The sequence below is a fragment of the Strongylocentrotus purpuratus genome, unplaced genomic scaffold, assembly GCF_000002235.5.
Source record: "Strongylocentrotus purpuratus isolate Spur 01 unplaced genomic scaffold, Spur_5.0 spur5_scaffold_8, whole genome shotgun sequence".
NCBI classification, from domain to species: Eukaryota; Metazoa; Echinodermata; class Echinoidea; order Camarodonta; family Strongylocentrotidae; genus Strongylocentrotus; species Strongylocentrotus purpuratus.
In genome coordinates, this window is record NW_022145614.1 from 15,293,639 (window position 1) to 15,437,817 (window position 144,179).

The following is a 144,179-nucleotide window of genomic DNA, read 5'->3' on the forward strand; positions in this document are numbered from 1 at the left end:
TGTTCCAATTGTACCCTGCGAGATGGAGAGAGGAGAGAGAGAGAGAGAGAGAGAGAGAGAGAGAGAGAGAGTGGAGAAAGAGAGACAGATGGGGAGAGAGAGACAGAGAGGGAGAAAGAGAGAGAGATAGAGAGGAGAGAGAGAGAGAGAGAGAGAGAGAGAGAGAGAAAGAGAGAAAGAGATTTAAAAAAGGAAATCCTGTAAAAGTCATGGTACAAGTTTAACAAAAAATGATTTAATTTCAAAATGTTTATCTTGTATATCAAGAGTGGAGATGAGGATACTTTCAGAAATATACAACTGTCATGAATCTTAGCCACTCAAAGAAAATATAAAGTGCACAAAATTTGTCTAGTTTTGAAGTTCCTCCCGGGTTTAAGGTCGATTTTATTGTTCACGAGCCAATATTACGGTAATAATAATAATATTGGGTTCTCATATAGCGATCATGTCTGTTACACTTGTCACCTCAAAATTCTTACACTTGCTTTAGCATAGCTGCCATTATGGCATTCTAGCATTTCAAGGAATTAATTCCTGCCAGGTACCCCATTTACCTTGCCTGGGTCGAGTGTGGCAATTGTATACGGCTGGACTCAAAACTGCGAACCATGTGATCCACAGTCAAGAGACTCGTCCCCTACTAGATCACAACACCCCAATGAACAAATTAGGCATTTTATCTCTAATTTAATACATGGTCCTTTGGATAGGAATGGAAGTGGTGTAGTTCCTGTAGAATTTTCAAGCATTAATAATTTAATATATACAATTGAACCTGTCGCAACACCCATCTCTCTACCAGGGACGCCAATTAGAATTGATCAGAGGGCCTGAAAATTGCCTAGAATGAGCCATTTTGTACACAAAAAACCTAAACTATATGGCCTGAATTCAGACTTTTGCCTGAAAACTGGCATCCCTGCTCTACAAACACCAACAATAAAATGTTTATGTTTCCTTTGGATGGCTTTTATTGACAAATTAGATCTTGATCATCTTGTATATGCTTTCTTTGTTATAGCACTCTAAGAAAGAATAAGCATTACAATACAATCAATGATAGATACAACGGTTTTCCAAAGATATGGAGATAACCCAACCAAAGATGACAGAAGACATGTGGGACTGCAAATATTGATTTCATATAAGAATTTATTCTGTGGTAAGGAATTAAAGATACAAATATGTATAGAGCTATACATGCACGTTGGGACGGAAGGTCGTGAAAGACAGAAATAACATCAGAGTTGTACATATCATAATCATTTTTAAAATCACATTCATATTGTACAGGATTATATAATATCATGCACTGCAAAAGAACAATCAAATGTACATTCATCTTATATAAAAGCAAATATCTGCTAAATTACATAAAAATACAATAATTGTAATCCAAGAAATAAAATGAAATAAAAATATATATCTTTAAATGAATAAAAAATAGAAATAAAAAACATTGGCTCCAATTTTCCTGAATTGTCCTTTTCATTAATTCACGTACGGTATATAAGATGAGAAAAAATAGCCCTCGTAATAAAAATATTGTTCAGTTGCTTTACATAGTTCATGAATGTAACATCCACCCAGACTATTCAGATTGTCAGTCATTCAGTGATACTAATTTAGGGCCAAACTAATAAATTGTAAAGAATGTATTCTCTCTGAAATCAGCTCCTATCATACATATTATATACTTAATATGTCAACCTGTTCAACTTTGTTCCAATTCACAAGTTGATTCACATGCATATTAAAAATTGAAGATATCATGTGTTATCATTTCTCAATCATACAAAGTGAAAATACATGGGAGGGGAGATGACCAGTTCCATACAGCCCCAAAATATTATAATAATGGATCCCAAATTCCAAAAATTGCAATTTTCATTGATTGGACACTTTCCATGAGACATAGTTTGTGATTCTCAACACTATATTACGATTTGTTTATAAATACCTCCTCCTTAGACATGCGTAACAAGAAATAATTCTTCATTAAATTTTCTCTCACTTGTCAAGTTATGAAGTATAAGAACTGTAGAATACAAGCAGAATACATGCAATAAATATTTTTCAGGAATCAAATTGTTCTAATAAAGATGTACAATGCAAGATGTATAAAACATATAGCAGCATTTTGGAAAACATGTATATTAAAAAGATCATGCTAAGTGAGAGTCACTTCCAATTCTGTTATTTTAATCGAATCAGTTTTTGATACATCACAAGATTTGACTGGTTGGGGCTATTCGGGCTAACTTCCAAAACTTAGTCCAAAGAGCTCTTTGGGGTTCTTGCATGTTTGCTACCCTCTACAGTTAAAGCCTATAAGCACTAGTTTGGCCAGGAGGGATTATACCTCCTGCATGGTCACTGACAGGTGGTTATCTCATCAAATTAGCGCTCAATTAATATAAGAAAAAGTGGACCATGGGGGACCAACGGTCACCACTTAGGCATTGTTTGCAATATAGAGGGCGCAAATAGCTATTAAATGCAGTGGGCCGGCTTTAAAATTTATCAAATTTTTTAGTGGAAATGTGCACAACTGCTGATCCTCCTTGTGCTTGTACAAATGTACATGACAACATATCTAGACCAGTTTTGGAAACTAGTACACTGGCTACAAATATTTTCAGCCAAGAGCCCTGCATAACATGAGCACAAGCGTTATATACAAAGAACTCTTCTCATACATAAAATAGTCCTGGGCCGAGAGATACACTGTCCACATTTTTGCCGCATTCATTGAAATCAAAAACGATTTAGAATTTGCAATGTAACAATCATACTGATTGAAAAGAAGAATCAGGGGATCATTGCATAAAACTGTCATAAGTGCAAGTTGGCTGACATCCCATTAAAATTAGGCCTGTTAAGTTTAACGGGTTGTTGACAAACTAGTAGAGATACACGTATGAGGCCTTTGCAAAACACTGCACAGATCTCCACTTATATGAAGAAAAAAAGAAATATATGCCAAAGTATTTCAGATTACCATAATAATATATCTATAAACATATTTGTGCCAGAATTTGGTATCTCTATGAAAATCTAATATCTCTATCAAATACAAAAAAGCCAAGGCAAGACAAAGCTTGGAATAACCTGTATCTAAAAATGTTGCTACATAATGAAAACACTACGCAGTAGGTCTATAAACGATCATAGTGATTTAAAAATACCAACATGATTAAAAAGAGCACTGAAAAGGAATCAAGGTGGGTTGAAATCAAATTGGTGGAATATACATAAATTTGCAATACACACATCACAATAAAATGTACAATTTCAATATGTAATTCACATAATTATACGCATACATTTACATTTATTTACATGAATTGTATTGCAGTAAAATTGATTGACAATCAAGGTGTTGGTACTAGAAATATAATGCTTCAATAACTGATTTTTAATAAACCAGAAGATGAACAAAACGGAAAAGAAATAGCAAAACACATGCATTTAGTGTTGAAATTTCAATGTCTTTGCCATCATAATGACTGATATTTGACTATTATTGTGACCAAAAGTTGCAGCGTTGGTCAGGAATTTGAATTTTGACCCTTTGTTTTGGATAAAATCAGGGATGCCAACCTTTCAGAGCACAAATCCGTAATCATAAGGCTAAAAATCCGTAATTTGGAGACAAAATCCGTAATTTTCTGCGCGACGCAAATTTTTCTGCACGCTGGCAAGCGCAGCTCCCGCAGGCAAGCGCGATAGCACAACAAGTTAAATAAAAGTAACATAGTCTACCTGTTCATTAGTTGGTGTTACACGATGCATTTCCATTTCTTACTGTATTCTTCTTTAAAAGTCTGTAACTTCTTGCCACGCTTCTTAGTTGTGGAAGACATGATGATTGATATCTAAATCCAACCAACATGAGTTCAGATTGTCGACGAAAATCGACGAACGCTGTGACAGCCTGTGAGAAATCCGACAGTGTACACGGCGCTAGCGTAGCGAGGCCTGGCGCTGGGCTTTGGCGGGCGGTAGCGGCGCGGCCAAGAGAGGTATTTCACCCGGCCCCCGCTCGCGAAGCACATGTTGTATGCACATGTATGCACTGAAAGGGGTGTGCTAGATAACAAATTGTCCAATCGGAAGCCCTGTGGGATTTCTATGCATGGATTCAAGGATGGCTGCGCTGCAATAGTCAAAAGTACGTGCTAAACCTTAAACGTGCTAAACCTTAAAGTGCTAATTTTGAAAATCGGCAAAATTGGCAAAATCCGGAATTTATGGTATGAAAATCGTACCGCCCGTAATCGGCCGATTTCCCGTAGAAATTACGGGAAATCCGTACTAGTTGGCATCTCTGTAAAATGCGTCCATAACCTTGACTATCACCATGGTTTAACTTTAAAAAGAATCTTTCTACAGTGACCTCGTGTAAAGAAATACCACTTGTCTACAAGGACCACATCCTTTGTCTCCCTTGTAAAGAGTTTCTCAATGAAACATGGATCACATATACATAAATATAACTTCCCTATAAAGACCACTTTTCTTGTCCCTCCTCAGAGAGATTTTTATATATACCGGTATACAGGTTTCACTGTACTACTCAAGGTGGTAAAATGCTGGCATCCCAGGGTCTGCCTTTAAAGCTGCGATTGATATTCACCTAAATACATTGACCCGTATCCTAAATTTTACACTAAGCTAGTGTCCAAATCAGGGCACCATCTTACAAAGAGATGCGATTAATCCAAATCAATCGCAAGTTTGCAATCTTCTATCTCTTATCTACAGTACATATGCGATTGATATCAAGCGCAAATAAGTTGCGATTACTATCAACTCTTTGTAAGACAGGGCATAGATATAACAAAGGAAGTTAGTTAGAGATCTTTTCTTTTGTTAAAAGTGATCCTAGACCTTTGTTTTAACTTAATCAGTAGAATAAGGACTGTTGTGTCCGATTTGGATCAATTGCAACACTTCATGAGACAGGAACCTGAAATCTATGTTCATTGAGTGCCTATTATTTCTCCTACAATATTTGATATGTTATTACTGGTAATTGATACATGTGAACATGTAGTACGTACAAGTAAATGATTACAATGATCATTCCCATACATCGTAATTTGGTCAATTCATCACAAGATATTTGGGCAAGACCAAGGTATGGCCCATATGTCACCAATGATTACTGACTTATATTACTTGCATTATAAAAATATAATTTACTCAACATTTTGTTTCTTTCAAGCTCTAGAATTAGGGCTATCCGCTTGATACAGTATCTTGGACTTGCCATAGATACAATCTGCGCATGGGTAGCTGTAGGTCATTGTAAATTGTAAACCCGTCAAGCCGCATACTGGAGTCATGCTCATGAAAGTTATATAATCATTATTCATTCATTCACCAAGGACCACTTCTGATACACATTTGAAAGTATTCTTCTCAAGAGGGCAAATAAAAGGTTTTCATGAAGCATTTCCATTACTCCGGCAGTAATTATTCTAAAATGCACAAAGTGGAACGTCTCCATGTGCAAAAGTCTTGTGGATATTTGGGGGTCATTTTGACCAAAGCTGGTCTATTGCATGCTTTGTATTCATGCAGTTCTCTCCCCTTGACTTATCCATTCATTATTTCAAACCTTTCTCCCTTCTTCCTAGGATGGTCAGTGTTGGACATCGATGGGGTTGAAAATGTTCATCTCCTTTCTCAGCTTCATCATATCAAAGGAGCCGTCGTCGGGCGTCGCCCTTTCCGGTGATTTAGGATTCAGGCCATAGCTTCGCTTTGTCGGTTCTTTCCCTGCCTTACTTCTCTTCTTGTCCTCCTGCAACAGCTTTGAACGGGCGTCGGCTTTCTTCTTGCCCTTCGTCTGATCTCGTTCATTGTTCTGTTTCCTTGACAACCAATCGTCGAAGGTCGAGTTGCGATCTTTCACTCCACCTTTTCCTTTATCCGCCTTTGAACCCCTGTAAAGGTAGAAATAAAGCCATCATATATGAGATGAGTGTCTTATGTTTTGGAAGAAATATTGATTGTTCTAGTGTAATTGAAAGCAGAGCTGTGGTTAGCACTGGTACGAAGAGTACACCATTCTTTAGGTTACTTAACGATTGCGCCATTCCAAGATTGCCATCGGTCATTTGTTAAATTGTCTATGAACAAATCATGTAGAAATATCCATAATTTGCTGCATATAATACTTTCCAACTGGTTTATAATAAGAAGTAGGGACACTTCTGGACAAGCAGTACTCTCAATTGACTTGTAGTCACAAGGTTGAGAGTTTGAGTCCTGGCTCAGTGGAAGAACTTTCACGATTGAAAGTCGATTTAATGAAACACTGAGTAAACCCAGACAATGTAAAGACTATTCTTGAAAGATGGTGCTAATTATTAATGCATCATATGTTTCATCTACTCTAAAAGGGAATTTTTCATTCCATCTTTCAATATCAAAGGGCAAACTCAAACTTGGGAAGATCTACTTCTGCACCTTGCACAAATGCACTTCTCAACACAAAATATTTCACTAGATTTGTTTTGTTATTTTCACTCAAAATTAATTCAGCCATGCTCACTTTTAATCACTTCACTTATATCTTATTTAACATTGAATACAATGCAGTTGCATGGGTTATTCTTTTATTGTGTTAACTCGGCAGAGGCCACGGTCATGTTCAAGCATTTACGCTTACGACATGTGGTCTCCTGCTTTTTCCTTTTGTAACAAAATGAAACTTTTATTTTAACTAGAAACAAACTTTGTCAAACATACATGTTATTCATTATATTTATTTGTATGTTTCTTTGTACATGTATTGATATGAAAAAGTGGAAATAAAACAAACAAACAAACAAACAAACAAACATGTTACTACACTGAAAGAAATGACAGCATGCTTACTTCTTTCCACCTGCCCTTGCTTCTGCTTCTTGCACATTCTTCAACGTTTCCATCCCAAGTCGCACCTGAGTCCCTACCTCCTCCTGATCAACCAGCCAATCATCATCGACCTCCCCGTCGCTCGACCACCCACTCGAAGCAGACTCTGGTCGATGCTTCCTTCTCGGTGCACTGAGCCTCGTCCCTGAGAATTCTCCAGGTGGCAGTATCTGTGTGGTGTACATCTGTGCGTAGGCGCCGTTGAACCACGTCTTCAGCTTTGAGTCGTACATCTGGTGAGCCATGCGTCCGCTTGAGCGCGCGATCGGCTTTTGCTTTGCTGCCCTCTGTTGCCATTGGAAGAGGAAGATCTGCCTCTCGCAGGATTTGTGGCCCCACAATCCAGCAAGGACCAATGGCGACTTGTTCTCTGTGTCTGGATCATCAATTGTGGCACCGTTGTGCAGCAGGACCTCAACAGCACTGTTCATACCTTGGGCTGCTGCTATGTGCAAAGCAGTGCGGCCATTGGCAGTCTTTGCATGTACATCAGCACCTATATGGGACATTGACATTTTGAAGGAACATTTTACTTAATGGCCAATTATACATTTCTATTTTTCACATACATCAAGTTTCAAAAACTTGCACAAAACTGATATGCTTCTACAATGTAGTTCACTTAAAGGCACACTGCCATACTTGTAGCTACCTGCTCCCTCTATATAGAAAACTTCCCCAATCGGTGCCTGTTGGTCCCCCATGATCCTCTTTTTCCTATGTTAAATGAGAGCTGAGTTAATGACATAGCCACCTGTCACAGTGACCTCGATGGCTCGCTGTGTGGTCTAATCCCTTCTTGCCCAGTAGTGGTGACGGTCTTTAAAAATAGATCAACAAAATGAAGTACATGTATATGCTTCCAGTGCATTCCTACCCTGTATAAATCTACCAAAACTAATTTTATTTTACTATAGTCCAATTTTATTTTACTATAGACAGCTAACAGACCACACTATGCTTGGTAAATCAAGCAATTCTTTGATTGTAATAGTGAATTGGCACATTGAAAAGTTCACATATAGTTGTCTGACACCTACCGGTACATGTAATACAATTATTACACTTTGGTTTTTCAAGACACTTCTAGAAAAAGGTCATTATATCATAATCTGCAAAGAATTAAAAGGCAAGGATAAACACATTAGTTTTCTGCACAGCAGATAAATGGAATGGGGGCATCCACAGATTTATGTACCGAAGGGCCACATTATTACATACATCTACATATGATTCCTGAATTTGGACCTGTCACATCATTACTGGTACAAAATTCCAACATCTCTGGGAAAATTATATAAATGCGTCCTGGATAAACCTACCTCCCTCGATGAGTTTCTGTACCATGTTGACATGACCTCTGTGAGCAGCTATACAGAGAGCAACAAAAGCTCTGTCTGCTATCCATGCCTGCCTCGACTTCTCTCTCATTGTCTTCGAAGATGGAGTCTCGTATGTTGTGTCCTTCGTAACTCCCAGCTTCATCACCTGATCGTCAGATAGATAAGAGAAAGTGTTCTCATTAAACAGCTGATTACTGAATTCTCTCATTACCATCTAGGATTAATAAAAGGGTCATCTGGGGAGTGTTTCACAAAGACTAAGATCGACTTTAAGTTGGACTTAACTATAGCAGGCCATTCATGCCACTGGTTGCTCTCACCATTTGTCTCTCAATTATAATCTTTAGATAATATTTTTTCCTGCAATTTTGAACTATCAAAAAATGTAAATTCTGTAGATTAGTGACCATGATTTGTACGTCCTTTGAGAGACCACTGCCAGTAAATGGTGATAGCAAACAGTGGCATGAATGGCCTGCCATACTTAAGTTAAACTTAAAGTTGATCTTAGTCTTAATTGTGAAACACCCCCCCCCCCCCCCCCTGGTCCCAGTAGACAATGAGTCAACAAGGCATGGTTTATTTGAATTCTTACAAACACCAATGGTGATATGTTTCGGTGTTGTTTTTAATCAGGATCAGTAAATTAGAATCTGAATTTTCAGCTACTGACTCATAAACGACAGCCCCAAAATCATCTTCTAATACTCTAAACTTTACAAAAACTGATGAGCTATTCAGAGTAAGGCTGTGCACAACAGTGTAATGAGGTACCCGAGTACACTCCCAGGCTTACAAGCGAATACTCAAATATTCGGACGCCATAATTTTTTTGATTTTTAAAAAAAAAAATTGATTTTTTTAAAAAATTTTGATTTTTTTTATTTATTTTTTTTTTTTTGCCACTATCATACCACTCGGCAGTTTCCCAGGTCCCTCGCCGAAAACGAATGCAATTTTACTTTGAGTTGCAGTTGAAGGCGCTGATTTAATAAGAATAATAACAGTAAACAATGCTGTTTTAAAAACCAAAGATGGCAGAATAATCCATTTTCCTCCAAGTCCAAACAGAAATCTGGACATTTGGTCCCAGTTTCTGAAAGGTGAGTTTGACAGTGCTTGAGTTCGGAAACATTTTTACCGACGGTACCATGCCAGCGGACGCCGCTCTCCCTGGCACGGGTAAGCGTGGGCCTGGATATTTTTTTTTTGCGGCCGAATATTCGGGTACGAGAAATCGTACCCGAGTAGTTGTCAACCGTGCGGGTACTCGAGCATTCGACTACCCGTCGCAGCCTTAATTCAGAGTATTTAAAAGCCATGCGTTTGTGATCAATATGCTACAGCGATGTGAAGATGTTACTGCATAAAAGAGCTAGAGTAAGTGAAACAATTTAACTTCCTTACATACAAGATATAAAGAGTGCTGGAAACATTAGCGTTATTGAAATCAGATTGTTTTTTTTCATAACCTATGTCTCGATCTACTTGTTCAAAATTTGATATGTGATTATTTTGCAAGCGAGTATTCGTTTGTGCCACGTCTATTATTGCTGTGTTATATCTTTCTAAATGTACTATGGAATCTTATTTTAACAGTTCTGTATAAATGTTATGCTTTTTGATGTAACTTTGTTCATGTATAGGGCCCCATGGAAGACCACTACTTATTGTGAATAGGCTACCCTGACAAAAGATTAGAAATAAATAAAGAAAAAAATAAAGAAATAAATTATACCTGATTCACGTCTCCTTTTGCTGCTGCTGAGATGAGAGTTTTCCATGTATTCCAGACATCTAGATTAATGATTGCACCTGGTACTATATCATGGTGTTTGACATCACTATCATCCATCATGTCGGCTGAAGAATGGAACACAAGACAAGAGTTTTAATTCATATGGTTCATAATTTTTAATTTACCAAATTTTGACTGATGGCAGCTACATGTATATTTTCAATATCTTTTATACATAAAAAGGGATGAATTGATTTTCTCACAAATGAATTATCCTATACATGGATGTCAAATTTAGATATTACTTAAGGAGGGGGGGGGGGGAATAGGGGAGGTTGCAAAGTGATCATGCTGATTACCATTTGCAAAGCCCTTAATGATAATAACTTCTTAGTAGTTAATGAGCTATTATATGTTTTGTTCTATTGAATACTTGTTTTAAAGACCGTCAATACTACTGGGCCAGAAGGGATTAGACCACACAGTGAGGTCAGCTCTCAACTAACATAAGAAAAAGAGGATCATGGGGGACCAACAGGCACCGATTGGGGAAGTTTGTCTATATAGAGGGAGCAAGTAGCTACAAGTAGGACAGTGGGACTCTAACAAGGTGAAATAAATAAACATTTATAGGTTGAAGCGACGTTAATGTACACAGAATGTTAATACAGGGGGAGGGGGGGGGGGGGTCAATGGATGCCATTAGTTTCCAGTAAAACTGAAACAATCGGATCAAAACCTCACCTTCATCAAGGTAAGTTAATCTTTGCAGATGGCTGGGTATCCCGGTAACAAACTCCATCCTGGATTTCAAAGCTCTTATCTTCATCTCCTGGTACACCTCCTTCATGACAAAGATTTCATCAGTGAAGAGCTTCACCCGTAGCTCAAAGAACCGGCCCTTGGCCTTGGCACTCCCAGGTTTGTCCCCCATGATCGGGGCTTGCCTCTACTCTCTTTGCAATGTTCCCGCAATGTTCCAGTAATCGGTTGCACTCTGCTAAACTCCAACGTCTTCCAGATTTGTAGGCAGGTCTGCTGTGTACCTATTGATAGTACTTGTAAGTCAGTCACTTCTATATATCAAGCTGCATTTGTAACATCTTTGGCATTGAGGTGATAGGTCTAAAAACGTGGAGAAAAAAAAAATCATATGTATAAATAAGAGTTGAAAGTGAACTCAGAAACATTGTTGAAGGTTAATGAAAAACTGCGTAATTTTTGAATGAAATGTTACTTATTATATTCCTTCTACTGTACTAACCCTCTAACATGCAAAAAATCCTGAACAAATTCTCAAACCACAAAGATTATGAAAGATTTTTATGGTTTTCTTTGAAGGCATCACTGTGCAACACCCTCTAACTGTAAATTCTTCCATCCATTTTTGAATTTTTCCAAACGTTTTTTCCATGAAAATAAGACATAGGTCTAGTCTAAGACTAGACCGAAAGCTTCAGTCTCTATACCGTCGGTTGTTCCACTGAGACTACGTCTGGCTCCACTAGACCTACGGTTATAGAGACAGAATGATCGCCTATGCCAGCCTATGTTGAAGATATCACGGCTAGATTTTAGCCGTTAGGCCCCTCCCACAAACATGAACAAACTTGCCACGGCCGTATTGTTATGCCCCCAAAATCCCCCAAAATGTCATTTTACCTCGTGCATATACAATTTTACATTAGGCCTAGGCTATAATACATCGGTTCCACTTACTAACTTGATTGAAATAATCCGTTTAATGGTCCCTTTTAAGGAAATTATGGGTCAAAATCGACATCCATGTTGAAAATCTTGCAAGCCGTGTTAAACTCTCGCTGCCGTCAATCTCATCCCTTCTAGTCTACGCCGAAGGCAAAATGATTATGAAGGAAAAACTGTGCGCCATCTACACGTTCGTAATGGCGTTATCACAGTTTTTCCTTCATAATCATTTTTGCCTTCGGCGTAGACTAGAAGGGATGAGATTGACGGCAGCGAGAGTTTAACACGGCTTGCAAGATTTTCAACATGGATGTCGATTTTGACCCATAATTTCCTTAAAAGGGACCATTAAACGGATTATTTCAATCAAGTTAGTAAGTGGAACCGATGTATTATAGCCTAGGCCTAATGTAAAATTGGATATGCACGAGGTAAAATGACATTTTGGGGGATTTTGGGGGCATAACAATATGGCCGTGGCAAGTTTGTTCATGTTTGTGGGAGGGGCCTAACGGCTAAAATCTAGCCGTGATATCTTCAACATAGGCTGGCATAGGCGATCGTTCAGTCTCTATAACCGGAGGTCTAGTGGAGCCAGACGTAGTCTCAGTGGAACAACCGACGGTATAGAGACTGAAGCTTTCGGTCTAGTCTAAGACAGACTTTTAAATTTGTTAACACTTAAATGTTTGGAATGGTATATAGACTAGAGCCAATTCATTGCTTTCACCAAAAATGTAATTAAATTGTAATAATATAGTTGGGAGAATTAAGGACTCGATCAGTTAATTTTTCCCAATTTTTATCATCAATGATGGTCTTTTTCACTCAAACTTTCAGATTATCTTTAATTGTAGATCTAGCATTGAAGTCGCTACCTTAACACTTTTTTCTTTTATCTGAACAATGATACCAAGGCCCTTTAATACTTGGACTTTATTTCCAAGACACTCAGCTCAACTAGAAGTAGACCTAGGATGAATACACCAAATGAATGATGATACATGCAAAACAACAGCAACAACATCTAATTTCTTTTAGAATGTTTGTGTCTCTTTTTTTTCTCAGGAAAATGCTCATAAAAATTTCCTCTCATAATTCTTTATTCAAAGACAAATTCTTGGTATTTGATGACACTCACACTGGCAGACACTTAACTTTTAAGTTTTAAAAGCCATCTACGTACTTAGATCTACCTACCAACAGTGACCAACTACCAATTGAATTACCAATCACTCCCTGACGCCCGCGCCCGACTACTCCCGATGCCGTGGGCCGTGTGAATTTGTGATCAGACAATTGATCAATTTTCCTAGATCTTAAGACTTAGGTCTTAGTTAGAATGGTAATCAGACTCGACTCGCCTTTCTTCTCTAACAAGGAACATGCTGAGTAACCAAACACTGGTGAATGCTTTATCAGTTAAGGCCTAGGGGTTTGGTTCGGCAGGTACACATTTTACAGCAGCAGGAGCTCGACTTATGTACGGTACGAGAGAGAGCGTCTCTGGCAACACAACAACTCCATTATATAATTAATTTACGCATGCGTAGTTATCATCCTGCACTGCATTGCCGTCTTAAAAATATTATGATTAATTGACCTTTTTTTATCCATTTTTATGAAAAATTGCAATTAAAAAAACGTTTTGATTAAAACAACTTAATATAATTTTTTTAATAAATTCAATCAAAATTTTATTTTTAAGAACAAATTATAAGAAATGTGACTAAAAGTAAAGTGAGAACGAGGACATGTGAATATTCGGCCGCTAGCAGTGACTAACGCCGTATTTAGTTTAAAATCCTTCTTTTGAGCTATTTGTCACTCTCTGCAATCAAGTAACCATCTCTCAAGATGATGAGATTACCCTTTCAAATGTTGGTTCGGTCAACGGTTAGTATAAGTTCATACAATACCTGTGATTTTTAAGGAAATGTGTGCAATTATATAATTTATTACAACAGTCCCACATGTTCGAATTTGTGAATTGTTTATATTTCAGGGTCTGAGTTTGACTGTGGAATGTGAGTGACAGCGACCTTTTACTGCCTTATCTACCAAATTATTTGATACACCTATACACTGTGCAAACACAACAGAATCCACTTTATTTTTTTAGTGTAGAATCTTGCATGAGTTGAATTTTAATGTTAAATCTGAAAGTTTCAGTGCCTAAAAGAAAGTGAGATGTGTGAATTGCGATTGGCATCATCAGATCAATGCTCGTGAATGATTGTGATTTAGATCTATTACTTGTAAGTGAAATGCGGCATAAAGTAACCTTAAGGGCTAGGCCTTCATTGTCACCTATATCCCTGTGTGAAGAGGTAGGTAAACGGTCCGAAATAAGGATCGTCTGCATAAAACACGGACAGACGCGTCCTGAAAAATAGGGATCTTCCGCATTTTCGGGAAAATCCTTATTTCCGATCCGCCATTGGCGATGCAAAAAACAGATTCTGCGAACGATAAATGCTTGGGAAGATGAACAACCCATGAAAGTAGACGGTGAATGGGGCGTATTTTATCATGCGGTATCCATTTTTTGCATTGCCAGCACACGGATTGGGCACCCTATTTTTTAGGACGCGATTTGTCCGCTCTTACGAGGAATTCCTGCCTCCAGGTTTATGCGGACGATTCCTCATTCTCTGACCAGCGCCCCTAATGTGTTCGTAATCACCCGTTCCTGGAAGTTCCATCACCTGAAAAACTTTTGCACACTGGCTACTTGGCTAGTGGACTCTTCTTTCTTCTCATAAATAGGACTTTGACGTCGGTCAAGCAGTTTAAAAAAAAAAAAAAAAGGTCATACCGAAGTGAAGGCAAGCTGCTCATCTTTCACATGTTCCTGATAGTAAGAAGTTAAGGTGCGCTTTAAATTACATAAATGCTGACCTCTTACAAAATTTTCAACAGTTTGCGATGTTGGTTCCGGCTGAAATGCAAAGACGCGCAGCGTACAAAAAAATAAAAAATTTGCACTGCCAACTTACATTGGCAATTTTGATAAAAGTGATTAGTTTAGTATACGAAGGCAAACGAACAGGGTTTGCTGAATATAGTGAACTTGATCTCATTTACTTGCATGCTGTACATGCAAATCTTTTACCAGAATAAATGGTACTATGATGATTATGCTCTCTCTTATCACTTTAGGCCCAGCAGCTGAGGACCTTACACACCAGTAGAGCTGCTGCATCAGGACAACTATTTGTGGTATGTTACAATACATTTAACAACTAAATTATACATACCCCCTTTAAATTTAATGTGCTTTGTGTTTTTCATAACTCAAGAATGAAAGATGGACCAGTTGAATTAGGGCCTTTGTTGGAAACTTTTAGATATTAGCTTTGATATGTCATATTTTCAAGAAAAATGAATTGAAAAAAAAAAAAAAAAGCTTTTCACATTCTTAAAAAATTTCAAAACTTGTTTAGGGTATGAATAACTTAGTTGTTAACTGTAGCTAACTTCAAATAAGTTAGTAGGGCTAAATGAAGATGTAAAACCAATGAATTATTACCGGTACATGATGAGTCTTTACTATTAAAACCAGTGAACTCTCATTTTAGATATCTTGGATTGTATGATAAGAAATAGCTTTCCCCAAATATTTGGTAACCAAGGGAGTATTGTGATTTTCAGTGACCCTCTTTCTTTAATTTTCAAAGATTTCACATTGCTCTTTATGTTTGGTCCTTTGTTACTGAACTGCTGTTATTTTCCTCTTTTTCTTACAGCACAGAGATTCGGATGCTAACAACCCAAATACTCCGTTTGAATTCACAGAAGAGAATATGAAGGTAAGTCACTGATGTCGGTGACACAGAGGAAAATTCACTTTACTGTAGACATACTTGCTGCCTGTAAAACTAGAAACTTTCATGAATGTGCCAAGTGGATGATACTTTGGGCAGTTAGATGCTCTGACAAATCAAGATTAGATTGAATCAAGGAGTATGAAGAAAGGCAATAATGACATGAAGTAGAGCACAGGGAACGAAACAGGTGCATCAAGTAGTCAACTTTAGAGTCACTTGTATGTTGATTTTGAGTGTATATAAACTATTTTTAAAATCTTGTTATAGAAGTAATGTTTGAATTTCATATTTTTAATATACAGTCAAACCTGTCTACAGCGACCATCCAAGGGGAACAAAAAAAAAGTGGTCTTTGCAGATAGGTTCCTTTAGTACATGTTTCAATGAGAAACCATTTTCAAGGGAAACAAAAAATTTGGTCTTTGTAGACAGGTGGTCACCAAAGCAAATTCAACTGTAGTATGATGGCTTGGAACTCCACTCTAGTACTGTGAATGCTGTTATTTTTGCGTGATTTATTTTTTGTGCTGAGCGACCCCAAAACATATTTGCTGGTTCTTAAATTCGCGGCCTGCTGATCTAAGCGCGAAATCCGCAAACATTAATGTACCGCAAATATTTCTATTTTTACAGTAATACACTGTATACAGATTACAGAATAAGATATTTTTTGTTAATCAGTACACCGATACACTTTAATAATACTAGCTTTTATCTTTGGTTTTACATGAACTCATCTTGATCTTCCCAGAGAGTAAATGACATCATAGCCAACTACCCTGAGGGTCACCAAGCAGCAGCATGCCTGCCAATCCTTGACCTCGCCCAGAGGCAGCATGGATGGACACCCATCTCAGCCATGAACAAGGTAGCAGATATCCTCAAGATGCCCAAGATGAGAGTCTACGAGGTCGCCACCTTCTACACCATGTTTAACAGGTAATTGAAAAGGTCTACTAACAAAATCATGTAATTTTGATACTAAGATATAGTGCACTTACACATTTAAAACGGTTGCACAGCGCTTCAGAGTTCAAACAAAATAACATACAAGAAAGTTAACGGTAATCAATGAATTGGAGAGTTTTGAGAGCCTTAGTTTTTAATTCTTAGTTTTAATTCTGGAAATCGAAAAAGAGATCAATCATCACACTTCTTTTTTGTGGTCAGACATCCGCATTATTTATGTTCTTATTTCAAATGCTGATAGAAATGTGAAACATTGTTAGGTGATCAGACATTAATAACTGATCAACAGAAAGATTGATTAAGCAGTTTGATACTGCATTGTATTAACTTGAATCAATGAACTATGATTTTTTTTCTTCTTTTCTCCAGGAATCCAGTGGGCAAATACCACATTCAAATCTGCACAACAACACCATGTATGCTGAGAGATTCAGACTCTATTCTTGAAGTCCTCACAAGGAAATTAGGTGGGTAGAGCAAATGTACAGCTACATATCAGTGAGCAGTTACCAGCAGATTTGTTTGTTCGAGTGTTCAAACAATAGATCCAGTGACAATTTTTGCAGACTTTATTTCATCAAAAGTATAGGTTTAGGGTTGCAATTGTCTCATAGGTTAAAATTAGGGTTAGGTAAAGTATTTGGACCAGGGTTAAATTTAGGAATTACCGGTATGAATATAATTTGAAATTACCATGAAGAAATTACCCCAGGAGCATATCATACACTTAAAACCGTTTGTTTAAAAAAGAATGCATCTATATTTTTATGCCTCCGCCACCGAAGGTGGTGCCGGAGGCATCATGTTTTCGGGTTGTCCGTCCGTACGTCCGTACGTCCGTCCCGTTTGACCGTTATCACAATATCTCAAGAACCATTTAAGATTTAAACTTAAGACTCGGGAATAGTATTTATCACCATAGGAAGATGATCTGATTAGATTTTGGAGTACGTAGGTCAAAGGTCACAGGTCACAGAGGTCAACTTATGAAATTCCTTGTATTGAGTTTGTTAGCGCGATATCTCAAGAACCATTTGAGATTTAAACTTCAAACTTAAGGATAGTATGTATCACCATAGGAAGACGACCTGATTAGATTTTGGAGCACGTATGTCAAAGGTCAAGGGTCACAGAGGTCAACTTATGAAATTCCATACATTGAGATTGTTATCATGATATCTCAAGAACCACTGGAGATTTAAACTTCAAACTTAGTGATAGTGTGTATCACTATAGGAAAACAATCTGATTACATTTTGGAGCACGTAGGTCAAAGGTCAAGGGTCATAGAGGTCAACTTATGAAATTCCATACATTGAGATTGTTATCATGATATCTCAAGAACCACTGGAGATGTAAAAACTTCAAACTTAAGGATAGTATGTATCACCATAGGAAGACGATCTGATTAGATTTTGGAGCACGTAGGTCAAAGGTCAAGGGTCACAGAGGTCAACTTATGAAATTCCATACATTGAGATTGTTATCATAATATCTCAAGAACCACTGGAGATTTAAACTTCAAACTTAATGATAGTGTGTATCACCATAGGAAGACAATCTGATTAGATTTTGGAGCACGTAGGTCAAAGGTCAAGGGTCACAGAGGTCAACTTATGAAATTCCATACATTGAGATCGTTATCGCGATATCTCAAGAACCACTGGAGAATTTTCACTTCAAACTTAATGATAGTATGTATCACCATATAATATCTCAAGAACCACTGGAGATTTAAACTTCAAACTTAATGATAGTGTGTATCACCATAGGAAGACAATCTGATTAGATTTTGGAGCACGTAGGTCAAAGGTCAAGGGTCACAGAGGTCAACTTATGAAATTCCATACATTGAGATTGTTATCATGATATCTCAAGAACCACTGGAGATTTAAACTCCAAACTTGTTTAAATTGCTCTATGGCGGAGGCATCATTTTAGACTGCGCGCAGTCAAAATTCCATCTAGTTTATTTCCTACCATGTGAACTTTGTTTTTATCTGGTGAGGCAAATATTAAAACTGATGATCTAGATTGTAACTTCCTTTGACTTTCTTTACTTTTAAACATATAAGTCCCAGCAGGTTTTATTGTAAACAAAACAAAATGTCATAGTGTTTACTTGTAATGAAGTGGTTAGATGCCATGTGAATTTATCAATGGGTAGTTAAAGAAAGTAAGCATTCAATATTTAGTTTGAAGCTCATGTTTGCTAGCTGCAAGTTTTGTTTCCTTTTTAAAGGCCCACTGTACTACTTGTAGCTACTTGCTCCCTCTAAATAGAAAACAATGCCATTGGTCCCCCATGATCCTCTTTTTCTTATGTTAATTGAGAGCTGAGTTGATGAGATAGCCACCTGTCAGTGACCTTCCTGGGTGGTTTATTCCCTCCTAGCCAAACTAGTACAGACGGCCTTTGAAAGATCATTACCTCATTGTGAGAGGACTTTCCATACAACAGAACCACATGAGTGTCTGTGATTGTTTAGTAAAAGTCAATAGGTACCGTGAGGTAATATTTCATCTTTTCTTCATAGGCATCAAAGTTGGAGAGACAACCAAGGACAACATGTTCACACTGGCTGAGGTGGAATGCCTAGGAGCTTGTGTGAACGCACCCATGGTGCAGATCAACGACAACTACTATGAAGACCTGGCGGTCAAGGACATGGAGGAGATCATCGATGACCTGAAGGCCGGCAGGACTCCCAAGCCTGGACCAAGGTAAGCGTGATCAGGACGAGTGTAGTGATCTGGGCCCCGTCTTACAAAGAGTTGATATCAATCGCAACTATGTACATAAGAGATAGGAGACTGCAAACTTGCGATTGATTGGAGGACTTGCGATTGATTTGGATCAATCGTAACTCTTTGTAAGACTGGGCTCTGTTCTCACTTTCCCCTCGCCATGAGCACGTGAGTCATGTGGAGTTGGCACATTTTAAATACTTTTAAACACAACATGACAAAATCAAAGACTATATAACAATAATAGAATGATAAAACGGTTGGATAGTCCATTATCATACCGGTAATGGCTCTGTTCTTCCATGGAGTCCAATATATAAATAATGATAATATAATAAGTAATGATATAACAAAATAGTAAGGCTTAATTAAAATACATTGTACTTGTACTAAACTAAACTAAATTAAATTAAACAAAAAACAAAAATCATTAAAGTTGGAGGGACATGTTATAGTAGAGAGTAGTAAGTAAGGATACTCAATGGATAACCATCCCTGGACTACAGCCTACATGGGAAAAATACCTTTTGGACAAATACCATTCAAACATTACATGGAAACAAGTCTGAATTGTGCATCTACAATGAAAACAAGAATTATTTAGATATACAGTGGAAATTAGTTATTCGGAAGAGATGGGGTAGGGAAGTTGGCAGAAGGTGTGGGGGGGGGGGGGGGGGGGTAAGATTGAAATTTAATTGGAGGAACTAAGCCTCACAAATATGCGTCATTTATTAATTATGATTGTGAATAATTTATGATAAAACATCAATAATTTGGGGTTTCGTTTTTTTCTGGGACGCACTGTACCGGGGTGATCAGTCAGTTGCTCCGATACAGATCATCAGTAATTTAAGGTTTTGTCTTTGAGAGTGATCCCTGAGAGTGATCCCTGAGAGATGCTTTTACTTTATTATAAACCAACTCTCATGAGGTCAGAAGGGTTTGTAACCAGATAATAAGATAATCCCTTTTTCATCCATGCTTATTTCTTACAGGAATGCAAGGTTTGCATCAGAACCAGAGGGCGGTCTAACTAGTCTCATTGACCCACCCACAGGGCCTGGATTCGGTGTACGGGACGACTTGTGAAAAGAACTACTGCTTACTAGAAATAAATAGATTTTTATCAAATGGTTTTGTCATTTTGCTTATGAATGTGTATCAGTATTCCTCTTGGAGTGTGGCATGTAGGTAACACCACTGAAAAACAGGAAATTTTGTTTTGTTGTCGATGTTCGTCACAAGAACCCTCTGGAAGCCTGTAGGGTAATGTCCTGGAATGGCTTATACAGGATGAAAGATCTTGTGAGTTTCACTTGATGGGTTGTAAATAGATATCTTCAGATTTGTCTTGAGACAGAGCCAACATTTTGTATGGAGTGACTGTAGAAAATGTGGCATAAAAGATGCAATATTTTTTGTCTTGAACTCTGGAAAGGCAGTTGTAACCTCCATACGCTCATTTATAGGCACCGGTTTTTGTGTTGGACTTCAAAAAGTGTGATCTCCACTCCATAAAGAGCATGAAAAGCCACATCAAAGTAAAACAAAGGAATGTTTTCTGTGTCCAAACATTTCTAAAAATACTTCAAAAATTAAAAGATTTGAAAAAACAGGAGGGACTACTTTGTGGATACATGTAATAGATTTTTCTGTTTGTTGACAACACTGGCAGAATCATCAGTTTTTTAAAGTTTAAACAAAAACAACTACTCTGAATATATGTGTGACAAATATGTTGGTGTATGAATGATATAATAAATATGAAGTTCTTCAAATCATACAGTGTACTCAATATTATTATTTTCTGTTTAGTGACTTAAAGTATTTGACCTCTTTTCCGATTTTCTTTGTCTGTAGTTAAATACATGTTTATATAATGGGGATTATGCCATCACTTTTTGTTTCTTAATAATCATACCCTGAATGAGATCAGTTTAGTAGGCATCATTGGTCAAAACTGTTGGAAGGAATCGGCCTAGATTTATATGTACATGAACCAGCATGAATGGTCATAGGGAGATGAGCTGTTCACATAAGAGGAAGGGGGTTATTTGTTTCGAGAGTCACACAGGGAATCAACACACACATCAGGGCCCTGCTGCATCAAACTCAACATTGATGGTAACTTCCATGGAAACCTTGATTTGATTGGCTATCGAGTGATGTTGCCATGGTAGTTAATAATGATGGCAAAGTTACCAACAGTGTAATGTTTCATGAAACAGGGCCCATGCTGGTCATTTTTATGATGATATTAACTGCAGAGAGAATAGTGAGGAGATCCCATCAGATAACATTAATTTTGTGTAGATTTAACTGTGCTATTCTCTCTCTTCCCCACCCCCTCTCTCTTTCTCTCCCTCTCTTTTCTCCTCTCTTGTGTAATTCATGTTTACAGTCGTGCTATCATTCTGCCATTGTTCTCCCTCTGTCCTGCAAGATCACACACTTAATAAGGAAACTCGATTCTGTTTTATTACATGATTCTCACATTTTATTTCACAACGGTGTGCATCATTTCAAAATTAGAGAAACTCCACAACAATAATAATTCATTAGAATATTGAGCATATTGATAATTCATGGAAGATCAGTTACCTTATTCATGAAAACATTGATTAACAATAGCAGGAATCTGATTTGCTATATTTAAATATATTATACTGAATTAAGGCTTAAAATGAACCTCTTCCACTTCCTCCTTCACCCTCTCTCAATTTTCTTGTATTTATCCGTATTTATCCTATTCAACACAGGATAAAAGGATAGTCAAATTATAGCAATTAAAGTATGAATAGCGAACTTGAAAAAAAGTGTTGCAGATTTATGCCACCAAGCCTGCATCATCGCTTTTCTTCTTGTATACCTTCTATAACTGATTTCAAATGATGATACATCACTAGCCCTTGAAGCTCTATTACTACATAATTTTATAGTTATGTCAAATTTCGGCCTGTTCAACAGTATCAATACATGTATGAAGAATGAGCACTAAAAGCTCTCGTCTTTTATTGCAACAAGTCCAAAATATAAATATGCGTTCGATGGGACACAATCATTCGTTCGAATACAGCACTAACCAAGAATATTTTAAAGACATTAAAGATAAACTTTAGTACTGGTAATGCGATTGCATTGTGAAAGAAAAGGTGTGGAAAGGATCAGAAACAGTTGATCATGTAGCATGTAAGTATTGGTGTGCACTGCAAGGTTCTGGAGTCATCAAAATCATAATAAATTTGACCGAGTCTTGGTAAAGTAACAAGCACTCACATAGAAAGCTATATATGGGACAACACACATGGTGTCGGGGCTAGTACTACCTTGATTTCCTTGTCTTTCTATGCTCATTACTCAGCCAGTATACATTTTCTTCCAAAATTGTTTGGCACAAGTCATTTATTTGTAATCTTGAACATTCAGTGTAAGTTTCGTTTGATTCTGTGAGAATTAATTTTTATTTTTTTACCAGTACTGGAGTTTATCTTTAAACACTGCCAGAGTGTATTTAATTTCTACACCCCTCACACACAGATGAAATATGCATATAAATACATTTTCTACAATATGTGTTCGATGAGACACAATCATTTGTTTAAATACAGCACTAACCGAGAATATTTTAAGACATTAAATAATGCCAGGGTGTATTCACTTTCTACACCCCTCACACACACATGACATATGCATATAAATACATTTTCTACAATTTTTTCAGTACCTTGCCCCCCCCCCTCCTCTATCCCCAGGTTATTTAGCTCAAATCAGAATAAGATGCTTTGTTTCTAATCCATATATATTCTATATTTTTAGTAAAAGCCGTTTCTCTTAAAGGTATTACAAAGTTTTGGTATGGGGTCATGAATTCGGTTCAAATGAACATATTGGAAACATATGGGGTCCTACAAAATATTCAGTGATCGTTGTCGCAGTTGAAATCGAGTCTAAAGTGATGACATCGTAAATAATAAACTCTTTTCGTTGTATAGCTCCCTCTCAAGGTCAAGATATCAATTTAGCTATAAAACAATGTTTCTTGACTAAAATCGACCGATTGGCTATTCCCGTTTGGAAATTATATATCACAATTACATATTCAATTTTTCACGAAAGCAGAAGTGTTTTAGGGGCTAAATTTTCTAGTGCTTACAATTCATCCACAGGGGCATCCAAATATTTCAAAATTGTAAAGAATCACTATCGAGCCAATTTTCAAAATTTCCTAAAACTTTGTAATACCTTTAAGTAATAATAGCATTCCGTTCTGGTAGGCATATCACATTGTAATATAGCGCCCCTATGCACTTCAAAAGAGCTATGGAAATGATTACCCTGGCTATAGCTCCAGCAGCCGTTATCAGCGCACAGTGCATTTCAAAGTATAATCTTGATGACATAAACTAAACCCTTACGTTAATTTTCACAAGGTGACAATAAATTCTGGTATTCTACTAGGATGAAAAATAATACTGGAAAAAAAATGAACTTAAAATACTGTATGCTTTTTTAAAACAAAATCCAACACAAGGTGATACAAGAAAGATATGAAAGGATAACTATCATACAATGGTTCAAGGTATACTATTTGGAATACTGACCAAAACTCAATTGTGAATACAATACAGCCAAGTTAGAATAATGTACATGTAATGCTTAGGTGACACCAATGCTGCTCCATTTTGATGTGATAACTGGAGAAATGAGCCGACCTCGATCTGGGAATGCATGATTTGATTGGATCCGAAGTGACATTTATATAGCTACGCCATTTTCCATGCATTTTACGGGAAACAGATCGTCAATGCAAAGGCCAGAGAAAATTTTGGACGTGTTCAAACTTCCCACTGCATATCCACTTTGTTTCTCCACATCGAACCGGCATAGAGATGGTACCTAAGTGACGTTGAAATTAAAACGCATACTTTGAACTGAGAATGCATATTAGGGTTGAAACGCATGAGATACACATGCATTTCAAGAAATGAACCGACATCGAAATGAAAAAGTCTTGGTGTGACCTAGTCATAAGCTTTAATAGAGCCAGAAGGGTGATAGCTCTTTGTAACAGAATAGGAGTTAATGCCTTTCTGACTCTCAACAAATGACAGTAATCTGAGACAGTACCAGCTCAAAAATTTGAGAAGATTTTGATTATTTTCGTTTCACACTGTGGATTCTTTTGAGTTTCCAAACATACATATCCATATGCTATGGGATTATTAAAAGCAAAAAACATACTAAAGAGTTAATAGAAGAAGTTGGAAAGTCCAGCATCCTGGCATTTCTTTTATATTAAGCCCTACACCAGTCCAGCAACTCCTACATGACCAACAAAATCTGGGTGATTCAGGATAATCTAATTTGGGCTACTCTATGAAGTACTGTGCAATTACAATTTCGAGCTAGGAGGTGTTTGATGGAAAGTAACACCAGTATTGTACATATTGTGTAATTAAGTACTTAACCATGCGAAGTTTACATAAATCAAAACCCATTTAAAGTGGACCACTGTTTGCCATTAAAATGATTAACAGATATTTGCCAGGTGGTTTTAAACACAAGTAGATAAGCCACTGCTGAGAGCTAGACTGAAGGGTGTTTTTAAAGCCCCACTGTACTACTTGTACATTGTAGCTACTTGCTCCCTCTATTATAGAAAACTTCCCCAATCGGTGTCTGTTGGTCCCCCATGATCCTCTTTTTCTTATGTTAGTTGAGAGCTGAGTTAATGCGATAGCCACCTGTCAGTGACCACGCTGTGTGGTCTAATCCCTTCTGGCCCAGTAGTATTGACGGTCTTTAAAGCACCTGGCTGCAGGTTTATTATTTGAAGTGGTGACTATCCAATCAGCCGACAAGCATGACAGCCCAAATTATATGAACCATAACAACCATTTAAACCAAACAAATTTGAAGGCAAAGTTATCTCAAAGTCAATGACTAACTTTCCAACATCATAAATATACTGTTTTGCTCTTGAAATTGTCATTTTCTTTCTTATTTGTAGAATACTATGACTTTCAAGGAAATGTATGTAAATGTTGTACCCTGTGAAATTACCCAGGATATCCATCAGTGTATATGTACACGTACATATACATGTACATGTAGATACATGCACATCGTGATTTGTTTTTAAAACCCTGTTGCATAATCTTCCTTATGTCCTTTGGGATTCTAACCAAGTGCAAGCTGCTACATACAGTGTACATTGATGTGACATTACAAAGTCATTAAGTACAGTAGAACCTCGTTATAGCAAATTACATTGTTTGTCAGGGTTAAAAAAAAAACACAATAGAAAATAAAGAAATGCAAAATTACCTCTCTAATAATTTAGTATTCCATATGACAAGGTTCCATTGTACTGCACCTTTCGCTTTACCCTAGCCTAAAGAAATTATGACAAATGCCTAGAAACAAATGATTAATACCTAGAAGGCAAACCATAATGTAACAATTTATGTAATCTTTTAACATCCTATGGACATGAATGTATTAAAGCTACATACCAAAGGCAGAAATGAAAGTCTATTATTCAAAATATGAAGACAGGATTTGCAGTAAAACTGCATTTCATTTCAAAGTAGTGTGGAATGATCATTACTTGCTGTAGTTTTCATTGATCAAGGCAATATTATCATGATCCTTTTTAGTAGCCATTGCATCAGGCCTCTACTCAACTAGTTATTGGTATTCACCACTAAAATATTAAGTGTTTTTCATCAAGCACTCTTGAAAGCATCATTATATGAAATATAAAATTGAAAGCAGTCCATTCTCTTCTACATGAACTACTGGTCCTGTCGAATGACCCACCTACTGCTGGGTGTATACAGTGTACCTGACCGGTATACACATTTATTGCACTTTTATGAACCTTTAAGAAAGAAAACAAAGCAGAATGCACATGCATACATGTTCATATTCTCATTCGTTAGGGAACATATATAAGTACATGTATAGAGAGTAACATTCTCCTCTGTAACACATGCACACAAAAAAGGGCTTAGACTACTGCTGCAACAGAGTCCTAAAACTCTAGTCTAAAGAATTCCTTTCCAATATTTACTGTGAAACAAGACACTTTAGCAACATGAAACTTGCGTGAATTGTCAAAAATTGCCATTTTTATAGCACTAAATTCTCTCAAATTACAAAATTTTAATGTAGGTGATTAACTGCATGAGACTTTTCTGACTTTGAGCCACTCGAAAACATTTCATGAACGCTTTTAAGATCCTGGTTTTATGGTACCTATGATGATGAACAATTGAAAATTATGAGTCATCACCATCAAATGGTGGACCTAAGTACAGCTTGCAGACCACTCCGCAGTTATGTGCTCTGAGTGCCTTTGGCATGGGTGCTCCCAATTTCCACTCATTGCTATCGGGGTTGTAGACTTCAGTGGATGAAAGAGACTGGTAGTTGTCCATCCCCCCTGTGACAACGATCTTTCCTTGGACGGACGACGCAGCGAATAAGTGTCTCTCTGAGTTGCACATTGGGACAGGGGGAAGCATGGTGTTGTGTTCCACATCATATACCTTAATACCCTGCTTTCCAAAGCCACTCATCAGATAGATCTTGTTCCCATTAGCAACTGCTGGAAAATGGCAACTGGGGATAGAGATGTGCTTGATGATGTGCCAATTGTTGCCAGCGGTGTTGAAGCACTGTATGTGCTCGTAAGCCATGTGCATCTCCGTGCTACCACCGACCACATAGATCTTTTCCTTGATAGAAACAACAGCAGGGTCGACCACTGCCTGCTGGAGCGATGTAATCACTGTCCACTTCTTCTGCAACTTGGTGTATTCCTCAACAGTCCAGTCCATGCCACTTTCATTCTCCCCCCCAACCACAAACATCTTTCCAGACACTGTTGCAGTTGAACCATGCTGCTGCCGGGCTCCGTTCAATTCCGAGCCCTTTGACCACGCATTTTTGGCCGGGTCTAGCACCCATGTTGAGCTGGTTATTGTTCGACTGACCTTGCCTCCTGTGACATAGATTTGACCTTGCAGCACTGCTACAGCAAAATTGCTGGTGCTGTGAGGCAGCTGGGCTAGAGTAGCCCATTTGTCATTGCCTGGATCGTAGTATACCACATCTCTAACGCTTGAATAGTTCTTACCATATCCACTGACCACTGCCATCACCTCAGCATATGTGGAAGGACGGGGTATGGGACTACAACTCTCAAGGTGGGTTTTGTTTTGGAGCTGCTGCTGCATAGATATAGCTGCAAGGATCTGCTTGCCATTCTGGCTGTGATCCTTGATGATGGGATCGGACAAGTATCCTAGAAGAACGGACGGCTTGATGTACACTAGGCGTACCTTCTCCAGCACCTCATGGAATGCTTTGGCCCTGTCATGACTGAACTCGCACCACTTCATGCAAACCTTGAGAATAATCTCTTCCTTCTCCACCTTCAATTCATTCGAGGATATATAATCTGCAAGCTCCTTAGCGGAGAGCTTCAGGAAATCCTCCTGCCGACTTACTACGATGAAGTTCTCTCTGCAGTACTTTGAAGCAGCTGCTAGTAAATCGGTGCAAGAGTAGGTCTCTGCAAGGTGCTTGATTCCCAGACATGTGGATGGATTCAGATGCTTCTTCAGGAAGAGACAACAGGCTTTGACGATGCTTTGGTATTGCAAGTGACTGGCTGCTTCAAGCAGCTCCTGCGCGTTGGATGTATTGATTGTCAGTTGCGAGGTGTAGGAAAACTCGATGATTTGGGCAACTATGACCGGATTCATCCCTTCGAGGGTCACGATGCCTTTGACCTTCTCCAGGAAGTCGTTGGTGAACATGGCCTGAAAGTAGGGACTGTTGCAAGCCAGGATGGCACGGTGGCACTGGAAGTGACTCTTCTTGACATGTATGGTGGTGTCCGTGAGAGAGCCGCTTTCTCTCATTTGGTTGAGCCCACAGAGGACATGGGCAGGATGGTGGGGCTCTCGAAACACATACTCTTGCTGCACTCCAGCATGATGATGCGAGGTGGAGGCCATGTCTGGGGGCCTTTTAGAAGAGCGTTTGAAGTTATGTCTCACCCATTGGGTTAAGGATGAATTTCAGGTTTCAAGCCGATTCATCAGTATATAGATCTAGAAAAGACAAAAAACAGAATGATGATGACTACATGTATTGTTTATAATTATACTAAGGGCAGTAATTGTGTTTCGAAGTTTGTAAGCTCAAGAAGCTACAGAGTATATATTTTTCCTCCCAAGGGTTGGATTATATAGGATTCAATTAAAAAAAAAAAACTTTACTGAATATTGCAAGGTCATCTGCAAGACGACTATAGCCCAAATACCTTTACTGGGATTTCATTATCTTGCATGGTAATTTACACCCGATATGAGGATTGCTTCTATTGCTTTTATCATGTATTTACACAAGATTTTAAAATCGTATTGGACCTTCTGCTCCCGAAGATCCTACACTTTCAGCGTATCTTCTTATAAATTGTCGTACGATGAATTTGATACCCGTTCTTGATATCCTTAACTGGATACACCCCTTAGTAGGTCCTTAGTGATAAAAAACACCCCTTTTATGTGTTTTCGTGTACGCAGATGATGATGTACGGGGCAGCATTTTATGAGACCGTCATAAATACAACTATACAAGGTCAAGTTCACTGACATCCGATTGAAATGTGTGTTAAACTGAATACACGCATTTCAATGAGATGTCGGTGAACTTGTACTTACGACGGTTTCGTGGGACGCTGCCCATGCAGACCTCACCCCAGCCCCACCCCCCCCCCCCCTCCGTAGTCTCATTGCTTGTCTTGACTTGTGTGAGTGAAACAAACACAATGACAAAACAGTAACACTAACAAAACATTGTTTTAAGTAACTCATAATGCTTATTGTTCCTCAATATCTCATAAGATCTCATCTACCACCATCTCACATTCGAACAATTAACCAACCAGTCTATACTCTGAAGTCTGAGGCCACTATATGTGCATGTACACGTACAACATATTATTCGAGCTCGAGGTCATCTCAGCCCGGCGAGGCCAAGACTCATGCAGTACTCAGTCAGTCAGTAGGCATCCAGCACAGCTCAGACATCACTGACAATGCAATTCAACACTAGTGTACACAATACAATCATTAAACACTATGACTGAACCAGCTCTCACTGTCTCAATCTCATCCTCCAGACTGTCCCAGTGATATGGTTACCAAAATTATATGTTACCGATTAATGGGCTCTTTTCATCAGTAAGTTACACCAATGAATGTAAACTAATAAAACAAAGGAAGAGCGATTACCTAGCTAAATGCTTTCGCCGTGCTCCACTGATTTCCTTGTTTACAGAAAAGAGACTATGAAAAGCCGTGAGAGGGTCAATATTCACTCCTGAATGATAAACGCCTATAAACCTAAACAACAACATGCAGGGTTGGTAGTCGGTACGTTAATTGGCATTTATAACCGAGATGTGATCATTATTTCAGTAAAGCAGCAAATCTTTTGAGAATGTGTTAGACATATTGTATAAGAGTTAAAATTTATAGACTCCTTCCATATACAACATATTCATTTCACTTCATTGCTTAATATTCACTTACATATTAATTTACTTCAATTACTCAATTTCTTCCTCAATAATAAATTCATCTTATCTAGGCCTACGTATTAAGTCTTCCATCTCACACGGTACTTCTCACTTCTCTTCATTTTTTTCCTTCATAGATCTTGTGTGAATGCATTAGGTTTTTCCACTTCTTACTTAATTATCATTGGTTCTCTTCAACCGTTTCCTTTTGAATATTCAGTCTTACTCTTAAAACCTATTTTGCTATTGGTTTATGATGTATTTCATTTGAATATACTTTGCTTAAAAATGTTCATAGCAGCCTACAATAAAAGACGGACAGACATGCACTGGGCAGGCTTCTGAGTTAGTATTGATTTATAGGTCTCTCTTCTACTTGGACATTTAGGAGAGAGGTCTATTTTAGTTTGGCAGTGGTTCATTTGGATGATTGGTGTTTTAGATATATATTGGTGAGAGGTTATTTTTGGATTACTTTACACATACAAGGCCTATAAAAGGCACTTCGTTTCCAGAGCATATATACTATAAGTTATTGACTCCCTAATTAACCTGCCACCAATCTACTATAGGGGGAGCCTTGCCTGATGTTAAGTTGGTTATTGATAAAAGTAGAAAATGAGGAAAAAAAATAGTGAAAGTTTTGAGCAATATCCGATTAATAGGAAAATTGTAAAATTTTAAAGTTTTTATCAGAGAAACATATCTTGCGAGCTCTAATTTGTTCTGTACAGAAATTTCATATACTTTCATTTTCTTAGTCATTGATGACGGAATTGATTTGGGTCATATATAGGACCCTACAAGCTAGTGTTTAATAAAACTTTTGCAATAATGTTATTTAGGGTGAATGTACGGTTGACAATACAGATTTTTTTTTGTACCGGGCAAATGGGAGGGGACCTCGCAAGATACGTCACAGAGTGGACAATTTGTGTTTGTTGATTACACATTCACTAATCCATAACTTTCTTTTTGCTAATCCGTTTTTGCTCCTTGAAACTTTAATGACCGGTTTCTATCATTTTTCTGCTTTTACTAAAGCATACTAAATGTCAGGTTGATTACTTCCCATTTAAACGTGTGATTGCATTTCCCACTGGTCGGAAATCTATTAGGAGTGGTATTTTAAAATACCATTGTCCCTCCACACCTCCTTAAAATGCACAAAGTGACCTTAATTGTCTATAAGAGTGAAGAGCGTGAAGGGGGTTCCCCGATATGCGGTTAATTTGTCTTTCTTTCCCCCTACATTTAGCGTTCCATATATACACAAGTGTGCACCACGATTCCTGATCCAATTCAGCTCAGACGAACACTAATAAATTTCATCCTTTTTCTTGTTAATAGACATCCGTATACGAGTCCGGTAAGTAACTTTTTTTGGTAACATTATTGTGTTTTTCATTGCCTCATCGTCATCACGTACCAATGCAGATTGTGGGCCAATATTAACTATCAAGTAAGTTAGAATCTCACCGGCCGCCAAGCCCCATGATTTTTGGCCAACTCGACGTTTTCATGTCGCCGCTTGCCTAGGGCCTTCGAGCACTGACGGGTCGTAGGTGACTAGCCGCTGGCCTGGGGCTCTGTCTTTGTCACACTCCTCAGCTCAGTGAGAGCATGGCATGGGCTGGCGTCTGGACTCTGGACTATCTCTCGATCCATTCTTGTTTTTATTTGATCCTCTGTATTTGCATGATGTATTGGTAGATCTATCTGACTGACTGACTGCTTAGTTATTAATATTATATAACAAAATGCATCATTGCAATTTGCATGTTCATATTTTTAAAAAAATTTCCCTTAATTTTGGGCTTAATTTTTTATAGACCTTATGCGTATGACGTCACGCACTCGTAGATACAAAAGGGCGCCCTCCCTCAGAGGACAAGCGGAACGTTACTAGCGATCGGCAGAGGCTATTGAACTATTGAACTACACGTATAAGCAAACACTTTCTCTTAGCTCAACCTTTTATCGTCGGATTTTTGCTTGTTTACTGTCAGAAAAGGATAGATTTATGTTGTGTCGTTGGTTGCTCGAATAGGAGCAACAGGAGCAAAGCTGTTTCATCCTATTGCATACCGGCTATTTTAGTAAATCAAGGAGAAAACACAGCCAAGTTATCCACGGAACGATCAACGACGTGAAACGTGACATCAAACGCAAGGGATGGGAACCGTCTAAAGTCATCTCGTCTATGTTCAGCGCATTTCATATTTACAAATTGCAGGTATAGACTCTATATGTTTTTGGCGAATTAGTAATTGGTGTTTTATTGTGTTTACTAGTATTAAGTCATTACACATTTTAATGGCCAACATTTGTTTTTGTGTCGACCTCAGGCTCAGCTCACTCACAAGTCACAGAGGTCAGAGCAGCTGAGGCTGAGCTGGATTCTGTGTTAATTTAGACTAGAGATGAGTTGCTCTACTCTACTCCAGACTATGACCAAACAAAAGTAAACTAAACTTATCCAACCAATACCACATTATGAGAGACGGAATATCACCAGAAGCTTAAATGAATGATGTAGACCTATTGATGCTTTTGTTAAAGTTGAGCCTTGAAAGTAAGGTTTTTTAAATTTCATTTATTGATTTAGATAATTTGTCCCTATTTTCACGAAGTGACGGTAGTGAGGAACTTTCGCATACAATTTGCGTGATGATTTTCCTCTCTACCGTCACTTCGTGAAAATAGGGACGAATTGTGTGGTTACAATTTGTAAATAATTTGTTCAAATAATAAAAGGATAATATAAATGGACTTACTTTACTTGAATCCATTGATTTTGATAGGACAGGGCCTGTTCAATTGATTGAGTTCCTTTTACATCAATATTTCAGTTTGTTGTGCCTTCTTCGAGTACAATACATACATTTCGATCTACATTGTAAATGCATGTTTTTGATTCACAATTGTGTTCAATCTTAAACTAAATATCAAAGTAGACCCCTATAGATCAGGTATTTTTTATTCTGATTGTGTTCATGCAGGAATCTGGATCGCAGCGATTTGCAAGATCAGAACAGCACAAGGGGAAAGCAGATGATATGGCAGCGACAACAGCACTCCTGGGCCTTCAAGTATCGACCCATCAAAGTGACAGTGATGAGTCATCAGCAGAAGACGTTACTCAAGGGAATGAAATACAGACATATCATCACTCGAGGCTACAATAAGTCAGCAATAGCAGGACAACGTGAATCTACGCGCAGAACTCCAAATGGCACAGAATCTTTTAAAAATTTATCGAGACTACAAGAAGAGAACTTTCGAGAGGATAATGTCAAGTTCATATTTAAAATAGACTCCCATCATGGGCAACATTTTTGTCACTGTTTCTCCTTTCATCCGCGATGCCTTCATGTAGGAAGCTAACAAAGTTTGACCAAGCGATGATGTTTCTCTTAAAACTGCGCCTAAACTTTTTACATTAAGATTTGGGTACAGATTTGGAGTGAGCCAAAAGGTTTAGGTTGATTAGAGTTTACACGCGTACGCATACATGTTGAGACTTGAGAGAATGATATGGTAAAACAGAAGTACACAATCCTTCAGAATAAGATACCAATCAATCTACTGAGAGACGGATTGTCACCAGAAGCCACTGTAAAGAAATTGTTAGGGTTGCTTGTGCATCTGTGTCCTGGTGTAATTCCTCTTGACTAAAGGTTTTGTGTAAAGCTTGGACTTAGTTTGAACCTTGATATTCACTCGACTCTGCATGATACCAAAAGACTGTAATTGTTTTATCAAAATTAAGAAGAAATTATGATGAGCTTCAAGCTTGATATAAAAAAAAAGAATACATAAGGCATGTTTGTTTCTTTTTTTGACTGTTTGTTTTGTTTGAGTGATGTGATTGAAGTGTTTTTTAAAGAGTTGTGGAAAGACAGATTTAGGGAAAGAGAGAGGGACAGGTAGAACATGAAGTGATTATAGTGAGTATCAAGGGAAGAGGGAAAGGGAGAGGTGAGAACAAAGAATATTAGAAGGGGAAAAATGTAGTGCCTAGTGGGACACAAAGTGACTACTGGTATAAGCTTGGATAATAAGTGGGGGTGGTGTGTAAATGAAAATATGATGCGTAATTCAAGTATTCATCTACATCGTAATTACCCATGTCAGACCAAGCTTGTGATGCGAAATAGAAATTCCCTTTTCAATTGGTGAATACTTGCAAATCTAACGTTAGCTTGATAGTATGGTAGCCTATATAGTAGGTTAATAGACCTTGAATAAAATCAAGAATACGAATGATTCATTTGGTTTTGAAGTACAAATAGTATATTTATTAAAAATTAAAAACTTACATAAGGAAGGCAAATATTCCAAAGTCCTTGATCAGTTATACAACATCAATGAAATAAGGATGTACAAGTTTCTCAATCTTTGACAGCTCCCACACAACATTAAAAAAACTTTTAAAATAGTACATTTATTAAATTATGAATATTTAAATGGGCAAGGCAAATATTACAAAGTCCCTGATGAATGAAAAGAATGTATGAGTTTCTCAATCTTTGACAAAATACGATACAATGTAATAAACTTCAGATTCAAGATTTATTTATTTCTTTCCACTGACATGGAAGCAATACATCCATGAACAGTTACATCAAGTTTATCGTCAACAAAAATAAATTCATGAAGAATAACAAGAAAGTTATAAAGACATTGAAAATTTGGAAAAAGGTGGTCTGTAAAAAAAAAGCACAGGTTGTTAACACAAATCACGTTTTAAAGGCTTTACAGGAGCAACAAAAAATATTTAAAAAGAAGTACCATTGATAAATAAAATAGAAAAGACAAGAAATAGAAGTAGAAATGGAAAAGGGGAAGGTAAATACATGTACAATACAGGGGGGGGGGGGGGAGCTAACAATACGAATATAATTACCTGAATTGATAAACAAATATCAGATCAATCACAAATTTGGTAGATTAAAAAAAAAAGGCAGAATAATTGTAATAGTAGACCAGGGATATGTTGAGTAGTATAGACCTTGTAAAGATTATAATAAATTCAGTAGTCTATTTATCTTCAAATACTTCTTTTGATAATCATTACAGAAGTGAGTATCATATAATTCCTCTTTCAAATCATTTATACAAATACTTAAATTTTTCCCATCAACTTTTTGGCACTCCAAAAAACTTTTTAAATAGTGGACGCCCGGTCCCCACTGATTTGTTTACGTATAGGGCTTGCGCTAGACGGCTGGAGGCGGCGGCGAGAAGCAGTAAAGCATCGTATACAACACGAGCAACACTCTCGCGCACGCCTGAGTGCGTCGTCAAGCTTTTGTTTGTCCTGTAAGATGGCGGCGTAATTGGTCGTTCGGCGAGCCGTGACGTCAATGCATAAGGTCTATTAACATGATCGATTTACATTTATTTATCTATTCTAGATTTTGTGATCGTGCACTAGCTGTGACTGGGCTTGGCTCATCATCCATAATCGGAAACAGAATGCCTGCAATAATTGCATTTCATACACTACATGATGCTAATGTCAGCATTTGTGAAGATGGGAAACTTCTCGCTGTCTTGGAACTTGAAAGTAAGACATTTTCTTCACGTTTTATCTAGTCCCAGAAATTAAAAAAGTTTTTACCTTATTGAAATGACTTTATGTTAATCATACTCATCACTACGTAAAAAAAGAGTGTCTATGATTTCTTTTTACCCACTGTTTTTTTAAAGATGAAGAGTGTTACGGGCCCTAATATTTGTTGTTGTTGTATTGTGCTAAATTGCTATCAATCCCTTTAAAATTCTGCAAGTCATACCTTCTCATAATTTTAAAGTGCCTATCGATGAACAAAAAAAGAAGATCTGTAATGTTTGGATAGTAAATGATTTCAGTTGAAAGTAGTGCGAATACATTTCAAGTGAGCTACATCAACATAAGTGTGTTTTTACAGATGCAAAATAGAAAGAAAGTCATGACTTGGTTAACAAAAAATTGTGACATGGTAAACATGATCCCTCTTTGACAAACCCTCAGTATCAAATGAAAATTACTCTTGGACACTTAACTGCATCTATGATGATTTTGTTATTTATGCTTTTGAAAAAGAAAAAAAAACAACAACAAATGAACTAATGAACAAAAAACCTCACCAGTTGTATCTAGCTCTTGAGTTCAATATTTTTGTACTATGCAGCAATAAATTTGTCTTTGTTGGATCTTCTACAAGTTTGATAAATGAAATACTGAGTGGATGTAGACAAAGTGATAGAGCTTCGATCTGTGTCCTGTGCGTAGAATGTAATTTTTTTTATCTAACTACAGATATACATTTTTCCTTTTTTTCTTCTTCTCCCGTTGTTACAGGGTTGTTTGCCAAGCGTTATTTCTGCAGCGGACAGTAAGTTTGTAACTGACTTGATTTGAGCAAGGAATACAATAACATTGCATGATGAAGACTATGATTTAGTCCCTCCCCAATACAGAAAATAAACATCACATATTAGTGTCCAAATTTGTATATTGTTACACCAAGAAGGTAAAATGTAAAGTGGATTTGAAGTATCTTAAAGGTTTTTGATTTTATCAATTGCTATACATGTATTTCCAATATATTTGGTCTCAATATTAAACAAAACAATTTCACCTTAGTCCTTTTAAATATTTCTGAGATGCCGTAATCTTCCTGACAAAACCTGTTTTGAGTGCATTGTCAGGCTTACATACTGTACCTGATTAAAGAGGTTTTGATTTCGATTTGATTTATTGGTTTCTGCATCTTTTTTTTTTTTCATCATACATTTTCATGAACATAATATGGTTTGATACAATATTTTAAGTGTATATAATTTTATACAGATAATAAACGAAATTAATCAAATATATTGAATGCATAATTAACATACATTAGATGCAGGAGGACTACAGAAATAAGCAAAGTAGCTTGACGTGCCCGCAGCCCTCAACTTAGATACAACAATAAAAAATAAAAAAGAGTGTGACTTGCAGAGAAGAAAAGGAAAGGGGAGAGAAGGAGCGTTGGTAATAATACAATAAATCTCATACATCTGCTGATTGAATGGTCACGTTGAAGTTTCTAAGATACCTAAAGAACAAAGCAGTACACTGCTACAGTATTATATATTTTATCTGAACTAGTTATGTATGAAGAAAATGAATGGTGAATTAGTTTAAGGAGTTACAATGTACAAACCATTCAGGCTTTCTTGGAAGATTTGTAGAAGCAGATCATTTAAATTTATCCCTGGGGGAGGGGGGGGAGGGGGGGGGGGGGAGGGGGGCACCAGGGGGAGGGAGTTAGTATTACTATTTTATACTGTTGTGGTTTGTTTTTTATCTTGATTTTCATCTATTTTATTTTCTCTTCAATGATTCTTACAGGAGGAAATCTGTTTTCACAGAACAGTGGCAGCAAGCTATAGACCTCATGATTAAATTCACTGGTTTATCTTCATTCGATGTAGCTGTCTGTAGTTGGTAAGAATATCCACAATATTGCTTCAGCTAATGGTCAGTTTATAAAAATAGGAGTAATTATCTATTATAATCTCAGTATAATTATGCAGAATGAAATAGATTAACTAAACATACTGCTCATTCATCTAGTAAACAAGTGATTTTTTGTATGCATGTTGATTCCAGACTTTCACCTTCACCGTATACAGAATATTGTAGCTAACCACTATGTATAAAATGAGAGAAAATGAGAGTTTCTGCTGACGTAACCCATTCTCTCGCTCTTGTTATACGTAAATAGGATATTTAGAATAGAATATACAATGTAGAGTCTTCTTCAAATGAATGTACTTTTTTTTACGGAACTTGAAAACTAGCCACGTAAAACTTTGTGGCACTGTGCTTGAGATGTGAAGTTTCAATTTTCAGTTCCGTTAGTTTGATAACTAGTGCAGAGATGTGCCTAAATACTCTACGGTTCTACATGTACTGACTAATCTAGACAATGTGTTTTTGTTTTCTTTTCAGGGTGCTTCCATCACAAAGGGAAATTTTGCAAACATTGGTGAATGCAAAAGAGTAAGCATTAATGAGAAATTGATTCCTCTTTTCCATACCGGTACTCATTTTCTAGCCATTTCGCATCTGTGGAATGAATGTGTGAAAATGTTGATTTCCTCATGAATGTATTTTATAAAACTATAATAATGACAGAGGATAGGGTAATTTTGTTTGGTACTTTTGTTTGGTACATGTGAAAGAGGTAATTTGGGTAATTGGAAACCTCATATTACAGTTGCATGGTAACTCTCGGCACCCTCGTATGATAAGGGTATGGGTTAAGGGTCATAAGGGGTTTACAACATGCCCAAGAAAAGGAAGCTATCTTTAGGAAATACAATTTGTAGAGACATAATTGCAGGATCTCTGATCTGTGTTCACAATACTCAGAATCATGCCAACTTTGAGCAGCTTTTGTAATAAAAGTGAGCAAAACAGAAATAAAATACATTTTAAATGGTGAGAGAAACCATCACTCTCGAACTGTACAAATGTCTTTGTCATATTAAACCTTAATGAAGTGTTGAATTGAACCTGTATGTACTTAGTTTAGCAACCATTGATTTTTTGCAGACAAGGATTCTTGATCGTATTTATTTATGGCCTTTTCTTCTACTTAATCTTTGTTTTAGATGGGTAACGGTTGACCATCACAAGTGCCATGCTGCTTTAGGCTTGTACGACTCACCCTTCTCTGATGCTCTCATTCTGTCCTACGACGGAGGTGGTAACGATGGGACCTTTAATGTTTATCAAGGAAACAGACGTGATGGAGTCGAACTTATTGAAAAGGTTAGCCATTGCGGTAATTGATAAGAGTCGTGTAGCAGTGAACTGAAATAGAGAAAATCAATGCTCTTGAATATTTCACAAAATCACATTAGTGCTTGATTTGATGTAGCTCAGATCAGTCATTGTCATTGATAAGGGGCTCTTGATTGAATAAGTTGTCAGGCGGTCAGGAAATGTCCCATAAAATAAGGTTGCTTGCCACAGCACTCAATATTACACATAGGTACTTATGCCAAATTTAGGGGAGATGCAAAATTGTAAAAATATCCCTACCTACCCTGTTTTATCATGAATAATCCTATGTATTTTTATCTCCCTTGTTTGATGCCAGTAATAACGTTGTATTTCACATTATATGTGGTAGTTTATCATGACAGATAATAATCATTGGCTCATTGTGAATGAGCAAAGTAAATGAGCAAAGTTTTCAATAATTAATACTGGTAGTCAGTAATACTTTATGTTTACTTGATTTTTGTTGGCAGGCCACGTCAATTTAATCTTGGAACTACACGTGGCCCATGGGCTGCTGTTTATAATATGTCATAGATAGTACATACATTTAATAAAAAGTTAACTATTTTAGCATGCATGTTGTGTAAGTATGTAACACATCTTCCACAGCCATATGCACCATGAGAATGAGAAAAGAGCCAGTTGAAGCAACACAAACAGTACAAATTATGATATTTTGTCAATCGCCTACATGTAGGTCTGTCTTAACCTGGGCACTCCATACCGTCAGATCGCCATGGCGATGCCAGAGGTTACGAGGCAGGAGTATGACCCAGAATCGATCACCACTTTCATGAGATTTGCACCTCTTGCAATGTCAGGGAAGGTGAGCATACAAAGAGTTTCTTTTTTGGTTACACACGGTTTACCCAAGGTTCATTTTTCTGAAGGTTTATTAATCTAAAGGTTTGTTATGCAGAGTGTTTGTAACAAAATCAAAAAAGAAATATGGTTCGTTATTCTGAAAATGAAATGGGGTTTACAATTCTAAAGATTTATTAAACTGAAAGAATGGAACAATTTTTCATTTTTTTAGAATGATGAATCTTTTGAATAATAATGAGAAGTTCTAAAATGAATCAATGGTACATTTTTCTCTTTACCTAAGAAAAACTTTCCCAATGCAGACATAGAAACAACAGCTAACCAATCATATTTTTCTTCCGAGATTGTCGTATGATGACATATATTTCGAAAGAAGTTGAGGCACCGTTTCATGTGAGAATTGGATAAATAAAACTTGGATGACTTGCTGTTTGAAAGTTGTATTATGTGAGGATTTTAAACAACTAAGCACTTTGTTTCCAATTGAGATGTTTGTCACGATTGCGTTCTTTTCTTATGTGTATACCCCTTGTACTATATGATAGTCAGATCTACAGTTATTTCTTTGAACAATATTTTCTATTGTATAAAAGAACCCCTGTAATGTGTACCTGCCTAAATTCATGTCGTATGGATACATCATGTAGAAATTCAACTTTTCTCTTGTGTGAAAGACCCTTTCAATACTGAACTCTGCTTAAATTGATGTTGTGTATGCATGGCAAATTTATTGTTGATATTCGAACCCCCCCCCCCCCCCCCCCCCCCCCCCCCCCCCCCCCCCCCTCTCTGCAGATTATGGGCTATGCAGCACTTGGAAACGTTAGAGAAGAGTGGTTACCCCATTTTAAAGAGTACTACAAAGAGTTCCTGACACCGCTCATATCCGTCTTCAACCTCGGAGAAAGGTTAGGAGTGGTGAGTCAAATATGAATGTATACAAATAATAATGATAATTATGATAGTAAAGATAGACATTTGTATGCCACTATATCTATCTACTACTTTTATACCAAAGTACACCAAAAAAAAAATAAAGTGAAACAATAGTCCAAAGGAGTGCCACATCCAATGTCAAGCATTGCGAGAAAAAAATTGCTAAAGTAGATCTTGTTTTTTTTGGAAAGAGTATATGTTCTTCTGAGTAGTTCCACAACCTGGAAGCACCAAACAATGTAAAAAGTGGTAGATTTTAAAAGTGATTTTTGTAGAACCAATGTTTTTCTGATCTCAAGCTTGCTGTAATTAAACCTTTTGTATCATTGCAACCCTGACCACTGATCTCATTTTGATCTCCCATTACTTTCAGGTAGAGTTAGCTGTTGCTTTGTTACTTGGACAACTATAATGATGTATAGACATGTTGCACCTAATTAGTGCACTGTGTCTTAGGACAATCAAATATCCTCCCTTTAAAATGTTTGTATGGTGTTGGGTCATATATGTTATGCTAGGTCTTCAAAATATCTTTTGGAGAAGCACTTTGTCAATTAAACAATATAGCCATAAACTCTCAATTGATTCTGTATTATGTAAGATCTGTCAATCATAAAAATAAAGTCCACTGGCAGTTAGTTGCGATTCTTATTTTATGAATCTCTGAATGGGTTGAATTCCCCTTGACAACCCATGCTTTTGTGTCTTTAACAGAGCCTGGAACCAAATGCCCTGGACAACTCCACAGCCAGGGATGTAGCAGCCACCAGCCAGCATGTCTTCACCCAACTCCTGTTGGACCAGATCTCAAAGTTCCTGGACCTGTATCGCAAGGCCAACAACTCAGAACCAGATGGGATTGTCCTGACGGGAGGTTGTGCTTTGGTAAGATAATCAGACTGATGATTGTTGTCGTGCAATTCTACTTTGCTTTGTATAAATGATTTCATAAATTTGAATATTTCTCCAAGGGAAAAAGGATTTTTTTTTTCTTTCTGGAAAGTTCTGAAAATATATACCGATAGTTGGCAGTATGTGTTCACACCCCGCCCTATTTGAAATGAAATAATGCACTTCTTTAATATTCACACAAGAATGGAAATATTTCAGAAGTGCCAATATGTGTAGAGATCTTCATGGTTGAACAACTTAAAGGGAGTGTAGCCTGACGAGACTTTGTGTCTTTCCCGTGGCCTGACTCAGGGGCCAATCGGGTATAATACGACTACGGATGATGCGACCACAGCAATCACGTGTGTGCAACATTCTTAGAGATTAGGTCACTGACTACCGTTAATCAAATCCATTCGTTTACGTGCAGTCGTCCAAAAGAAGATGGTGTTAAATGGCGTAAATGGCGTTAACCAGTATTTGCCAAGCTACACTCCCTTTAACAATTAAAACAATGTTCTTATTATCCTTCTGACTGCTCTCAAACTGACTGATTCTTCATTTCATGTATTCATCCGAGTAAGCATGATGTCAGGGACGACTTTCCTTTTAACACCACAAAGATTAGCATGCATTGGCATAATCTATGTAATTCATCAGTTTTTATGTTTTATGTCTATTTCAGAATGTGCATGCAAACCAGAGTGTAATAGAGGAGTTTGGTTACCCTGTCCACATCCCGTCTGCACCTAATGATTGCGGCATCTCTGTTGGAGCAGCATGGTGTGTTGAAAGGTAGGAAATATATATCTTAAAGGGATTGGGTAACTTTATCTCAGATTCTGAAAAAAAATCCTGGATTTAGCTCATGCTGCAATGATAATTATAAACCTTTAGGTCAGTCAGGAACCCCATGACTTATACAAGCCGATCACCTGTCTGATTATCAAGATATTTATGATTGGAAATCGAAATCAAATTTTGGTTTTTCCTAACGGTTTTCATTACACTACAGTCTATTGGGGAAAATGAGTATGGTAAACCGGTCACTCAAAGATTTTTTACTTTTTTGAGGCACTATATGGTCATTTTGAAGTGCAATTTTTTTAGGGCTTCAATATTACACCATATCACAGACACTGATAACATGTAGGGCCATGCATCTCAGATTTGACATTGTTAAACAGTGCTTTTTAATAAAGGGCAACTCTATCTCCAAAATTAGATGGTTATAGATGAATGCTCTATAATACTAATCAGCATTTCAAATTGGGTGGTATGGGATGAATTGGCAACAAACAGTAAAGTCAATAATTTCTATTTTAGTGAACAAACCAACAACTTTTTGTATCATTTTGTAATTTCCAATCACAATGGTTCATTTCATACATATTATGATTGGTCTTTAATGAATATACACTAAGAGTGAAAGAGGAGGAACAAATGTTACTAATTTCAAAATGCGAGACGATTAATGTGGACCTTTAGAAAATTACGACTCTCTATGGGTTAATATACAAATAATACACAGCAGTGAGCCTGAGGGCTTTAGTAAGAAGTACCTACACAAGGTACCTTTGAAACAGTCTAACGCGCGAGGTGTTTGGACTGTTTTGAAGGTACTGAGTGTCGGTAATTTTACTAATGCCCGAAGAAAATGATGTGTATTATTTGTTTTATAAGATGATGTTATATTTGTTTTATGAAATGATGTTTTATAATATGATTCAATGGTCTTTCATTAGTAAAATTATGTGTTGGGCAAAAATAAATGCCTGGGCACGTGTACGCTCTCAACCAATCATTTGATTAGGATCTGCTTCATCATTTTATAACTAACAACATTCTCTTCTTGTTTCCACCGAAAGCCCCAAAGAAAGATGCCCAACTCTCTATGCCGGTCTTCCCCTCTTTGATGTGAATTACCTGGATGCGGTTGCCATGGAGAGGGATGCTACCAAGGTGACTGTTGCCGAGGTGGCTGCGCTGCTGGTAGAGGGCGCTATCATTGGTATCGTGAGGGGCAGACAGGAGGTGAGACAAGGTCAAGGAGTGTGTGGGAGCGTGATCCAGCACCACAAAGCCAGAACAAGATTGCCAGATATAGAGGTGTCGTGGTCAAGTGGATATGTCACCGGACTGTCGATCACAAGGTCCGCAGTTCGAGTCCTGCCGCGGCACTAATGTCCTTTGGCAAGACATTGATCAACATTTGTCTCACTCAACCCAGGTGATGTAAATGGTTACCTGGCAGGAATTAATTCCTTGAAATGCTAGAGTGCCGTAATGGCAGCCATTCTAAAGCCAGGGTAATGATCGGGAGTGCCAGGAGTGTCAAGTCTGACAGACATGAGCGCTATACAAGAACCCACTATTATTATTATTATTATCTCCAGATATTGCCAGCCAGGTCTTATTCTAAACAAGGAGATTTTTCAGCTTAAAAATAATTTGTAACCGATAAGGGTGGGATGGTTGGCACACAATGACAGAAGAGAAGCAAAGGCCAAAGCCAACCATGAAGTATGTTTTAATACCTTTGAGGAAAGAACGATACAAGTTTGGAGTCTATTGAAGTACTCCGACTCAAAATGATTAGACATCGATATAAATTTGTTATGAATGGATTATCAGCTTATATCCTACAACCTAGCAGATAATTAAACACATCTTGTTCATTATTACGTCAGAGTTTCATTGCAAGTGCTTAGTCTATTTTAAGGAATAGGAGATCAAATTGAGACCAGTTGCCAGGGGCATAAAGAGATGGAAACCAATAAATGCGGGATCATGCGTTGTACCTCCAAATAGAAAAATGTTAAATATATAAAATAGATAAACAACAAAAGCAACAACCAAAAGGTCATGGAATGAAAATGAGATGTTTGTCTAGATTGGCAATTTTTTTTCTTCTTCAATATTCGTCATTAATGTATGGTGATTTGGATTGGTGTGAAGAGGTTGAATGTTGCCACTTTACAAATTAGTACACTAAATTCATGCACTAAGACAGGAATAAACTATTAGTTGGCTTTCTAACATGTGGGCCTGAGATTCTAGAGTGTACTAAGCCATTTCCTGTATGTCTTCTAGTTTGGTCCTAGAGCCTTGGGCCATCGCTCCCTGGTCTGTTACCCGAACCGTCTCGCCTTGAAGGAGGAGATCAACAAGCTCAAGTCACGAGAGTGGTTCCGCCCTCTATGTCCAGCCATCACAGAGCGGTCAGCTGCTCGCATGTTCCTAGGGAGGGAGTCTAGCAAGAAGAAGAGATGTGGAGGCAATGAAGGTAATTACCAGTCCTTATGGGTGGTCTGCAGGTAGATGGTAGTAGAAGCGTGCAAAAGGCAAGATATTCTTCCAACACTACTTTAGATTTTTGTAGATTGCCATCTGCTCCAGCTAAGTAAGCCTTCATCGAAAGATGGTGCAATTGAGAATACTTTACATCACTAGTCGCAATGTGGTTCAAATACCCTGTCTTCAAGAAAGACATTTTACACACCTTAGACAAATCATACAGATGGCTTGATATTTCAATTTTTACATAAGGTGAAGTCTCATGCCAAGATCTATTGTACAATAAAGGATATTTGTATTCTCTCATTTAAAGCCCCACTGCACTTCTTATAGCTACTTGCGCCCTCTATATAGCAAACAATGCCTAATCGGTGCCTGTTGGTCCCTTATGATCCCCTTTTTCTTATGTTAATTGAGAGCTGATTTGATGCCCAGAGATAACCACCCGTCAGTGACCTTGCAGGAAGTTCTAATCCCCCCAGGCATAACTAGTGCAGACCGGCTTTAAGGCTGACTATTTATGGATACATGTTGGTAAAAGTCTTGAAAAGTTGTTAAAAAAACAGGGGGAAGGGGTAACTACATGCATATTTATAGTCAAGATGTCCAAACAACAGATCCTCAATCAAACAGCATGTAAAATTGCATTACATTAAATTCAAGGCCAGTGAGTTCTATTCATTTTGCTGCTTATCCATACATTTGATTTGTAAATTTCAATCCCTTGTAGATCCATGTCTGTCTTCATCACCTAGTAAAGTTGATTCACCACTCTGCCTTCAAGCCGTCCCTGGGGAATCCCCCGCTGACTGGATGGGACTCTCCCCCTACATGTCATTTGCCCCACCCTTGAGGGAGGAGGCTCAGAAGTTATTCCCAGCCATAGCTCACTACGATGGCACAGCAAGGTAAAGAAAGTTGGTGCTCCGCGATAGCTCAGTAGGTAGAGCAGTGGTCTCGTATTCCGGCGACCCGGGTTCGAAACCAAGACTAGTGCCCTTTGGTAAGGCATTAATCCTCATTACCAGGGCTCTCAGAAATGACCTAAAGCCGTCGGTCCTCTGGTTGCTTACTAACAAGCATTTATGCTTGATGCACACACATGCTCTGGGTGACAGGCAGGGTGACCAGAATTTGAATTTTGAAACACGGACTTTTCTTGGCATTGGCGCCGGAGAACAGTGCAACTTAATTTGTACCAGCTAATAATGAGGTGGCATTTACTGGCATCAATCGCTCCAGGGTTATTCTGTCAAAAGTATAAGGAGAGGGTAATGATTGCAGACTTGTGGTTAGCTTTTAAGTTAAGTGTAGGGCTAGAATTGGGATTAGCTTTTGTGCTTATTCCGGAGTTGAAGGCAAGAATTGGGTAAAACAAGATTATTGACTGTAGGGAAATTGTCACCAGAGTGTGTAATGTAAAATAGTTTGTGATTTAGTTATTAGTATGTGGATAAACTTTTGGATTAAACAAAATATATTATTTTCCTTTAAAAGTAGTGTCATGTAGTATAGTATTAATGACTGCTTTGAGAGAAATAGTTGTTTTTATACGCTCAAGGGAAGGTTAGAATTGTGCTATTACCCCGAGGTGTGCCGAGGGCAATAGCCCAATTGTAACCTTCCCGAGAGCGTATAAAAACAACTATTTCTCGAATATTAAAGCAGTCATTAATACTTTTATATGCCAAAAAAAAAAAAAATAATAAAAAAAAAAAAAAAACTTTTGTCGAAGATGGGATTCGATCTCTTGCGTACAAAAGGTGATGAAACCAAAATCACCGCCTTAAACCGCTTGGCTATCGCGCTCTGTTACCATACATAGCAGTTTTTTCTTATATATACATTAAAATGGATTGAAAACGGCTTCGCGTGGTGGATGCTTCGCGGCTGCTCCATTAAACAGGCCCTTCTTTTACTTTTGCAATGCATATTGGCACGAATTTAGATCAAGATCTATTGGCAGATGTTGTTTTTTTGTTTTTGGAAGTTTATTTTCATCTTCATGTCAACAATGCAAGATAAAATTGTCGGTAAGATCGATCGAGATTCAATTGTATTGAAATTACCGACCAATTCTTCGCACACGTACTGTATCCTCGATCGCTCAGACCACTTTTTAACATGTAAACCTATGGGGTAACCATGGAGACTGAACTATTTTCCCAATAACCATGGTTACTGTGATTATAGAACTGTTTTAACCATGGTTACTGGGAATTTTACAGAAATAGTTGAAGTTTATGAATGCAATTTCGACCAATCAGATGGCTGGATTTCTTAAGTGAGGTATATAATTGACTTTAAAAGTGAAGTCATAATAAAACGTTTGTTCTGATTTTTTTTCTTTCTTAGTTAATGAATATGACATTGATTTATGACAGGAATGTCAAGGATGTTAATGGGAAAATATGTCTGTTTTGCATTTTCACTTATCTGTAATTGCTTCCAGATTATGCTCGTTCCAGAGCATATGATTGTCATATTGCTGAGAGTTAAAGATAAACTTGAGTTCTGGTAATGCGATTGCATTGTGAAAGAAAAGGTGCGGAATGGATCAGAAAAGTTGATCATATAGCATGTAAGTAATGATGTGTAATGCAAGGTTCTGGAGTCATCAAAATCATCATAAATTTGGCAGAGTCTCGGTAAAGTAACAATCACTTACACAGAAAGATGAATATGGGACAACACACATGGTGTCGGGGCTAGTACTACCCTGATTTCCTTATCTTTCTATGCTTATTACTCAGCCAGTATACATTTTCTTCCAAAATTGTTTGGCACATGACATTTATTTGTAATCTTGAACATTCAGTGTAAGTTTCGTTAGATCCTATATGACGTCATCTCTGTATTTTCTTTGCAGACTTCAGACGGTATCTCCCAGCAGTGAGCCCTGGTTCCATTCCTTGTTAGAAGAAGTAGGCAGGCAAGCTGATGATGGGGGCTATGAGATACTCCTCAATACATCATTCAATGTCAAGGTATGTCATCATTCATTTCTCATCAGTTAAAAGAAAAGTTCACCCTGGTATTAAACAAATTCCAAGTAAAAATAAGAATATTTTTGAAGTTGGTAACTCTATGACATATCTTGCGAGGTCTTCTCCCATTTGCTCTGTATCCCCAAAATTAGATTTTTTTAAATCACACATGCACCCTAAATATCGTAATTACAAATATGTTTCTATTCAATCTCTGTATGGAGTAAATCTATTCCGTCATCATTAACAAACGAAGTGACAGTTTATGACATTTTATGAACGGAGCAAATTGGAGAGGACCTTGCAAGAATCGTTAGTGTTGCCAATTCGCATTTGATTGATCGCAACTTCAAAAATTCAAAACTTTCTTGTTTTTAATCAGAATTTGCTCAAATTTGCACTGACCTGTTCCTCTTATTTTTCTACTTCTATTGAAAACAACTTAGTATCAGGGTGGACTTCCCCTATAACCTATTGACTTCTAAATTCTTGCATGGCCCTGGGTTTAATTATTACTAGTATTATGTCGAGGCCACCTGTGCCAGAAGCGGTAGGGAGGGGGGGAATTAATCACTAAAGTCTTTGGGTCTCTCTGCCCGGTATAACCAATAAGGATCTCCAGGTGGGTTAAGATACCAAGCACTATGAATATGACTGACAAAGAAAGCGGACTAAATATACAGTTCCTCAGGTAGACAAAGGAACATCCCTTCACTGCTATTACCGGTATGTAAAAATGTGTAGAACAGGTGCCACATGCGTATTCAACCGTTCTACACATTTTTACATGATAGCAGTGAAGGGATGTTCCTTTGTCTACCTGAGGAACTGTATATTTTGTCCGCTTTCTTTGTCAGTCATGTTCATAGTGAAGGTCTCCCCTTTCTGTTGAGGAATCACTATGAACATGATTGACAAAGAAAGCGGACAAAATATACAGTTCCTCAAATAGACAAAGGAAAATCCCTTCACTGCTATTATGTAAAAATTTGTAGAACAGGTGTCACACGCATATTCACCTTGTTACATAATAGCAGTGAAGGGATGTTCCTTTGTCTACCTGAGGAACTGTATATTTTGTCCGCTTTCTTTGTCTGTCATGTTCATAGTGAATAGTGCAGTGGATGTCAAGGTGCAACTTTCCTAGGCATGGGTCTTCCACCTAAACTACTATCCAACTTTGATACATTGCAAAGATCCAGGCAAGATCCTCTTTTGTATTTGGGTTGTCCGTACGTCCCGTTCTCGTGATCGCGTTATCTCAAGAACCAATTGATGGATTCCTGCCAAACTTAGGTCATGTATGTATCTTGCAGAGCCAATGAACTGTTCAGATTTTGGGGTCACGAGATCCAAGGTCAAAGGTCACAGGACTCTTTATGTATGCAAAAATAGCTTGTGATCGCGTTATCTCAAGAACCAATTGATGGATTCCAGCCAAACTTGGGTCATGTATGTATCTTGCAGAGCCAATGAACCGATTAGATTTTGGGTCACGAGATCCAAGGTCAAAGGTCACAGGAATCATTATGTATTCATAAATAGCTCGTGATTGCTTTATCTCAAGAACCCATTGATGGATTTCCACCAAACTTAGGTCATGTATTTATCTTGCAGAGCCAATGAACTAATTAAATTTGGGGGTAACAAGGTCAAATGTCAAAGGTCACAGGGCTCATTATGTATGCAAAAATAGTTCGCTTCTGTTTTGGTTTGTAAAATTGCTCCATGGCGGATGCATCATTTTTGACTTCGCGCGGTCGAAGGTCCATCTAGTTTTTTTTTTATGTCCAAACCATTTTGCAAGTGCATAGAGATGTTATATCAAACTGTAATGTGCATGCAGAGTATAACATTTTTTTTTTCTGGATCCTTTTGTATGAGAGAGTATTCTCAAACAGTAAAATCCCAAGAGGAATATTCATTCTTTGACTTCTGCGTTTACAAGCTTGCGGATGTGCTTAAAATAACACTGTAGACAGTTCTTTATTTTTGTATTAATTTATTTATTTGTTCATATTTCATCAGGATAACAAGATCAGAAAGGACTGGTTTACGTCCTGGTCCTGAATATTAAAAGCTTACACTAAAACCTCAAAATAAAGTCATAATAAGATATTTAGCGACCACAATGTTGAGTAAAAACCAAATAAAATTACATGATATTTTATTAAATATATAAAAAAACACAATAGTGGAATCAAATAATCAATTAATATATTTAAAATCAAATTCTGTAACACTACAAAATAATCATATATCATTATTAAAAAAAGCCCAGCTGAATGCTTCAGTAACAAATATGACAAATCTGCTACAAAATATGAGAAATACACTACATGTATGAGTACAATGATATGACACAAACAGAGGAAACACATACAAAGTTCTATTTTAATCTTTGCTGTAACACAAAACAAATGTTTAAACTGTAATGATCGGTTTGAGAGGCCTCACTACCAATGCATCAATGAATATTATTGATAACCGAGTCGATAATGCAAGCAACAATACTAGAGTATACAAGGCTACCAAAGAGATGGAATCTGAATGGATGTTGCTGATTTTTAAAACTATATTTTTATCTTTTTTTTCCTAGGGTAAACCCATCTTAAACCACCTCAGCACAGCTCTGGAGATCTTAGACTCATCCCCAGAAGGCACAATGACACATGTTCTCATAGAAGATTGGCTCTTTACACCCCAGAGGCAGAAAACACCTGTAGTCGATGAGTCTAGGTGACAGGCTCTGTGAACTTAGAATAATGTGATTGCTTCCTGGGAGACAGTTGTTTGTGCAATCTTATGGTAAGGCTATGTGCTGTAAATGACCATACTAACGATGCTATCCTGGTGGGCCTAAGTTACTCTCCTCAGATGCACAGATTTAATTCCCAGTCTTCATGTTTTGTAAAAATTAACTTGTTTAAATGATGTTTATAGGTAGGGCTCAACACTTACCGGTGTCCATTACACATGGTCACCCAAATTTCTACTCTGGCTCGCCAAACTTTCAATTATTTTACAAGGGGCCCCTGCAAGCATATTGCCAGGGGGTCCAAAATCTATAAAGTAACCCCTCAGATAAAAAAATGTGAAGTAGGGAAAAAATTACTGCTTCTCGCCTGTCAGGATACTAAGAGCAGTATCAGGGCCCGTGGCATGAAACTTACCATTAATGGTAACTTTCCCATCGATGGCAGCTACCATGGTAACAGGGCTCAACAGCTAATCAGAATCAAGGTTTCCATGGTAGTTACCATTGATAGCAAAGTTACCATAAATGATAAGTTTTGTGCAACGGGGCACAGATGGAAATTTATTCACTGATGTATGAACCATACATCAACTCGAGTCACTTGTGGTTGTATTCCTGTCACCGGTCCTTTCACCAAACTAACTAAAAATGTCCTGATACGAAGCACAAACATCATTATTATTACAATCGTACCTCATTCTAATTTCAGATCTAGTTAAGTGGCTGTAGCAATCGAGACACCAAAGCAGCTATGTGGCATTATTAGTAGCTTATTATTCTTCACTGAAAATGAAACTATTCCAAGAGGATTTGAAAATAAAAACAATGTTGGACAATTTTCATTCATTCTATTTGAATGTACAATTACATTACCAGTATTGGCAACTTCTTGTGGAGATGTTATTTTGAAGGAATTCTTTACCATTGTCACTATTTATATACGGTATATATATATATATATATATATGTACACTTGCTTCTTGTAACATTTTTGACTGATTTTTTTTTAGTTTGTATTTACAAAGTTGAAATTAAATGAAAAGAATAATTGTTACGCTATCAATTATAAAAAATCCTTTCCTACAAGCTATATCCCATTGCATTAGCACTGGCATGGGAAACAGTTGACCTTAAGAGTAAAGAGAAATGAAAGCAGTAGGTCTCATATCCGTGTCATTAGTGCAAATCACTTGAAAATGTATTGAAAACTTGCCAAGAGCATGACCACAGTCAAACCAAATCAGACTGATGTGGGTGTGACCACAAAAATATTTCCAGTATTATCTTCAAGTTTGTAGATGAAAGTTATGTCCTTGTTATAGTGGAAGCTTGTTTTGAAGGGCTCTGATATCAAAAGATACCTGAAAATAATAATTTTCATGGTCCCAATGTCCTTGATGTAATAAGGATTCCACTGTAATCCTGAGTATTTGTACAGATAGAAAATGTCCTCTCACTATTAAATGCTAGAACCAATGGTGATTTTTTAACTTAAAAAATACTTAAATTTACTGTTACATAAATTAGACCACATAGACCAAACAAATAAACCAGAAGGATGATACTCGTAGGTATGCCACTATTTTTTTCTTTATTTTTCTGTTCTGTCTCATTTATTTTTTGTTATATTCTTCCTCAGTTTACTTATTCAGTGTGTTTTTTAAAACCTCTTTGTAATCCTTTGTTTTTAGATTGATCAAGGTCAAACATTTGAACAGGAAAACAAAACAAAATCATGAGTAGAATTACAATTTTTATGATAAAGATAGACATCTAATGTGCATGAATTACGATATCACACATGTATATTTTAGCAAATAAGTTTCTTTTCTTTAACATATAAAAAGATTGAAAATCTTTTTACCACTGAAATTGGTTGAACATTGGAAAATAAAATGATTTGATTTGATTTGATTTGTTTTATTGTCCACATTAATGGAAATTCTTTTTTTCACGTGGTAACAAGGTATATACAGTACATAAAGCATACCGGTAGGCAAATGCAATTAATTCATCAAATTCATATAGGCATAATCAATATCAGGTGATTCTGTTGTCATTCCATGCTGAATTTGGTGTCACTACACACACACACGATTAATTGTTATTTATATGTTTTTCACATCATTTTTATCAATAACTTTGAATAGTTACACTAAACCATTGCCTAACATAATATTTACTTGTCTTTGTGACCATTATTTTCTGTCCTTTGTTTTGTTTTACTTTTACCTGTTATGATGTGTTGAATGTTGATGTGCTGATTGTGATTTTAAGGGTTTACTTCTTCATGCGGACATCATGCAAAGATATGTTTTTCTAGTATTCAAAAGAATCATAATTATCTACTTTTAATATTGTTTGGGAGAGGGCAAATCTAAGCTATATTATCCCACATGTTACGGACCACTTCTCAGCTCAGATTTGAGTATTACATGCCTCTGATCATTGTATTTAGTGAATAGTACTGGTTGAGCTTGATAGATCAGACCAAAATATGAAATTTAGTGACATATTTTTTTAGATCAATTTATGTTTACAACTCCACAGCACTGATTGCTAACTTACAATGCACATGCTTTCTTAGCAGTCAAGTAAAACCAACCAACAAATCTAATTTCATTATGTTTTTCTTCTCACTTTTACTTCATAGCTTGGACACCAAGTGACCAAATACTTTAGACTCGTTTCAATTAGTAGGAATAATTTTGAAACGAACGGCTCTCAACGTGACCTGGGAAATGTATCTTGATGTAGGAAGAGATGTAGATTTATACGTCTTGAGAGACTAAGTGTAGGGGATGTGTGGTAGGCAGAGGGAGAGAGAGAGAGAGAGAGACTAACTGTTCTTGGGATGGAGCTTGTAAACCCGGTAAGGTTCGGGGATATCGAACTGGGTCTTCTCACGAATCTCTTCGATGTCCGGGAGTTTGTTGAGGGCGGTACGAAGACGTGTCTTCCAGACCGCCGGCTCCGGCTCCATGATACCCTCCTTGTATTTGCCGGTATTACGCGACCACAGCTATGAAGCAAAAGAGAGAAGAAAAACATAACAAAATTAGATTTGTTGGTTGGTTTTACTTGACTGCTAAGAAAGCATGTGTATTGTAGCAATCGGGGGACCGACGGCTTTGGGTCATCTCCGAGGGACTTTGTAGTGACGACTAATGCCTTACCAAAGGGCACTGGCGCATCGAATGAGCACTTTTTTTTTGTATTCGACCCCCCCCCCCCCCCAACCCTTGAGCAAAAAAAAAATAGGGTAAAATTGTGGCTGCCATCTTCCTTTTTTTTGCCGGGGGGGGGGGGGGGCCCATGCCCCCTCGGCGTTAAAGGTCGGCCCACCCTACGTAAATAATCATTTCTGATTGATACACCTCTAAAAAAAAACAATTACACACAACTTACTTCTTAAGTTGTTTGTTCTCACACTATACCATTTGATTCAAGGGGTTCTATAGCTTGTCTTTGACCCTCTATGAACATGTAAAAAGTCATTATATCGTTGCGATTTTCATGTGTTACCAATATTTATCTTTGCATGATCATTTTTTTTAACTCTATGTATCATTCATGAGATAAAGTACTCGTTCCCTGGCTTCATAATGAGTTTTTACTGGTTTTCTTTTCAATATATTTTTTCCATTTATTGTCCCATTTATATGATGCTAGTCTCCTTCCCAGACGTTTATATTTTTCCAGCTATTCAGCCCAGATATATGCAATGTTTACACTTCTCCCACATACATAAAATTGTTTACATGTCTATAACTTCACTCTTTCTCTATATAGTAAATATTCAATTATATTTATGCTGGAAATATTGAATGCATCGTTCTCCATTGCATCTCTGTCTCCCCCCTCTCTCTTCTTCTCTTGCTCTGTCTCCCTCTGTCTCTGCCTCTCTCTTTTTCTACTATCCTCTCCCTTTCCCGCTTCTGGCTCTTGTTCTCCCTTTTTTAAATCTTCAAATGTTCCATAATTTTCTCTAGCTCTTCCCTTTGTACCGGTATTCTTATTTCACCACTACCATGTTTCCTGACTATCCTGTCTCCTTCCAAATGCATGCATTCTGATTCCTCATTCATCCCTCTGTCCAGCTCATGTATTTTTTACATGACTATACTCCGTCTTCTCTACATCTATCTACTGCCATACTTTCTCTCTCTCTCTCTCTCTCTCTCTCTCTCTCTCTCATCTCTCCATATGAGATCCTTTTTAAAAAAACTCCAGACCACCTCATTCATATTCAGTGACAAATTCATATCTTGTTCTTTAGAAATTCTTAAGTTTGGGCTTGCAAAAGGACCTACCATGAATATCTTAGCGTCCTCCTGAGGGTCATAGTCGTGTTGGCCAGCTAGTTTTGAGGGAATCTTGAAGAGCGTCTTCTCCTTGTCAAGCCACTGCAGACCCTTGACCTTGCCACTGTCGATGCAGCCGATTAGGAACAGCCGTAGTAGTTGCATCTTGCGCGCTGGCGACTGGTTCTCTACAAGGTCACTATAGGTGGGTGGGTGAGAGAAAGAACGAAGACGAGAGTGAGTGAGAGATAGAAAGAGAATAAAGAAGTGTGTGAGAGAGAGAGAGAGAGGGGGGGGGGGGAAGAGACAGAATAGGTAACATATATATGGATAGATATGTATAAATAATTTTATCGTGTAAGCCCCACTGGCCAGAATTCACAAAGGAGGTTTGTCGACAAACCTAGGTTTATGTGCGTCATATGACACGTTTCGATGCGTTTCAGACCAAGGTTCAGACAAACCTTGGTCTGAAACGTGTCAAAACGTGTCATGTGATGCACATAAACCTAGGTTTGTCTCTGCCTACATGTATGACAGCTTTCTGAATAAACATTACTGATAGCCTGTAACAAAAAAAATATCTCTGTTTTTAATGGGGCAGATAGCCAGATATCTATACTGAGTTTGATTTTAATCTTTTTCTTCATCATGGGGTGTACCACTCACCATGGCCTTTCAGATAACCACAATGATCCACACCTGTGCGCTACATATTAAAACAAACATTGGAACATGTTGAATCTATGTAGGTTGTGTTTGAGACCAAGAGACAACTAAATCCTTTTTTTTTTAAATCTCTTTTCCACGCCACACTCCAAAAAATATTGGGCAGAAACTTGCCCAATTTTTACCCAACATGAGGGCAATTATGTGTCCAACCAACTGTTGGGTAATTAAAGATTTTGCATGACTTAATTACCCAGTGTTGGATAAAAAGAAAATACTCAACTTTTAACTAACAAAAATTCACCCAATTCTCACCATAATGTGTAGCATATTAGACACTAGTTGGTCAAATAAGTTGGATGAAATATTATATGTTTGTTTGTTTGTTTATTTATTTTTATTTCTGCATTTTCAAAATGAAACATAATCATATACATAAAGTAACAAATATTTCTTCATTTTACATGATTATACATTTTTAAGTACATTGAATAAGATGCATACAAACACAAATATAATTTCAATGAAAAAAAAGGGAAAAAAGAAAGATAAATTACAGAAAATGCAGGAGACCGCCATCATGAGCGGTAAGCTTGAAATCGATGGCGGCCTCGAGAGAATAGCGGCAAACTCTTAAAAAATATAGTTGTACACACGAAATTGATCAAGTGGGTGCAGTGAAAGTGCATGTGCAAGTGCGAATAGGGTTCTGGTATATAATGTTTATAATACAATACTATTGTATTTTAAGAATTAATAAATTAAAAATATATTCGAATTAAGAGACGAAGTTTAATGAATAACGATTTTGTATGAGGATATAATGTGACGTTTTAGTGTCGCTTTAAAAGAATAAAGGGTCGAGCATGATTTAATTAGTTGAGATAAATTGTTCCATAAATCGGGGCCATGGTGTCTGATTGATTTATGTGTAATCAACAATCTGGGGTTAGTTAAATGAAAATTCTCAGAAATACGAGTTGGATAAGAATGAATTGTATTATTATGAACAAAAAAATTATCGAATGAAGGTGGCAGTTGCTTATTCATGTATTTGAACATAAAAATTGCAACTTGGAGAGTATGTAAGTCAGTGACTTTTAAGGTTTTTAACTTAAGAAATAATGGGTCTGTATGGGCTAAAAAAAGAGATCCAGTACAAATACGCAATGCCCTTTTTTGTAATAAAAGAATTGAATTAAGTTTGGTTACACCACAATTTGCCCAAACAATATTACAATATGTTATATATGGAAGTACTAGTGTGTTATACAATAAAAATAACGTAGTATGGGGCAAAAGAAATTTTAACTTATTTATTATTCCAACACTTCTCGATATACACATAGATACATAATGTAAGTGATCATTCCATGTTAAATTTTCGTCAATAAAAACTCCTAAAAACTTTAATGTCCTTTTTTGTTCGATTGCCATATTATCAATTTTAAAATTAATACGGAAATTAGTCAAATGAGAATTATTGTGTTTAAAGTGCATAAAATGTGTTTTTCTTATGTTTAATGAGAGCTTATTACACTTAAACCAGTTCGAAACTTTGTGTAATTCACAATTTAAAATATTCACTAATGATTCTAATTTCTTATGAGAGCAAAACATATTTGTGTCATCTGCAAAAAGAATAAATGACAATAAAGAAGATGTGTTGGATAAATCATTTATGTATAAAAGAAATAACAGTGGGCCTAAAATGGAGCCTTGGGGAACGCCACAATTAACGGAAAGTAAATCCGAATTAAGACAGTTAAAATTAACATATTGTTTTCTATTTGTTAAATAATCCTTAAGATATGAGAGGACTTGGCCCCGAATACCATAAAAAGAGAGTTTTTTTAGTAAAATATTATGATCGAGCGTATCAAACGCTTTACTGAGATCTAAAAAAATACCAATTACGTGTTCTTTATTTGCTATGGCATTAGTAATCTTATAAATTTGTACTAAGGCCAAGTCAGTGGAGTGATTTTTCCTAAAACCATATTGATTTAAATTTAATATTTGGTGAGTATTTAAAAAATTGATTAACCTATTATAGACAATTTTCTCTAAAACTTTAGATATGCTAGGAAGAATAGATATTGGACGATAATTACTAATTTCATGCGAATCATCTTTTTTAAAGATCGGAATTACCTTCGCTATCTTAAGTAAATCTGGAAAAACACCTTGCAAAAAAGACTGATTAATAATATGGCTAAGTGGACTTGCAATAACATGTATTATTTGTTTTAAAAGTGATGTACTAATTCTATCACAACCTTGAGCTTTGGACATGTAAAAGGACATAAGGGCTGCGGCGGGACTCGAACCACGAACCTTGTGATCCATAGTCCTGTGACATATCCACTCGACCACAATACCTCTCATACAAGAAAATAACCATATTGTTGAATAACAATATTGCCCGACTTACGTTTGCCCAGTTACATCTGCCCAACTTATATCTGCCCAACTTATTTTGAACATTTAATTGGGTAAATATGTTGTAGTAAATGGTTGCGAGAAAATAACCCAAATGTTAGACAAAAATGGCCCAACTTTAAAATGCCCAATAACATTACCCAATTATTTCATCAGTTACTACATAGTTGGTAGGAAATAAACCAATTGTTGGACGATATTTGTCCAACATCGATTTGTCAAGTAACACCTACCCAACCTATATTTTACATTTCATGAGGTAACTTCATATAGTAAATGGTTGGGAGAAAATAACCCAATTATTGGACAAAATTTGCCCAACTTTTTTTTACAGTGCATCCGTTACAAAAACAATGGCCAGCTCAATTTCACAGGATAGTTTCGCATTACTAACCCGAAAAAGGCTCATCATCTAATAAATTGAATGGCACCTGTACATTCGACCTAATACATGTAAGAGCATTGGACTTGGAGGCTAGCTATTACGAAAGCAGTATTATTCTATTCTCGTCAGACTCTCACTATACTACCGTCTACAGGCCACTCTGGTTTTAATATTCTCTGCAGTCTGTGGCATATCTAATACACGTGTTTTGTTATTTTGTATGTTAAAGGCAATGTGTACAAATCTCTATATGAAATAGAAGCTGGAAAAAAATAGAGAAATTCTGGGTATATACTCAGTGCTGAAGACTGGATTTTCACTCATTAAGGAATAAGGTTGCAGATGAAAGTCAGAACATGCCAAGGTGAGGTCGTGGTAGTTCATCTGTGAGGAGTCGATGTCACGGTTGTCGTTGCACTGGTGCATTGCTTTTTCAGAAAAGAGAAAAAAAAGAAAAAAAAAGAAAAAAGCACATGAACAAGAAAGTCTTCCAGATGCAATGGCTGGTTGGACGGGAATGATGATCTCCACTTCAGGGGCGGATCAAGGGTAGCAAGGGAGGGGCCATAGATTGGACCCACTACGTGAGAAAATTTGTAAATCGCACCGGCCAATATTTCGCTCGGGAGTGGGCTGGGGGGGGGGGGGGTGGGGGGGGGGGGGGTAGTGGGTTTTTGTTTTTGTTTTTGTTTTTGCCCCCCGAAAATTTGAAAATCGCGCTGCCGATATTTTGCTCAGTGGGGAGGGAAGGGGGGGGGGGGGGAATAGTGCCCACTATTTTAAAAAAGGTAAAATTTACGTGTTTTAATCTGTTTTTTGGCCAGGGGAGCCCCCCCCCTCCCCATCCCCCCTCGATCCGCCACTGCTCCACTGTGAGGTCCCGGTTTTCCCTGTGTCTTCCGGCAAGACATGCAGTCACCAAGTATCTCAAATACGACTTACGTGTAGGTTCACTTTGATTGCCTTACTGATAAGGTCACTCATAGAAAACACACAAGGTCGCTGTGGCACAGGGACATGTGCCTTCCTAGAAAGATTATTTGGACGAACAAATTTCTTCTTAAAGCCACACTGTACTACTTGTTGCCTCTATATAGAAAACAATACCTAATCAGTGACCATTGGTTCCCATGTTCCTCTTTTTCTTATGTTATCCAAGAGCTGAGTTGATGAGATAACCACCTTTCCAGTGACCTTGCAGGGTGGTCTAATCCCTCCTTTAAACTAGTTCAGATAAGCTTTAAAGTAGCTGTGCGAAGAAATATCACAAAATGGGCAAATTATACATTTAATGAAATCTTATATCATTGAGAACATTAGTCAATTGCTTTAGAATTGTGTAAATATCAATTAAACCCTTCAATAATCATTTTCCACGACACTTCTCAGAACTTCAAATCCTGGTTTGAAATTGAAATATACCGGTACTGAATCATGACGTCACACTTGGGACAGGGAACCGAAGCGCTAGTTTACACGTGCAAGGTTGCATAGTGAAAGTGGACAATTTCTCGAATTCATTTGCATAATGTAAGAATGACTAATGCATTTTGATTATTCCGCATATCTTGCTATTTTTTTTGGTTTGTTGAGACGCATCGTATGAAGGTGGATGATGATTATGATGATGATTTTCAATGCACAGCTACAATCGCTATTCTGTTATCAATCCTGCATGAGACTGAAAATCATTATAATGCAGTGCAGCTCTATTCACGATGTAGATTTGAAGGTTTGGGTCCCGGATTAATTCGTCTATGATTTAATCTGCTTGAAATTTGCGAAGAATGATCCCCCAAATCCAAGTTGTCTGCACCCCTCAAACCAGCAACTCCGCCATCAACAGGCAAATCGAGGCCGTCTCCCGCCCGTTCGTGCAGATAGGCCATGACTTGCCCTGCAGCTGCACCGTAGACGCCGTCTTCTCCTCCAATTTCATCTATCCTACCTCCCCTTCATCACTATCACTGTCACTTGCTGTGAAGCTGTTTTTATCAATTTTGATGTCTAAATCAAGTAGGACTTCCTCCTCAAGATCGGACTTAATACCTGGATTACATTTCGCCTGCGATTAGTCTACGGGGCCCGTATCCTGCCCGTATCCCCTTTTCCGTGCGGCCTCAGTGGGGAGGCAGGAGGCGGCCGTGAGATTTTCGTACGGATTCACGGGCTCTGCGGTGACTACGATTTTGTTTCGCGGGGAGTTAAACAAATTTGAAAAATCGTAAGCCCGTAGACATGTCGTAGGTGGCATTGCACAATCCCCGCACGGGCATTGCGTGGAGGCCTCACGCTGATCGTGCAGCAAACACAAGATTTTAGTGAACATGGGGGCAACAGACGCCGAAAAAACGGCACGGAGGCTGCACGGTCACCGCGCCTTCCACGCGCAACCTCTGTACGGAAGCTGCACGAGCTGCGTACGATTTCCGTGTGGAGGTTGCAGAGACTGCACGGGTGTTGCAATAAAATTGCACGATTTCCGTACAATCACCGAGCAGCCTCTGTACGGATGTGTCCCGGTCTGCCCCCGAGGGCCAATACAAGAAATGGCACGATGCTCATAGATAATGTAAACACAAACATCGTAGCCTCCTACGATGCCCCCCAAATCGCACGAAAAATCGAAGACCAATTTATCGTGCGGCGCCCAGGCCGAATGTAATCCAGGCATTATGATGATTGAAATTTGTATGTTTTGCAACGTCTATATGGTTGTACATACAGCTGTGCGAAGCCTAGCCGGCGACCAATTGTGACGTCACGTTTCTTGGCAGTACATGGAAGGTTGTTTAAGGACGAACAAATGGTAGCACTTTGATCAGTTTAGTTTAGCCTCCCCTTTACCAATTATACACAAATGATTGACTTTAGATACAGTTTTAATCCCTCGCACAGCTACTTTAAGGGGATTATACAGGCACCTATTTATAGACTGGTGAACTTTATGGAGTGATGGCTATAGTTAAGGTTCCCTGATTTCTTGGCAGGAAAGTGGAATAATCTACAATAGGATCTACGAAATGTGCACAACGAACTACAGTACAGAGGCTAATGTATGCCTGAAAACATGACTGCATTTGATTCCATCTTAGTCTGAGTCTGCATGTCCACGTCCATCTTGTCCACTTGATGTTGGTGTAGTGATGTCCCTGGTGGTCGTTCATGTTGCCTGGTACTTAGATCTTCGTTGATTACGGCTCACACCAGGCGCGTACGCAGGGGGGGGGGGGGGGGGGTTAACCCCTCCCTTGAGTTTTTTGTGTGTATATTTTGTGTATGTTTTTTGTGAACCCCCCCCCCCCCCCTTTTGAGTTTTTTTTTTTTTTTTTATTAAAAAAAAAAAATTATGCCAATGGCTGATATGACCTTACCCCCCCCCCAACGGAACAAAATGTCAAATTTTCAATTTTCGAGACCAAAAAAGAAGAAAAAAGGGTCCTCTTACCCCCTCCCCCCGTCGTTGCGAGTCGTTGCGATTTTTTTTTGGACTCCAAAAAAAAAAAAAAAAGTGTCTGCTTACCCAAAAGTCAACCAAGTAGCCATTTCTTTGTAAGTTCAGAACAAATTCTGCTCACTCGAAACGAAATACAGAATAATGCCCTACTCATTAATTACTCAAAGAGGCCTGCACACGTACGTGTGACGTGTGCGAACGGAAGTCTCCCCTCCCACAAGGTGTGTACGAATGGGGTTTTCCCCTTGCCACTCTCCGGAGAAATCTGAATGGTTGGTGAATCCGACCACCTGATTGGTCGAGCCATTCCGCGCCTAGCAACACGGCCGGCGTCCGCGACTCTGATTGGATGAGCTGTTCCTCGGCTCATGTTAACTCTGATTGTTTTTAAGTTCCACCATCTCAGCGCAGCCGCAAAGGAATAAGTATGCAAATTTATGACGTAATCCAAACGGCACAAGCCCGAAATCCCAATTTCCCACCATGTCCAAACAGGCCCCGCATGCAAAATGACAAACATTGTACACATGAAACCAAATTACACACAGAAAAAGTAGTACGAATAGGCACAAAAACATCGGTAATTCTACAGATTCTGGCTAGATTAGTAAAAAAAAAATTCCAAAACATTCTAAATGAGCCTAAAATGACTAAAACGCGGACGACTCACGGCTAGCTAGCTAGCCGCGTAGGCTTCCGTCGCCAAAGCATAGGCACACTATTTTTTTGTCTCGTGAACCAGCGCCGCCATTAACACAGTCAGAAAAAGGATAGTGTTGTCCTGAAAAAAACGCCTAAAATTCCCCTTGAACTAGTTATTCTGCATCAAGAAGGTTTGTTGGATTATTTTAGTGTCTATTTAAGAGCAATTTCCTTTTAGCACATTATTTCTGGAAGTTTTTACTAATCTGGCCAGAACCTGTAGAATTACCAAAACATCAAAAGCACCCACCCCTAGAAAAAGACCGAATTTCACAGCAGCATTTCGGACGCAGTCCTACCCAGCCCCCTCCGAACCCGTCAGCACTTTCTGCTGAGTGGCGCAAATAAAACAACCTCACAACGAATGCCGGGCGGGACTACGCGCGAGTTAGCCCGTTGCCTTCACCCGTGAATTTTTTTCCCCTTGTGGAGCTTGGAGCCAAGTATTGAAACACTTTACTTTTCATAATGTGAGTGAAACCTTAAAGAGCTAAACATTAGAATGAAGGACCTTGACTTAATGTGCTTAGAAAGGAACTATCTATTTCTACAACTCCTAGTCTTGATTTTGCACATAGGCCTACAGTCTAAACTGTGCTTACGTGATACCAATGGATTACAGATTTACTACAATATTTACTTGTACATTTTGAACGCCCTTGTGCGAGGGAGCGTAGCGACCGAGCGAGAAGATTTTTGAATGTTTATTTTTCTTAACGCTGCACTCTTGGCCCCTCCAGAGCCTAAACATGTTGCAGTCTTTAGTCAGTATTTGCTATACATTTGTTCTTTGCACTTTAAAAAAAAAAAATCCGGGGGGACGTGTTCCTCCCTCGTCCCCCCCCCCCCCTCCAGGATCGCCGCCCCTGGACGTACGCAAATGAAGTAGATTTGGGATATCTAGTTGAATACCTTGCTGTTCATACTCACCGGAATTGCTATAATTATGTTATTTTTCTCCAGTATCACACGTCTGTTCAGTTCACAGATTCCTGGCCTGTCTGGGGGGTCACGTTCTTGCAGCGCATTAAATAGACTGTGATCATTTAGACTGTTAATGGCTGACATATTTGTTTTCATTAACGGAGGATCTAGGACATATTATTATGTATGATCTTTGTACATTTCCATTTCATATCGCGGGCGCGGGAAGCAAACAATTCATGGAAAGGGTGTTGGGTATAAAACGAACTGTGACCAATGAGATGTCAGATATGAAATACGAAACGTATAGGCCCGAATTCACGAAGGAGGTTTCAATAATTAACCCATGGTTAAAATCTTCATTTACATTTATGACTCGCAAAGATAATACTAAAGTAGACTGTGACGGATGTCTACTTCGGACACAGTAGGGGCTTTCCGTTTTTAGTCGATGACGTAATGGCCCCCCGCGTGCGTTTATTCAATTTCTCCTTTTTTCACTACTTATGTTATTCTTTGTTTATTATTCTATCATTGTTATAATCTTTCATTTTCTCTTTCTGTTCTTCGTTTGTTATTCTTCATTTTTCCATCTTTCATCTTCTCTTCTATGTGATGTGATGGTTATTTTACCTGACTGCTAAGGAAGCATAAATGCTTGTAAGTAAGCAACCAGACGGCCGACGGCTTTAGGTCCTCTCCGAGGGACCTGGTAGTGAGGATTAATGCCTTACCAAAGGGCACTAGCGCATCGTCTTGGTTTCGAACCCTGGTCACCGGATTACGAGACCACTGCTCTACCGACAGAGCTATCGCGCCTCCTTTTATTTCCATTATTTATTCTTTATCGTTTTCTCTTTCTTTCTTTCCTGATGTTATTCTTTGTTTCTTCCTTCCCTTCTTATGTTATTCTTTGTTTGTATTTTTCTTGGTTTCTTCCTTCTATCACCATTTCTTATTTAATGCCTTGTTTTTATCATTCTATCACTTTCTCTTTCTGTCTTTCCTTTCTGATTTACGCGGCGATGTAGCAAGCTGACGTCCTTTTGACGACGGGGTACGAGTTTTCTGAACCTCAAATCGTGGATGAACGCGTTCTCAAATTTGGCCTGATGACGTTAGACGACCCTACGCATGCGGAAATCGCCGAAATGATGTCCCATCTTTGACGTCGTCGATATGGACGTGACAACGAAAAGGCCCTAGTATCTGAGAATCACTCACCGGAGGTATTTGAGGGTAGTTCATCCTTTGGTAAGCCTTTCAATAAGTTGTATTAGGTTCAGCGCAGTGCAAGAAGAGAGCTCTGCTTGGCAGTACAGTCCATCCTTAGCCTTAGAAGTGGAATGCCGCCCTCTAAAGGCGAGGGCAGCATTTAGCGTCTGCCACAGTATCTTGCCTTGTGCTCGTCTAAAATACTGGACTTCTGATTGTATACGCTAATTTTAGACCATGGGTTATCATGACGTAAATGAGGATTTAAACCATGCCCGGATCAAATGTAAACCTCGATCCTTCGTGAATTCGGGCCAGTCTACGTCATGTTAAACATATAATTCCCCCCCCCGTACGTTGACAGTCAATGTAACGTCCAAAATGGGTGAGATTTTACACTATTTTTTACATCATTTTTGTTATTTCTTCATATTTTATTGAAGTTATAAATCTTGGTAACAATAATAGAAATAATTCTTCCGATGATTCTACTTGTCTCTATGACCATTATTTCTGTCCTTTGTTTTGTTTTACTTTTACCTGTTATAATGTGTTGAATGTTGAAATGTTGAATGTCAAAATGATTTTTGTAAGGGTTCACTTCTTGGTGACCTAGTGCAAAGATGCGCTTTGATTATTTACTATTCATCTTTAAAAGCTTGATAAGGGCAAATCCAACCATGTAGGAATTTATTCCTTGAAATGCTAGAGCGCCGTATGGCAGCCATGCTAAAGCCAGGGTAGAAATCGGGAGCGCCAAGAGGGTCAAATCTGACTGACATGAGCGCTATACAAGAACCCATCATTATTATTTTTATTATTATATTATCCCACTTGTTATTGACCACATCTTAGCTCAGATTTTTGTATCACATGCATCTGAATATTATATTTTGAGTCATTAGTCCTGCTTGAATTTAATGGATCAGACCAACATATACAATTTTGTAACATATTTTATATCAATTTATGTCATTACAACTCCACAGCACATGGTTGCGTATGGGACATCAAGTGACCAAATACTTTAGACCCGTTTTTATTAGTAGTAATAATTTTTAAAAGAACGGGTTTAACATGACCTGGGAAATATCTATTGATGTAGGTAGAGATCTAGATTTATCCGTCTTGAGATACTAAGTGTAGGGGATGTGTGGCAGGCACAGAGAGAGAGAGAGAGAGAGAGAATTTGTTTTATAAATTTGTTGTAAAAAGAAATTAAAGAAAAGGGTAGCACTAGAGCTCCAAGTAGTGGGCATACACTACTAAGGAACTTTGCGAAACAAAATCTGGTTATAACGGTAAACTTTTTGATAACAGTTTTAATTTTCCCTTCTTGTTGTTTATTTGTTTTCATTTTGTAAGGGCTCGGGTCGCCCCAGGGACCCAGCTCAATGAACTTGATAAAACCAGGTTCCAATATAACACATGTGCATCATAACTTCTCTTTTTAGGCTCTCCCTCTTCCTTCCATCCTGCATCTTCATCTTCAAGGATCTCCGCCAACCTGACATTTTCGCTCCCTCTTGTCTCATCTCCCTTTTCCTCATCTCTGTCTGTCCCCCTCTCTCTCCCTCCCTCCGCCTCGCACACACACACACGCACTCGCAAACACACACTCATTTCATTCAAAAGTGCACAAACAGTATTTTCACAATTGCACAACGCCTCACTAAAGAAACTAGTCTTTGACTCAAATAGAGTAATGCTTTCCTTTTTTAATGTGTACTTCCAAATTAAACGCACATTGACATAAAACATTACGACTACCGTAAAAAGGTACGCAAGACAACCACAGTTTTGTCAAATTCGCATCATGTCTGGCCACGTAGCACCATTAAAACCATGAACATAAAATAAAAACTGTATTGGAATAATATGGAAAGACTAAAAATTGTGCACAAACATTCATCCTATACTATTTTCGTCACTGAACAATTTACCAAGACAAACTTCGCGGGAACCTGCCCTGCGATGACATGTTGGATGTTAAAAATGTGTCCCGTTTTGAATTAGAATGTGCCGAAAGTGAAATTTGCAGTTTCTGCTCGAAATTAGTATCTATAACGTGTGGGAATTACATAACCTACTCCGTATGGCTAAAAGTGGCAAGCTTTAAGCATTTCAAATTTCATGGCATGATTAACTAGAAATTATATTTTGTCTTTGTAGACTTTCTATACGTTTTGAGTAAACTGTACAGAACTACACATTTTTTGGCAATATCCACGACATCACAAATTTATGTCGGCTTATATGTTTTTAGTTTTATGGCAAGATTGTGGAGCTGTTGTATAATGAGGGCGATAAAATACAGTTACTTTTCCCCCAATACGAAAGTCGTTTGAGTAAGATTCTGCTGTGGGTGCGTGAATGTAGAAATAAATTCGATGCAGGAATATTTTGAGCATTTTTGGGGGGAGTGCAATCACAAACGAAACATGTCCCTTGATGAATAAAAGAATGTCTTGTGAAAACAATGTTTTTTTCTTGTTCAAATATTTACAAGCAGAGTAGTTGTATTTGGTACATTCTATTGCGAAACTGTCATGTGCAACAAGAGAAAAGAGATTTGATTTTGACAAAAATCTAAATCCAACGTTTTATTTTCTTATCAGAAGTCTCTATAAATTCGCTTGCCTACTTTCATCGGATTGATTGTAACCTACCACGATACAAGATAGAAAAATAATCAGCAGAATGAATATGTACAGTATTTACAGACACATCATTATTTACATCATATAATCACGTTAACTAGATTTTGCTCAGATTTGAAGGCACTTCTTGCAGAAAAATCACGCGGCAAACATACTAAATAAGAAAAGAGTCTTCAAAGTAATATTATTTTTCAGCTGTCTACGGGAATTATAAAAAATAAGTTTGATGTGATTGGAAGAAAAAATGAGAGGTCAACAGGCAAAAAAAGAAGATATTTGATTATACTCATAAATTAAAAAAATGAACAAGATTGAACTATATACAAACAAACTTACAAAATAAATTACATCATTTACAATCCTGATACGGAAGCAACGAGTTAGAAATATACATCACAGGCAAGAAATTGAATATACAACATGCATTTAGAAAGAGCTTTTGATAATCACATCTACATGGAACAAAAATCGATTGAACTACAACGTCAGCAAAGAATTAATGTACACATATTTTCTACAAGAGCCTTCATGTATTACGTCGCCTAGTAATACGAATTAACTACCACTTACAAGCGAAGAACACACGTGCTGTTACAAAAATATCTTCAAAAATATTGGAACATGACACTAATATCCTTACATATATGCCTAACATAGGGCACATAAATATTCTATTCCAGTAGTCCAGTAACTGGCATTATGGTCTTGTAGGACTCATTTGTAAGGGGGGGGGGGGGGTGCAGGTTTAATTTGGCACCTAAGTTTTTATATAGGAATGTGCTCTCTCTATATATATTTTTAAGTGAAGGGATGGTTTTGTCAACAGTCGGTAGTGTCAAGAAATCATTATGAAAATTCATAACATGATTATTTATCCATTCCCTACAGTTAATCTATGTTTCCGTCCCTTTTTAAAGGATATTATTGAGATTCTTTCGAAGCTACTGTTTGGTCAAGATATGGTGAATTCTAGTGAGTAGGAAGATAAGATTGCTGATAGCGTAGCCATAGCACCTCAGGAACTGAAAGGTGCATTCACAAGAAGGATGGTCTAACACCATATTTTCACATGAGATGTGGACTCGTCATGCTCATACATAAGCCTATGATGTGACAATAGAACTCGGGAAAACAAGTTAAAACTGGGGAAGTTTCAAGATCTACAGAAGACGCAGTGCAATCGAAATTTGTCTTAGACCACTCTGTCATCATATGTGCTACATCTGCTCTCCACCCACAGTGCTGTCTCAGTGTTGGACTTGCGTAAGTGCAGGCTGGGGTACCATGGGGCACGACGCGGCGTAAGGGCTCATGTCACCCCAAGGACCCAGCCCAGCAGCTGCCTGCGCCAGAAGAGGCGACACACTGGTGGTGGCGAAGACATCATTGTGCATCTCTGGACCTGAGAACTTGAGCAGTCCGCTGTGGCTGCTGTGCGGTAGCGACCTGGCGTCATTGTTGAGTGTCCGCAGCTCTTCCACAGCTCGCAATGGTCGCACTACGAACGAGATGAAGCAGGCCTTCAGCTCAAAGGCATCACAGAGCTTCTGTGCGATGCTGAAGTTGATCTCAGGGATTACGGGTGATGGGATCGAGCCCTCGTAGTATTGCCGCAGATGTTGACGGAAGCGATCAAGATCAAAGATCTTTGTCTCAACGTCACGCTCCAGCTTCTCACATCGTGTGCCGTCTTCCGAAGTGCTCCAGAAGAGAACACTGCGGCAGTGACGCTTCACATAGATACAACCATCACGGCATGTCAAGGACAATCTGAAGACAAAAAGAATGTTTCATGTCAATCTCACTTTTGAAAAGCCATCAGAGAATAACTTCCAGTAACCTCCTTTTCGTTCTTTTATGACTTGAAGATACAACATTATTTGTGTGACGCATTATATTAGAGAGACTTGAGATAGGATCTGAAGTGTCAACAAAGGAGTTCACAAGATCATCAATTTTTCTGTGGATATGATTATAAGTTGCAGTCATGGAAGGAACGTTTTTCCATAATAGCCCAAATCAAGGCAGGAATTGATCCGTTGTCTCATAAAGGTGTACACACCTTTTATTTTCGTTTTACATTTCATTCAATAGTTCTAAATTCTGCAGCAACACTTTCACTTTTAACATCTCAGACAAAGTAAACGTAGTCAAAGATCGTCCAATGCTTTGGAGTTTGGAATGCGTTTTTCTCGTCGTTTTTGTACATCTACTGCTTATCCATTCCAATCGTATCCTGCTGCCAGGCACACGACAATGTCATTGTCACTTCTTAGAATCTCGAGAGAGGATCAAGGGTTTCAGGATACCACAATCACTTACCCTTTATCGCAACAATCCAGGATCTTGCCGATGTACTCGCGGGGTTTTCCCTTGACCTCGGTCTCGGGTATGTCCTTGATGTCTGGCATCTGGATCAACTGCATGTTGCGGCGGATCTCGGCATCGTTAGGCTCTCGGAAGTAGACCATGCAGCCGCCATCAGCCTGGACGTGGTGCAAGCCGACGTTGGTGGAACGGTAATACATCTGGATGCTCATTTCATGTTCTGGTTAGGTAGGATTGAGAGAATAAAGCAGATTTACTTTAGAAGTATGAAAATATTGTATTGGTTTCTTTTAAAGAAGAAAGTTAATAGGATGGGAATAAGTAGCTTAGTGGCTTACTGCGACAGTTTGGTCGCAAATTATTCGTTTTCATAAGTGTGGGATACTGTATCAGTCATTTAGTGTCTTCGTTGATAATTTGATATGGAGACATGATAATTTTTCGTTTGCATTTCAAGTGCCCCACCCCCTCGATGTGTGATAACTTCCTAAGGGTAGGTGTCTCAAGACATTGTTAATATAAAAAAAAAGACAATCAACTCACCACTTGGTAAACAATGTGAGTCTTCATCCTTGATCGATCGCCGGCTATGTGCGTGCATGCCTACCGATGCCGCCGTGCAGGCCTCCAAACCCTCACCCTCACCGGACAGGATGTTCGAAGCTATGGTGATGGCGTTGATAGCGGTTGGCGGCGAAGCTTGCTGATCGTAGTCAGAACGCGCCGAACAGCGTTGCGGGACTTGCGCCCTGTTGGACACGCTGTTGTAAGGGACGGTCATTCCGGATGATGTCACAGAGGTGGGGTCGTGGTAGTTCATCTGTGAGGGGTCGTTGTTGTTGATGTACTGGTGCATTGCTGTTCAAGGAGACAGAAAAACGAAAATTAAGAAATAAGTTCAGAACCAACAAAGTCTTCCAGGTGCAATGGCTTGTCGGATGGGAAGGATGATCGTTATTGTGAGGTCCCGGCTAACAGTTTTGTATATCCACTTTGATTGCCTACTGATTCACCGTCAGACCTGTCTACGAAGGTCACTGATAGGAAACAAAAAGGGCCGCTGTGGCAAAGGGACATGTGGCCTTCCTAGACAGATTATTTGGACAAAGAAATTACTTCTCAATGGGATATAATACAGGCACCTATTTTAGACTGGTGAACTTTTTATAGGGGTGGCTATAATTAAGGATCCTTGATTTCTTGGCAGGAAAGTGGAATAATCTACAATACGAAATATCCACAACGAACAGAATAGACTACTTAGACTAATGGCGGCCTGAAAACACAATTTTGACATACCTGCATTTGATTCCATCTTCATCCGAGTCTGGATGTCCACGTCCATGTTGTCCATGTTGGTGTAGTGATGTGCCTGGTGGTCGTTCATGTTGCCTGTACTCAGGTCTTCGTTGATCACCTCGGTGATCTCATTGAGCTCGGCCACGGAGCTGCCCGACGAGCCCGTCGAGTTGTGGTGCAGTCGGTGACCCGGTGTGTGGTAAGGGTGGTGGCGGTTGCTGGAAGACGTCATGACGCTCTGCTGATGGGGAGGGTAGTAACCGAAACCTGATAGGCCTATGAAATGAATTATGGATAAAAGAGCGATACATCAATGGAACTAGTAAATAAAATGCATTGTTTTATATTACAAATCTTTTGTATGTGCATGTGTCTCTTTCCACTTTGAACAGCTAGAATTTTAATTAACATGAACTAGGATTAAAACACCTTGCAGTGTCTTCGTAGAAATATGTTTGAAGTACAGACAATTCAGTTTAATTTTTAATTGATCCCCCCACTACATCAAAATTTCACGTCTCACATAAGAGCATTTAGAATCATTAGTTTAAATTGATTACTGATAATTGATTACTGAATGTGCATAATCACCATGTCATAAAGGTGTACAATGGGAATATCCAGGACTTTGTGTAAGGAAAACAAATGGACAAAAAGGGGGACCATCTCGAAAAATTCAACAATCAATGGGGCATTCGATGTCTCTAGAGTTTAAGAGGCACACCCTTTGAATTTCAAAAGGTGATATGGTTTTGCTCAAAAATACACACATAAAAAAAAAACAAGGGGGGGGTTAACTCCCCCCCCCCCCCCCACCCCTGCGTACGCGCCTGTGGTGGATGTGCCACCAATCCGTCACTGATGAATATCATCTACACTACACTCTGAAAGCAATACTTACTTCCACCAGTCGGCGAAAGGCTGTATGCACCCATGCCGACATCACACATCTGTCAGGGAGAAATAAAGAACACAAAATGATTTTCAAAGATTTAAAAAAATCTTGATTTTTCTTCGAAACACCATAATTTAGTGCTAAGCTTTATTTCAAGTAAAGAATTATTAAATTGAATTAAGGAGATGATTGATAGTGTACTACAAAATCAAGGAATAGCATTTCAGAGAAACACGCTTGAGTTTTTCGCCTTACACTCATAAATCGATGGAAAGAGCAGAATGCCGAATTGGACAATAGACATATACATGTAAATGGAACATTAGAGAACAAAATGCACGAAAAATTAAAAAAAAATCTAGTTGGGAATGGCAGAGAATATAAGTTGCTATTCTTGTTTGATAAAAAGTATTTTTAGAAATAGACAAAATAAATCAAAACAAAAACGCGGGAATGAGCTTGAAACAGAATTTAAAAAAAAAAAAACGCTCGAACGTCACTTTAAGATGCAGTGAATATCTACAAGTCGAAATCCTAGATATTTGACGAGCTTTGACGACTGACAAACAATAATCCTCGTGTTCTCTTTTAACTGACGGAGGCATTGTTTTCAGTAACATCATACCCATGAGAAAACACTAGTTCACTACGTGCGCTCCCGGAATGATATTCGGAATATACAGTTTACAATATTCTAGAAATTCAGTTCATCCATGCCATTTGGAGTGTTGCGATTGAGGAATTGTTGAATGGATGGAATCAAAGAGTTTTTGTTGTTGTTGGTGTTGTTAAATTTGTTAAAGATATCTGTCAGTTGTATCTTATTTTTTTAGCTATATTGACATATCTTTGATGCGTGTAAGTGTTTAGTGTGTACCTTGTTGAACTTATTCCTCTGGAATTGCATTTATGTAGGATTGGTACAGTTTTGTAAAATTCTTCAAAGGGCTGTTTTCATGACTTTTTACAAAAATGCATTTTGGGGATATTCCGTTACTTACTCAACGATAAGTTTTCATAATCGCTTTCCGATTATCATTTTCATTGTCTACAACAGGCGTTAATGTTATGTGTAATACTATTGACTGTAACTCCATAATTTCCATTCCTTTTACACAAACTCTTCCACTAATATTTCAATTGCTTGTTGAAATATGAACCTTTGTTCGTAATAGTATTTAATGTTAGAAGTTAGCATGTTCTAATCGTTCTACTTATATCAAAAACTTGTTATAGGAGCTCACAACCTTTTAAATCTTGATATTCATGTGCATGAAATATAATACAATGGGAATTCAGTATTAAAAAAAAAATCTAAATGATGTACTTACCGGGTTTGGGTAAGAGTAGTCATAGATAGATTGGTAGTGGGAGGGGTAGCTAGGGTGTGGCATATCAGGGCATTCTGTAGGAGGGGAGAAAAAAAACATGAATCCATTAGGAACGTGTAACTACTAGTACGTAATATGATGGATAGGATAGGTGGAAATGGGTTGATAAGAGACAGATAGATAGAAGGAAAAAAAGTGGAGAGAAAGAGAGAGAGAGGGGGGTAGAACGATGACAAATATATACGGTGTGTAATAGAACGTACACAATTGCATCACTTTGTTTTTTTCACCACATTTTACAAGATATAAATGAAATATGAAACACATTTCGGTGAAAAAAGATATTAAGGCTAACGTACGTAAGAGATACGGACTTCAATCACTTTTTAAACTTGTGGTCATTTTTCTTCACCAATTACTTTATAGGAACGCGGCCAAATCAGCCATGTTTAACCGCATATATCCCGATCTAAGCCAGCCCTTCTTTCAAACAAAACATATGAGCTTTCATGGATACTTGGCTGTATGGATAATCTCACTATTGTAATTGCAAAGTAATTCTCGGGGATAAAAAAATGTCTCGACAATCTTGCCAAAAGCTTGTCTTTTTGGATAAAAATCCACGGAATGAAGCTAAGCCGAAGAGGATGTTTGTTAGCACTCATGAGACACGCATGGGGTTGATGAGTGAAACAAACTCCCCTTTCACATCTAAAAGATAATCCTTATCGTAGTGCAGTCGCAGGTGCATCATTGAAGACAGAACTCGCGAGAGACTGTCGTGCACGTGTGGTACGGAGATAACTACTGAAAAATAAATTGTAGTTTCCCTTGCATGTAGCGTAAATTGACGCGCGTTCACACTTTTCCATGGCTCATGCTAAATGATACAAGATCAATAACTCCTTTATCTTTGAAAATAAAAAAATAACCTTGTATCTAACCGAAGTACTTATGCCAACTTGTGCAACATGCGATTCTTAAATTCCAAATGTAAATGGTCTGGATACACAACCAGTTAATTACGGTGTGGATGAGAAATTGTTCATGGGATAAAAATGATAAAGAGATTCGGAAAAGGAGGGGGAAGCTTACCTATCCCAGTGGGGTAGGACCCCGTAGAGTGATAGCCTCGAATGTTGCCCCCTGTCGAACGTGGCTAGAAAGGAATTGAACAAGGGGAAAGGGGTCACGCATGAGTAAGATAATGATGTTGGATGTCACATTGATAAAAGATATGTAATTAGTACACGAAAGAGAAACTGATATTAATCATCCCTCCTACTCCTTGCTAAGGTGGCATTAATCAAAAATTAGTTTTGTTTTTAGAATGATTTTTAATGTGATTAACCGATATAAATAATGTATAGCAAAAGGCCATTACAGCGTAACGATCACCATTTGTGCAAAAGAGCAAGAAAAGAATATAACAAAATAAGATACTTTAGAGGTTATTGTGGTACATGTGTACTGCTATAAGTCGGTAAAATAAGGACAGTGGGAAATGGTTAGGGTAGATAAAACATCACTTAAACAAAAATGGATAAAGCAATAACAAAAAAACGTACTGTAACAAAATAAACAAAAACTTTGATTTTTTTAAATCAATTTCAATAAAAAGTAAAAACTTTTATCAGAAAATGTATTGAAAGTTGGACGCGGGCAAGACGATTAAACAACTGGGAGAGAGAGAGAGAGAGAGAGAGAGAGAGAGAGAAGGGTCAAAAGGAGTAGGTGAGAGAAAAAAAAATAGAACAGGGAATGGATTTGAGGAAGGGGGGGGGGGCTGAACTATGAATATTATTATGAATGTATAAAGACTGCTTACCTGTCGACCTGTAGCGGGTTGGTACTCGTGACACACTGGATGAGGTGCCTTATTATTCGCATTAGATCCACCAGCTGTCACGAGAAAAAAAGAAAAAGAAACAAAAAGACAATTAAAATTGGTGCAGATCATTCGCATTCTTTCTCTTAAACGTTACGTTAGAATATCGTAGCTGGGGAAAAAATTCCTATTTAGAGAAGAAGTATCCTCTCCACCCCAAAGTAAAATGAAAAAGAAAAAGAAAAATAAAAACAAATGACATTCGTTTTGCTTTGTATATTATTATGAAGATACATGCATGACATGAAAAAAAAGGACATAACAAAATTATCATGGAGCTGGTAAATTAATATTAATAACAGGAATAATTGTTTGAAATATATAAATTCACAGAATGATAAAGGGGCATTCACATGATTTTGATAAAAGTTCTAAACACCAAATAGTAAATGTAATTTAAATGTCACCTTTAAACATTACCACTAAAGAAGCACAGCACAAAATTCTACGCTGTAATAAAAATTATATCCAACAAAAATTATCAAGAGGTGAGGCATTATCCATTATTTCTCTTTTGCAGTTAGCACATTTTGTTGCAATATTATTATCATTACTAAACCAGTCACTTTTTTTCTCTCTAAGTCGGTGTTACAAAGCTTGATTTGCGTGTTGCCAATTCCGCTGGGAGACGGCTCTAAAGTGCATCGGGGGTGCAGGAAAACAGTATGAAAAGATGAGATAATAATACAAATCGCCCCAAGATATGAATCGACGGGGGTTGCTTGCTCGCTCGCTTTCTCTAGTACCCTATCTCATCAAACCCGTCTACGCTCTCGCGATAGTGACGTTGGAAACTTGGAAAAGGGGCAAAAACCGAGAAAAGTTGATTCTAGGGTTGGATTGAGAAGTAGAGAGAGAGACACACACACACAGAGAGAGAGAGAGAGAGAGAGAGAGAGAGAGAGAGAGAGAGAGGGGGGAGTGGAGAGAGACAGAGAAAGAGAAGGGGGCAACAAATATTCATTGTGGGTGGAAGGGGGGGGCGTCAGGACCTGCTAAGTATCGGTCACAGGCAATTGTAGGTCAATTTACTAAGGGCAATGTCAGTCTGCCTGTGATCATGCAACCCCGATATAGACGTAACTCGATTTGCCAACTTCCCATTTCGAAGCCGTTCTAGAAAGCGCAAATTTCTGTAGCAAGTAGTTATTAGACTCCAGCTTTATAATCCCATGGCTATAAATGGCGGCAATATCCCCCAAATTTATCCATCAAAACCCAATATGCAAGGACGATGAGCGAAACAGGTGGAATTTGACAGAAACTCAATAATGGTCATACAAAGCGGGCTAAAGTCTAGGTGTAAGTCTATCGCTGTCTATGTTTCTAAAATAAGAACAGAGCATTATTATGCGAGAAAAGGTTCGTGGGGAGGTGGGGGGGGGGGGGGGTATACTTGGTGTGGGAGGTATAGAGGTGGAAGAAGAAGGGGAGGTGATTGCACCTCGAGGGACTTGAACCCGGGATCACTTCTGTGACCCTGCGTCCGCCATTTGAACATGACCCGAAGGTGACCTATAAGGACCCGACCCTGGATGCGGTCCTACAGGCGAGCGCACGGCGTGAAATCTGACCCCTGCTGCATTCCAATGCCATGCCGTCATCTTCCCCAAAATACGTCCCGTATCCCCGCACAAACTTAAAAACTTTTGTATGGATGTCCACAGAGTGGGGGGGGGGGGGGGGGATTCTGTCTGTATCTGTCGGAGGTCTGTCTGTCTGGCTGTCTTCTTGTCTGTCGCTCTCTCATCCTCGCCTTATCTTTGTCCTTCCCAAGTTGTACATAAATTAGAAAATCCCCACTAGTATCAGTGTTATGTCGCCAACTCGGGCTACCCGGTTCGAATGCCATATTCCCTCCCTTCATAGTTTGTGCATTATCTTTGGCTACACACGAATTTTTGTCCCCCAAAAATACATTAAATAAGAAAATTTTAAAAAAACATGGGCCTATGTTGGCTTCATCTACTGCATTTGAACTCTACTGCGTTTTATGTTAATCCCTCCCAAAATTTCGTCACTCTCTCGAGTATTGAGCAACTCAGCAAGTCTATATCAGAAGCACAGGTAACAAATCTACCATCGCAAATAAATCATACCAAACATGTACACATTTCACCTTTATTCTATTATTGCCTTTATCTATATCACAATCCTCAGCCATTCCATTAGTCACTCGACACAACAAAGCAAAGAGAATCATTATCTCTCTCCAATTTTTTGACGACCGTGTCTGTTTTGTGTCATTCTACCACCCGGGGCTCGGCCGGGTAGGGCGCTGTTGACATGGGCTGCCTACGCACGAACCGACGGTGGTCGCCGCGGACACAGCGAGGAGCTCTCCCCCCGCTAGCATGCCCGTCAAACCCTAGCCAGCCAAGACAAGCCCTATGAGCTCCGACCAATCTACGACTGGAGCAATAACATACCAACAGAGGTGAAAAGACCAGGGCTTAGCGGCTGGTGATGACTCATAGCATCGGAATACTCTGCCAGGGTTTCCCGAGGATTTATGACATACAGACCGTGAGACGATTTACAAGACCAACTAGTGCGTTCACATTAATACACCTTTATATTTCGTCCTTTTCCCTTTTACCTTCTTCGTTTTCTCCTTAGGCTTTGGCCGTTCCAAATTTTACACCTGGACTACTTTCGCAATGCCACAAGGTTCTTTATTATCAACATATTTGAATTCTTAGAAATTCGGGACAATTAGTTACTACAAATTATTGCTAGAGTCGTGTACTATAACGCTAATAACTTATTTAGAGATCTGATTTCTAGAACATTTAATAGATTTGCAAAGAGATGTTTGATTGCTCGAGTACAGAATGAAATGTTTACCCTAAAGGTGAAAATGATAACATTTCCAACCAGGAAACATACACGGCACGAAGCGTGTACAATGATATTTGTGAGAAATGGTAATTGGATAGTAACATGGTCATTGCACTTTAAAACCAGCCGACATTTTTCCAAGACAATCATGGACATTTTTCCAAGACAAAGAAATCAACAAATTACCATGTAATGTGCTCAGAATGTCTCTTTCTTTCAATTACCCAAAATGTTACAACATTCTGATTTTGCAGTCGTAATAATATAGGAGACGTAAATTAATCTGGTACAGAACTTCCTCAGTATATCATTACATATTATCATGAAAACATGTGTGCTCTTAATTCAAGTACATTGGTAAGTGAAAGTAGAGATTTGTTTTCCTTCTTCAAAGTCTAAATAATGACAGACGAAGATCGGCTTGTCTGAACAGAGTAATTCCTCAAAATATGCGACTTCAAATGGGTCTTGGATTCAAATACCATCAGTCTTCGAGACGCGTGTGTTGTATACAACCACGTTTCTAACTTGTTCCTTGGTTTCCCCTCCTTCGTGTGGCAGAGGAAATTTATGATGATGATAAGGATATTGTTTCAAAGTAAACAAAATTTTGGGAGATGGGAGTAACAATTATTCAATTGTTAGTCCTCTTTTCATGGACATTCCGCGAAGGAGTAGGGGATGGGGCGAGGGGGGGGGGGGGGCGTGGACTCTGGACTGGACAAACGGCAAAAAACTATGTCAAGTCACGTCGTTATTGTGACGTGAAAAATGAATGTAAACATTATACAGTGGAGGCCATTTTCTGCTCAACCTCCTCCTTCTTCTCCTCTCTCTCTCTCTCTCTCTCTCTCTCTCTCTCTCTCCCTATCTCTCTTTCTCCTCAACTCCTCGTCATCCCCTCTGTCACTTCCCACCTCTCTCTCTCTCTCTCTCTCTCTCTCTCCGTTTTCATCTAATTCTCTCTCCTCCTCCCCACGCTCTCCCTCTCTGCGCTTGTCTCTAAAAACAGGTATCTTTATTTCTGGGAGAAAAGGAAAAAAAATCCCAAATACAAAAATATTGTTCCACGTCATAATTACAAAAGTCATACTTTCAGGAAGCATTTGCGACTAATTCTCCCTAATTAACCATGATTAATTATCAACGAACTTCCACTTTTATGGATTTGTCACTTCTATTTTTACATGCAATGTTTTTTTTGAAAAAAATATTTCCTGACTAACCAAACTCGATCCTAATGCTTACTGTTAATGGTCGGAGAGTGAGTTGTTTTCTATTTTTTGCTATGGTGAAATTGACGAAAAAGTCGAAGCATATCGTGGCGTTGCTTCGTTTCAAAAATGAATTCTATGCTATTTTTGTTATATCCCCATAACAGAATGAGTGGTTTATTGACTAAATATACATTTTAACTTCAGACACCAGATAAGAGAAAATAAATCTCATAGAAATTGCATAACAAAGGCATACAACTGTGTAGTATACTTAAAATGATAAAGTTTACCTACATTTTATAGGATAACCATATTCATTGTAGAGGGAAGTTGTCATATTGAACTGGAAATGTGGGATTGCAAGCATATCAACAGTTCGTTGTGCTGAGCAAAATATGGAAAGCTAACCCGTCCTTCTCTGTGTCTCTCTCGCTCTCTCTTTCTCTCTCTCTCTCTCTCTCTCTCTCTCTCTCTGATTCGGAAAGGATTTTGATATACTGTACAAAAGGAATTAACAAGTTCAAGAACAGAATAACCTCTGTGAACTTTTCTTTTTTTTCTGGAGTGGCAAACACAATACCATAACATTCCGATATAATGTTTCATTCTCGCTGGGGGCTACTTGTAAATTTTTCATTCAGTTTTCCCGTCGCGAGAAAAGTACGCGTCACTTTTCGTAATTTTGGAAATTGGGACCCGCAACTTTCCTTAACACTGGTAGTGTATTCGTGAATATAGTATATAATATATGAATACAGCAAAGTATAGTCTTCACGAAACAAAACAAAGAAAAGAACGGTAAATGATTTAAATACAAATACATTTATTATTAGATAACTAAATGATATTGGAACCTGAATAGAGGGCTCCATTTAAACTTAATGTAGATGTTCAGTAATAAAAATCTATGATAAAACTATTATCTTGACAAACAAGTTTCTAACACACGGGCTCTACCGATTCCGAATCACCAAAATCCCTCGAAATTTTAGAACGCCAATAGGCAATAGGCAGATACGTACGGGGCGGCGGAAAGCAGTAGATACCCATTGACCTATTTTGTGAAAAGGTTCAAACTCTTTGTCATTAATATTTCTTGATGAATTTATAAAAGGGTAGATCATTACAACCAAATCACTTTCCCCGTTGACCTGCATTTTGGTCGATGAAATTATGACCAACAAAATTTGAGAAGAACAACTTGAAAAAGATCGTTATAGCGATAAGACAAAATTACTTTCAATACTGCTTTTTCGAATACGAACATTGCACTTAATTATAATTAGATTTATAACAACCCAATTTGTTCTTGTAATTGTTCGAAGCACAAAGCTTCATAAAACGGACACCGTATATAGCCCAAAACATATAAAAAGAAATCCATATTTTTGTTTGCAATATTTGGGTGGTATGTACCCCTGTTCTGATTACCCCCAAATTGATTTTATATGCCAGGCAAATTGCCACGAGCAGCTGGCTCCAAGAAAGTGGCCCCGAAGGTTTTGATGAGAATTTGTTTGAACCTCTGCAAATATTTATGTTGGTATTTGAATTATATGGGTCTCGCGACTGACTGGGTTATTGGTCATCGCTTGGGAAATAAACCTAAGCAAACTATGGATAAATAATTTTGATTAAGACGTAAATCTTCGTTTTTGGATGGTTGTCTTTCCGAATGCATCTCACTTTTTTTCTTTCCCAACAAGAAAAATAACGACCATTTTAAGTATCTCCTCTGATAATTCAGCAGTCACATCAAATTATCCAAATGAACGGGTTAATTGATGTCAAACTCACTTCAAATTTGTTTATAATGAAGTTCGCGTGGTGCAATCTCCTTTAAGGAATTGCCTTTGTTAACATCTATCAACAGCATCATGACACTGGCCCCGGAAACCGTAAAATGATGTTTGTTAAAACCCACCAAGCAATATCTTCATAGTATTCTTTAGAGCAAATTTGACAACAGTTAAAGTTTAATAGACTTTAAGCGATGATTTCCTCTGCAATATATAGGTAAATGAAAGATTACACTAGGGAGTTGTGTTTTACTGTCATTCTTTGACAAAGTAAAACTTTATGAATCGGGTCGATGAAGTCACGACCAAATCCAAACGGAGTAAATATTGATTTATTATTTGAAGAAGGGTATAGGATTTCAACCAACCTAGATCTTTTGACAATGTCAACAAATTTTCTTGTTTTCAATGAAGAATAAGACAAAGCTTGAATCCCGGGCAGACCTAACAACGGAAATGAATGTTGACAGTACTGTTGTGACTATAGCTTTTTGGGGGGGGACTCATTCCGTTCAACATTTTCCAGCGTCGGAAAGGGTATAGCTACAACAAAGCTCAGTATACACACACAAAAACCAAAGAAAACAAAGCTAAGGGAAAAAAATAAAACGATATATAAATAGAAAATGTACGGCAAATATAACAAAATACAACAAAACGAAGGGTTTGGACTCTTTATAGAGATGTAATACAAATGCATACATTGCACATTTCATAATACGCATGGAATACGCATATATTGTAACTATGTCAAGGGATTTTCACAGAGCGGATCACTCCTTGATCATTTTTTTTTAAAGTGAACATGATAAGCATGATGAGATACGAGAAGTCTACTGTACCTGATTGATTAATACAAAATGGGATACGAGAAGAATGGAAATACAAATCTAAGGGGTGCCGGATCGGGGTGTACCTCTTGCAAGCCCACACACACATAAAATAGTAAAGCGAGCTGAATAAATAAAAAAAATCCATATGAGACTTACTCTTCTTGGGATGGAGCTTGTAAACCCGGTAAGGTTCGGGGATATCGAGCTGTGTCTTCTCATGAATCTCTTCGATGTCGGGGAGTTTGTTGAGGGCGGTACGAAGACGTGTCTTCCAGACCGCCGGCTCCGGCTCCATGATACCCTCCTTGTATTTGCCGGTATTACGCGACCATAGCTATGAAGCAAAGGAGAGAGAAACGAAATTAGATTGGTTGGTTGGTTGGTTGGTTGGTTTTTACTTGACTGCTAAGAAAGCGTGTGTATTGTAAGAAAGCAATCGGGGGACCGACGGCTTTGGGTCATCTCCGAGGGACTTGGTAATGACGATTAATACCTTACCAAAGGGCACTAGCTCATCGAATTGCTATCGAACCCGGGACCTCTGCTAGCAAAACCACCGAGCCATTGCGCTTCCTTAGAGCATTCGCTACAATGACTTTCTGACTTTCATGGTGGAAATGAAATGGTTTTGAGGCAGGGACATGTCTCTGGTTTAGGTTGGTTACAGAAGATTTGATTTGGCACCTTGGTGCCGAACTTGGTCTAGTGGTAGTTCACCTGGTCCGCTCTCTGTCTTCGCCTACACACTGTCCCGGGCGACCCCGGTTCAAAACTGAGTCACGTCTTTCGGATGGTGACGTTAAATTAAAGGTCGGTCCCCATACGTAAATAATATTTCTGATTGATACACGTCTGAAAAATGTTTGTTCTCACACTCTACCATTAGATCTAAGAAGTCTTATAGCTTTTCTTCGACCCTCTATGAACGTGTAAAAAGTCTTTCAAAAAAGCTATTCCATTATCACCATATTTATCTTTGCATGATCATTCTTTTTAACTTTATTTATCATCCATGAGATGTAATACTCATTCCTTGGCTGCATACATGAGTTTTTACTTGTTTTCTTTATAATTTTCTTTTTTATTGGCTGAAAGATCTATTGTCTTCCAAAAGTGACTCCAAATTTGGGGTTTCAACTTGGATTAGCTTTACTTGTTTATTTATATATTTATTGTATTCTTTTCTTGAAACTTTTTGGATGTTTCACTGAACACATCATGAATATCTTCGAGTCTTCCTGATGGTCAAAGTCTTGTTATATAACCAGCATATTTTCAGGGCATCATCAACAGCTATTCTTATTTCTTGATTTCCCGAAAATGTATTACTGTGGGCTAATAATTTGTTGTTCAACTTGATTCAACTTCATCGATTTCTAGAAACTTCTGAAATATGGGCTTGCAAAAGGACCTACCATGAATATCTTGGAGTCTTCTTGAGGGTCGTAGTCTTGTTTGCCAGCATGTTTCCAGGGAATCTTGAAGAGCGTCTTCTCCTTGTCGAGCCACTGCAGGCCCTTGACCTTGCCGCTGTCGATGAGGCTGATGAGGAACGGCCGAAGTCGTTGACGACCGTTGTGCATCTGGCTCGCTGGCGGCTGGTTCTCTACAATGCCACTACAGGTGGGTGGGTGGGTGAGAGAAAGAACAAAGACGAGAGTGAGTGAGAGACAGAAAGAGAATAACGAAGAGAGTAAGAGAGGAAAAAGGAGAATAGGTAACAGATATATAGATAGACATGTATTTGTAATTTAGTGTGTATGCCCCAATATGTTTATTAGATATTATCACCTATACAAGCTAGCTGAGAGATTAGCCTGTAACAAAGAAAAATGTCTCTGTTTTTAATGGGGCAGATATCTATACTGAGTTTGATACTAATCGTTGTCTTAATTATGGGGTGTAACGGCCACTCACCATAACCTTTCAGATATCCACAATGATCATCCACACCCGTGCGCTACATATTAAAACAAACACTGGAACATGCTGAATCATGTAGGTTGTGCTTGAGAACAAGAGACACTTACTGAATCGTTAAAAAAAGATCCTATTTTCGACGCCATCCGTTACAACAACAATGGCCAGCTCGATTTCACAGGATACTTTAGCATTACCATCCCAAATCAGGCTCATCGTCTAATAATAATTATATGGCACCTGTACATTCGACCTAATACGGCGGAAGGATGTACTTTGCCTTTTTTTGAAGAGCAGTGAACTTGGTTGGGGGCTATGGTATTATGAAAGCAGTATTATTTTATACTCGTCCGACTCTCACCATACTTCCGTCTATACAGGGCATTCTGGTATTATATTCTCTGCGTTCTATGCTTATGGCAAATCTAATATACACGTGTTTTCTTCTTCATTTCGTAGGTTATTGGCAATGTGTAACAAGCTCTATGATGGTGTATAGAAGCTGGGAAAATAATGGAGCAAATTCTGCGTATAGATCTACTCAGTGCAGAAGACTGGATTTCCCCCTCGTTCAGGAATTATGTCAGGGGTCACTTTGGTGTACACGTGAATCAACCTCAAATTAGAATGATTGCACTCCAAAGTACGGGCTTGAATTACTATTTTAAGAGTGTATTAGTATGTATTTCCACTCCAAAATCAAGTGTTTTCTAATAGGACTGAAAAAGAAGCTTTAAATCCTTATATTGGCAATATTTTGCCAACTTTTTTAACAATGTTCCTACACATAATTATAGGTATTGTTTTTAAAGACATTGATTTTATCAGAGCAATGTAGCAGTAAAAGAAAAATAAGACTGTTGCCAATTTGAAGAACAACATGTGATGAATTGACCCCTTAAAATAAATCGGGATTATAATACGTGCAGGTAGTGGCTTTGAGTTTGTATCCGTAGGTGATACACTTTAATATTGGCATAAAATAAGTTATTAGGAAAGGGTAAGGCGTTGCTATATGAACTCTGAATGTTAAAATCTTTGCATTTTTGTATACAAACACTGACAAAGTAAATCACCATGCCGATTTTGGTCAAGAAACAGAGGTGAAGAGCAGGGAAGGAAACTGGCATGCAGGTACAGGTAATTATCAATCTGGATCAGACATGACTTGTATGAATTCCTGTCTCGATAATAGATATAGATTTCGCAGTAAACGGTTACATATCTGTTTCATGGAATAACGACTGGCTGTCCCACACGCAACTGGAGGTCTCCTGAAAATTATCATTCAAAAAGTTCCCTTGCATAGAAAACACAAAAACTGCGCATAAGGTTGCAGAATTAATCTAATTAATCTAAAACTGCAGACTGAACACAGACGGTTACATTTCCTTTGTTATCATCCCATCTATTTCTTATGAACATGGGATGATATTGTGTATGGGGTGTGCCTTCTGTAGGGGCAATAACCTGTGATTTTGTGGCTTTCATCATTTTTTTTGTATATCTCATGATCTTTTCCTAATGAATAGTGATGATGGTGTGTTGTTCAACACTGGTTGGTGGGTGGGTGTGGGTTATGGGGTGCGGCTTGCGCTTTTTGGGGGTAATGAACTTGAGATTTAGTTGCTCTTATCCTTCACAATCTGTCAATGATCCACCCCCCAACAACAAATGAGCATGGGATGAAAGTGTATTGTTTAAAACACGGATTTGTGTGTGTGTGCGTGTGGGGGGGGGGGGGGAGGGGGGGGGGGGGTTTGGCTTGTCCTTTCTCGGAGTAATAACTTGGATATCGATTGCACTATCTCCCAATGATCTTTTCCTCGTGAACATTGGATGATAGTGTGTTGTTTAACACTGCTTAGCGGATGCGATAAACTTTATCACACCAGTGACATCGTTGTCCCTCGTTTCCAGATCAGATTAGGAATCCATCCGCTTGCCCGATAGCCAACGTTTGCTCTCAAGGGGAGTACATAGAAACGTGGAGTTGGAGAGAGAGAGAGAGAGAGAGAGAGAGAGAGAAGAGAGAGAGAGAGAGAGAAAGAGAGAGGGAGAGAGAGGCAGAGAAAAGGGAGAGTGAGGTAAAGAGTTAGACAGACAGATTAAACATGAAGAGACAGACGATACAAACAAACCTTCTGTCTGTATGTTGAAACATACAAAGATAAAATAATAAATGAATGGAAAGAAACAAAAATAAAGAGCGCGAGAGAGGGAAAGGGAGAATGAATAGTGAATATGGAGATGGAGAGACAGAAAGGGAGAGGGAGTGAAAAACAGAGGGGGAGCGAGGGGATAGAGAAAGAAAGAGACAGGCACAGACACAAATATGAAACTCGGAGCCACGCGCTTCTCTATTATTCGGAACGTGCCGAAAAAGTGGGCCGAAATTAGCCTACGAAAATGATTACGCTTTCTATATCTACCGTACGCAAGCAACCCGCTTGTCATGCTCCTGACGAAGAAAAAGGAGAAAAAAGGGGTGTCTAGTCCCCAATGTAAACATGATAAATACGTCATGTTTATTTGCCTTCATAAACCGCAAATCAAAAACTCATTTGAACACAAGACTTCGATGATCTTATTTACTTTCCAAATCAAAACCACGATGTACGAGCGTTAAATGGACGTCAGCGGGTTGACTGACTGCGTTTCCAAAATAATGACATTGCGGTGAAAAAGAATTCTCTTTTGTAGGCCTTTTATCCTAACACAATATTTCATGCCAAACCCAATAGATCTATTGATTTAAGGAAGGTGCGAAATTTGTCAAAGTAAATCAAATTATGCGACCGATAAACCAACAACGACCCATTTTATTAAAACAAATCTATACGCTGCCTAACTAAATCTGGGTCGACCTCGAAACAAATGATAAAAAGAACATGCAAAGGGAAAGAACGCTTTGTCAATGTGATACCCGGTTTTACTCGTGTTTAAAATCTGGTTATCAAATTTCTAATATGATAATTAATGCCCTATTTGGGGAAGAATATTTTACACATGAACAATTGAGGATTATTATGTATTCTAATAGATATACTATGTTCTGCTTTACTTCGAAGAAAAGAAAAACCATCTACATTTCCTTTCATTTAAAATTGGGACTTAGACTGTTATATTTTGTTATAACATATTCTAAATAGATATGAAGAGATTTTTGAATAAAAAATAAGAAAATGTAGTAAAAGAAAATCTACTTTTTGAATTATCAGTATACATTCAAACGGTTATTTTTGTCTTCTTCTAAAATCGAGTCTGAAATGCTAAATTACATATGATTAATATATAGCAATTAATATGTAAAATATAAAGGTACAAAAACCTCATCTGTCGATGTTTCGTCCAATACAATCTTGCATTTTCCAACATGAAATTATGCCTTTCAAATATCAAATTGGCATAAATGTGGTGAAATAGTAACGATAAGTAATTCGTCTTAACAACCTCGCTTTTGTTTTGCGAGGTAAAATTAATGTGCTAGATTCCTCGATAAATTTCTATCTGGTGTAAAAGATCATGAGAGAAAGTGTGTGGTTCATCGACTTCTTGTACGTTGACTACGTGCCTTCAAACTTATAACAAATTAATTCGCTAGTCTTTCACTCTCCCTATCTCTCTCTTCCAAAAAATTCAAGAGCACGGGGTAAGGTATGGTTTGGAAGGTTAGCCTGCACCGGGACAGCAACCGCAGCAGGAACGGGCAGCTTCCTCCTCGAGTACTCGCTCTAGCCCCACAAGAGGATGCAATTAATCGGGTAGTTTACGGTCTATAATACCGATTAATATTTCCTCGAGAAAATAATTGGTGAAGGGTCGTTGAAATTGAGCAGACTAAAAAGTGCATGCTGAGGATCTTTCTTAAATCAATAAAGTCACTGAGTTCACAATCGGTCTGATTGACATCTACATGGGTACTGTGTTTATGAAAAGCTTGAACATTTCAAAATTCAAATGTAATTGATCGATTTAAATTGGTCCTGTTACATTTACAAGTACTTAATTATTAAACGCCACATGGATGTAATACATAACAAGATTAAAACATGATAGTGACCTTTTTTCCTGATACTAAGCTATTTATTTTGTCGGAAGGCCAATATATTTACTTAGGCCTATATCAAACCGGAGGTTTGTCTAAATTAACCAGGGCATAATTACTATCACCATGATAACACAGAAATGGATACAATATACACTCGATTTTCAAACATTTACAAATTAACTCTTTGCTTTTGATAACCTTGTTATATGATATGAAAAATCCCCAAACATAACATAATAATCAAATTTGCGCGAAGGCTGCAATTGACAACAACAAAAAACACAAGGTTTTAGCCAGAGATCGATCTGTTCTGCCAACTGTTCAACATCACTGTTAACCACATTACACAATGATTTCAATCAAGGCAAGAAGGTGATCATACATCAATCGGTCAACGCAAATTCATTCTTGAAAGTTGAAACAAAGTCAAAAGGGTTCATCACAGCCCCCAAACAGAGAAATTATTTAGAGAGAGAGAGAGAGAGAGGGGGGGGGGGAGGGGGGGGGGGAGAGCTTTTGAGCTCTCAAGCAGGAGAAAGAGAGGAAATAATCGAGGCATAGATAAGAAGTCATGGTAGTTTTGATGGATGAGTAACGCTTTCAGGGCTTTTATTTGCAAAATTATGAAGTATCGGAGCAAAATATTGTCCAGAATATAATACCCTTGACTCTGTCCCAGTTAGGGTTTTTTCCATGAGCGAATGAATTCGAAACTTTCATTATCTGTTTCCTTAGGAACCGTTAATTTAAAAAAATAAGACATCGAAGTGAAGAATATGGCAACATATCCTATCAAAAATTGAAAAGAGGAACATCTTCACGTATTTATATAGGATTAAATATTAAAATGCGGTTTACAAATTACCTCATTTTCTCAATTTCTGAAATTAGTACATAAATAGATATTTTACAGTTCTTGTTTGAGTGGGAAAACAACTAGAACTTACAAATTTAAATTCGAATGTTGGTAAATGATTTTCATTTTAAGTTATTGCACTACTAGAAAACACAAGAATATATGTATTTAAAAAGCTAACTTAAGTTAAATCATGGTGTTTATTTCTAATGTAAAATTGAATTTGGCATAACAATCATATAAAACTCTGTATGCATATAAATCTCTTGTATCGTGTCTCCATCTTAATTCTTTTCACTATTTTCTCTTTGTATTTTGCCGGCAGGCTCTCATTATAACTCTCTGGTTTTTACAGATCATTCGATTGAGAAATATCGAAAGAATACATTGTAAACGAGAAAACGAAATGATACAAACATGGCTACATTACATGATTTAGGTAAACTATCGTGTTTTCTTTTAAATATCTATGAATAAAAATACATTATGAAGGTTAGGTACAAACTCTGCTTTAAACGTCACCATTTATGCAAGATGTAGATGAACATAATCAATAACATCTACATGATGTAATATACTGTAAATACTTTACTTCATTTACCATTTAAATTATTTGAGATTCTTTTATTGAATGAACACATCACTTTCAAACAATAATTCCTCACAATTAAATAAAGATGAGATGTAGAAATTGGCAAAAGACTTACATTTTAGCACTATGCATCATCACGATTTAGGCACCACTGCTACTTCGGGAAGGTTGTCCAATTAATTAGGTAGGGAGCTATCCTCAGCTGAGCACAACTTCACGATAGGCACAAGGAGCTAGCTAGAGCGAGACCTAGATTGTCGGATTCTCGAAACACCACCGTAGATTTCTAAACCAGAGAGTTTTGACTAGTTTGGGGGAAGCCCACTGTACTATGAATGATTCATGCGCTCGCAACTGGTAGATATACAAACCATTCACGTCCAGCCGCACACACGAGTAACTTACCAACAACTATGTAATCAACACACGAGAAAAATGCGTGTGTTACAAATACAGAGCAGCGAACTGGTAGTAGATTTCATGGACCAATCAGCGTAGAGAGACTTCATGACGTCACGTGCACAACTGGTGGAAGAGAGAAGGGGTGGGGCATATGACAATCGCTCTGTCTCGCTCTCTTTTTCTCTTCCTCTTTCTTTCCATTTGCTTTCAGGCAAAGTTCCAAAGGGCAACGGCATGACTGAAAACAGTACAATACAATGACGTGTATGATATTTTACTGTATAATTCACAGTTTTTTGCTACTCAAAACTTGGAGTACAGATCGAGGGGAACTCCTCGCACTGAGCTTCATTCGTTCACGCATAGTTGGATGCGAGCATTTCCGTTTTGTCGAGTCGAAGCTCGCAGAGCAAAGTTTTGGTATCTCACAATTTAGGAGCGGCTTATATATTCTCGGGTGCTCTACGAAACAAAAACGACATAATACTACTTTGATTTAGAAGGTCTGCCATATTTTGAAACATTATTATTTGATAAAATCCATCTTAATAACGAATGACACCGATATTGACGATAATTCGTCAGATCAAGAGAATATTTGTTCCTTCCGTTGAAAATGGTGTCTACTCGCATTTAGAGAACGATCATCCTTTGCTTCATTTGACTGAAATTATTTATGTATTTGCAAATTGAATTACTATATGGCTTATATATATTTACCTTATTACCTATATATCAAAATGTCATTATTTGTTTATATGCATTTAGGTCTATGGTATTATGATCATACACATTTCAACTGTCTTTTTTGGTAATTCTGAATAGCCGTTTGTCTCAAATCTCTTAAAGTATTGCCTTAAACTGATAAAGTCACCGGCTTTTTAAAACGATTTTGCAAATATGGTTTATTCTTGATAGATCAAGTTTAAATATTTTCAGAAATCTTATCTCACCGCGACTGCCTTTCAATAGAAAAAAGAAGAAAAAAAGAATTGTAATAGGTGTTAAAAACCTTATTTAAAAGGTTTTCAGTATAGCTTTGATTCATTAATTACTGGTAGATTTTTCTGTACTTCTTCTTCATTTCTTTCTTCTTCTTCTTCCCTTCTTCTTCTTCTTCTTCTCGTCTTCTCTTTCTTCTTTTTATTCATCATCGAAACATGCCCCCCTTTTCTCCAACAACTATTGCGTCTTTGTCTTCAGATATTTCATTCCTCATTCTCATCCGGATTTCATAAATCCTTCCTCAAAACTTGGCGTTGGCGTTTTCATTCATTTTCTAAAATGCTGATCTTCTTTTTCATTAAATGCGTTTTATGTTTATTCAATTTCCCATTCTACTTATTACTCCCTTCCTGATCACTTATATTCATTTAGACTTATTATAGATATGCAATATACCTATTATCAAATCATGCGAAGGATCGTTATCACAGCCGGGAATAACGCGTAGTATTCTCATTCTCGTTCAGTGTGAGCCAGAGAGAGTTCAAAACTGTGCGTAAAAAAGTGATGAAGACAATAAATTGCGGAAAGACAGAAATGTAATAAGCTTCCAATACGTAAACCAAGCGTCGATTGACGTAGGGTAAAGGATATAGTCTTCATGCTTAACCTAAATGTCCATGGAAGATCACTAGAAAAGAGAAGAAATCTAATATTATTAGCAAAACATTTCTTGTGTTTTAGGTGTGTATGCATGTCCGTCATAACCTTCGCCTCACCCACAGAACACACCCGCAAGTTTCGTCCTCTATAATTAATACGCCAGCGGTTGCGACAAGCATGTAAATCTCAAGAAACAATCCTTCTCACCCTCTCATTCTCTCTCTCCCTCAATCCCCCTTTCTCTCTCTCTCTCTTTCTATTTATCTTTCTCCCCTCTCTCTATTTCCCCCTTGTTTTCTTATTGAACATCAATGTGACTCAATACGTACACCGGAAAAAGTATAATGATAGACGATGATAAAATTACTAGATTAAACAAAAATCAACGATTACCTACTGTCTATGGCGAATATGTGCAACGTTATTTTGATGCAATTATTTTCGTTCTGTTCATTATACTTCTGTTCCCAGTTTCCAGCAGAAGCGATTCCAGAGGGAGTCTTTTTCGGGGAGAGAGCTCAAGTCTATCAACATTTCTTCAAGCCCCCCCCCCCCCAAAAAAAAATAAATAGCAAGGCACATTTAGAAACTGAATTCAAGAACCCAAAGTTCCTCCACCCCTCCCCGAACAAACCCTCCTTGTTTACTGAATAAGAATTATATATTATTTTAGAGGAAATGGTGACTTTGCATAGAAATCACCTTGAACTAGATATAAGTCATTCTTTAGGTGACAGGGTGAGCGTCTAGTGTCCTATAGGTGTCCCAGAAAGTTGTAATTTAAGAATCTCTCTCAAATTAAGCAGCTAATGGTGGGGGAAACAACGTCTCATGACAACTAACCGCACATTACCGTCTGTTTATCCACGGACCTATCTGTGCAATGTTAAATCCTAGAGATTAGTGATTCCACGATTTAGGAAACACACACAAATATGGATTAGAGATACGATGACTTTCAGAATTTATCTGGGTCTTCTTTCATTCCTAATGTATGGCTAAAGATTACTGGTAAAGTACAATATATAGTATGGACACTTAAGGCTATGACCCGGGAATCAATTTCCTACCTTTTAAATCTTGAAAATCATGTAAGTGTGAATTGAATTTATGTTGGTATTGTCTTAGTTTTCATGACCTATCAACATTTTGGGGGTATTGAATGGCCGTCAGCAAATGTCGATAATTATTATTTTTTATTTTGATTGCTCTGATTTTTTTGATTTTTTTTTCTCAGTAGAATTTCATAAAGGCAGTTTTAAAAAACTCGATAAAAGTGAATTTTCATGCATCCAGTGTGTCAATCAAATATCGAGGAGGAAAAAAATGTGAATCAAAGTTATGAAGACGTTTTTGCTTTTCCAAATAATTTGAATAGTTGTTCGTTAGCAAAATATATTGGCGCATTCTCTTGATAAATCCTGTAATGTTTCACTAGCTTCTCAAAGTTATTCTATGACAAATGGCTTAATTCTCTAAGTCGTTTCTACACGAGAATTTGAATTCTCTTGTTTTTTTACAATTCATTCACGTTATTCCTGGCATAATATAGTTTATGGATAAGCCTATTGCCTTTAATAAACAAACGGAATACGAGAATAGATGTTCAATGCTGATGTCTAGACTGTGACTAGTAATGTGATTATAATTGCCCCGGGATCTCAAAATCAAGCAATAAATCACAAAATTCAGTCGCACTCATAGAATCGCAACAAAAACACAAAGAAAAGAAGGGTACAATAAATAGGGGAAAGCGCTGCAGCAATGACAAATGTGAAATGTGATCGCTTCGGTATTACCATCGGCAGCCTCCCCAAAGAATTCAATTTGCTCAGAAACTAACGCTTTTTTTCGAAACCACGTTGTATTTCCATTCAACACGCATTGACCATGATAGGATATGATGGATATAGCCGTAAGGGATTCTTGAATATGGTATTGTTGGGATGATTTTTTTTCGGAAGATTTGTGGATGTTCCGCTATTTTTTTTTGGGGGGGGGGGCTGAGGGGCCGACCAACACGAACAAGATGGAACAAAGGACAATGTTGAACTTGATAAAAAAAATTATCATATGAGAAATTCGTCCTCTCCTTATCATCTTTTTAACTGAAAAAAGAAATGGAAAAGCTTATATCAAAGGTAATAGAAAAATTACAGATAAATGAATACATCGATATATGAATAAATGCACACACAAATAAATCGTTGGATAAAGAAGTAAATAAACAAATTAATAACTAGAACATACCATACATACTGTACAAAGCTGAATCACCTTCTTTACAAAGCCTGAGTGTTCATTTTTTTTTATATCATATTGTAACTTTTCATTAAGCCTTGATATATGAAATATTTAAACATCGCTATCATTTTCCTACGTGGCTCCTCCGCATAAGTTATCATAAATGTATTACCCAATACTACAGCCGCAACAAGTCGTCATTCAAAATTATAACAAGTGGTGAAATGCTTTCACCGAAAAGTGTATTATAAGAGATGAAAACAGGGATTTCTTTGACAATGAGATACAATACCACAATAGTCCTGTAACATGATGTTATCAACAATAACTTAGAAAAAAAAGCGCATCACGCGTTTCAAACTAAATGCGTTTTCCGTGTTTTCGTGGAAATCCGTCTATGTTATAAAGGGGTTTCTATTCCACGGAAAATAAATATATTATATATTATATTAATATAATGCAAAATCAACCTTGAAGTATATTATTAAATATTGTATTTGATTATACTATAATATCAAATATACGAAATTTAATACTTTTTTATATTCTATATTTATGAATAAAAAGTAAATGTAAAAATAATGCTAAATGTCTCGTATTTTCAACACATCTCGCGCTTCAGCGGAAACAAATCCCTCAGCTGAGTTTTTCGTTACTCGTAACTTAAAGTTCAATCATGTCCAAATTAACAGAAAATCAATTTCCTGGTATGCTTCTCTTATCCATATTTGGTGCTATATCGTCCCGTGGTCATAAAGAACTTCTCTTTCAAGTTTAAAATATTCCCGAAACTGAAACACAAGGCTCTGCTTTTCCCAGCGATGTGATGCTTACAGCGCGCAATATTTTGCGTTCGAACAATTAAACGACGACGTCGAAAGTAAAGTTAGTATGGTTATTGGGACGAAAACTACATGCAGGCTGTGTTATGGTTCTATATGAAAATGCACTCGGTTAAAGTTGACTTAGATATTACAAGTAATTAAACAATGCCAATATAAGGGTCCATTCTTATGATATTATCTTTATCAAGAGATATTGTCAACATAAAAGCGTTATAATCTTAGTCAAACATTCTTGCATGTTCGAATAATATTTTTGCAGGTGGATGTCTCTGAAACCAGATTTTATCTAGCATTGAGGCACGTTTTCCTAATGAATTTAGTATGGTTCTTCGGCATGGATGCATGACTGAACGTATTTGTGTTATGTTTGTCTCGTTTGACGATCATTGTTGATAGTAATAATAATAATGAAAATAGGCATTTATTTAGCGCCGTCTATCTAGACAATAGTATTCAGAGGCCCACAAATTAATTTTTATACCCCGGCTTTTGCCCAACTGCCATTACAGCGCTCTAGCAATTCAAGAAATTAGTTCCTGCCATGTACCCATCTACCTCACCTGGGTCGAGTGTGGCAAATGTAGATCGATGTCTTGCCAAAGGACACTAGTGCCGTGTCGGGGATCGACCCATGACCTTCGAATTTCAAGTCAATTTCAAGTGCTTAAACCACTCGACTACGACACTTCTACACTGTTCACATTTTTTAGCTGACCAAGTGAATTTGGAATGATGTCAGATCACTGTGATACCGATTCCTTTACGACGCTACATAATCAGTACTTTGTTAGAAGCGAATTATACTAGGTGTTTTCCCTACGTTATCAATTTTCCTTTCGGGGGGGGGGGGGGGGGGGTCAAATAGATAAAGTCGATTAATTTATTTCTATTTAATTTTTTTGAGTCACTTATAATTCATGGTTGTCACTTTATTCACAAGAAGGTTTACTTCAGTAGAGCTAATTTGATTATTACAAATGTTTTCCATTAAAAAAGTTATAACTGTGAATCCATGAATATATAACGACTATCGCATGTTTATTTTTAATTGTTACTCTTTTCATGAACTATTTTTTCAATTTACCGAGCACTGATAACAGTGGATAATGGTTGTTACATTTAAAGCATGAATACATCTCAAAGCTTTTCTTGGAAGGAGACAATATGCAAAAACGATTCTTTATACAAAATTTAAAAAAAACATCTTTATCATTTCTATCATTTATTTGTCCAGTAATCGACATAATTAGTCAATGTTAAATTGCCTACTTTTTTAAGGAGGAAGTACAATGACTGATGAAACGTTTAAGCCTATTTAATACCTGCTAATTGACTTTTGCATGTTTTCTCTGAAGAGTAGGCCTATAAGAATTTCATGCCAGCAAACGTCTTTTTTGAGGGAAGAATCGTTTGCTGTTTCAGACGTGAAAACATGGGAATGGCATTTGAATAATTGAACATACGTGGGTCAAATATGATTATACTCATTGTGAGCTCGTACAAGAGAAGACTGGAGAAAGCGGTAATGAGAGAGAGAGAGAGAGAGAGAGAGAGAGAGAGAGAGAGAGAGAGATAAGGCTTTATACGGGTTTATCACAACTCCACCGACGCCCTTTCCCCAAGAGCCATCCCCCTCCATTGCAAACTCAACGTCAAGTACATTGAATTAAATGCTTGATCTTGCATGCAGTGTATATACCTCCTTGAGAATCTATTGTTCCTGCGCGAATTTCATAACTTCCAGCGTAGCGCGGAGTTATCAAAGCGCCCTTCTAGCCGCCTGCCAATTAGACCCATCCGTAATACGCCGTTACCTGCTACTGTGCTTACCCGCTCAGAATTTTAAAAAAGAGGAAAGATTCGAGATCACACTTGTCTAATTAATTTGTCAAAATCTAGAAAATGCTCCCATCGCTTTTGATGAAGAGCCTGTAGATGCGTTTATTATTGGAAACGATTATGATTAATGTGTGGAAATTGATAAGTGAAGTTGCGATATAAATTATCTGAGATACCGGTAAGGCACCTGTGCTCTTCGGTTGGCATATTTTTGAACTAGAAAATTTGGCATTAGTTGACAAACCTTCCTCTGCAAACAGAAATTTTCAAGTGTAGGGATCCTCGTGGAAAATCTTGATGACTGACAATTTTGATTTGGCATGCATCTATGATTAATTACATCTGCAATTTGTTAAACTAAAGCTTTTGTCGCTTTTCTTCTCTAAAGCAATTTTGCAGTGATTTTTTTAAAGTGTAATTTTCCTCCTTGGTAGTTGTAATATCGTACGAAAAGCGCTAAATCTATCAACCATCGACTTTTCATTGTAACTCGAAGTTTAACGTTTTAAGGGCTGTTATACCCTATCATGGTTTTTATAAATTACTTTTTTTAGAAACTCTGTAACTGTACAAAGAAGAGAGGAATAAAGAAAAAGGAAGACTGTGAACCATGAAGTATGAGAAAGCTAAGCATGCAATTAAAGGCAAGGATAGATAATAGGTTATATGGAGTAAAAAGACAGAGAAAATTAAGGAACAGTTATGACAGTTAAATGGAATAGATTAAACAAAAGCTAATTTACATCGATGTACCGACAAGTCTTGTTATCGTCAATAATGTGGCTCTTTTTCATTCTCTTGCGTTCCTTTTACCTTCTAACTCTTTTCTACAATGCAGTGTTTCTATTGAACATTAATGTACCATTGTTTTTCATTGTTTTTGTATGGAGGAGCATCCTTTTTACTTCTCTCCTCTCTACAACTTTCTTTTTGTCTTTAGGTTACAAATTTATGGAAATAAATTTTGAAGAATAGAAATAACGATCATGCCATTTATAGATAACAGATACTTTAAAGGTAAAGACCAGTATTGGAAACGCCCCAATTTTAAAAAATGAAATGGAAGCTCTCATTACCATCATGTGAAAGAATACGTTTTGACTAATACATGATGATAAAAAAAATTGCCGGGAAACCGCCTACTAATTCATATATTTGGTAAATTTGTTTCTCTCATGGTTTGTGAGAGATATAGGGTAGTCCCATATTCATCTTTCTGTGTATAGTGCTTGTAACTTTACGAAGACTGGGCCAAATTTGTTATCATTTTGATGATTCCAGAACCTTGCAGATGCTAGATGCTAGATGATCAACCTTTTCTGATCGATTCCACAACGTTTCTTTCACAATGCAATTGCATGACCATAACTGGTCTTTACCTTTAACTATATTTTTTAAATTGTTAACCCACACTCAACTACCACTGCAACGTAATTATATGACGAGGTTAGGGGTGGCAAACACGTGCATTAATAAGTTAGGAAAAGGTTGCAAAATTATATACATTCAAACCTGCTTCAGTGACCACCTGTATAGAAAGACCACTTGACTTTAAACACAACAGTTTTTGTTTCCCTTGAAAATGGTTTCATATTGAAACATAACCTAAAGGAGCCTGTATTTAAAGACCTCATGCCTAAAAAAACATGACAAAGGGCATATAATATATGTCTCCGTTGAGTGGTCTTTATTTGTAGGTTTCTCTGTATATTGTAAACAGTTTTAATTATCAGAACATCGCGCTCGATCTATAATTATTCTGACTAATTTCCATCTTCACTGCATCATCGTCTCTCATTATTCCTCGACTGAGTGTATACGGGCTGGGCACGGTCATTTTCACTGACTCAGATTTCATAAATCTTAGAATAACCAATAAATTTCCGATATTTCTATAGCATGATTATAATCTAGCTCTTTAAACCTCATCCAATAATAATAGATAGCACTTTCGCGTCGATATGTATGCGATTCGAAAAGAACAATGACAAATATCATAGCAACGTATTAAAAAAAAGGTTGTAGAAAGTAGTGAGTTTCGTCAGACGTTATATAGGTTATATGCTCAACTTATTTAGCTAATGATCAAATGCTATATCTCAATCAAGAAGATTTTTATTTCATATTATATGCATGAGCTTTCACATTTGCAATTAGTTGTATATATATATATATATATATATATATATATATATATAAATTATATTTATGATTATACTAAAATCCTTCTCTTGTATTATTGATAATGCAACATCATTCTATGCGATAATAAAAGAGACGGTTTAACAACTAAACGATAACCGATACTGAGGCGAGATTTATATTTTGGTTATTGAGGCTGCTAAACATTGTACTGCTTTGTGTGTGTATTGGGGAAGGGGAGGGGTGAGCTAGGGAATCGATTAATTGTTTCCCAGCATATTTGACGCAAATCATTTCCTGATGTATACATTCAAAATGGTTGTATCAATGCATTGTCTGTGTATGAATGATTCAGATGAGCTAGCTCAGTCGGTATAGAGCAGTGGTCTCGTAATTCGGCGACCCGGGTTCGAATCTGTATGCGCTAGTGCCCTTTGGTAAGGCATTAATCCCCATTACCAGGTCCCTCAGAGAGGACCTAAAGCCGTCGGTCTTCTGGTTGCTTACTAACAAGCATTTATGTTTTCGTAGAAGTCAGGTAAAATAACCACCACTGTTTATATTTATAATCTGTTATGGCTCACGTGCCACCGCTACGCAGTTTATTGATCCGCCACTGTTGTTTTTGCTCTTGTTTTAGTTTGTTTGTTTGGGTTTATACCGACCTCGTGGAATCAGCAAATCAACTATCGAAGCATCAGCAGCACTTACAACCAGATCAACAGCAGTAGCAGCAACAAAAACAACAACCACTACTACCACTACAGTCACCACCATCACCACCACCACCACAACATCAATAGCTGCAGCAGAAAAAGCTGCAGTGAACGACAGTGGACTGCCCAGCAGAAATAATGTGTAAGATTAGCTTTAGAAGAGCTGACAGATATTTAATGCTCTAGCCCTTTTATGGTTACCTCATAATTTTACCATTATTTCTATTAGGCTAATTAATGATAATTCAAACGGAGTCTAATTGTGTCAATCAATTACCTATTTGTTTGTTTGATTTTATTTCTGCAAACTAGGTACATAATATCTTATTAACAAAAGTACACAAATACATATATAACATAATCATATCATGATATAAATTGAAGAACTAATACTTCAACAAGCTCTGCTTTAAGTTAGTTCCTCTTTTCTCGTGCTATTTCCATTATATTTATAGTTTCATTGCATATTTGTTGTGATATAATTATTCTTGTATTATGTTTTGCTAAACCCTTTGCATGAGAAATAAAATCATTTGAATCAAAAAAATAAAATCAAATATATTATTATACGTTTAAAAAAAAACATAGTTTACGAATCATATCAACAATTATTGTATTGCTTATAACATCTGTTATTTTAACTTTGAAATGAAAATGTTAAAATAAGAAAGAGAACGCGGAATTACATTATCACAGGTTGAACTTTTATTGCAACCCAATCCGAGGGATAGTAAGTATTTCCTGAAAACGGAAAAGCATCTACCAACACCACCACCGCTTAGCGTAGTTTGGGGATTATCTGGACAGTAACACCTGTTGCCATGGAAACGATCTAATCCGAATATGCGCATGATTCATCTTAATCAATATGCGTGGGTAGTGGCTGATTGTGCAAAATGTTTTAAAAAAAACACCCGATGAATTGATATATCGATGACTCTCTTTTATCATGAGGACGTCATAAAAACGCCTCTATATCCCCCTTTTTGTTAATACCAATGATGAGTCATGCCTTGCGAGGCTGGAAAAAGTCAACCTAATATGTTATTTTGACGTCATCATTTTTGAAACTATAAACACATGGTTGCCGGTTGGAATAAGCACTTTTGTGAACCTGGAAATGTTATTCTCATCGGTTATTTTGACGTCATGCTTTTCAAACTATAAACATAAGAGGGGTTGATGGTGTTATTGTCTTTCTATGTCATTGTCTACCAAAATTGGTCTAGTCCGCAAATTACTGGTTAGAGGTTGACAGCCAACGATGAGTTTCACTTATTTTTGACATTTATTATTCCATTGTTATATTTGTCAGCAAGGTCATGTAATCGAGGTAGTTTTTGTCTTAATGAGAGGATATGTTACATGCGTGCATACGATGCATTATTTTCGAACCAAATAATTTTGTTATCAATACATTTTTCACTAAGTATATAATGAGTGGTATATAAAAATGAAATATGTACTTCTAGACATGACGTAACAGCACCATGATGATTATACAAAGAGATTCTATGTACTCACGAAAAATATTGGTGGCATAATCGGTCATTACCTGTAACGATTGACCGATTTTTAATTTTTTTTCCAGACGGTTTAACATGTCATGTGATAGTGCAGTATCCCTGCATGCAATCTTATCTAACCACTGACCTTCCATATCTGCATATTGTCATAATTACTCACACGTAATTAACAGTATAAAACGAATGAACACAGTGATTAAAGTCCACGAAACCCCCCCCCCCCCGGAGCGCGGGATTAGATTTCTGACTGAATATTCTACCCTCTAACCGTTTATTTTTGGTTCCTAATGCCAATAATTTGTTCGTGTGTTTTCAATACCTTTTTTAGGTGATTTTAACATAATGTCACTTCTGATGAGGTACCTTTCTTATTCCTTTATTTATGCCTGGGGCATGTTTCTTCCTTCCTTCGCTTCATCATATTTTGTTGTTATTGGAAAGTGGTTGTTCCATCATGACACTGACATTTTGTTTTGGTTTGTTTATATTATTTTTGTGAAACATTGACGTCATTCTTTCAAGTTCAGACAGACTTGTTCTGTCATCAATGATCTATTGATTATTTCGGATGTCAAGTTTTTTGTTAGCCTAGTACAGATGTCCGGACTATTCTTTTCATAGTAGGTGAAATTAAAAACAAAAAACTCTTCTCTATCCATTCGGTATCATAGTCATAGTCATAGATATTGATATAATGCAAATGTAATAACAGTCGACCATGGTGGGATAGGTTTTTGGCGGTGCTGTTCCATTCATGCATGTACGCAATTAAAGTAAATGTTAGGGATACTACTGTGTTTTTTTGTTATTAAAAAAAAACATATAGAGTGAATATAAGATAACAAAATATACGTTGGGTTTTTCCCTAATATCAATCGGAAATCAAAATCTATCATATGGCCTTTCCCCACACCTTCCATGATGAGCGATTAGTCACTTTTCAAAAGTCATTGCGGTCTCTTAATGTCACAAAAACACTGATAAATATAGGCCTACTTAGGGAGCCTGTCATACCTTTCATTCTCATACTTCAAACCGATCTAAATAATTTTACTTAAAGCCCTACTGCACTACGTTTAGCTACTTGTGCCCTCTATACAGTGCGTCCCAGAAAAAACGAAACCGAGAAGTATCGATGTTCTATCATAACTTAATCACAACTATATTTAATGAATGATACATATTTGGAAAGCTTAGAGTCTCCTCTTTCATGTGATGCTACTCAGATAATGCATATTTCACGCACGAGTGATTAAAAGCAATTTGAAGGAAGGAAACCAAAAAGACATTTGGCGGGCGGTATCTGAATTTCGAAGACAAATTCACATTTCTAGAAAGTTGAGTTTCTGCCCTTTCATATGACACCTCAATCAGGAAAAATGAGCGAGGAATGACAAAGTTCTGTTTGTTTAAAGTAGTGCTTGCATTCCCATCATTTTATTAAACGAATTCGTTTTCACTAGCTGACTGCCGTATCAATAAACGAAATTAACAAAAGACTTAACTCCGTTTCGTTGACAATCAGCCGTAGACGAGAGTCATCATGCATGGCTAATTGTCAACGAAACGGAGTTAAGTATTTTGTCAAATCTGCTATTTGCTACGGCAGGCACCCAGTGAAAACGAATTCGTTTGTTAAAATTTTGAAAATGTAAGGGCTACTTTAATCAAAGAGAACTTTGTTATTCCTGGCTCATTTTTCTGGATTGAGGTATCATATGAAAGAGCAGAAAGTGAACTTTCAAGATCAAGAGGTATAATCTCCCTGGCTAAACTAATGCAGACGGGCTGTAAGGTTAAATAGTCTTGCACAGGAGAACAAGCGCGTGCATTTCGTTTGGCACCCGAAACGGTACATGTACTAGTCACTCCTTTGTGACAGGGGTGGTGAACACAAGTGCTTTCGGGGCGAAACCTTTTTTCGCGATAATCATTCCAAATTATGCTGTGGCTCAATACATTTTAATTCAGAGCCCTGAACAAATATACTAGATGCGTGTGTAGAAGGGGAAAGTTATCTTAACAGACTGCATCCTTGGTATTCACTATTAATGCTTCTGATGCCAGGAATGCACTTGTATGAACGTTCCGTAAAAGTATGTCGGAGGCCACACCGCCACAGTATATATATATATATATTAGTAAAAACTATCTTTGTGGCCTTGTTTGTTGCCTAATCTTACAAAGATAGAAAATAATTTCAGCATCGTCTTCCTGTTAATGCCAAAATTAAGAATTTTATGCAACCTTCTGTCATCTATTAAATTGTATGTCTCTTTAAAATAGTCTAAAAGTGGCGAAGTTATTTTCATATCGAGGAGTTAGTATGCTTAATCCTATTGATTACTCCTTTGTTTGATACAATAATTTTTTTCAACTGAAGCTGTAAATCAAATGTGATATTGAGTACATTACAAATCCCATATTAGTCTTTTGTATCGATGCGGGGTTACCGATGAAAGCTCACTCAATTTCGACAAAAATAGAAGCGCAATATATAACTGTCATACATTTACACATAAAAATGATGCCACCAAGGTCATGGACACAGGGTGACATTAATTGACAAGAGTACACCAGTACTGTTATAGAGTAGCCTGCTTTCTTATTTCAGGTGAAAAAGAAAACAAAAAAAATCCGCTCATAACGTCGTGCCGTATGTGAATACTCGAGTTTATAATGAAGATGATCAAGCAGTATCGACCAGTTTGTCATGATTGTAGAGCCTAATGAAACATTTGTATCTCCTATACCATATATATTTTATAGTTATTATGTCACATCACATCGATTGATATTGTGACTATTTATTATAGGTATTCAAGTTTTATCAAATCTCATGCAAGGCAGGTTTTTTTCCATCAACTTATATTAACCTGTCGCTAAGCTCCATCCAGGGGACCTACGGCTCTTAAAATTATAAGAAATAGGTACGCGGGATTGTCTTAGTACGTTCTGTACCATGTTGAGGATAGACTCCACCTTGTTTTTCCTTTTCAAGACACTTGTCCTTGTGACTTCTCCCGATCTCATTTGCAGACTTGTCTGAATATTATTTCTTTAATATATGATGCATTACTTTCTTCGGGAATACTTTGTGATTTTTTAAATTTTGTATGATTTTGTATTATATACATGTTGTATCCGGAGCTAAAGAAATATGAATATGACAGAGTTCAAATGGGTGTAAATGTTAAAGTTGTGGGGAAAAACCCCATCCTAGATTTTATCAACGGTTGTTGAGGGACTGATATTATTTACATTAGTTTCAGATTCATAACCTTGTTCGTTTCCAGGATTTAAATAGCTCTGAACGGTTTGTTTATAGCACGCAGAGCTCTTCAAATGTGATTCATCATAATTTCCAGTCATCCATCACTAACGAGTTATGAAACAGTTAAAGAAATGTATCAATCATTTTGCCAGATTTTCGTCTGAGGCATAAAAACACGGCGTGATAACTGATAACGTATGTACTGCAAATGTCGTCTTTTTTTTAGCTGTTCATATAGAACAATGATGTGCTTCTTTTTTTGAAGTTTGAAGTTTGAAGTTTATTAACAACTACAAAATGTATGTACATCATAAAACAAAGTATGCAAGGCAAAACAATAAAATACAAACTGTACATAATGTACAAAACAATGCATTACTGCAAAAGCTTAATTAATGCTTACATAAAACACATTTATACAAAAGTTCAAGTTGTTGCTAGAAAAAACACCAAAAGTTAGCACAAGTGTAAATGTAAATGTTTCCTTGGTCGTTATTGATTTGAACATTATAGTGATTGAATGCTATTTCATATGAAAGGTTAGGGGAAAACAAAAAAACCTAAAACACCCAATCCAAGTTTTCTACAGTCTGGTACACCATAATGGTATCCATTATGGAAGTATGACGGAAACAATCATCATCCTTGGGCAACTGGAGTAACATTTGGACTTAATCAGATACATTTGGTTTGTATATACAGCTGAATGGGTTGTGTGTTTAACATTGACAGCGCATCACTGTACTCATGGGACCCCACACCGACCCGCCCCACCCCACCCCACCCTTCCCCATCCCCTCCACCATACCCCACCCCACTCTACCCCGCCCCACTCTACCCTACCCCGCCCCATGTACCGACACATTCAAGCTCTATCGTAGAGAAATAACAGTAATCTATGTATTGATTAGATGCCAGGGTACATCTTTATATCCGAGAACGTGCAAAATAGATTAAGGAGATGTATTTCAGTACCAAAGTACGACTTTGACAATTTTGCTGAATTCGAAAGATACCACTTTCTGGTCCACTTAAAATGCCTCTGGTTATTCCCTTTTAACACTGTTAAAGTTAGAAGCAGATTGACAGTGTTATGTCAATAGACATTTCTCATGTATGTTCTTTTTTAATGCTGGGCCAGGTGTTTTTCTTTACATTGCGCGACTTTGAGAATTCGTAATCAATTTAACAGCAGATCACAGGTTTACTTCGATTAACATTACGCATAACTAATGACCAATGATTCATTTCTAACCGCCATCCCAAATCAATTTGACAGAAGAATGTTATCTTGAAAGAAAAGATGATGTAATTAATGTTCACAAATATGTTGCAATGGAATCGTTGAGGTATCGACAACCCAGTATATTTCAGCTCTTGAATTGTTTTAAGGCGATCAAAAGTTTTGTGAAAGTGTTATGATTTGTTTAAAAAACATTCTACATGCATATATGCAGGGTGATATGCAACACCTCTCATCCCATTCAGGGGACACACATCGTACCTTACCAGATCGCAAAGACTTTCGAAAAATCATCTCCAGGGCAATATCAATACCCAGTTGTATTGCCTATAGAAATCATGTACGGATTACGCAGATGTAATTGCAATGTTCGCGCATTTCCATAGGTGATGCTGTTGAACTTGCCGTTGTTTAAAGAGATCATTTAACAATGCACGGCCCTACGTGTTATCAGTGTCTGTGATATTGAAGCCCTGCAAAAATTGCGCTTCAAAATGATCAAGAAGTGCCTCAAAAAAGTAAAAACCTTTGAGTGACCGGTTTAACCATACTTGTTTCTCCAATAGACTGTAGTGTAATGAAAAGCGTTTGGCAAACGCAAAATTTGAATTCGATTTTTAATCATATATATCTTGATAATCAGACAGGCGATCGGCTTGTAAAAGTCATGGGGTCCCTGACTGACTATAAGGTTTATAATTATCATTGCAGCATGAGCTAAATCAAGGATTTTGTTTTAAAAGGTCTAAGACAAAGTTACCGGATCCCTTTAAAGAAAAAAAAAATCTTTGTGATCGCGCTCGAAGAAGGTCAAGCATATTTATTTTAAAAAAAACATTGTCCGCTTATATCCATTTGGCTTGATTGTTTGTTTGAACATTCATGATGACATTTCAATACCTGTTATCATCATCATCATAGGATTGAGGTTCCACTTCTATTTATTCGACACATCTCTAATCATAGACATTTCCCACGGTCTTCTTTCACTGAACCGGAAGTTGTGAAAACCCGGGACTTCCTAGAAGGAACTGCTGTACTAGTCCAAATCTCTCAGCTCGAACAGGTGGTGAAGCGTCCCAGGTATATTTTGGTAATACTTTGCTGATTTAAGATGATATAGGTAAAGGTATACGGGTGTAAAAGGCGTCTATTGGCCGCGAGATTGTAATTTTATAATCGTAATGATGATAAAGATGATTAAGATAATAATAAGAATAAGAATAGGGGGAGATGGAGGAGGAGGAGAAGAAGAAGAAGAAGAAGAAGAAGAAGAAGAAGATGAAGAAGAAGAAGAAGAAGAAGAAGGAGGAGGAGGAGGAGGAGGAGAAGAGAAGAACTGGAAGGAGGAGGAGGATAAAGGGGAGTAGAAGAGGAAGAAAGAGGAGGTGGGGGAGAATGAGTAGGACGAGATTAAGAAGAAGAGGAAGAAGAAGGAGAATAAGGGGAAGAAGAAGAAGAAGAAGAGAAGAAGGAAGAAGAAGGAGGAGGAGGAGGAGAAGAGAAGGAACTGGAAGGAGGAGGAGGATAAAGGGGAGTAGAAGAGGAAGAAAGAGGAGGTGGAGGAGAATGAGTAGGACGAGATTAAGAAGAAGAAGAAGAAGAAGAAGAAGAGAAGAAGAAAAGGAACTGGAAGGAAAGGAGGATAAAGGGGAGTAGAAGAGGAAGAAAGAGGAGGTGGTGGAGAATGAGTAGGACGAGATTAAGAAGAAGAGGAAGAAGAGGAGAATAAGGGGAAGACGGAGAAGGAAGAGAGTAGAAAAGAAGAAAAAGGAGATGTAGAAGAAGAAGGAGAAGGAGGGGAACAGTTTGGTCTCATCGGCCATCTTTGGGGCATTTTTGAAAGAGGGGATCTCGTAGGCATGAAGTATTTAATAACTTTGTTCAACTGCTGTATCCATCTGACAAGCGTTACTGGTCTGATTAAATTTAATTGAGAATGTTACCACGATGTTAAGGTATGATAAAGGAATCCACATTAAAGATTTAGCAAAAAATATATTATAAACAATTTTGATATGGCTACTCCTTCTGCAATGGATACGCCAATGCTTTTCAAATCGATGGCGGATTGAGAGGTGCAGACACACCCGGTCCGTGCCCTCTCCAATGGGACACTACCAGGTTGCAAGCCAAGTTGTCTTGTTAGTTGCATTTGCCTTATTTATCATGGAGTGCGTGTGACAATCAGGTAGAGGTCGACATAACCTCGTCAATTTTAAAGATCCAGACTATGTAGTTTTCTGAAACAGCAACGACTCAAAGAAATGAAACCCAGATCATTGCGGAAGTTTAAAGCATTTTGAATGTTATGACTTTCCCACAATTCAATTTGTCTTGAATATATATTTATCATTTGATTTGGAATGTTCAAAGACACAAATTCGATGAATGAGTAGTTTATTAATAGTCTTATGTATCTATCTATTTTTCTTCTTCTGCATTACTTCTGAGTGGGGTTTCGTTCTCACGGTTGGTTGTTTACGTCTACCTGAGCGCGAAAACGCTGAGTGCTGACCACAACTCAGACATTGCTTGACGTCACTCATTAAAACTTCTCCCCTCAAATCGCCAATCATGCTGTTAATTCTAGCGGGTGGCGTTTTTTTATAGCCAGTTTAAACGCTACATTACCTTACAGCCTATATTGATATCGGCTTTATTAACGCCCACTTGATATTAGCGTTTACAAAAACTCTTTATAATGTTTAACGTTTGACTTCTACGATGAGCCATCAGCAGTGCACACGGCTTCGCGAAGTGTGGGCGCGCTTCGCAGCAGGGTGCGAGAATTGTGGTGGAGTGTTGGTAGTCTGTTGGGCACGCGTCCGCTTTAGCCAATTTTCCGCACATGAGTAGTCTGATCCTTGGCCAAAATAAGAAGTTGCTGCCGCCAAACTTTTATTTTCTTTCATAACAATGTAATTCTAATTGCGATGACCGATGGTGGACTACAACAAAATACACAGCTAAAACTTCAGCTGCCATGATTAATATTCTAAAAAGTAATATTTCATGATCGCATGAGGAATCGAATTATGTTCTCTTTTTTCTTTTTCAGTTGACGGTGTTTGAAATACGAGCACCAATCCGTTGGTCATCTAAAAATTCGATTCGAACACCATTGTCCTTTGATTCTCGTTTTAATTAGTCCCGACTGTACGCCACGTGGTGAACTACAAAGACCGACATATCCATACAGGCTACATTGTCAAATGCGTATTTCAATATCATATAAAGTACATTGCCCTTGGTCATGTTTTACTGATCAGAACAAGTGCCTAAATCGGCATGATTATATATATACATCGTTCTTGGAATGATTACCCAATGTGCGACGGAAATGGTATTATTCTTGAACTCTAAATTGATCGCAAAAACATGGAAGCGCTATACAAAAAAATATGAATGATATTATGACATTGCCTAGGAACGAGGGAGAAAAAGGTGGAACCGATAATGATCACTTTTTGCTCAGGGTTCATTTATTCGTCAAAAATAAAGGTTTCTGGCTTTGACTGGGAGTTTCTGGGACTTTAGGGTTATGAGGTTGCGATTATAGGTGAAGCTAACAAAAAAAGTCGCAGTTTGAAGAAGCCTTTTCAGTTTCCCCCGTCTTCGAGGGGGCACTAGACATTAAATGCAAAACAGTAGTTAGAATTAGAATTGTGTGGTTATCTCTTAGTCTTTCTGTCTCTTTCTCTCTCTCTCTCTCTCTCTCTCTCTCTCTCTCTCTCTCTCTCTTTCTCTCGATATATATATATATATATATATATATATATATATCTGTCTCTCCGTTTCTCTATTTTGTCTCCGTTTCTCTATTTTGTCTCCTTTTTTCATTTTCTTTTCTTTTTCCATTTTCTCTCCTCCTGTTATCCATCTATGTGGGCTCTATACCCTTGTGAACGTGAACCGGATTCGTTACCAAAAGGGTCGCCCTACCTTTGCCGAGATTCCTACTCTGTCTATCAAAAGCGGAAAGAATTGGGAATCGCGTCCGCTTATTCGGAAGTCAAGACAAACCTAAATGGACATTATTGAATGTTCGTAAACACCTGGGGTTGGTATTACTATTCAGAGAAATGTCTCATCTCGTCATCGTCTTAATTATTTTGGTCATAGCAATGAGATGTGACCTAATCCAGAACTTAAAGGTATAAACCAGTTTTGGTAACGCCCCCTCTAAAAAAATGAAATGGAAGCCCTTATTACCAATCATGTGAAAGAACATGTTTCGACTAATACGTGATGATACAAATTTTGCCGGGAAACCGCATACAAATTGATATGTTTTGTAAATGTTTATATCTATCCGGACAGGATAGATATCGCATAGTTCCATATACATCTTTCTGTGTACAGTGCTTGTTACTTCACCAAGACTGGGCCAAATTTCTTATCATTTTGATGATTCCAGAACCTTGCAGTACACATCAATACTTATATGCTCGAAGGTCAACCTTTTCTGATCGATTCCACAACGTTTCTTTCATAATGCAATCGCATGACCAGAACTGGTCTTTACCTTTAATAGCAAAGTGTGATTTCATTTTCATGCTTTAAGAATACATGCAGTCTCGCACCTATATGATACGAATAGTTTTATCGTGTACTTATCATGTGCAATAAATCAATTTTTAAGTATAATTTAAGAAAATCAATACAAACACATTTATAACCCTTAATAATCCACAATCTGCACCATGGTATCAGTTGTTTCTTTGACCCATTCTGTGTGAGGGAAGACCCACTCAAACAAGTCAAAGCGTAATCTCATTTTCTTCTCAAAATAAAAGCAGGTACATTAACTCTTGTGAGAATATTGATGCCCAAATTCAGCAAAAAATGGAGGATTAGAACTCAAATTTGTTGTTCATTAGGGATAGTGTAGTTCGTTCATCCTTCATTTGAAGTCTGTCATATCATCATTCACACGATCACTGGAATCTGAAGGAGAAAACCTTATCCGTTATTCAAACCTTAGTCATACTTCTGGCACTGAAACGGAACAATGTTTATACAGGTGTACCAAAACACGTGCGTTTTGTTATGTCAAACAAAAAATGCACATGTTTTAGTACACCTGTATAATAATGTAGGCAATATGGAAACATAAATATTCTGCACCATAATAGTAAAGTGCTTCGTTATACTGTGCAAGACAATTTAACTTTTTGTTGGGCCGCATCAATTTCAAGTTTCAGTTTCAACAGCTTTTAAAGAAAATGCTTTTAAGAATCTAGAATTCTCATTGACATAAATTGGGGTGGAATCAACCAATGCTTTGAATGTGATGAAACACTACACTCTGCTATCAATGTTCTGTTTGAGTCGATAGACATAATTATCATAATGCGTTTTATTGGGTAATGCTTTTGTTCTGTTAGGAACGGTTATTGTACCAACTTTTTTGTTTTATCTGCTAGCATACATTTGCCTGTTGTTCTGATTTGTCTAATCGTTCATTGGACCTACAACCTTCACTCGTTTCATCCTGATAAACAAGCGTGCGAATGGCCGCCAAACCTGTGCTCACAGTGTCTATTTATCACCAACTATCCCACGAAATGGTTATCCCGAGCTCCCGTTCCCATAGCTGGTAGAGTAAAGAAAGTTGCGACAAGCATACGAGTCAAATCATGGAGCTTCAACAATATCTACATGTATGTGAGGGATCTATTGGGCTTATGAAGGAGCTCGCGTGCGCGTTTCATAACTATCTCTTTCTCTTAGCTATGACACATCCCATCGCTGCCACCAAACTCCTCTCCCCAAGACCCAGCATTTTGAAGTGATATCAGCAAAAATGTAAAGAGTCTTGCATTAACAAAATAAAAATGAAATATCATGACGGAGAGAAAACTGTCACCTTTTCTTAATGATGATGTTTAAAATACTAAGTGCGATTGAAATCAAGAGTTAATTACACATTGTATTTTTGTTGTTCTAATTTTTGTTTTAAGAATTATTTTTGTTTTGATTATGTATATTGTGTGGATGTTTTAACGGACTTTAACGGACATTGTGGCTGATGTAGCAGGTGTTTTAACCGTGATTTAATAATAAAAACAAACAAACAACAAAACAGTCGTCGTTAAACGTTGACTTATTATACATGTCACTATAATATTTCTTCTCTTGTCAGTCTAAATTTGTGTAACTGTTTTTTTTTCTTCAAAAGGTGTAATAAATGCTACATATTGAAGTGCGTCTTGCCTGACCATGAAAGCTTTGCAATCATCTTGCTGGCATGCAGCAAATGATCAGGTCAAAATTTTTAAAAATTCTAAAGAGAGAATATATTTGAAAGAAATCGCAAACATTAGTAACGCATAAGAATTAAATTTTAGAAAATCATTGCAGAAAGAACTTTATCAAGGACTGAGGCATTGAGATTTCATAGATTTCAAAGTTATCCCTGAACCTCGCATGTTATTATTGGCGTTAACAAACACGATAATTGGCAAAATGATCGCAGCGAAACCTAAACAATAACTTTCTAACTTTAGCTGAAAAGAAAACCCGCACTCTAACACAATTGATCGATAAGCATATATCAAGAGGTAAATTTCCATTAATGGTTTCAGAGAAAAATTGAATCATTTCGATTACGTCTTATCCGTTTAACTAGAAATCTAAACAAAGCCAATAACAATTGTGATTAAACGGAAAACAAAACAAATAAAATCCCCCTAAATAACTCTGCATCCAAGTAATATTCAATTGACGCTTTAAAATGTTATACTTTCCACTCCGAATTTCTCCTAATCAATCGACTTTTCTAGAACTTGCCAAAACGCTGGGAAAATGACCATCCGGCCCTTTGGATGACCAGTGGTTATCTCACTGACCATCGCAATCTTCCGTCCATCTATCCTCTTCCGATGGGGAAATGTTCTGAGACGCAGGCCTGGTCCGAGTCTCTACGAATCAAACAGTTCGGCCCTCAAGGAAACGTATCAAACAAGATGGACCACAAATGACGCAATTGCTACTTATCTGTAAAATGCTCTTGCCAATCTTCTCTGTAGATATTCATCTCTGTGGATATTGTCTTTCATAACAAGGGATATATGATATGTGTTTGTTTGTTTGTCTCACTTCCAGAAAGAGGATTAGCACGCTTTTGGAGATTGAGATTCAGATATGGTTTTATTGATACACAATTCAAAAAGAAAACGTCGACCGCAAAATATTGGCATCAACTGGCATTGCAAAACAATAGATATCAAATTATAATATTTACACGAATATCAAACACCTCGTCATAAACTTAGGTGACGCTTATAGGTAAAATTAGTAGTGGTTTTAGATACAGAAGAAAGTATACTTTTTCCTACTGTAACGAATCAAATGCTGGCACTGTTCATATGTGATTACGGAACTGTTATGTTTACATACATGTCTTAACTACACATAAAATATTTGTATTTATCTAGGAAATCAATTCGTTTGGATAAATGTTTGTTAGGCCTTGCTTTGTTGTTATCCCAAATATTAATTTTTAATTGCATGGATATAACTATGTGCATGATATCGTATTTTGTTGTATGTTTTCACGAGATAAATGAAGGGACGTCACTTGAAGTTTATCCAAACCTGATCCATTTCATCATGCAGATTGGTCGACATTTGCCCATTTCCATGTTTGCGACTATTAAAACCATATCAAGGCTTGTTGAATACATTGCATCTTCTATTTCCTGTATTACAACTGTATATGTGGTCGGAAACAAGATTTTTTAAAACCTTTTTTGAGGAATTTTGATGCAATTCTTCGTCACGAGGAGAACAATCTTTACGTGTTCACTGGTCACTACTTCCCCCATACTGTGGATGGTATACTGATAACAGACCCCTGGTCAAAGTGGTCGTAGTTTCCGGTCAGGCTGGAATAGTGAGTTTTCCGTTCAGGTTGAATGAGTCTAATCTATGACTGCATTTGGGCATACTTACCATTGCGTAGTAATTCGCAAATGATTAATAAAGGAGTAATAGCTTCAAAAAACAATAGGATAGTCGTCTATTGCGAGACAGACTATTACATTCATAATAAATACATGAATAAACACACCGCGGGATCACCAAAGATCCTAATATTTCTTCACATGACCCTTATCAATTATAAATAAGTAATATGTAATAATCTTTCTATTGTAACATCGGATCGTTAGAAAAGGCCATTTACTTGATGTAGGAGCAAATCAATATAAGTATTATTCTGTCAACACCAAAGAACAGTTGGAAATAACACTTGATGTCGACATTTCAAATCAACTATGAGCTGCCGGGACAATGATAGTGTTGTATAAGTGCCCTTTGAAAAGATGATTACCATTAAACTGTCCTCAAACATCAATTGGATTAATCGAAACACTTCTATGAAATTTAAATCACATGACCGATGACAAAAGACGCCGTGACAATTATTTTTCTCCAAGCACCTACACCCTACACCTACACGCTCGCCCACGAGCACAACCCTCATACAAATTACACTGAAAAACTGACTCAACTAGAAAAGGACATTATCAAGCTATTGTGTATATGAGAACGTCAAGAACTGTTTTGAACTCGAATAAACTGACAATGATTATTTATCACATGTGTATGATTAGGTTTTTAATGGTGTGTACTAGAGTTGGAAGAGGTAATGATGGTGGCGATGGTCATGCAACTCACACTAACGTGACCGACACCAGACCGACACCAGGGGGGTGTTTCACAAAGATCCTAAATGGAACCCATTTCTAAGTTGGACTTACCAATTATGGAAAGCTGTTAGCATCTATGAAAATATTTTATAAAAGTTATTTTAAAAAGCATAAAATGTTGATTTAAATCATTCATATTTTCCTATTATCAAGGAGATTTTATGTTCTTGATGTCGAATTTATGAAAAGTCTAAAATACTTGAATGTTTTCTTTTGAATATATCTCATTGTAAGGCTACAAATGGCTCTCCATAATATTTAAGTCCAACGTAGAGTTAAGTTTGACTTAGAATCTTTGTGAAACACCCCCAGACCGACACCAGGGGGTGTTTCACAAAGATCATAAGTGGAACTTATTTCTAAGTTGGACTTACCAATTATGGAAAGCGGTTAGCATCTATGAAAATATTTTATAAAAGTTATTTTAAAAAGCATAAAATGTTGATTTAAATCATTCGTATTTTCCTATTATCAAGGAGATTTTATGTTCTTGATGTGGAATTTATAAAGTCTAAAATGCTTGAATTCTCGCTTTTGAATATATATTTTATTTTAAGGCTACAAATGGCTCTCCATAATGTTGAAGTCCAACTTAGAGTTAAGTTTGACTTAGGATCTTTGTGAAACACCCCTAGATCGACAACAGATCAACCGAAAAATTACTGCAAATGCCCAAGAACTGGTGGGTTCGGAGTTGGTATGGAATCGTTCTTGCGATGTAACTTAGGTGTGACTTTGGTACGATGTGATTATTATTATTAGTATTATTATTATTATTATTATTATTCTTTATTATTATCATATTATTATATTATTACTATTATTAATATTATCATCATTATTATAATCATATTATTATATTATTATTATTATTAATATTGTTATTATTATCGTTGTTATTATTATCAGTAGCAGTAATAGAAGTAGTGGTAGTCTTCCCCTTTGTCGTCATTATGGTGGTAGAAGAAGTAGTCGTTGATTTTGCAGTAGATATAAATATCTTAACAGAATAGACAGCTAAAAAAGCAAATACGAAGATAAAAGTGGCTAGCTGAATAACTTGCACCCTTGTTCTGTTTCACCGAAACGTTGAAATCGGTATTCCAAGATGACAAATTCAAGAAATACCATCAATGGAAATCAAGCGCGCTGAGGAGAGAAAAACAAAGGTCATTCTGTCACTGGCTATTGCACTTTCCATAAAGATACTACTCCACGGGCAAGTTCATGAAAAGTGCACTCAATGTTTATCGCTTCGTCTCAGTCAAGCCCAGAAAATTGACAATACTTGATTGCAGATCAAGGACATGTATCACTTCCGGTGTCATTGACCTTACATGCATTACACACGTTTTAATAGGAGTACAATTAAAATGTGCGATTTAGGGTACACCTCTCCAGTGACTTTAAATTCATTACTGTGTCATTTCTATGATTTAATTCGTTAATCGTTGAAGGAGTACTAACTTAAGGCGCGTCTTTAAACATTTCTTTTCAAAAATGTATGTTGAGCATATATATCTCACTCTTCTTATGTTACTCTATCCACCTTTCCATCTCACTCTTTCTACATAAGTATATTATATTATTATTATTAACTTATATTTCATTTCGAACTACTACGGGTTTATTTTTAGCAGTTATTAACTAACGAGACAACAACATGGTCATGTTTTATTGCTGAAACAGTATTCATGATATATTAAGAATGTAATTTAAACTTGATAGAAACTATACAATGAAGTTTTTAACTCCGTCAATGAAAAATAGAAAATCTATGAGAAGTTGATATAGATGAAATATTTCAATCATAAAACTTTTCTCTTTTATATTGCACTGCACATTGCAGAATTGCTTTTAAAATATTCAGATTCGAAATAATAACGATTGATAAAAGAAATGTAGAATGAGCTTTGAGAAACCTGAATGAATTGTTTAGAATGGAAATCATATTTGTTGGCATGCAAGTAATCAGGAAATGTCTTAAACATTTTATTTGTTTACGTGTTTAGAAAGCAGTATATAGAAATACCGCGGGAAGCTTTCACTTCGTTCAGTTTAATGGCGTAACTTTAAATGAGCGAAGGCGAAACAGCATTTTGTGATCATTAACCCACCAACATTTAGTTGCTACATGTACATGTACTACCGTAAAGTGACCAAAGTAGTTTAACTAAGTTCTAGTGAATTTTGATTCTGGAAGTTATTGTTTTTCAGCACTCTTTAGCGGACATTTCATTAGTTATCATAGTGGAATCCGGAATTGCTTTATAACAGAGGAAAATACGTTTCCTCCCTTTCCACCGATTTCCAGCCAAAGACCTGCGCGCGTGAATGGATTGGTACCCGATTCTCAAATGAGCTTTACAGAAATGCGAACAATTGTCACTCGTGATTGTTTTGATAATCAGTTTTCATTTGGGGGGGATGTGGAAATATTGATTCTGTTTATTCACGTCCCAGACGTGAAGGCCTTGCAGGGTTTGAGGTCAAAATAAGCATTAATTTGTTCTTCTCTTTTTGCCCCCACGAACTGTGGCGGGTCACAAGCGGGTCAATGGTGATTACATGAAGTGCTGTCAAGAGAACTTTTGTAAAATCCATATATTCTATCTATCCATTTATCTATTTATATAACTATATATATATATATATATATATATCCGTGTACCTCATATATCTATTTATCATTCTATCAATCTATATTAACTCTTTGACTGTCCATGTTTTATATATCCATCTATCTATCTACGTATCTATCTATCTATCTATACGTGTATCCGTCTGTCTATCTACATGTATATATCCATTCATCTATCTATCTATCTATCTATCTGTCTACCTATTACTCCATCCATATATCTATTCATATTTCTATCTGATTATCTTTCTATTTGTTTTAATGGAAGGGGATATTTAGGCAAAACCCACCTACATATCTAATTATCTATCCATATACACCTATCCATTTTGTCTATACATCTACCCGTCTATTTATTTATCATGTTAAATGACTGGTTATTTATCTAAACATGCTAAAAGTGAAACTCTTTCACAGGTATCATGACCATATATCGAGACGGAGTTGTTCGCTTAGAAGTGGACATCCTTGACGGACAGGGAGGGAGAGAAAGGGAGAGGGAGAGAGAGTAGGAGAAAAGGAAAGGAGGAGAGTAGGATAGTGAGGTAGAGAGGAAGAGCAAAGGGAGAGAGGGAGAGAGAGAGATAATGCACACACTACAACTTTACAATTCTCTTATTATCAAGAACCTTCCACCAATGTCTTCATTGTTTCATCATAGACGAAAATGTCATCAACTTACAATCGTCATCCTGCCGTTGCGTCCGATTTGGAGCTGGAGAGCTTCCAAGTAATTAATCAGAGCCCCTGGTAATTAACCAGACTCGTTTGGGTCGTGCAAATTCGCGGTTCGATTTCCTGAAGCGGCTCCAGCCCTGTCAAACTGTCAACCTCGATCCCAACTCTCAACACCACCTTCACCTCCTCCTATTATTGTGCTCTAAAAAACACCTCGACTTCCTCGCCCAAATATCGTGGTTAATAATACCACGATTCCTTGATCCTTAATCAGTTGGCTTGTTTAATGACTATCTCCTTTTCCTCTCACCTCTGCGATTTCGCTCGATTCCCATCCTTTATTGCCGTGTTGCTGGCGTGGAATCCTAATTCAGAGTCGATTGAATTGGGTTATTTGTTCTATTTGTACGAATGGAAAAAAAACATCACTTTGTCTTGGCGCCATGGTGAACCCTGGAAGTCTACAATTACTTCCGGGGCACCATACAGAGTACAGGGGAGCCATGACTTGTCATTTCAATATCCGAACAACCCATGGATCATCCAGAGGGAAAACAATTTAGTGAAGTATGTGCATGATTTTTTTTTGTTCAGAAAAGTTGATGTAACAGCTATAGGGCTTAGAGGCATCATCGATGTATTAGGCGCTAAATAAACCGAAAATGATATTATTATAAGTGTAACACATCTTTTCTTATTCTCCCTAAATTATCACTACCGTCAGACATGCCGGATCGTGTACTGTATTATAATTATAATTTGAGCCCGATAATTTAATCTTTATTATGTGTGGCATCGATTCTCTCAAAGTCTATAATCTTATCAAACTGGAGAGGTTATTAGAGAGGAAAAGCAAGAGAACAAAATAATAGAAGATTTGAAATTTTCAACTTTTTTTTTTTTTTTTAATGCAGCCCTCATTTCCTTCAACATTTCCAAGGAACTGTGAAATTTCAGATCAACATAATTTATTATCATGTGTAGTTTTTAACTTCATAATGAGATGATAAAATACTGGAATAATTCACGCAAATGAAGGAAAAAAGAGATATGATAGAGCTTGGTCCTATGATTATGTAATTACAGGTTTTGTATCGGTAAACTGATGAGACTCGGTAGTCTCATTGTCGGATCAATTATATCTGTTAAGTTTTGAAGCGTGTGAAAAACCACTTGTATCCCAGGATAAGAGAGAGAGAGAGAGAGAGAGAGAGAGAGGGAGAGATAGAGAGAGAGGGAGAGAGGGGGGGTCGGGAGAGGGAAAGATATGGATGTTAAAGAAAATGGGAATGAAGAGAGAAAGAGGGGAAGTAAAGAAAGAGAGAGAGAAAGAGTGAGAGAGAAAGAAAAAGAGAGAAAGATATAGATGATGAAGATAATGAAGATACAAAATTGGAATGAAGAGAGAAAGAGGGGAAGTAAAGAAAGAGAGAGAGAGAGAGAAAGAGTGAGAGAGAAAGAAAAAGAGAGAAAGATATAGATGATGAAGATAATGAAGATACAAAATTGGAATGAAGAGAGAAAGAGGGGAAGTAAAGAAAGAGAGAGAGAGAGAGAAAGAGTGAGAGAGAAAGAAAAGAGAGAAAGATATAGATGATGAAGATAATGAAGATACAAAATTGGAATGAAGAGAGAAAGAGGGGAAGTAAAGAAAGAGAGAGAGAGAGAGAAAGAGTGAGAGAGAAAGAAAAAGAGAGAAAGATATAGATGATGAAGATAATGAAGATACAAAATTGGAATGAAGAGAGAAAGAGGGGAAGTAAAGAAAGAGAGAGAGAGAAAAATAGAGTGGGAGAGAGAGAGAGAGGGGAATATATGGATGATGAAGATGAAAATGAGAATGAAGAGAGCAAGAGGGGATGCAAAGAAAGAGAGAGAGAAAAAGAGAGAGAGAGAGAGAGAGAAAGAGAGAGAGAGAGAGACAAAAATAGAACGTCAATCGTTAGATTTATATTAGGTGTCCACATCTGATTCAAACAGCAAGTAGGGTTTCCCTAACCTGTAGTTGACTGCAATGCACCCGTAATGAACTCTCACAAGCCCGTTAACCTATTTGCGTATTTGATGGCTCTGAAACCATGTCATTATTTTTTCTTCTTCTAAAAGGCAAACAAAGCTTGCTCTATTTTTGTTTTAAGGGAATAGACTGACAGAGAAACATTGTTTAGTTGTAGTTTTTGTAGCAAACAATGGACTGACATTGTTTACACGCGAGTTGGTTGCGCAGTGTTGAAGTTAGTTGAACTATCTATAAATCAGTGTGTTCTTTTTTATTATTTTAGTTTGTTTTTTTCTTCGTTGCTTCTATTTGCTTTGTCTTCTTACATTTAAACAATTTACTGAGTGCTACGTCTATTTTTCTTTCGTCTGCTGCCAAATTTCCCATCGTTTTCCCTAGCAGTCTGAAACCTACATGTATAGGCCATTCACCTGACTCTTCAATCAAAAGGTTGAGCGTCCTTTCTTGGTGTCCCTTGCAAAAAGTTACACGACGCATTAGGGTGATGCTTGCCTCTCTCAACACAGGAGTTGTTAATGTAAACCTTATGTAGGAAGGGAATGATACAGTATCTTTATTCCTATCGTGCTTCGATTGTCTCGTGCGAGTTAAAGTAAACCTGCACTTCTTCATGGATATCTTGTTAAAATCATACATCTACACTGCCTATAGTTAGGAACGAATAGTTTGCTCGAGCGCTTGCTCAGTGGGATGCTGTCCCGCAAAAGCTTTCTCCTCAAAGAAACAAATCGTCGATTGGAAGAACTTACCGATCTGCTACTAAATGGTTTCACCCGGTAATTAAACACCGGAAATCCGGTCGGATCTGTCTGCACGTTTCGCTCCTCAATTAAGTCTAAACGAACACTTAAATTATTAAACAAATTTTCTCAATTACTGCGAAGTAGTAAGTGGGTAAGTTTTGGTTTTGTTTGGCAAAAATACTCCTAAGTACTCACGAGTTAATCTCATTAGATAAATTAACACCGGTTTAATATAATAACATTTCCGGGTTATTTACATCTTAAGTAGATCTAGAGATATACTGTAGCTTGCAAGTCATCGTTGAATTCATCGAAATTCTTTTTTTTTGTATAGACAAAGGCAAAAGGATAAACTTTACCAATATCATGCCAAGAATGGATTATAGTATGAAATATTAAAAAACTGATCAATTTGCACGAAACCGAAAATTGTATGCGTACACGATTTTATTCAAGATTATATCTGATTCACAAAATACGATAACACTTGATGAGTCGTTGATGACCGTAACCATTGCAAATGGATTTTCTTTGTCCTTAATTTGTTTCGTGTCAAACTAAAATAAAACGATATTGTAATGTGTAATAAAAACAAAAGCCGTCGGCCAACGTCTTGAGATTACCAAAAGAAAACAGGTTGATGTGAAAGGCTCTCCTTCCTGGCCAAACGTAAGGTAGAAATAAACGGAAAATTCGAAACCAATTGGGCCCACGTACGTCCACTATACGATCTTGCTACGATCCAATTTAAGAGAATTTGCAATTGCATTTGATGTGAACATTCAAAATTCTTCAATCTGAATGATAAATGATCTGAATATTCATATGATCAATGATCTGAATATTCATATGCTCAATGATCTAAATATTCTTATGATCAATGATCTGAATATTCATATGCTCAATGATCTAAATATTCATATGATCAATGATCTGAATATTCATATGATCAACGATCTTAATATTTATATGCTCAATGATCTGAATATTCATATGATCAATAAAATCTTAATTTCAATGGATTTAAAGCTTCCTTGGAGGAGAAAAGGCAAGTTCGGCTTTAGAGTCGTAGTGACGTCATGTCAGTGGTATAAAGCTTTCTGAAACCCCTATAACTTAATGCCCGAAAATTTCAAATTGAAGCACGTGATTTGCTTTATCATCCCTTTATTTCTTACATTCTCTCTCTCTCTCTCTCCCCTCTCTGTCTGTACGTCTGTTTGTCTGTCTCTCTGTGTCTCCCTCCATGTCTTTCTTTCTCTCTCTCCTTCGCTCTCTCTCTCTCTCTCTCTCTCCCTCCATTTATCTCTCTCTCTCTTTCTTTACCCAAAACTAACTATTCTCTTTGTCTAATTGAGAGGGAGTCGAATTTTTACTGTTGCTTTGTCTTGCCTTCAAGTTGTTTAAGTGTATACGAAAGCGAAATTATACAAATTCTCCGTGCGCGGTGAAAACCTTTCTACTTATATCCAAAACAAACTTTTCAATGGTAATTAAAAGAAAGAAATCTAAATCCGGCGAGCCATGCGTATGTATGGATATATGTATATATTTAAAATACGAGTACGTAAATCATGGCTTCTTCCCGACCTCCCCATATCTCCCCAAATTAGACAAAGATATAAACAAACTAAGTATGTTTATAAGATCTTTTTGTCTCGTTACATGGGCGTGTAAACAAAATATCTTAATGTGGTTATATTCTAGAATGGGTTTTCCCCCATCAAACTGTCTTTGAACCGATACAAGTCAATTATGACAAGTGCATTTTAATTATGATGAACGAAGTAATAATGATCGTCTTCGTACTTTTCTTTTCAACATCGGAATGCATTTATTTGTCATTGATTAGCAGGGTTTATATGATGTAGTGATAAATTAAAGATTTTTCTTTAAAAATGGATATGTAATTTTTTATTATTTGAATGACTAAATTATCTTTGTAACATACGGTTAGAAAGAAAACCGTTCAGCCACTAGGTTGGTTTACAAATAGGCTGTTAAATAAATACAATTGAATATGAAATATAATTACGCATAGTAAAATATAAGATTAGAAGCGTAGCACTTGTGGTTAGAATAATAGAATATTGTAGAAAATATACATTCATTGTAATATGGAATGGACCCTATTTTGACATCTGACTTTAGTCTTTATAATAAAGACCTGTGCTTGCTCAAAGATTTTGAAGGAGAAAAACAAAATGCGAATTTCCTGAATGGACAATAAATGACAATTCATTTCAATACATGATAGTTCTAGGTTTCTAGGCCAATATGGTTATGAAATATATTTTCAATTATTAACCGGAGTCGTGTACGTGTATAGGCCTGAGCCTATTTTCAATTCAACTCAACGATTCAATTCAATTCAACGTGAAGGCCTATTAATTTTCTCCCGGGTCCAATTTTTTCCCCTCCAGTTTATGGAGAGCAGGAGAGGGTTCTTATTTTGACCATGAAGTTTGAATGGGCTCCTTGTCATAAAGTAATTAATCTCCCTCAGTCCTGCTAATTTGTGTTCTTCTGAATATGACGCTAAGTGAGAACAAAAGAAATCTCGGACGCTTCCGAAAAGTCGTGAGTGACCGCCGCGTTGCCTCACACGTCAGAAGAAACACGTGCGACGGGCCACGTGATTTGTATATGCTGTCCGGGAATTCCCCCTTTTGTATAGTCGGCGCAGAAAACACATTATCCACGCTGTGTGTATACATCGACATACAGGTGGTAGTGTGTGTGACCATTTTTCCATAATTATGCTCAATCGTTAAAAGCTCCTCCCCATCGATCTCTTTCTGTCCCACGTATCTCTCTTCATCGTTCCCCCCTTCTCTCTTTCCCCTCTCTCTTTACATCTCTCACCTCCTCTTTATCCATCCTCTCTCTCTCTCTCTCTCTTTGTGCCCCCTTCCCCTCTATAATTCTTCCTCCATCTCTCTTTCTTCCTCTCTCTCTCTCTCTCTCTCTCTCTATCTACACACATGATCCCCTTCCCATTCCTCTTAATGCCTGGATTACATTTGGCCTGTGATTAGTCTACGGAGCCCGTATCCTGCCCGTATCCCCTTTTCCGTGCGGCCTCTGTGCGGAGACAGGAGGCGACCGTAAGATTTTCGTACGGATTCACGGGCTCCGCAGCCCTTACGATTTTGTTTCGCGAGAAGTTAACAAATTTGAAAAAAATCATAAGCCCGTAGCCCGTATACATGTCGTAGGTGGCATTGCACCATCCCCGCACGGGCATCGCCCGGAGGCCTCGCACTGATTGTGCAGCAAACGTACGATTTTTCGGTGAACATGGGGGCAAAAAAAAAATCGTACAGAGATTGTACACTTGTGGGGCATTCGCACGGCCATTGCACAGCTATCGCAAGGTTGCTGCTCGCTGCCCGTGCAGTATCCGTGATATTGAGCAGTCATCTTTGCATGGAAGCTGTACGGGCTCCGTACGATTTCCGTGCGGAGGCTGCACGGCTACTGCATTCAAATAGCACGATTTCCGTACAATCTCCGAGCAGCCTCTGTACGGATTTGCCCTGGCCTACCCCCGAGGGCCAACACAATATATGGCACGATGCTCGTAGATAATGTAAACACAAACATCGTACCCCGTAGCCTCCTACGATGTATACGGAAAATCGTAGACTAATTTATCGTACGGCGCCCGGGGCAAACGTAATCCAGGCAGTAGCTATCTACCTCTCACATGACCCTCATATCTCCAACATTAACTTCCGCCGGAATAAAATGTAAGTTGATCCTTTCCATTGCTATGCTTCACATAATAAAGCTAAATTTTGCTCATTTGTTGCAATGCCGTACTTTCCTTTGAAGAATAACTCTTTTAGGCGTGTTAGGGTCATTAAACATGAAAACATAAGATGTTTCATTCTTCTACGTAAGGGTCAAAATTTAGATCAACCTCTCGCAGCATCAAATAGTATTTGTTTACTGATGTTTACTGATGACCTAATTTAAGATGTCATTCATGTGATATATTATGTATCTAAAGAAGCACATTTGTATATACGTAATAGACTGGTAAACCAATAGGAAATATAACGAAATATGACGTTAAAAAATAATTCATCATGAGTAATTCAATATGCGGTATTAACGTAACTGTAACCTGTTCACCAGTTATAGATTTCTTGATTTTGTTTTTCTACATTTCTTTACAATAGTAAAAAATACAAACGCCATTGTGTCAATCTTATACAAGCAAAACAACAATGGTAAATACATGATCATCTTGGTTATGCGAATACAAAGCGACAGCCTCCCACATTCACAACGTTTGGCCTCACTTTTGTGATGCTATATTATGTCAACTTGAATTTGTTTTTAATCTTATCGTCTACAACAAAACGATATGGGAACAATAACACCTTAATATAGTGATATAATAGAAGAGTTTTAACGCAAATATTGACTATGCTGTTCCCGGAAGTGCAAGTTGCACATGATGAAGATGAAATTGAAAGTTATGATGGTGACGATAATTATGATGACGACATTGATAATGATCATGATGATGGAAATGATGATGATCAGTGAAGAGTAGACAGATGACGGATGTAAAAAAATATATATATATATAAAAAGGTGTGAGTACATGTACATGTGAGCGGATATATTTTGACCTGACAAGAAGAAAGACGATAAGAGATCTTTTGCCAGTATCCGATTTTTCATACTTATTGATATACATACTGTACGTAATGACACTCAGCCATCAACCAAATGACAAAGGAAACGAAAATTTGAAAACAAAATCTTATAGTTTCACCAGGGTAATACCCCCTCGACATTGACCCAATCACAGAATAAAAGTAGGCTCAATAGTCACCCGCCCCTCCGACCCATAAAAGAGTTATGCACCATTCAAAGAAATAATTGTGTGCATCATGCTTCAGCAATGCGGTGTCTTTTGTTTCCTTCACGTGTAGAGACCACTCACCATTGTTTGGGGCATCCCCGAAATTTTGCCTAGCGGCGTTGCATGTCGCGATATACAAGGGTCTTTCTTAAATACGTACCTCCTTGCTCAAATATATTGATTTCAATCGGGGCAGAAGTTCCCCTTGTGTTTCCGGAAAAAAATACAAAATTTATCAATGAACTTCGGCTATTGTTTTTTTTTTGTTCTCACGTTGATTTTGTGCAGAAAATTCACTTCATTCACCCTTTGTCAAATGACGCTGCTGATAGCTGGAGTGATGGTTCTACAATAATATTATTATCTTGTTTTTTCTCCTCTTTTTGTAGGGTGGAGTTCAAATGAATTTAGGGTTGCGATGAAATCATTTGGGGAAACTCCAAACGTCATTTTAGTTTACATCGCAAAGCTACTGCCGGAATCAATTGTAAATTTATCTCAGTCATGGCCAAAAGAATCATTTATTCAAAGGCATGTACGGCATGACAACAAATGAGCCCAATACAGCTTTATTATGTGAAACAAAAATATTTTAAGCGAAACCATGACAGAGAAAAACTTATATTTCATTCCGGCGGAAGCTTCGCAAAATAACATGACTTTTATGTTCAATATTTAGGCACACTGATCTAATTATATCTACATCTTCGTGTTCTTTCAAAATAAAGTCTACTAAGAAAGTGAAAAAAAAATGGCTTAAGGAATAGTCATTCGAACAAGAAAAGAATAATTTTAAGACGATTCTGAACCAAAATAAGAAAGAAGCAGAATAAGAATTAGAAAAGATAGAAAGAGAAAGAGAAAGAAAGAATGAGCGATTAACGCAAGAGAAGCAAGAATAATAGATTAACAGGACCCCCAACAATTAAACAAAACCAGGTTTAATGTATTTAATAATAACAATAATAATAATAATAATAGTTTGAAGAAAAAAGGGAAATATTCATATTAGAAAAGAACAAAAACGGAATGACAAGACAAGAAAGATGGAGTAAAAGTAATAATAATTATGATAACAATAATAATTATAATGATAAAAATGATTATAATAATAATAATAAATATGATTATAACAATAATTATAAAAGAAATAATGATGAGGAGTAGAAGAAGAAGAAGAACAAGAAGAACAAGAAGAAAGCACGACGATGGTATAGTTTAACAAACGTTACAATGAGAGCATAATGAAGCGAAAACATGGCGACGATTACAAAGCTTTAAGTTTATTTCTGATCATATCACCCCCCCCCCTCCCAGCCTGGCATCGGTTTTTTGGGGGGAACCCCCAGTTTCAAATTTAAATTATTAACTATAGAGGGGTTAATAGTGATTCAATATTTGGCACCTGCTTTTCTACGAATCACTGTAAAATATTTCAGTGACTTCTTAAGGAGTTCCACTTTCGGTATAATGTTGTCATGTGGACATTTTTTCTTCCATTAATTAAAAAGTAAAGTTGAACATACTATATCGTCCATTTGTTCAGCTGCATGCCTTAAAATTTGTTTGTCACCAGCTGCGTATACTGGTAATGATGATGCATTGATGTAGCTCAGTATTTTTTATATTTCTTTCCAGAACATGTCAGGTAGCTCAAACTTTGTCTGACTTTTTTGGAAGGACGTTCATGAGTGAAATGCTATTTCGATAGCCCCATATCCTGATCTCATTTATATAGTAGTTATCAACATGGAATCAACTTTTAAAGTTATCAAATATTAACAATTAAGAGTAAGGAGATTACACAGTACTTTTGTATATTTCCATTGACGTTCTATTCATGTAAGATTATACGAAACAGCCAGTATGGATGAAATACATCTCGCATGCGTTATACTTGCTGCTATGTCGGGCACGTTTAAGACGGGACTCTTATAGCCGTCAAGAACACGTGCTGATCATGCTGACTGAGAAATGTATAATACGAATACCAGTGTGAAAGGAGATAGGGGAAAAGAGAGAGAGAGAGAGAGAGAGAGAGAGAGAGAAGAAGAAGAAGAAGAAGAGAAGAAGAAGAAGAGAAGAAGAAGAAGAGAAGAAGAAGAAGAAGAAGAAGAAGAAGAAGAAGAAGAAAAAGAAGAAAAAGAAGAGAGAGGGAAGCAAGAGATAGCAAGAGAGAGAGAGAGAGCTCGCACAAAAGAGAGCGTATAACCGAAGTCAAAGAAGCAATTGTATAGAGTCAAAGATCTACATCCCTGTTTGTGTAATAACTCCTTGGTTTGCCTAGGCCTGCAATATCCATGCTCTTGTCCGTGAGGACTTCTCTCCCTCTCCTTGTGTATACTCTCGAATTCCTGTCATCCATCTCCAGGTTATTCGCCATGTTTGCGAGCGGATGATCGGCTGCCACCCCGCTGCCGACCTCCGCAAGTCAGCTTAGCGCTGGCAGCATCATCAACTATCTTCATGTGGGGCATTACACCCGAACGTCCAGGCGACAGACACAGAGCAGTGCCGTACAGATTAAAGACACCCCATACGTGCAGCAATAAAATCATTCTCGTCATTTTGTATCCACCAATGACCAATGACGTTATTATTTTATTATAAATTTGTTTGTCTGAGATGTTTGGGACATTTTAGGGGGTATTGAACATTTTCAGTTTATCATTTTCATTTTGATATCGCAAGTGCGTAAGTAGGGATTCAAATACCATATATCGACAGTTTCGATCTTGCAAATATAAAGATATTACTTTTTGGGGCGGTGATTGATGAGCATAATAAAGAACTTTGTCTTAATTATGTCGTTAAATATATCACACGTGTCAAATATTAATCTAAATTTATCTTTAGAAATCAGCACGGTCTTTTGTGATAGGTAATCACAGAAATTTATTCGCCTTTAATGTCCATAACCTCCTCGTAAATAAGGTCATTAACTGACCCAAAGTGGCTAACGATTTCTTCCAATCAAAATAATTGTTTTAAAGCTAAACAAAGTTGACAGAACTGCCCCTCCCCCCTCTCTCCGCTGAAATAATAGGCTCCTTAATATTTTCTCCCCATCCCAATTGTTGTTTTGGGATATTCTAGGTTCAAAATGGCCCCAATGAAGGTACATTATAATTAACCTATTTCATTTTCGTAGCAAGTAATTCTTCATGTGTTGGCTTTTCTAGTTGCTACGAATGTATCTAAAGTTTTTAACAAGATTATATTAATTCAGAGACACGAAACTTTAAATGTAGAACAAAACCTCCTGATTAGATTTTTCGAATACATCGAAGGTACTTGTAAACACCTCACCTCACCGATAAAAAAAAAGTACATTACAGCCATTGACAGTAAATGGCATTAGTGTCTTTTATGCAGTAAGGCGACTAACAGATCATCTTCAAATCACAATCACTTCTAAACATGAACACATCCATCCATATTTTGCAATTAGATTTTTCGAATACATCGAAAGTACTTGTAAACACGTCACCTCACCGATAATAAAAAAAGTACATTGCAGCCATTGACGGTAAATGGCATTAGTGTCTTTTATGCAGTAAGGCGACTAACTGATCATCTTCAAAACCATAATCATTTCTAAACATGAACACATCCATCCATTTTTGCACAAGAACATTTTTCCCACATCCCACTTTCTAGGCCAGAGACCATTAAACATGTTTCCTGTCTGGAAAAAAAAAGTTAAAAAGATGAGGTAACCAGAGGGAACGAATCTAGTCCAGAAATATCAAATTTATTGATTCAACAATTTGATGAAATTGGATCGGTTCTTTTGCCTTATTTTGGTTCCTTTCGCTATTTTCATTCACTTTCTGAAAACAGGCGGTAACCCCTCTTCCATAATTTCACCTCTCACGCTCTCTCTCTCTTTCTTTCACCCTCTTTCTCGCTCTCTCTCTCTCTTTCTCCAACTCTCTATCACTCTCTGCTTCTCTCTCTTCCACTCATTCTGTCTATATATCTCTCTGTCCAACTCTCTCCCCTCTCTATCCCCTTTCTATCCTGCTATATTTATGTATCTTCCTACCTATATACCTATCCTTTTCCCTCTCTCTAGATCTCTCACCCTCTCTCTTATCCTCAATTTCATCTCACTCACCCAATTGATTTGAGGGTGTTCCGATTTTTAAAAAAAAGTGAATATCGCAGTTGTTTATAATAAATGCAACGGATTATTTGTGTTGTACTTCAAACTTTAGGTCTTCATTTAAGGTTTAAAAGTTTAATTAACCAAAATTCCGTACTAAAGAGCTCTTAGAGCGAGAAGACAAAGGAGATGATTAAACCAGCACATAAAATGAATTTAACTCCTATCCATTTCGGTAAACAAAATTCACACTGTATTGTAAAACTCGCATTCAACTTCAAACCAAATCAACAGATTCGTGTTTAACCACATCGCATGCATCCAGAAGTTAAAACACATTCGTCACAGATATTCCAGCTTCATGGCCTACAATTGAGAATCTATCCTACAGATTAAACAACAAAATCCATTTGACTACTTTATATACTATAGTGGGGTCCAATATTTTGCCTCTGCGTCGTGGTCATTATCCGTCACATGACCAGATGATGTCCAGATCATCTTCAATACACTAGACCATTATTTGTTTTTATTTGCTCCTTGAATGATGCCAAGGCCTGCTTCCTTTACAAGCGGCAACCCACCAGTTGTTTTTTTTTTCACGGACGAAAGCGAGATTTTATAGGGCGAGTTAGTCTGGAAAAATGTTTAGGTTCCTTCGAATACTGCCTAAGACATGTTTAAAAGATATAAACTTGATTCATAATTTACCTGATTGAACCAAACCCAAACATCATTAAGTATGATTTTTAAGATGAACGTATTTAACAATGCTTACGTTGTAAGGCAAAATTACAGAGAGAGAGAGAGAGAGAGAGAGAGAGAGAGAGAGAGAGAGAGAGAGAGAGAGAGGTGGTAGGAGGTTCCAGGAAAATCCGGGGACATGCCATCAAAATAAAATTTCTTGAGCATTTTGTACAATTTGGTTAAATTACAAGTCTAAACATTTGAAGTTATAGAAACAGAAGAAGCAGGAGAAGTAGAACGACACCTTGTACGTTTCAATAACTACACTATTAAAACCAATTTGTAATATCCTCCTTGCTAAAACAGGACTCTTCGCTTTACGTGTTTCTTATAATTTGTCCTCAAGACCACAGCCAACGACATTCAATTCAAAGAAATGTTTCTACATAACTTCTGTTACGGGGATCCTTTTAACACAGATAAATGTTTGTATTTTATTCGTGTTTTCTAAATCATGACGCTGTTGTACTGGATAGACAAATTAAAGCAACGATTTATGCCCGCAGAATGTGTTTCCAAAAGATAACTTCATGATTTATGACGTTTGCAATAGTATTTCCCAAACGGGTAATTTGGGGTGTGATTTGTAATTCATAATCTCGTTAGAATTATTATTTTGCTTTTCAATTTTGACTCGATAATAAAATAGGGGGAAATGTCACACGTCATCGTCTACCGATTCAGCCAGTCAAACAAAAACAAAATGTCAATTTTCCTTCATTGAAACACAATGGAATCAGAGGGGCATGACAACATTTGGGAATTTCCATGTTATTATTATCGCACCCTTTATATTTACAAACCCAACAATGGTAACATGAAATCTATTTATGGATTACCTGCTCCAAATATAGATTTCTTTTGATAGCATACGATGGCGTTCCCAGCATTGGGCGAAACGGGCTCGTGCCCCCCCCCCCCCCTCTTGAAGCCCCCATATCAAGACAAACTTTAGCCAATTTTGTTTTTGAGATTATCAAGAAAATGGCTTATGATTATTATTGAAAATTGTTCCGGAAAGGAAAAGCATCCTTTCTTATCCGCTGGCGTGGTTGGGTCACATCGAGGATTCATGTAGCCCCCAGCTTGTGGCTACGCCACCAGCGTAAGAAATGAAAATATGTCAAGCAGTATTTATTTTATTTTTTTAATATAAGAGAACCAAGTAGTGGAGGGGAAATATGGAAAAAGAACCAAAGAATGAATTTATGTATAGGGACATACAATCATGTAACAACGTCAAATTGTAAAAATAGTCAGTGTAAATAGTGAGTGGGTGTGTAAGAGAGAGAGGAAGAGAGAGAGAGAGAGAGAGAGAGAGAGAGAGAGAGAGAGAGAGAGAGAGAGAAAGGGGGAGTGGAGCAATCATACAATGGGGATTTAAAAAATATATAATGGTATTGGCAATTTTTTCCACACAGCTTTGTTATATATTCTTTTGATCGGTTGAATGTCAAGTCAATAAATGTAAATACTTTGAGGGACGAAGTACAAAGGGGATAGAGGTGTACCTAGTTCAGGAATTCCCATTAAGCTAACAATTGTCGACAGAAATATTTGAAGAAGAAAAAGTCCCCGAAAACCGATCATTGCCGTAAAAGGAATGGCAGTCGCGATAGCTCAGTTGGTAGAGCAGTGGTCTCGTAATTTGGAAACCAAGTCGTTGCGGTAGTGCCTTTTGATAAGGCATTAATCCTCATTGCCAGGTCCCTCGGAGAGGACTTAAAGCCTTCGGTCTTCTGGTTGCTTTCTAACAAGCATTTATGCTTTCTTAACAGTCACGTAAAATAACCACCACTACAGTCATCATGTTTATCAGTACTGCGATTTTAGCATGGGTGCCCTTTACACGACAACCAAGAAGACGGATGGCCAAAGAGACTGAAGATTTCGGCCTGAAACCTCCAGAAAAATCGCCAGGAGGTCAGCGAAACTGCCACTTAGGGACGGTGGGTTGTCGGTCTTTCGTCAGCCGTTTGTCTCACGGGCCGACACGTCGGTCTCATGAATCCTCTCATTAGTTTGTTGAAGTTTCAGAAGATCGACATTTAATCGGTCTCATGGGCTGTCAGTCTCTCGGGCAGTCGGTCATCTGGGCTGTAGCTGCCCTTGACTGCAGTTAAACCATAAACGCACACCTTAAACATCTCAAACTTTGAGCAGGGATGTATCCTGCCTGTCAGTGTCACACCTTCATCGTCATCATCATGATCAGTATCACAGTTGTATTTATAATTATGTTTTATGATATGTTATTGTTGCTATTAGCACACCTATGATGTATTATTACCCACATAATCAGTGGCATATGGGTAAGATGGCCGGGGTACGTTTTCACCTACATGTAAACGTTTCCGCTGCTCGAAAGTGCCCATTCCCCCCCCCCCCCTCCCGAAAAAAATGATAATACAATATTTTTTGATAAGTGAAAGAAGAGAAAAAGGAAAAAGGAAAACAATATTTATGATAATTTCGTATTAACTGTATAAGCTTTGTAACGCATTAGCGAATCAAGATTCAATACTTATAAATGCAATTAATTTCGTTCTGTCGATACTCTCCCTTGCGGAACATTATAAATCATGAGCGAAAACTTCACCCCTTTTTTCCCTGCTGCTCTTAGGGAAAGCCCCCCCCCCCCCAGCCCCACTCAGCTAATCCTGGCTGCGCTGCTTCTTACGATGAAGATACTTGACTATATACTTATTACGGCATATCAAAATAAATTAAATTAATTTGAAGCCGTGCGGGAATGTACATTACAAGTAAAAGAAAACAGACACCCCAAAAAGCATAAAAGGGGATGTACGATAGATAGCAATCGAGGTCCATGAAAGGTGTCAAGATTAACCAAATACATTTTTTTTCTTCCGAAGAAATATGATCAATATTTATGGATGCACTTTCCTCTACACTGAAACATCTCTCTTCCTCCCACTGTCTTTTCCTTCCCCCAGGAGTGGTGGACTTTGAAATCTCGCACCGCGGGGACAACCTGCTGTCGTAACAAACCCGAGACCCTCTACGATGTTATGCCGACTTTGACCCCTACCTGACCTGAATACCAAAGCTATGAGACATCACTGAGGTATTCCCTCAACCACCAGGGCACTTCACATCTGAAAGTTAACCTAAAGCCTCGGTCACAAATGCCATTACAAACTGCTACGAACGCTTTACGAACGATTTTCAGACAATGGACATTCGAGAAGACAATGGAAAAACAGGGAGATTCGTACGAAATTTTCGTTCGTACGAACCTTTGTGACCGTAGCATTAAAGCTAGCTGCCTCTCAGAATTTCCTTTAGGTAAAAATTAGTGTCTCATGTTAGACCTGTTTCTCTTTTCCTAAGACTTGATTTATGTTGTCTAAATAAATTCAAATCAAATCAAATCAAATCAAGTACAATCCCAGGGGAGAAAAGTTGAAACGCTAAACTTAATGAATGTTGGAAACAAAATCCTCTAAACTGTAACCATTCATGAACACAGACCGGAAAACAAGAACAAAGTGTATTGTCGCTGAAGTTATATTGATATGTACGTACTTTTCACGATAAAAATAATTAATAGCATATTTCCTTCATTTCTGTCATCTGTAACCAAGTATGAAAGAAACATAATTATAAATGTTTAATATTCAACTAATTTCATGATATCGGCTAAACTTCCAGCGATTTTAACTTTAATGTCTTTTTCTAGATCACAATGTAATACATTTGATTTCTTTCAAAATCTGTATGCATGAATTGAACAGAGAAAAGAAAAACAAATAAACGAACAAATAAAGAACAAAAACAAAGAACAAAATGAGAGAGAAAAAGGGGGAAAAGACAGCACATCAAGTTTACTGAATCCATTGAAGTCATCACTTTATGATAATGCGTGAAAAAGTAGATCGACTTCAAGTGAGTGAACTTTTAACATGCGTAATGAGCTGCAAACTTTACCTTGTTATTCTATATTGCTTCAGTATCCGTTTAGAACTAATTACACCACTTTCATATGAACTGGTCCCTCAACATTTTTACTGTTTTCCTAAATTTCCTAGGCAGCGGAATCCCGAACCACTCATAAACACTTTTTTAGCGAACCAACGCATTTTTGTTCTTCTTCTCACCCTTGTTTTATCTATCTTTCCCTCCAAAGCGGCAGATGACAGAACTTATTGATCACATTCTACATTTTTGTTGCGATTTCTGAAATTCAAGAGCACTTGAAATGGCGTTTCCCACAGAATGTTAACCCCCCATATCGATTACTAATTCGACTAGAGAGGTAGTTTTCACCTGGTATGCAAGTGACAGACTTTATAGTTTGTTTGCCATTATAACATCTCATCTCTCTCTCTCTCTCTCTCCCTCTACCTCTCCCTCTCCCTCTCCCTCTCTCCCCTCTCTCTCTCTCTCTCTCTCTCTCTCTCTCCCTCTCCCTCTTTCCCCTCTCTCTCTCTCTCCCTCTCTCCCTCTCCCCTCTCTCCCCCCCCTCTCTCTCTCTCTCTCTCTTCCTCTATTTTCCTCTATTTCCTTACACCTCAATTTTCTTTTGCTTCTCTGTCTGCAAACACGTCTCTGCAAATCTTGTCGTAAGACCTCCTCCTGTATCAGAATATTTCTAGCCATGCCCCTGATATATTTCAATATAATGCCCCCCCCCCCCTCCCTTCTCTTTATTTTTTCTCGAACAAGTGCAATAAACTGCATCATCTTTCCTTTCTTATAATATTTCCTTTCTCCGATTTTGCACAGAAATGTTTACGGCGATGTTCTTACAACAACATGTATTTTATTTGTTCCTGGCGTTCCCAACAACAACTCAGCGTATCGACTATTCTCCTCCTTGTTTTCAATGTTTACCGTTCATCAATTGATCTCTATTAAGTTACTACATAACATGTCTTCATCAGATAGCCCGGTTAAATTAGGATGCTTTTAAATTCTTTTTGACGGAGAAATTACATTTTCATTTTTGTTCTGTTGTCGAAAGAGAATCAACAAGTAACTTAGTGACATGAGCCTTCATGGTACCTTGAAGTAGTATTATAATTTTCTTGAAGTAAAGTGCCCTTCCCTTCGTCCACCTCCTGCCCCTGAAAAAAGATTCGAAAAACACCATAATAAACGGAAAGTCATTGTCATATTAAAGAAAGGGATCCAGTCATGACGATTAATATTTATTAGGAGCTTGGATATAGTAAGGTCAGTGTGTAAGTCTAACGTGGAAACCGTCCAGGGTCACGTTTCTGGACGAACGAGGGTCGCGAAATAAACAAACATCCATGGCAACAGAATGAACAAGTGATATGGTTCACTGAAAGCCACCCCCCCCCCCCACACACACACACCCTTCCGCTCCCGCCTTGTAAAGCACTAAGTTTTTGACCCCCTGTATTCGTGTATGGAGTGAATAAACCCTTTCTTGTAGTAATAACAATACAAAGGAATTTTCTGCAATATTATATATCCATATACACGTGTATATACGTCATAGCTCTTGTATCAGGGTCTAAGGAATTGTTAGTGTTTTTTTAATCGCGAAATATTCAGATACTCACCAATTCTTACACAACCACCTTGCTAAAAGGATAATTGCCCGGACAAAAACAAACCACCGGGATTTTTCTTCTTCTAATATGTCAGGTAGACAGTGAAATAAATACTTTGTATATCTTCTGTCTGAAATATGTCATTGGGTAGTATTTACTCAAGGTAAACATCACTGTTCCACCAGGGTGTCTATATAGGTAAATGTGTGAGGTAAGTTGTCCGGCTTATCATAGTCTTCGGAAGGCAATTGTCCTAGTTGGGAAATGTTGAAGGAGTAAAGTTGTCCGGGGGACGTTTGGGAAGGGTGTCCGGTATGTCATGATTAGGGAGTGGCTTTATTGCATTATGTACAAGGTGTGTAGGTTTTAATAAACCCACCTTGGCTTTGCAATGATAATTATTATTGTTGGCAACCCAAATCTAAATGATTGACAAGTATTCGTGACAACACCTTTTTATTTTATTGTATAAATACATAATCATGATGAAATATTAACCGGGAATTTTGAAAATGAGTTTGATCGCCGTCGTATGACCCCAGTTGGATCGTTAGAAATTCCGATCACTTAACTAAGATTAATTTCAAATTTCTATTTTTACAATTCTTGGCTGTCACACGATGTGACGGGTCTCACCTGGCTTTGCGTCGCCAGACTTTCGGCGTACCTTCTCTGGGGCTCTTTGTTCGATGAATAGCTGTATTTTCTTTTCGGCGATTGGTTTGATAGAATGGTGATTCATAGGCCTATAGGGATGATGGATTGTGACTTTTTAGGTGAAAAACTTTTGTCCAAGAAAGAGATAGAAATTCAAAGTTGTATAGATGAAGAAAGAAGGAGGAACGGGGGGGGGGGGGCGGTTGGCTGAAAAGAGGGAAAGAAAATAGGAAGATGTAGGAGCAAGCCTTTGGTGATTAAACACATCTTTTAGAAACAACACAAATTATTTTAGGCATGCTTGAACTTTGTCCTTAGGCCTTTTCCTTGTGGCCTGTTTTTCCCTTTTTTCAAATACTATTTCTATTTTACTCTAGGTCACCGTTCTTTTCAAACTCGTAGATATGCATATGACCTTCTTTTTATTATTATTCTAGTTTTTTCCTGGGGGGGGGGGGGGGTAGGGTGCGCGGGTAATTCATACTCTGAAACTGGGAAATGTTTTGCCGATACTTCCTCACTTCAGAATAAGTCTGATCGTGCCCCTAGTCATGATGGCAGATAAAAAATTAATCAATTAATGAAGAGAGACAGGGAAAGCAAAGTGATTTTAATTATAGTGAAGGAGGGAGTTAAGGGGTGGAATATGTAACAATAATTTTGTAACATAAGATGACGAGAGAGAGAGAGAGAGAGAGAGAGGGGGAGGGAGAGAGGGAGAGAGAAAGAGAGAGATAGAGAGAGGAGGGGGGGGGGGTGGGGGAGGTGGAGCCGAGGGCTGGAACTTGAAAGGGGAGGAAAGGGACTTGGAACATGAGGATGAATGTAGGGAAAAGAAAAATAACGTTGAACCTTATCGGTATGCTGACAATTCCCCGCACCGTGCTCCTAACCAGAAAGAAGTGTCACGTTGGATTACCGACAAAACGTAAACAATAAAAGATATTTCTGTTCGATTCAGATATTTTTATTGCCCTCCCGCCTGAGGGCAATGCCATGATATAATGTAATTTTGTCCATGTTTTATATTTGATACCACTAATATGATTCAACTCCGTCTAAAATGTCCTCGTATTGCAGTGTCTAAAAGCGACGGACGTCTTTCGCGATAAATATACATTCATTACGACTAGTGACAAGTCGATCATCATTTCAGTGGAAGATGAACGTAAATGTGTGAATGTGCGGGAGAATGTGATATAGAATTAAAATACTAAAGATAAGATATCAAACCCATCAACACGATACAGTAATACGATGAGTAAAATAGCTTGGGTAAACATTTAAATTCTTCCTATAAAATTGTTGGTGAGAAGAACAAAACAACTGTATCAATTTTTTTCAATTGAGATTCTGGCTGAGATGGAAATGGAAGGAACCAAACAAAGGTAAATTTAGATTAAATGGTTCAAATTTTGAAAAGAATATGAAATACTGAATATACGAGAAATTGATAAATAGCAAAAAAGAAATGAAAACAATATTTCTTTAACCTCTTCTTTTGAAAGTATGTGTATTGTGTATGAAACACTAAAGCTCAAGCGTGGCTGTCGATACCAAAAATTAGTTTTTTAGGGGACTCAAAGAAATTCCTCTCGGTATTTTCTTTTCTTTCTCTGGAGGAGGAGAGTAATATGTCTTGTTGTTCATAGGCAATTAGATTGATCTTGTGCCACAAACTCATTTAGAAAGTAAAAAACCGTATTATGAGTTCGATTGAAATGGATGGCACTTTTGTAATACCATTTACCATGACTCAAAATTCGCTACTTCAACTGGAAAAAAATCATAGAGAAAACGGCGTTCCCTTCTCCTAGTCCCGCACTGCAATTCGCGCGCGAATACGATGATACCTGTTTTATGGCGGATTAATGTCTGGCTTATTCCATGTGACATGGACGAATGCCGTACCCTAGTTTCCAACACCTTTTGGGTCACCGTGTCAAATTCCTTCATTACAGGTGTATATCAATCGCTTCGGGCTCGGATTTCATTAAAAATTATCCGATAATTTGTAAGAATTTCTACAATTCCTAATGTCACTCAAAGTCAAGATCAAGTATCATGGATTACATGTGACAAGCCTTCATTTTACTCCCCCCCTCATTTTTTTACAAGACAGTAATAAAATAACCATTAATTCAAGATAACAATGACATGACATATCTTAAGAAAAGAGTCGTGATGTAGGTTAGAAGTAGAACATTTGTCACTGAAGTTTCCGGTTGTTACAGGTTTAAACAATAATTTGAAGGTATATTGGTGAATTGTTTTTGGGGGAGGGGGCAGTGGTCGGCAAACCAACTTAGACAAGATTGCCGAAATGTACTAAGAACTTGAATGATAAAAGAAAGTTCCTGAGATTTGCCTACAGGAATTTGATTGGGATAGAGGAGATGTGACATCCTTCCAACATCGATGCCTGTCCATGACGGGGTGTGGTGAGGGGGGGGGGGGGGGGGGGGGGGGGGGGGGGCTAAAAAGAGGAACATCAAGCAAACTAAAACGAATTATATTTAAATAATTTCATATGACTTTTGAAACGCCTCATTACTGGATAATCAAGTTTTGGGGGAAACACAATTTGACTTGCGAGTTTGAAAACCTCCAAATTGTAGAAAACAAATATTTTTTCTTTAATGATTTTAACAAAGAGACGGTCATAATGAGAATTATTCAACTTACTGTCATGTTCTATTTTGATTTAAGTTACAGATATAAGGCATTTCATTTCATGTTTATGGGTGGGATGCGCTTTGAAGACAGATCCAAGAATGTCTAAAATTGTTGGGAGCCCCCAAAACATGTGTTCAATCATTGGATATTGGTCAAAATTTGGAGACTCCAATTTCTTAGAGCAGACATGAATAAGTCGGACTAAAATAACAAATTTGCAGATGAGATTGCCATTAAATTACCCGCAAATCGAATTGACTGTACTCAGTGGATGGGATTCTCAATAATATGAATCTGAGATTACTTGCACGTGGCTCTTTTAGATAGCAAAAATCAAAGTTGCAGAATCTCCAACTCTTACATACAATTCATGGAATATTCTGCAAAGAGTTTTAATTTTTTACAGTCTGTCTTGAAAGATTTCACCTCAATTCGTTAGGTATTGCCAGGAACTAATTTGTCAAGGTGGAGAACATTTTTTTTTTAAAGATTTCATAAGTCAGAAAATAAAAGAATAGATTCCGATGCTTACAGCTAATGGTAAGACGGTTGAGCAACAAGGTGTTATATTCAACGAAAGCGTGTGACTGTGTAAAAGTTTATTTCTCCAATTGGAGTAAATAAATATTTGAAATCGAACACCGAATGTTAAGATTATGAAGTTAAGAATCAAAAGTATATTTCCGTGTACATCACCTCAAACTACTTTTTGATTCTCTTTTATCGATGATGTTTACAGCGTTTCTATCAGTTCTACCATAAATATTAGCGTCAATTTGTTAGAGAAAATGAAAAAGATAGTGTGGCTAGTCACTAGAAAGTTTCGATAATAGTGGTAAGAAGTCACGCTCATTGGGGCACGGATATAGCTAAAGAATTTATAAAAGAATTACCTTAAATGTCCATCATGATGATGGAGAAGAAGAAGGTGTGAAGAGGAGGCACAAGGAGAAGGAGAAGAATGACACCTTAAAGAAAGAAGAGAACAAATACTAGATATGAATGAAATGAGAGAACAATAAAAACAAAATATTACAAAATAAAATAAAAAACAAACAACCCGCTCCAAAAGACCCCCCCCCCCTCAAAAAATAAATAAATAAATAAATAATTAAATGAAAAAATAAATAAAATAAGGGAAAGACAGAGGAAGAGGCGATGACAGTCTTGTTCATTTACGATGATTATCATTCATTAATCTTGTAAATCACTTTTCCATGTCCATGTTAAAATAAGAAGACAGGAGTAGATCGAAGCACGAAATATTGAAAAAGAAAGGAAAGAAGACAGAGAGATGGAAAAGAGGAAATTATAGAAAAGAGCAGATGCCCCCTCCCCTTGAACTAGTCTTTATTACATCCAGTAGCCAGAGAGGAGTACATAAGCAAAACATATTGAACAAGAAAGGAAAGAAGACAGAGGGATGGAATAGATGAAGATATAGAAAAGAGCAGATGCCCCCCCTCCCCCTTTGACCCAGTAGCCAAACCCTTTCTGTACCCTGTATTTTTTCCAGACATACTTACCACCACCAGTCTGTGAATCAGTATCAAGTTTATGGTACACCAACTGTTCCATGATAGTGACACCCCCTTCGAATGACTCATCAATTTGGTTGCCTTTGACCTTTGACCTGTATGTCATCTGCCACTGAAACACCGCTGATCAGAGTCACATTTCCAACATTATATACCAAGTTCCGTTTGTTTGTTTTGTTTTACCATCGATGTTCGCTTTATCTTGGCATGCATGTAGACGTGGTAAAGTTTGTCAAGGTAGCCGATTTAAAGTTGTGGTAAATAAATAGTATTTCAGGGTGGGGGCTTTGTGCCACCTGGACGAAGTTTGTACTTTTCTCCTGCGATTTTAGGAGCGATTTCACCCATCATGCAAACCCTCCCCCATGCCCCTCCCAAGTGTCAATGAAATCAATAGGCCTATTGCATTATTGTTTTATTACCACTTATTTTTTGTGGAGGAAAACTTTCAAAAAAACACGTCAGAAAGTAGGTCAGTTGTACACCGACAAATCCTTCATTGATTGTTATTGAAAAGACTTTCCCACGGCGCAGGGGAGACCCGACCGGCGTGAAACAAAAGGAAAACCCACAAGTCTTTAGTCAACCACCGGTGGCCGAGGTGCACGTAGTCTCGTCTGTCGCGAGAAAACATCCTCTCATCGTCTCGCGTCCCACGAGACCAGGCAATATGGAGCGGTGCGGTTCAGGGATTTACGTATTTGTTTTACATTAAGTGAGCGTCAAGGTTAGGGTTTTAAAAGTAGGGCTCCCCGATGAAAATGTGAGAAAATCGATTACAAGTTTGTGGTGTTTGTTTTCCGCCAGTGAGATTCAAAATGGAGAAATAACAAAATAATAACATTTTTAGTTTTTCAAGAAATGTCAATGTCAGGAAGCCGTTTTTACCTTGTAACACTTTCATTGATAAGTTCAATGAATTAAATCATCTTCAATATTATTCTTATTTGATATTGTGAAATTTTGCCAATAATCTTTTGCCCCTTATATTCTACAAAGAAAAGTAAAGGGAAGAATACCGCTTATGATTAACTTACATTAAAACGTTAATTCTTATGCTTTTTTTTCTCTCTCTCTCTCTCTCCCTCTTTCTCCCCCATTTTTAGCACTTAAAAGGATTGAAGCTGGAATGATCTCATTTGACTTTCTTATTATTTCTCTCAATTTCAACAAAAAGTACATACAAGGCAGCATTATGATCCATTAAAAAAAAAAATTTAAAAAAAACGTGGGGTACCGTTGAAAATTATGCCACTAGAAATTTTGACGACTGATTAATAATTATGAATAAGAGTGAACGAATTTTAAGTGATTTACATTTATTTGTATTAGGTAATGAAATGTATACATACTTTATTAATTTTAAATATTCAACTTGATAAATAGCGTTACTGAGTACAAAGTGCGGTACCTTTAACTAATTTGTGTGGAAATTGGTTTAATCCGTTTACACAAAACTAAATAACAATTTAATTTTCAGAATTGTTTTCCCTTTAAATGTGGGTCCCATGTTTTACTTAAGATCCTCACATGTATTTTTCTTTAGGGTTGTTCATAATAAGTTAAACTATTTAAAATTGTAAATGGAGAATCCTATTGCGCTTTGTTATCCTTCATAAATTTGTATAAGAAACATTCAGTTAAAGCCTGTCCGGTAAAAACTGTTGTTCAAAGTTTCTCGAGATCAATTTCATCTAAAGGCTAAACATAAAAGTAGGCCTATCTGCTTTTGATAATCTGGGGAATATTTGGGCCCAACAAGTAGTTTTAGGAAATGTTCTCCTAGAAGGTAAAACTATTCGAAATGTGATCATACTTGTTTTAAAAAACACCTACGTATTTTTTTGAAGGCTTAACATTAGAATGGTTCCTTCCGTACCGTCTGCTGTGGTAGACTGTCGTACTATCTACACGTCATCTTGCAATGACCTACTTTTTCATCCAGACATACTTTTTATTTGTAAAATCACAGAAACTTTTCTACTTCTATTTCTTTAAATAAACCGTCTCCCCATTCATGCTTCTCACGGTAGGGTGTCCCAACTCCCACGTCGCCGACCCACACGGGCCGGGCCGGTGAGTGTCTCGCCAGAGAACGAGCAATCCGAGACGTGTCCGAGTCGCTTCCGTTCCACGAGCTCTTTCCAGAAACTGACTCCTCAAATTTGTTGTTAATATTTGATCTTGAGGAGTAAAGATGAAATGAAATAAAAAGAAATCAAAGTCGCGACGGAAAGATGGGAAGAGGAGAAGGAAAAACGCGGATGTTCCGTGTTTGGATATCTGTCGTCTGCAGCGTGTGAAAAACGCGGGAAAAGGAGCGCACCAAAAATCCATGGAGACCCCAGCGCGTATCGCTTTACTTCGTCCGCTAAGTGACTGGGGGCGCGGGTATATAGACGCAACCAAGAGGTATGTCATCGAGTCGCGGTGACTCTAGAGAGGGAATCCGTTAAGAAAAATGAGTGATTTCTGTTATGTCCTTCCCATCTCTTACCTTTCTACCGAAGAGACTCTTTGGGAAATCGGAGATATCGCTTTGGACAATCTAGGTACACGGGTGATCGATTGTATATGGGCCGTAAAACCGGAAAAGACACGCATTGTATTTCAAAATGGATCGCCTACAACGAACGTCTTGGATATGTGATACCGTCAGTGGGCTGTCATGTCAGACAGAACCCCTAAATGTTTGTGACTTTGAAAAAATGATGAAGGAGAGAAAAGGGATAAAAACCAGACATACAGAGAAAGTAAGATGGATGAGATGAAGAGAAGAGAAAGGGCAGGAAAAAGGGGCAAATGAAAAATACGCGAGCTTTATTGCATGAGGAAAAACAACATGAAAATTAATTCTTGTTTGAGTATGAAAGATAGGTATCATAATGAAAGGGGCGGGGGGGGGGGTGATAAAACTGAAGGAGAAGGAGAGATGGATAGTAAGTTTTAGGGGAAATAATTTTCAAAATAAATCATATTCTTATTTACCGGGTTAAGATTAGTCCATCGCTAACATAATAACTTTTATTTGTTAACTGAAAAGGATGACGAAATAACGCAGATAGTTTGTTTCCTTTTTTTAACGGAAAATCTCCTTTCCCCCAAACACCCCAAGTTCTCCCCTCCCCCTCTCTCTGTCTCTCTCCATCTCTCTCTATCTCTCTCTCTCTCACCGTTAACAATATGCCAAGTTAACTTTATTTCGTTAGCCTTCCTATTGTAAGCTGGTAAAAATATTTCTTTCCCCTCTCCATTCTATAAAGTCTAGTTTTGTGATGTCATTCGTATGTGTCCTGTAAATATAGCAAATCAACGGTCACATTAAATCATTGATAGCGACATGAATAACTTCCATTCAATTCGTTTCGATTTACACTACATCGCAGTCAGCCTTAGGTTAAGGTCACGTGACAACCTCTACGTCATAAAACACGCATGTTCGATTTTTCCCCTCCTCGAAATTATTTATCATACGATGTGAAGAAAAGTGTAATGATGTATCAATATGATCAGAGGAAAAATCAAATTGAAACTAAACATTATTATTCCCTGCATTATGAAAGGAAAGGTAGGGATTGGATCAAAATTGAATCATCGTTTGTTATCTTGGAAAACGGTTTCCTGATTTAATTTTGCCCGCAGAAATGAGATGAGTGGGTGAGATTTTTTCCGATCCTGGTTATCTGGCTTCAGACAGACCCCCGATTTTCTTTTTCAAATGTCTTTTTTTTTCGGGTGCTTCGAGAAAACATGGCCGGCAAATTGGCAAAGCTCCCTTGACACTGGCCACGATGCCGGTGACAGTTCTACGTTTGAAATTCCCTCGCGACCCGAGCTTGTCATACCAATTTGGCGGTGCGCCGTTAATAGCCTTTGGCACAATTGCAAAAGAGTTAAAGCAACTTTATAAAGTGTACTCTGTCCAATGTGGATAGGTGTCTGTCAAAAAGAAATCAAAGAGTGCCGAGGGCAGTCATAAAAGAAAATCCATTAATTGCCCCAAAGAAATATGTTCATCAATCTATAACAAAATTAGCAGCTTCCTCTGATTACAGAATTCGGCAGTGCCAGAGCTTGACATGGTATAGGCTTCAACACATAATTATGAATTATGATGACAAATTATTCGTTCCGTTGAGAGACTGTCACATTGTGGGGTGGAATATTCTCTCCGGGAAAGGGATTTCATGCAGTTTAGAAAGACGCAGTTGGTTCTTTGACAAAAAGAAAGGAATAAAGAAAGAAGGAAGTTTTTTCTAAAGCCCGTATGTAGGCCTCCCAGAGAGGTCACTGACAGGTGGCTATCTCATCAACTCAGTTGGGGGACCGACGGGCACCAATTAGGCATTGTTTTCTATATAGAGGGAGCAAGTAGCTACAAGTAGTACAG

At 37.5% G+C, this 144,179-nt stretch overlaps 7 protein-coding genes across 9 annotated transcripts; 3 read left to right on the top strand and 4 right to left on the bottom strand.

Annotated features, from left to right (window-relative positions):
* Positions 1 to 4,338: 4,338 nt before the first annotated feature.
* Positions 4,339 to 13,159, bottom strand: LOC577858. 3 transcript variants are annotated; one of them, XM_030975382.1, is made up of 6 exons: positions 12,951 to 13,159; positions 10,759 to 11,139; positions 10,015 to 10,139; positions 8,256 to 8,421; positions 6,895 to 7,429; positions 4,339 to 5,957 (listed from the first exon to the last, which is right to left on the bottom strand). In XM_030975382.1, exons 2-6 carry the CDS (start codon positions 10,946 to 10,948, stop codon positions 5,654 to 5,656), a joined length of 1,320 nt encoding a protein of 439 aa, XP_030831242.1. In that variant the 5' UTR covers positions 10,949 to 11,139; positions 12,951 to 13,159; the 3' UTR covers positions 4,339 to 5,653. The 3 variants fall into 3 exon arrangements, with proteins under 3 accessions (XP_030831242.1, XP_030831240.1, XP_030831239.1); XM_030975380.1 differs by having other exon boundaries at positions 12,922 to 13,159; XM_030975379.1 differs by having other exon boundaries at positions 12,918 to 13,159.
* Positions 13,160 to 13,453: 294 nt separating this feature from the next.
* On the top strand, positions 13,454 to 21,052 carry LOC577933 (NADH dehydrogenase [ubiquinone] flavoprotein 2, mitochondrial). Its single transcript, XM_030975801.1, has 7 exons — positions 13,454 to 13,617; positions 14,884 to 14,943; positions 15,471 to 15,533; positions 16,303 to 16,490; positions 16,890 to 16,987; positions 19,058 to 19,244; positions 20,267 to 21,052. The coding sequence occupies exons 1-7, from the start codon at positions 13,579 to 13,581 to the stop codon at positions 20,358 to 20,360; spliced, it is 729 nt and encodes a 242-aa protein (XP_030831661.1). The 5' UTR covers positions 13,454 to 13,578; the 3' UTR covers positions 20,361 to 21,052.
* Positions 21,053 to 25,402: 4,350 nt separating this feature from the next.
* LOC578004 (kelch-like protein 20) lies at positions 25,403 to 28,975 on the bottom strand. The gene has a single exon (XM_030975856.1). The coding sequence runs from the start codon at positions 28,298 to 28,300 to the stop codon at positions 26,555 to 26,557; it is 1,746 nt and encodes a 581-aa protein (XP_030831716.1). The 5' UTR covers positions 28,301 to 28,975; the 3' UTR covers positions 25,403 to 26,554.
* Positions 28,976 to 31,117: 2,142 nt separating this feature from the next.
* Positions 31,118 to 52,565, top strand: LOC752072 (nodulation protein NolO). Its single transcript, XM_030975661.1, has 15 exons — positions 31,118 to 31,237; positions 35,289 to 35,440; positions 36,218 to 36,251; positions 37,253 to 37,348; positions 37,856 to 37,906; positions 38,521 to 38,680; positions 39,393 to 39,521; positions 40,316 to 40,438; positions 41,171 to 41,341; positions 42,033 to 42,142; positions 43,216 to 43,381; positions 44,441 to 44,633; positions 45,375 to 45,552; positions 47,514 to 47,631; positions 50,231 to 52,565. Exons 2-15 carry the CDS (start codon positions 35,350 to 35,352, stop codon positions 50,372 to 50,374), a joined length of 1,764 nt encoding a protein of 587 aa, XP_030831521.1. The 5' UTR covers positions 31,118 to 31,237; positions 35,289 to 35,349; the 3' UTR covers positions 50,375 to 52,565.
* A 331-nt stretch (positions 52,566 to 52,896) lies between these two features.
* Positions 52,897 to 63,376, bottom strand: LOC105446865 (interferon regulatory factor 4-like). Its single transcript, XM_030975657.1, has 4 exons — positions 63,279 to 63,376; positions 58,485 to 58,617; positions 54,703 to 54,892; positions 52,897 to 53,411 (listed from the first exon to the last, which is right to left on the bottom strand). Exons 2-4 carry the CDS (start codon positions 58,613 to 58,615, stop codon positions 53,229 to 53,231), a joined length of 504 nt encoding a protein of 167 aa, XP_030831517.1. The 5' UTR covers positions 58,616 to 58,617; positions 63,279 to 63,376; the 3' UTR covers positions 52,897 to 53,228.
* Positions 63,377 to 66,190: 2,814 nt separating this feature from the next.
* LOC578336 lies at positions 66,191 to 89,393 on the bottom strand. The gene is made up of 11 exons (XM_778509.5): positions 89,113 to 89,393; positions 82,994 to 83,195; positions 81,735 to 81,912; positions 74,829 to 74,902; positions 74,096 to 74,159; positions 73,001 to 73,074; positions 71,676 to 71,724; positions 70,775 to 71,050; positions 70,019 to 70,333; positions 69,470 to 69,695; positions 66,191 to 68,917 (listed from the first exon to the last, which is right to left on the bottom strand). The coding sequence occupies exons 1-11, from the start codon at positions 89,130 to 89,132 to the stop codon at positions 68,395 to 68,397; spliced, it is 2,001 nt and encodes a 666-aa protein (XP_783602.2). The 5' UTR covers positions 89,133 to 89,393; the 3' UTR covers positions 66,191 to 68,394.
* LOC115920207 (C-type lectin domain-containing protein 141-like) lies at positions 83,148 to 99,242 on the top strand. Its single transcript, XM_030975432.1, has 2 exons — positions 83,148 to 83,201; positions 98,718 to 99,242. The coding sequence occupies exons 1-2, from the start codon at positions 83,190 to 83,192 to the stop codon at positions 98,937 to 98,939; spliced, it is 234 nt and encodes a 77-aa protein (XP_030831292.1). The 5' UTR covers positions 83,148 to 83,189; the 3' UTR covers positions 98,940 to 99,242.
* The last annotated feature ends 44,937 nt before the right edge of the window (positions 99,243 to 144,179 follow it).

Excerpts from the sequence above, each read along its gene's own strand:
- LOC577858 (XM_030975382.1), bottom strand. The coding sequence starts at position 10,948 with ATGGGGGACAAACCTGGGAGTGCCAAGGCCAAGGGCCGGTTCTTTGAG. Across the intron at positions 8,422-10,014 it reads CAAAAGGAGACGTGAATCAG|GTGATGAAGCTGGGAGTTAC; the intron begins GTATAATTTATT and ends TCTGACGATCAG. Across the intron at positions 5,958-6,894 it reads GCAAGGGCAGGTGGAAAGAA|GGGTTCAAAGGCGGATAAAG; the intron begins GTAAGCATGCTG and ends CTACCTTTACAG.
- LOC577933 (XM_030975801.1), top strand. The coding sequence starts at position 13,579 with ATGATGAGATTACCCTTTCAAATGTTGGTTCGGTCAACG. Across the intron at positions 15,534-16,302 it reads TCACAGAAGAGAATATGAAG|AGAGTAAATGACATCATAGC; the intron begins GTAAGTCACTGA and ends TGATCTTCCCAG. Across the intron at positions 16,988-19,057 it reads AGTCCTCACAAGGAAATTAG|GCATCAAAGTTGGAGAGACA; the intron begins GTGGGTAGAGCA and ends TTTTCTTCATAG.
- LOC578004 (XM_030975856.1), bottom strand. The coding sequence starts at position 28,300 with ATGGCCTCCACCTCGCATCATCATGCTGGAGTGCAGCAAGAGTATGTG.
- LOC752072 (XM_030975661.1), top strand. The coding sequence starts at position 35,350 with ATGCCTGCAATAATTGCATTTCATACACTACATGATGCTAATGTCAGC. Across the intron at positions 37,349-37,855 it reads GATGTAGCTGTCTGTAGTTG|GGTGCTTCCATCACAAAGGG; the intron begins GTAAGAATATCC and ends TTTTCTTTTCAG. Across the intron at positions 38,681-39,392 it reads GAGTCGAACTTATTGAAAAG|GTCTGTCTTAACCTGGGCAC; the intron begins GTTAGCCATTGC and ends GCCTACATGTAG.
- LOC105446865 (XM_030975657.1), bottom strand. The coding sequence starts at position 58,615 with ATGCACCAGTGCAACGACAACCGTGACATCGACTCCTCACAGATGAAC. Across the intron at positions 54,893-58,484 it reads AATCCAGTCTTCAGCACTGA|TGACCTTGTAGAGAACCAGT; the intron begins GTATATACCCAG and ends ACCCACCTATAG. Across the intron at positions 53,412-54,702 it reads AGGACGCTAAGATATTCATG|CTGTGGTCGCGTAATACCGG; the intron begins GTAGGTCCTTTT and ends TTTGCTTCATAG.
- LOC578336 (XM_778509.5), bottom strand. The coding sequence starts at position 89,132 with ATGATGCATAGTGCTAAAAT. Across the intron at positions 74,160-74,828 it reads AACCCGCTACAGGTCGACAG|CCACGTTCGACAGGGGGCAA; the intron begins GTAAGCAGTCTT and ends ATTCCTTTCTAG. Across the intron at positions 71,051-71,675 it reads CCTTTCGCCGACTGGTGGAA|GCCTATCAGGTTTCGGTTAC; the intron begins GTAAGTATTGCT and ends TTCATTTCATAG.